Source organism: Amblyomma maculatum, chromosome 1 (assembly GCF_055883805.1).
Source record: "Amblyomma maculatum isolate TAMU_Amacu chromosome 1, ASM5588380v1, whole genome shotgun sequence".
In the NCBI taxonomy this organism is placed as follows: Eukaryota; Metazoa; Arthropoda; class Arachnida; order Ixodida; family Ixodidae; genus Amblyomma; species Amblyomma maculatum.
Window position 1 is genome coordinate 454,597,142 of NC_139344.1, and position 144,179 is coordinate 454,741,320.

The window sequence follows — 144,179 nt, forward strand, 5'->3', positions numbered from 1 at the left end:
GACGAGTTCGGCCGCCGAACATCCAAGGTCACGACGCAGGATGGCACGCAGCCCTAGGAGCACAATAGAGAGGTGGTCGACCCAGTGTTCGTGATCCAGGTGCGCAGTGAGGGCAGCCTTGAGCATCGCCGCTCGACCATGCCGTTGGCACAGGGATAGTATGATGTGGTGCGGCAGTGTTTAGTGCCAAGTAACCGTGTGAGTGAAGTGAAGAGGGCACATTCGAAGTGGCGGCCGCGATCCGTGGTAACAATGCCGGGGCAGCCGAAGCGGGAAACCAACGCTGAAACGAAAGCTCTGGCAACTGCTTGCGCAGTAATGTCCAGAATTGGTACGACTTCGGGCCAATGGGTAAAGCGGTCATCCACCATCAGAATATACTTGTAGCCCTGAGAAGGGGGAAGCGGTCCAACGAGGTCAAGATGAATATGGTCAAAGCGCGATCCAGGCGGCAGGAATGACTGAGAGTCTTGGTATGGCGTGTCACTTTGGCGGACTGGCAATCAAGGCACGAGCGGGCCCACTGGCGAACGCCGGTGCTAATATTCGGCCAGACGTACTGCTGGGTAACGAGGCGCTGCGTGGCTGGAATGCTAGGATGGAAGATGTCATGGAGGGAATGGAAAATGGCATGACGAAAGGCCTCCGGGATGAATGGTTGCGGTAGAGCAGATGATATGTCGCACCAGAACGATCCGGGTACGAACGGATAAGGCACGGGCTGTAGACAGAGGGCTCGGGGGGGGGGGATTCAGGGTTTGCAGCTCAGGGTCTTCAAGCTGCGCCCGGACCAGAGATGGCCAGTCCACATCAGGTGAAGACACGCCGATAGTGGTGATGCGTGAAAGTGCGGCAGCTGCCTCGTTGTCGGTGCTTTTGATACGTCGAATATCGGTTGTGAACTCCGATATGTAGGCCAGCTGACGAAGTTCACGGGCGATGTACTTCGAAGAGTTCATACGGAACACATGCACCAGATGCTTATGGTCAGTGAGAACGTAAAATGGCAGGCCCTTCAAGAAGTGGCAATAGGGCTGGATGGATGCGTCAGTAAATGGCAAGCAGCTCACGGCCATATACGCTGTAGCGAGTCTCGGCAGGCTGGAGCTTCCGACAGAAGAAACCCACTGGGTGCCACTCAGAGTCGATCTGCTGCTGGGGAACCGCACCAATGGCCACGCTAGACGCATCCACCATGATGCGAGTGGGCGCGGAATTCCTAGGGTGGATGAGGACGACTGAGTCGGCGAGGGCTTGTTTTGCAGCCGAGCTGCGGGAGAACAGGAAATCGCGAAGGATGAGGACTTGGTGGTGCGGAGAAGGTCAGTCAGGGGATGAAGAAGCTCGGCGCAGTGCGGAATAAAGCGCCATGAAAAATTCAGTAGGCCCAGGAACTCACGGAGCTTGCGTAGGGCAGTGGGTGCTGAAAAGTCCTTAACAGCCTGGACGTGAGAAGGCAATGGACGAATTCCCAGCGCCAAGATGTGGTTGCCCAAGAACTGGAGCTCAGAAGAGCGGAAAACACATTTCTGGGCATTGATGACCAAACCAAACTCTTGGAGGCGTTGAAAGAGTTCCCGGATGTGACGCTCGTGATACTGTAGAGAACGACTCGCGACGAGGATGTCGTCGATGTAGGCAAATACCGTCGGGAGTCCACGCGTCACTTCAGCAATAAATCTTTGAAAGTTTCAGCGGCGCTGCATAGCCCAAATGGCATGCGCACGTACTCAAACAGTCCGAAGGGTGTAGTGATGACCGTTTTCGGAATATGGGCCTGCTCAACAGGGATTTGGTGGTACGCCTTGACAAGGTCCACTTTACTAAAGATCGTGCAGCCTTCCAGATGTCCAGTGAAGTCTTGGATGTGTGGAAGGGGAGAGCTGTCGTGGACCGTGTGAGCTTTGAGAGCCCGGTAGTCGCCGCACGGACGCCAGTCACCCGGTTCTTTCTTGAGCACCATATGGAGTGGTGAGTCCCAAGCGCAGGATGAAAGGCGAATAATACCCAGCTGGAGCATGTGGTCGAATTTACGTTTTGAAATAGCCAGACGCTCACCGAAGAGGCGGCGCGGAAGAGCTGCGACAGGTGGACCTCGCGTGACAATGTGGTAGGTTATACCGTGCTTGGGTGGCTGATGGACATTACAAGGCCTCGTGACCTCAGGAAAACCTGCGAGGACTGGGGCGTACGAGCATGACGGAATCAGAGTTCGGATGCCAGTGGAAGCGACAGCCGATATAACGCCAGTGATGGAAAGGCGCGTCTTGCTGTCGATGAGACGATGGCGACGCATCGAAATGCGTCAGGAAGACTGATCCGAGTATGGGTGGATATACATCAGCGACGATGAAGACCCATCAAAACGTGCACCGCAGGCCAATATCATCGGAGACCATACGTTGCGATGGAGGTTGAGTTGGCCGCATGGAGAATAGGTCCATGTGACTTGGAAGCACGGTCGGCCTTGGAGGACGGCAGTACGCTCACTTCGGCACCAGTGTCGATGAGGAAGCGCAGGCCAGAAATGCGATCCATGATGACGAAAAGGCGGCCAGGTTGAAGAGCGACGTCAAACGCCGCCGTCAGTGATCTCGCTCCACGTTTCCCGACCAGTTACATGGTGGAGAGCACTAGCGGGCGTGGTGCTGGAAAGTTTGGTGATACCAGCAGAGATGCAGACTGCGAGGACTGGACGAGTGTGGACCGCTCGCTGAAGACTAACGGCAGCGAGGTTTCTAGGAGAAACTGTGCTATGCATGAGTGGACTTCCGAAGGGCATCGATCCGGGCCAGCTGATCGAACCGGGCCTCTAACTGTGAAATGACGGAGGTCTCCTGTGGAGAAGAGAGGGCAGCGACGGAAGAAGTCGTGTCGTGGACTAGATTAGCGAGCTTTATTTTCTCTTATTTTTTTTTCCGCTTTATCTTTATTTTCCTCTAAAACGGCTGGTAACGCTGATCTCAGCGCCTCCGCTTTATAGCTTCGGCGGGCGCTATAAGGTTAACAAGTTCGTATGGGTCAAGTGGATGTAGCTAGCACAGGACCGGGCGAATTGCAGGAATATGGAAGAGGATCTCTCCCGAAGCGGGTATATTCCGGCCGATGATTATGACAATGATGATTGCAACTGGCATTCGTAGCTCGACGTCGGCCGAACATTCTTGTTACGAAGCCACCGATTAGCTTAGTTCTTCAGCGGGTGGAGGTCAGCCTACTAAAGGGTTGTTTTCAGTTCTACTATGCCTGTCTGATAATTGGTGTGCACGTTATCGTCATGAACACGTGAAAATATCACGTTCTTGGACTCTGGCTATAATTTCGGAAATCTGCTGCGTAATATCGTTTACTTGCTCCTGTTATCATCATTCTTTTCGTGAAGTTAGATTAAAACGTTTAGCGCACGCCTACGGAACCTTAAGTAGATACTCGCGTAATTACCGAACGTCTCCTTGTTTCACCAAGCGATGGACCCTATTTGGATTCGAAACGTCAGTTAATAAAAATAACTTAATTTTACCTCGAACGATGGAGCATAATTTGGATGCCAAAATAGGGATTACTTTCTCTCAACGCTCTCAAAATCTTCGCTGTTGAGTCAGTTAATGTTTGTGGAGGTTACGTTGGGTTAGTTGTGCATAGTAGGTCGTTATAAGGTTTACATAGAACAGCACTGCCATCACCCTCATGAATCAAGTGACGCACGCACACTAATGTATCATGAGCACTTCGACCACAAAACATAGGCTGCTTTCCATCGTGCTGTATCCACGTATATTTACATCCTTGTAGCAGCGACCGTGAGATGTGGATATTTGCATGTCACTGCAGAGGCCTCAAGAATCTCTAGCCCTGATTATTTACGGCCGCCACCTATACGTCTCGTGAATTGACCGATAACCTCGTTCGCCTCGGATCACTTGCCCATCTCCTACCGTCTAATGCGCAATACACCAGACAAATTCTTCGTAAAAAAGCAAAGAAATTCAAGTACAGCAGTGCGCGAAATTTAAACAAAATGTTGAGTGCTCAACTTTCATAAATCAAAGCCCGCTCGAGATTGATGTGATCTGCAGAGGCGATTCGTCCTCAAACCATGGGGGGAGCAGTACCTCCTACGCTTTTCTCTAAGCAATGCTAACAAAGGAGAGAAAGAGAGTGAGCGAGAAAGAGAGAGAGAAAGAAAGAGAGAGAGATTTCCCTAAGTGAGTGAATGTTGTAGTTCAATGTATACAACTATCGCGATGCCGATCTATTGAGCCGGAGGATTCGCGCCCAATCCTTGCCGTGGCGGCCGCGTTTCGATTAAGGTGAAACGCAACTTACAGGCTCACAGATTTCTAGGGTGCTATTAATCGGTTTTCAATTCACCCTTTTATCGGAAACAATGTTGCAAAAACTTAAAATTTAAGAACAAGAGATACACAGTGGAAGCAATAGATGAGGAAGCGACTGAATTCAGAACCAAAACAGGCCACGGTAAACCTTAGGCTCACCGTGTGGCCTACAAATTAAAAATAAGATGTGGCCAATAAATACCAAATTCCAGTTGTTTTATCAGCACTCTGCAATCTGAAAAGCCTATGTGATAGGGTAAGTTGCTGAATGAATGACGAGATGATGCCTAACGAAGCAAAAATTCAGATATGTTGGTTGCAAGGTTGAAATGATTTATGAAATACCTTTCACTTGCGCAAAAGTGTATGTTGGAAAATCTTGAATAAGCGCTTGCGTGAGCCAAAAGGATGCCTTGAGCATGGGTCTGAAATGAGCGTGATTGTTCATTGCAAGGCATGTGATCAGCTATGACCTGCGTGCCGTTGCTCAAACAGAGATGGGTAATTGCAAGAGGCAGTGACGAGATATCGCGGGTGTTGATTGAGGTGTTGCACATCAGAAAGAAGGGATCTGATTGTGTCAGTAGCCCTTCGGCGAAGCCGTACTCTAAAGAGCGCAAATGTTTAGATAAGCTTATCTGACGAGGCAGTGTGTGAGTGACATCCGCTTTAGCGCTCACGAATGTCCACAGTCTTTGATATGTGCGCTGCTTCTGTACTTGGCATCAGTGTATAAAATGATGGTTTCTTCTTCGAATAAAATTCATTTAAGAGTAGCGCTCACTCTTTTCTATGTGCTGTTAGATGTGGGAATCGGGTGCCGTCCTTGACGAATCTTTGGCCAAGACGCCGCCCATCCCACCGCTGCCACCAGTTCTTAGACCCGGGTGCAACGGGCATCGTCTTGGCCAAGGAAGCGTCAAGTGCAGCTCCCGAACTCATTCTGCCCTCGTCCCTTCCGAGTTGGTTCACGCTAAATGTATTCCCTTTCCGCTATGAACCAACTCACCCAGCATTTGTTTTAGTGATGTGCAACAGACGTCAATGTCGAATGGTCTTTCATATGCGTATTGTGGTAGTTTAACAAATGCACTTTTTGAATAATTGCTCGCAAGACTGCATTTTAAGGCGAAAGCCTTTAATGGCTCATACTGTCCTCGTTCGGTCACACAATAGCTGTTAATATTCCTGACTTAGCCACGCCGGGTACGTGACAAACATATCTTAGTTCTCCTTGTCTAGCGTCATGCCAGCGTGGTTACCATGGAGACCGCCGCCGCTACTTATTGGTAGATAGTGACCGATAATGATAGTGGAAGCTGGTGACAGTGATGATGACAGTGGTGACTGTGACTATGATGTCATTACCCTGTGATGGCCGAATGTGACTTCATCATGACATCACATATGATCATGTGTAATGACCGGTACTAGCGTCATGATGACATCACATCCGGTCATTGCGTTACCAGATTATTCACGCACATACGAAGCTGACCGTGCCGAGCGTCCGATTCAGGTGTCCGCGTGGCGCCTACAGAAGCTGTCCGCGCGGCGCCTACAGCATTCAAAAGCAGACGCAGTACAGCAGGCATCAGTGGCGTTTCAAATTGGTTGACAGGAAAGAAAAGCCGCAATATCTGTCACTATTCGCGGACACTTTAACCGAGCTGTGAGGAAAAGGAGGAATGTTGGAGTGGAAAAGGAAGAAAAGAGGTGCCGTAGTGGAGGGCATCGGACTCACCTCAATCGAGGCTTTCGCCACATCGCAGTCTAGTGGTCCAAAGTGCCCCTTAGAATTTTTTTGCACTTGACGCTAGCACAATGGAAGTCGTAGTGGAACCGTTTTTTTTGCAGTCTAGAGAGGAGGCGTTTCGACATCTCCCTCGGCCCATGAAAAATGGCGTATATGACAAAGAGTATTCGTGAGATTACGAGGCACGCACTGAGGGATTAGTGATTAAACGAGTAAATATATGCTATGAAAATAATTATTACCTTGCGAGGATCGCAAGATAAGCTGAAGATTACAGTCACTGAGGCGGTTCCATCATACACCTAAACGCAAACCTTAAGTGCCCTGCCCTATTTTCTACTTCTTTTCTTCTTCGCTAATGTGAGTGAGCGTCACGGGGAGATCTTTTCTAGTCGCCTAAAAGCCCATCTCTTCATCTGTGCCTCTCTTATCTTACACATGCTGATTAGATCAAGAATCGCAAGCTACCTCTTTCTTACAATACCATCCGGCATGAAGCCCAGCTTAAACCAAGCCCTATGAACTTGCCAGGAGGCCTGTAACCGCCCAAAAATAACACAGGGCTAAGTAAAGTTTTTCCTTCCTTCCTTCCTTCCTTCCTTCCTTCCTTCCTTCCTTCCTTCCTTCCTTCCTTCCTTCCTTCCTTCCTTCCTTCCTTCCTTCCTTCCTTCCTTCCTTCCTTCCTTCCTTCCTTCCTTCCTTCCTTCCTTCCTTCCTTCCTTCCTTCCTTCCTTCCTTCCTTCCTTCCTTCCTTCCTTCCTTCCTTCCTTCCTTCCTTCCTTCCTTCCTTCCTTCCTTCCTTCCTTCCTTCCTTCCTTCCTTCCTTCCTTCCTTCCTTCCTTCCTTCCTTCCTTCCTTCCTTCCTTCCTTCCTTCCTTCCTGTCTCTTTCTTTCTTTCTTTCTTTCTTTTTTTCTTTCTTTCCTTCTTTCTTTCTTTCTTTCTTACTTTCTTTCTTTCTTTCTTTCTTTCTTCCTTTCTTTCCTTCTTTCTTTCTTTCTTTCTTATATGGGAAGGTCACATCACATTCAGCCTGCCAAGACGCTAACATTCGGGGTGCCACTAGGGCACGCAGGCACGTTCATCCACTCGGTTAAAGCGGAGCTTCATATTTGGGCTGGTTGCCTACGCTGTTGCTTCATGCCCTTAAAGGTGGAGCTGAAGTGTCCCCATAATGTTTGCTCATGACGCCGACATTGACGGATTTTCGGAGAAAGGGACATTTAACGCTGTCGTGTTAAAGGACAGGTATGCGTTTCAGTCTTCTAAAAAGACGTATTTCCTTCTTAGTGGTCTAGTTGAGCTTGAATATGGCTTCTTATGAAGTCGATCTCTGTTGTCATGTAGCATATTCGAAGCAAGTGCGCACTACCTCTCCATTCTTGCCCAGTCACAGGGCCAAATCGAAAGGCAGTGAGGAGGAGGACTACGTGGTGCGCGTCAGTGTTGCCAAGTTCTTCATCCCCCTCTATAACCGGGTGCGCGAGATGATGCAGAAGAACCGGTTTAACTCCTACTTCGAGCTTCTCTTTCTGTCGCTCGTGAACCGCACCCAGGAACCCGCACCGTCTCCAGGCCTCACGAAATTCGTCGAGTACAAGGTGGGTGTCGCGACGTCTGAAAGAGGCCCTCCGCTTGCAACATAACATTTCTTGGGCGTGCACAGTTGAGAAAGACACGAGCAAAGGCTGTTGAGGCTGTGCGGTGCCGATTCTCACACAGTTGCGCTGTGGTGCATGCCGTAACTAAAGAAGACCAGGAAGACTTCATATTGATGAGGCACTAATTGCTATTGCAATAGAGCCAAGCGCAGCGCATGCGCCCACCAAAGAATGATACACAGCTTTCACAAAAAACTTCGTATATTAAAAAAAAAAAACTCGCACGTTTCGTAAAACGAGCCTGCGACCACTGGAAGGGGGGGGGGGGCGAGTGCAGTCAGTCCTGTGAAAGGAGTCAACCGGGTAGCTTTGCAGACGGCGAGGTGAAACTGAAGTGATCAACTAGAAGCAGGACCGGTCTCAGTCCACTATGATTTGGCCTGGCATTCAGAGCAGCATTGACTTCTCCATAAATGACATGCAGTGCCGCAATATAGCATTTAAAGACATATTAAGGAAGACCAGGTTATACATGGTGTGGCGAGTGTCTGTTGGCATCCTGTGAAAAAATAAAACCAGCGCTTATTTGTAGTGATCGGTTTCGGTCCCGACTGCCACAAGACCTAAATAAGTGCAGGGTGCGTGATGCGTGCCCTCTGGCGCCGCTGAGTGACGTGGGATGCGGATAACCCCTGAAATCACTTTCACAATTCACGGGGCATTTAGCGATTGAGCCTTCTTCTGAGGCTCATAGTCTGAACTTTTTGTTTCATAAGGCACTAACGGATTCAATGTTAGACATTGTTTTCTACGGGAAATGGGGGCTGAGGTTCATGTCGTCTTGTGAAGGCAGCGTTTATTTAGAATTTTGTTTCATGTACAATTGCTAAGTGTATAAACAGCATACGTGAATCTCCTGTCATGAGACCTCAGCTCGATATTCTGCAACAGAAATGGATGGCACACCAGAATTTCATGTAGAGGTATTTTGAATGTGAATGAGGATCGCTTGCATCGCTTGTCACTATGACACGTTACTGTTGCAAAGTATGATGATGACAGTTTTTATAAGGTAGTAAACAGGAAGAAAATTACGGAAGCTGTGGGTTGTATGCATTCGGCTTATGTTTGAAGATGGGTTTTAGTGAGTCACTGTTTTCCGTGTTACGCAGGTCATACCTCAATTGGCCTCAGCAGCGAACACCACCAGGTCCGTGGCTATGTGCACTACGACGTCTGACTTGTCCGATGTTACCCCCTGGTTGGCTTCCAATCAATGGCAGAGTTCGCTGTCACGCCGCTTTCAGTTCGAGCCGGACGCACCGGTGGTCATGGAGATTACTTGTCCGGAATTGTTCACGACCTTCTTCGACCTTAAGGCAGGTCGTCGCTATGTAGGCTAGTGCACTGTCTAGACCGCGTACGCATTTTTCGGCCTTCTCTCACATGTACTGAATTTGCACTCCAATCGTTTTAATTATGCCGTGGTTGAGTGAGATGAGAAACGCAAATCCCTGTTCTCACGTGCTAAACCGTTGGTGCCAAGCTTTTACCTGATTGTTCAAATAACTGAAAACTCAAGGAATAATTTACGGCGTATAAACGTACAAAATACGGTATCGCAATGAATGAGCGGAAAGGGGCCGGAATCGGCGTTGTGTTCTCACCAAATCAAGGTTGGGATAGAGTGGGACACGAATGCAAAGAGAATCTTTGTGTAACTTGCAGATTGGGCTCCAAGAACGTTATGGATCAGCCGCCAAAGCACACAATATCCTGTGGGATGCAATAAGGCTGTCGACTGGGCAATTACAGAGAACGTTTTTTAATTTTTCACATGTATTCCTTTAAGAAACACTGCACTATGTGCTCTTAATTGGCTGTCAGGATAGAAGCTTTGTGGTCGGGAAACGAATAGAGCAATGAAGTTATCGGGAGGTTATGGGAAGCAGCGCGTGGGCCCATAGGAACGCTGCGCGACGAATAAGTAGCAGCCACTGACTGATGCCGCTGACGCCGCTAGCGAGTGAAGAGAATGTGAATCTGCGTTTCGGCTTGGGATGCGCGCACCGTGATAGTGAGCAGTAGCTACTGCTACTAGTGAGCTACTGCTTACTAGTAGCAGTAGCTGATAGTGAGCCGGCATTTCAGCAACCGGAGAGCACCCTCACCGCCAAGCAGGAAGAGGGGGGAGGGGGTATAAGCAGCGGCGAACAGGGGAGCGCGCGCAGCAATCAGATAACAGCGCGGTCGGCGCCACGCAGGAAGAGGGGGGCGGAGCCGGTTACTAGGCCGACGCAGACGCGAAACCCAGGAACGGGCGCCAAAGAGCTGCGCTCTAAAATATGAGATGGAAACGAAGAAGGCATACACTTAAGCAGGGTTGAGCACAATTCGCAATGCTGTGGCAGCAAGGAAGGCAGCATGCCGAAACCATCAAAGAGCAGTAAGGTCTAAACATCTGTGAGTACCTACCACGAACTGTGGGAAAACTGTAAGATTGCTGCTGATCTGACCCAGACCAAAATTCGAATGGCCGACAGAGCTTTCTTGGAGAATTCGAGGAGAAGCGGCTGTAATGCCCCGAGAAAGTTCTGCCGCTTTCAGCAGAGAGCCTTTAGTCGGGAATCGACCAAACTCACTTGGTGCACCCAGAGACTCTAAAAAGCCCTGTCGAAAACAGAAGGCCTAGAATTTTTGACAAAACTGGTCACACAACAGTTCAAGGAGCGAGAGAGGACGAATGAAACAAGCGATAGGGGCAACCTCACAGCGCCTGAAAGAGACCCACATGAATGGCTGGGTCCCATTGGGAAGCGGGAGTTAGAGAATATTATCCCGAGCGTTCAAGAGAACACAGCAATGGGGTAAGATGCTTTCCCTGCGGTCCTCCTGAAAAGAATTGAACCAAACCAGAGTGAGGTTCTGCGAGAGTCTAATTCAGTCAGGAGAAGTGCCTAGGGATTGGTTTGTAGGTCGTATGTTCTTTCTGTACAAAGTAACTGGAGACCGCAGCGACGGCGCATTGTACAGGCCAATCACATTAACCCTAGTACTTTAGAAGGTTTTCGCCCAAGTGCAAAATTGTCGCTTGGACAGCACAGGAGGGAATCTTGGGTGAGCTTTTCATGCTTTTCATCGGTAATTAAAGACTTGCTTATTTTCTACCGTGTCTTGTTTCACCGTCTAAAGATGTTTATCTGGGTCGTAAGTTTCCGTGTTTACATTAATTCTTTTGTTCCAGTAAATTGCATTCTCAGGTTTCTGCAATTAGTGCAGTTTGTTTCCAGTTCTTGATTATTTTGAACCTTCTATACTGTTTCTCGTTTGCATTTTATTAGAAGTATTGCATTGTATTGTTAGTGTTGTAAGTTGCTCTCTGCACGCCTGTATATTCTTTTCGTAATAACTGCCTAGTAAGTTACCTGCGAAGTTAATTCATTTTCGCTTAGGAGGTCCCCCGGACAGTTTATACTTCGGGACCTCCTTCGTAATACTGATAATCATGTACACTTATCTAACAATGAACATAAAGATGATGATCAGCTTCAGAACAGCTTTAGCTGTAGGCGTCGTCTAGAGGACAGTCTGTTTGTGCTCACGCAGTGCGTTGAAATAGCACACATAGAAGGACGTCGATTGTGGAAACTTTTTTTGACGCAGAAAAAGCATATGATGGAATCAATCGTTCCCTGCTTTGGCGGATACTACTTGAAAATGGTCTGCCCCTGGCGGTTGATCGACTGCGCGAGCTGTGCACAGCGGCTTCCGTCGTTGTAGAGAGACAAGGCCTTCAGTCAGTACCTTTCAGTATAGAATGCGGTCTGAAACAGGGATGTCCTCTATCCCCACATTTTTATCTTGATGCTGAGTGACTTGAAACGTGACCTGCAGTCATGCGAAGAAGGGTTAGAATTGTCCTATATTATTGAAGTGGAGGTCAAGTCCCAAAAGCTTCCAGCTCTTCTGTATGCAGATGATATTGTATTAGTGGCGGATTCAAGACAGGGACTTCAACAGCTCCTATGTGTGTGCAGCGTACGATTCAATCATCTGGGACTGCAGTTCAGAGCCAGGAAGAGTGAAATAATGCCCTGGAGGTCCCCCAAGGCAGATATGGGGGGGGGGGGGGGGGGGGAGGGGCACCCAGTAAGGCTGCAGGACAGGGTGATCCCATCAGTGTCGTCATACCGATACCTGGGAGTTCAGCTCACCTCAAGTGTGGATTTCATCACCACGAAAGAAAAACAGATCTGTGAGAAAGCACTGCGAGGCCACTGACGGTAAGCTCTCTGTGGGCCTTCAGTCGCATGGAAGTGGTTCGGGGCCTATGGAAAGTAATGATGGTCCCTGCACTCACTTTCGCCAACGCGGTGCTGCGTCTGTCGTCGGCTACCCGGAAGTTTATTGACCGGTGGAAACGTGAGGTGAGAAGACAGGCTCTTGGCGCCCATCGATCGATACCCAATGAGGGGGTGCAGGGGGTACCGGGTGCACCTCATTCGAGACCACGGAGGCCATGGCGAAGCTTTGGTTTGAAATCCGGTCCTGGGACCTTGATTCAGGAGTGCTGGGTGTGTCGAGAGCAACTATACCTCCTGTACTGCGCAAGTATTCTCGAGATGGAAGAAAATAGTGCGTGGACTAGCAGCCAAATTTGAAGTCCTCTTGCCGGCTTTATGCGACCTGAAGGGCACAAGCTTGGGCTGCGGCAAACGGCGTCAACGGGTTTCAGCAGCTGAGACACAACGGTGGAAGGCGGCCGCCGAAAAGAAGTTGACCCTCCGCATATTGCGCCGGGAAGGCGGAGGTTAAGCAGGAGCAATGTTTTGACAGCTCCGTCGGGAGCTCATTGCTTTTCGAAGCCCGCGCGGGGATGCCGAGGACAAAGCTTTTGTGGGCGAAGTGTGGCGGATGGCATGTAGACAGAAATACTTTGATGTGCACGGTGTGCCAGCAAGCAGAAGAGACCACAGAATATGTCCAATGCTTCAACCACAGTATCAGACCGGAATGACTGTCGGACAATAGTTGGATTCTCGCCCCGACGACTGCTCGATGCCCATTCAGCTGCCGGGGAGAGGAGAAACGGCCCACACGGTTGGGTGTGCGGAAGCGGCCGTGAAAGCAACCAAGCGACCACTTGCGTTGTGGACGGCAATTTCCGTGAAGGCGTATAGAGTGTAAGGTAACCTACGTAATTAGGCTAGGACACTTGCGGCAGTTTTTTTTTTCCGTAAGGACCACCCATTGAAAGGGGAAGCCAGGAATCCAAATTCATATCCAAATGTAAATGACCATAATCTGAAACATAACCGTAGAGAATTTCTCTCGAAGAGCGACTCTTCACTTTAAAGTCGTGTTTTGTATTTAGGGCATGTATATGCAATATTCGACGTCTCTGCTCTTTCCCGAAGTAACTGAAGACATTACTGGGTGTAATTTGTCCTGCTTGAGTTATAATATTCTCACTCGTTCAACGATTTGCCGAAGACCGATGGCTGCTCAAAGGGAAATGACTTGTCTGCAGTTATTTTTGGCGTTGAGAATTTAAAAGGAGTTTGTCTTGCTACAGATGGCAAAATAAAGCGTACTATGCAAGAGAAATAATAAAGCTTCATTTCGTTCTCCTCAGCGACGCTCCGACTTAAAGGGTTATCTTTATGTTTTAGTTTTTATTTAAAATATCCTCAGAGACCATAATGACATTCAAGAAAGGAGTGATTTCACAAAACAAAACAAACATAATTGAAGTGTCTACAAGGGTGTGAATCTCAATAACAATGACATAAATTCAACAATAAATGCAAAATATATACAATAAGCACGGCGCCATTATGTCAGTATACAAAATTGGCTAAAGCGTTACGGAAAGTTGAGTGATCGGTGATGGAAACAGTATTTGCGGGAAAGCGATTCCATCGAATCAATACTCGATGTATGAAGAACTGTAAGAAATTGTGTGTATTGCATCCATCCAGGCCAATTTCCTGATGATTTTCGATGCGATGTGATATGTAGTGATGTTGAAGAGAGAATTCGTTACTTATGATAGGATGATGATACAACTTGTGGAAATGTATTAACCGATCGATTTCGCTACGTGACCTTAATGACTGAAGTTGAAGGTCAGACTTCATGACTCTAATACTTTCTGCTCTCCTGTAATTCGAAAAAATAAAACGAACGGAGCTATTTTGAGCAAGTTCTTTGCTTGTGATAAGGTTTTCATAACGTAGATCCCATGATGCATATTTATTTTTAGATGTGTCAGTGTTTCGTAGAGCGATGAATTTAACAAAGATGGAACTCTAGGAAAGTTACGGCGCCAGTAACTGATCAAGCGGTTAGCGTTGCTTGGTCGTCCAAGTGAGGATAGATGAAATAAATATTCCAAGGTATTCATAGGAATTTACTTATTCGAAAGGAGCGTTATTTAGGCAGTAAACATGCGGTTCATTAGAAATTCTGGTTACTCGAGTGGATGTACACTTAATAATTTTAATTTTCGTTTGCCATCTTCACACCAGGTAGCCATCGCAGCGAGGTCCGTCCGCAGTCAGTTGATACCATCATAGCTTTAATTTCGCGGAAAATAACTCAATAATCTGCAAATAGGTGACTGGTAGAATATATATGGAAGGGTAGGTCATTATTATAAATTCAAAACTTGTAAATCTCCTTAGTACAGATCCTTGATGCACACGGGAGTGCACTTAGAAAGCGAAGAGTTATGAACTTACTATGACAGTTGACTAAGACAAATTGCAGATGGTTGGTAAGAAAGCATGCAATTAATTTTAAAACTTTAGGTTTGTTGTCAAGATGACTAAGCTTTTAAAGTAGTGGTTTATAAAAAACCTTGTCGAACGTTTTAAAAAGAGTCTAAATATGTGCGATCAGAGAATCAAGATCGCTCGAGAAGGCGGTTCAGGCAAAACTGATTTGTTTGAAGTGTACGGATGGATGAATGGAATATAGGAGCGTCCCCTTTGAAACGGGGTGGTAGCAGTAGCTATCATGCTCATGTTCTTCCTATATCTTAATTATTGTTTTAGATTGGTTAACTATACCATCATTCTATTTATGGAATATTTGTTTCTACATTACTAAAACTATGTCACTTTTCTCCTTTTAAGCCACCAATCTTCCAGTCGTTTTTTGCTAGCTTCCACCGCCGGTTTATTCACCTTGCCACTGGTATCTCTAAACCCCACAGCTTCAGGAAGAGTGACTGCGCCAGCATCGACTTCCGGATGAATACCATTACATTCGAGTATAATATGGTCAATTGTTTCACTGGAGTTACCACATACAGCACATGCGTCATCTTAATTGTTAAATTTCTTTCTGTAGCTACGTGTTCTAAGGCACCCTGATCTAGCTTCAAAAAGTACGGCACTGCCTCTTGAGGTGTCAAAAAAAGCTTCCTTCCTGATCTGCCTTTTCCACTGTCGGTAATTACACAGCTCTGTTTCTTTTACATCGCATTTATTCAATTTTTACCTTGTGTGTTTTTCACATGTTGCTTACCGCTGTTTATTTCTTCGTCCTTGTGACCAGCATACTGAATGGTTAGTTTCCTGATATTTTCCTCCATTGTGAGTCAACGCTTTTTAGGTATAGGTATTTAAATACTTTTGCTGCCCATCTTTTACTGTCCAATATCCTCAGGCTTTTCTCATATAATATTTTACTCTGAGCTTCCCGCACTTCGAAAGATGCCCAGCCCATATCTCCCTGTACCGCCTCATTTGTAGTTTTGCCGTGGGCACTTAGTGCTAATCGTCCAACGAATCTCTGATTTGTTTCTAATGTCGACTGTACCTCTGATTTTAGGCACAAAACCGCATTTCCGAAAGTAAGTCCGGCCACCATAATTCCTTTCCAAATACCCCTCAAAACCTCAGACCTATTGTATCCCCACAATTCCTTATGCTTCATTATCCCGGCATTCCTTCGCCCTTTGGCCTTAAGTGATTGCTCATGCTTTCCAATGTATGCCAATCCTTCGTTCACCCATACCCCCAGATATTTATATTCTGCTACTCTAGGTAATTCAAGGCCTTGTATTTTAAGACCCTGATCAGTTGAGCCGTTGGAAATCATCAGACCCGACTTAACTGCGCTGAAACTGAAGCCTAGAGCGTCCTCTTCGTCTCCGCAATACTTAACTAGAGTTTGCAATTCTTCCAGACTCTCAGCTAGCAGCACAATACAGTCTGCATACATCAAACCGGGGAGGCGCTGCTCTACCGCCTTTCCACCTAATCTATATGACAGGTTAAAACCTAGGTTACTGTCTTGTATCCTCCGTTCCAGGTTTATCATATAAAGCATGAACAGCACCGGTGATAGAGGACAGCCTTGTCTTAATCCTTTGCATACTTTGACATCTTCTGTACTTCTGATTCCTTCCCATGTGATTTCTACTTTTTTATCCCGGTACATTTCCAGTAGGAACTCTATTATCTTATAACCGATACCTTCTTTTTTTAATATGCTCCACAGGAGTACCCTGTTTACGTTGTTTGAGCTGGATGGATGGATGGATGGATGGAATATAGGAGCGTCCTCTTTGAAACGGGGTGGTAGCAGTAGCTATCATGCTCTTTTTCTCCCTATATCTTAATTATTGATTTAGATTGGTTAACTAAACCATCATTCTATTTCTTAAATTTTTTGTTTCTCATTACTAACATTATGTCACTTCTTTTCTTTTAAGCCACCAATCTTCCAGTCGTTTTTTGCTAGTTTCCACCGTCGGTTTATTCACCCGGTCACTGGTATCTCTAAACCCTAGAGCTTCAGGAACAGTTACTGCGCCTGCATCAACTTCCGGGTGAATACCATTACATTTGAGTATAATATGGTGAATTGTTTTCCTGGAGTTGTCTCATACAGCACATGCGTCATCTTCATTGTTAAATTTCTTTTTCTAGCTGCGTGTTCTAAGGCACCCTGATCTAGCTTCAAAAAATAGGCAACTGCGTCTTGAGTTATCAAAGAAAGCTTCCTTCCTGATCTGCATTTTCCACTTTCGGTATAATTCCACACTCTGTTTCTTCTCCATCGAATTTATCCAATTTTTACCTTCCGTGTTTTTCACCTGTTGCTTAATGCTCTTTATTTATCCGTCCTTGTGACTAGCATACATACTAGTTAGTTTCCTAGTTTTTTTCCTCCATTGAGAGTCAACGATTTTTAAGTACAGGTATTCAAATACTTTAGCTGCCCATCTGTTACTGTCCAATTTCTTCAGGCGTTCCTCATGTAATAATTTACTCTGAGCTTCGCGTACTTCGAACGATGCCCAGCCCATATCTCCCTGTACCGCCTCATTTGTGGTTTTGCAGTGGGCACCTAGTGCTAATCGTACAACGGCTCTCTGATTTATTTCTAATGTCGACTGTACCTATGATTTTAGGCACAAAACCGCATTTCCGAAAGTAAGTCCGGGCACCATACTTCCTTTTCAAATACCCCTTAAAACCTCATACCAGTTGAAGCCCCACAATGCCCTATGCTTCATTATCCCGGCATTCCTTCGTCCTTTGGCCTTAAGTGATTGCTCATGCTTTCCAATGTATGCCAATCCTTCGTTTACCCATACCCCCAGATATTTGTATTCTGCTACTCTGGGTATTTCATGGCCTTGTATTTTAAGACCCTGAACAGTTGAGCCGTTGAAAATCACCAGACCCGACTTAACTGCGCTAAAACTGAAGCCTAGAGAGTCCTTTTCGTCTCCGCAATACTTAACTAGAGTTTGCAATTCTTCCAGACTCTCAGCTAGCAGCACAATATCGTCTGCATACATCAAACCGGGGAGGCGCTGCTTTACCGCCTTTACACCTAATTTGTATGACAGGTTAAAACCTAGGTTACTGTCTTGTATCCTCCGTTCCAGGTTTATCATATAAAGCATGAACAGCAGCGGTGATAGAGGACAACCTTGTCTTAATCCTTTGCATACTTTGACATCTTCCGTACTTCTTATCCCTTCCCATGTAATGTCTACTGTTTTATCCACTCTTAGCTTAACTCTACTTGTGATGCCATCTGGCGGTCGCTGCGTGAAACGGCGGAGCTTTAACACAACCTAAACCTGGTTATAACACGCGAAAGCACCTGTCGTGGTCACTCAAAGATGAAGACGCTTGTTTATTGAACCCAAGTGCCCGTGTTTGCACCCGACCGGTTCTAATTCACTGCGACTGTTTACTTTTTGTGGGAAAGCATTGCACAATGTTATGGTCAGTCATCGTTCAGCGATAGGCTCCATCACCCTTTTTGTTAGCTGGCGAACTCAAAATACCCGCCGGAGAAACACGTGAAGTCGCTACACAGGACGTAGCATAATTTGTCCGCCGGAGGCCACGTGGTTGTGATGCCACGAAACAGCTTAGCCAACCAAAGTTACAGCACAGACGAGATCGGACAAATGTATGGTCGGTGGTGGTCAGCGTATGAGTGTTTTAGCAGAAAAAGGGCACTATGCGCTCATAAAATGTGTCCGCTTTCGTACGGCCGCTTCCTGTACACAGTAAGCAGCAGAAAGCGCTAACCGCGTCAGCCACTGTGCAGCGGTGGCGTTGTATGTAGCCAATACACAGTAATAGATTTGTTCCTGATACCTTTTTCTTGTTTCTTCCCCCAATGATCCCGACCTTTTCGTTCGTCTCCCAGAGGAAGCTGACTGGGCAGAAGGTCGAGCGACCTGAGTTGGTCGCTAACCAGGCGGTGAGCTGGTATGCCTTGCAGACGTGCGTCATGTTCTCCTACGCGCCGGCCATCGAACTCATGTATGGTAGCCACACGGCTGCCGTCGAAAATCAAGTCGACGCCTGCCTGTACCTGAGCATGTGGTTCTCCGGTACGGCGAACAGCTTTGTTTCGCTGCCGAGATATAGCGCGGAGGACGTCTACTGGCACACGCGCTCCATCGTGAACAGGGTGAGCAGGAAGTAGAGAGTACAGACCGGATCGTTTGGTAGTTGCCATATACCCCAACAACAGCCTCGGGAAAGAACAGCAGTTTACATTAGGTGGCGAAGTACTAGAAGTAGTAGGCGAATATGTCTACTCAGGACAGATAGTAACCGCAGATCCGGACCTTGAAAACGAAATAACAAGAAGAATAAGATTGGGATGGAGCGCATTTGCAAGCACTCTGAGATTATGACTGGCGGCTTACCGGTATCGCTCAAGAGGAAAGTATACAACAGTTGCATCTTACTTGTACTCACCTATGGGGCTGAAACGTGGAGGCTAACCAAGAGGGTCCTACTTAAGTTGAGGACAGCCCAGAGGGCTATGGAACGAAAAATGGTAGGGTAACGTTAGGAGATAGGAAGCATGCAGAGTGGGTCAGAGAAATAACACAAGTTACCGACATTCTAGTGGAAATTAAGAAGAAGAAATGGACATGGGCAGGACATGTAGTGCGGAGAGAGGATAACCGATGGTCGCTTAGGGTAACAAACTGGATTCCAGGGGAACGAAAACGTAGCAGGGGGTGGCAGAAAGTAAAGTGGGCGGATGAGGTTAAGAAGTTCGCAGGGGTCAAGTGGATGCAGCTAGCACAAACGGGTTAATTGGAGAAATATGGGAGAGGCCTTCGCCCTGCATTGAGGATAGTCAGGCTGATGATGATATGCCTCAACCCTATCGGTTAGAAAGATATGGAAATGGAGGAGCATGCGCATGCGCAGAATTCTGCGCTCTAAGGAGCGAAGGGTGGGGCTTTCATTCTAGGCATGCGCACTCCGCTGATCTTTTCTCTTCCGTTGACCGATAGTGTCACCCTTTTCTAAACCTCGCTGTCGTGAGCACAGGTGGTGCTAGGGCAAGACATGTTATGGTGACTTGGCTGACATCGCTCCGGCGCATAGTTTGCTGAAAGGCAGATCGCCAGGCTGAAAAAAGATAATGGGGTCGACGCTTTCGATACGGTCATACATTCATTCATTATTCAGTACGGGTACATATTCAGAAGTCACAGTACTGCAGAAATTGACGATAATTGATGCTGAATGAGTTTTCTCTCACAAAAATGCAGACAACTCCAGTTGGGCTCCTAAGCAGATGACCAATCTCACCTGCTTAAGCATATTTAGGTTCACCACCTTGTTGTAGCTGGCGGTAGGTCATGCAGGTCTCACCAGGCGCTTTCACTTTGTTGGAGAATACTGTTAGAGCACGCGTATAGTTTGAGCTGGCGTCAACAAAATATATCAGTAACACGTGAGCACGTCTTTATCGACGTCGTACCAAAGCAATGGCATGTATTGACGAGATAATACATTTGGTACTTGAATTGTAGCTTCTAAGTGTCAATGAATCATGTCTTTCCATAGTATTCTTTTATAACGACTTATATCGTCTTAATTGGGTTTGCCAGAAAGATCGAATATACTGTCTCTTAGTTAATGCATTTCCTGGCTCTGTAGGCGTTTTGTTTTGATTGTGTCTAACCCCAACGGTGGTAATCAATAAACTCTGTTTCGAACGTGACACAGGGCTTTATTGCACACTGCTCTATACCTAATCCAAACGGCCCTCTGTCGCCAGGTGACAGACTCCTTTCTCAGCGAGTTCATTGGTACCAAATGGCGCGAGACGAGCGTCATCGGCAGCAAGTTGCTGACCCGCAACCGGCTCGCTATCAGCCTTCTGCGCAAAGCTGCCATTACTACCACCGGGTGGGCTACTTTCTATTCGCCGGACCGGCCTTTCGTGCTCGTCTGGAAGTGGGCGGCAGAGAAGAGGCTCCCTAGGAGCTTCTGGAAGTATAGCTGCTGCATCCGCCAGACAGCTGCAAGCGCTTTTGTCTCAGTTCCCACTGAGTGCTGCGGTATGCTTAGACTCTTGGTGGACACTTCTGAGTGGGGCGCCTTGCCTTGGGAGGACATCGACAGCGACACCAGGAAGGGCACACAACCGTACTTGGTTCAGGTACGTCAGCCTTTTTAGTGCCAAAGCAGTCATAGGGACAACAAAGCTGAGCATAGATCTTGTCAACGATGTTCGGCCTGACTCCTAATTGGCAAGCTATAGTATGACGTCACAGTCCGATGTTGTGTCTGACTTGTGATTTGCCCTCCAGATTATGACGCCACAGTCCGCTTGTCCTGTTGCGGGTAATTCAAACAATGCTTTCGCACAGTATTATCAGTTTAACCAGGTTCAACCCTGGATACTCTTTTGTGACACGTGGTGGAAGAAGCCGTTCTCTCCATCACCATGCCAGGATTCTCGGCTAGAACCATCGCCAGTGATTCCAAAGCAGCAGTCAACAACTGCATCGTGGGAAGGGTTTCCCAACACGTAGATATAGAGTGAATTCTATGCAATGTCAAAATTAGTAGGTAAGTCCTCATTGTATGGACCTCTACTCCCGCCTCCCTTACTTGGAAGGAGACACCGCACGAACTAGCTCGAGGATTTACTTGCCGAGCCGGTAACTGCCTGCTATTCGAACGCTTCACGGGCAAACCAGGCTAATTTGTATAGAAAAAACTTGCAGCATTGCAGGCTTGCCAGACTCAGATACGCACCCATCGACAAATCACCTAATAAAGAATAGTCGTCGGTCTGACGACGACCCCAAACAATTTTCAAGCTACAATTATTTCCTGTTATTAAGCAAATTACAAAGAAAAAGCAAAAATGTAAATATAAGTAACCGAAACCATGTGATCTGGAACTGCAGTCAAGATTCGCATGAAGTAATAACAGATTGAACACTGGGCGTCCTTATTGTTGAGCTCCGACCCAGAGACTGGGGACAGGGTAGGTCCTATTCTTGCCATGCATTTTAGGCTATGTTCGTGACCCTTTTTCTCATGATCTGCTGGGGTTAGAACATTAACATTGGTGACATTGTAATCAGCAATGTTAGGTAGTGTTACTGAACTAGGATAATTTCTTTTTAAAGGTTAGTTTCTTGCTATTTTTTTTTACTCCACCCACCAAATTTTAGAGCCATAATCTGCAGTAAATAGCCTGTAAATAAAAATCGTCTGCAATAATATTTATAATCCTAGTTCAGTAGACTATCTGTAATGTTTTCTCAATGTCTGGAAAATTTTATCTCCCTTGCGCCTGTAGTTTCTTAAAAAAAGGGTCAAATGCAGCAAAATTTGTTTTTTTGAGATAATTGGCTTTGAAGTGGAAGAAAGAGCTTTATTGCAGTATAGGACTATAAAAACAAATTCTCACGCATTTTTTTCAAATTCAACGCGTTTTTTCACGCGTTTTTCAACGTGACAAAAGATAGGGGCTGAATATTTTTTTTTTAGCTTAGGAAAGGCACAGATCCCGAGCATGTGTCAAAGGGGGTGTGGCTGGATGCTGCCTAGGTTTCGAAAAATGTTGATTTTGAGGTAAATATTTCGCGTGCGCGCAAATGAAAGACTGGGCTATGTTAAGGAAAGAATAGAGATTTTAAATTACACAAAAACAAAAAATCGATTTTTTTCGGAAATTTTGCCTACCCTGTTCTCTTTCTGACTGGCTGAAGACGTCGCCGATCCTCAATGATTATCGCTTGTTGTCTAGGCTAGGAGGGGGGGGGGGGGGGGGGGGTTAATCATTAGGTTTCTTCCCCGTATCAGTCGGACAACAAAGTTATTCCATCCCTCCATGGCATGGTTTTTTCACCAGTGCTTTGGCTCGTTTCCGGTTCGCTCAAAACGATAATGGCGTTAGAATTATGGATTCTGGTTTAAGAGGTACCATGATCTCTGCGGCGATTAGCTCTGAGGTAATATGTGTTCATTTTGCCCGTCTTTAAGCTGTGCCTCTCGGCGGTCTCTCTAAAGACACTACGGAAACTGGTGTTTCTTGGACAGCTTTGACTTGACAAAGTAATACACATATGGCAGTATTTCTTATAGAAAGGTCTATCTGCCAGTAAGACGTGGGGTATGTAGGACAAAAAGCATGCTTTGCTAGCAGTGGCACATTGTGTGGTACGGCGCGTCCTCAGTGTTTTCACAATGTTTGTATTCCTGAAATAATCGTGCTTCGCTTGTTCAGCCCCTTGCGTGGAATATGCCGATCTTCGCTCCCGACCTGCAGTTGGCAGCAAAATACGGTGCTCTAGGCTCTCTCCTGGCAGTTGTCATAGCGGCCAACTATTTCGAGGCGATCAACGGCCGAGAGTACGAGGCACGCCTGGAAACGCTCACCACTTGTCTCAACAGCACTGAACTCGTCTCTGCAGCCGAAGCGTCGAGGGTATCCTTCGCGTCTGTCGTCCGGAGCCTCGCGCTGAGGAATGCTTCACTGGAGGCGCTCTATACAGCATACAGAGCCGCCTGGGAAGAGGACCGTGATCTCGAGGCGTCGACAGAGAACACGTCGCGCAAGCGCCGCAGCGAGGATCGCCTGTTCTTCGTGTTCTGGTGCCTCATGGTGTGCGGAGAACCGGGAGCCCGCGAACTGTGTAACGAGCCGCTTAAATCCGGAGCCAAATTCGCGAGGGGAAACTTCACCAGCTCCTTCAAGTGTAAGGCGGGTGCCCAGGTGACGTTGCCCTCTAAATGTGCAGCCCAGTAGGAGGACGATGCATGTTTGCACGTTTTCGTTACTGACAGAGTAGATATGTGGGTTGCGGAAGAATCAGTATTGCTTGGTGTGGAGACGGGTTAAATATGCGAGGCCCCTGTGAAGGTATATTGGGTGAGGGAATGTAGTTTTTAGTATGGTGTATTCTGACGATCTTGCCACGGCGCGGCTTTTTGTAGCGCCTATGCTGCTATTACCTATATGAGGAATGAAATTTGCAGTTCGCGAGGTGTGAATGGCTGCACATATGACGTAGCGATTAGAAACTCTGCAGGACTATCGCAAGACGCTCTGTGTGACGTTTACGACTACGTAATCGGCATTGTTGCTAGTAAAAATGTTTTGTGCTACATTGTTTTTGCATGTGTACAACAACCATACTTGCGTGAGATTCTTGCTCAAGTTTTCGGAAGATTGATTCCATAATTATTGAGCTTTAACTTCTCATCGCACTTGGTTTCAGCGTTGTTTTGTAGGATGTATTTATGGACGCTAATCACAATGTGGCGTATGTGCTCTTACTGTATTACTTCAATAGTTGCCTGCATTGCAGTGAAACAAATTCACTATGTAATATCTGGTCCGAACCTCCCATTTTAAAACCCCCAGTCTACTCAAACTGGCACCACGATGACGTTGAACCGGACCCTAGTCGAACGATAACAAGATGCAGATGAGTCTCCTCAACATTGCACAGAGCCAGCACTTGTTATGACTTCCGAGCAGTCAGGTACAGTCCCGGTCAGATATTACGGCGCGCGTTTTGACATTACATAGCGAAAACTAGAAAATTGTTTATACATTCTGGCGCATTGCGCCTATGCGTTCCCATATGAACCTAAGAAGCCATGGTTGACGTTTCTGGGAGATGGATGAGAACATCTGGAACGCGCGGAAGCGTGGATCGTGGTAATCTGGCAGCATGTGTTAATACAGGCGATTTGCCCTGCCCGCCCCGCTAGTGACAACGGGACTACACTGCGGTCACCAACTGGCTCCTTAGCTCCCATTTACCTTGCTTCAATGCGAGTTCAGAGTAATCCGCTTAGAGCTATTGCCCTTATGAAGATGCAGTTATTGACTTACTCTAACGCCTGCAATAGATCAATCCTGGTAAATATCTTAAGGGTGAAATTGCGAAGATTTGTTACGGATTTACAAGACATTGTTTTGCGCACTGACAATGTTCAGCAAACCATCGGACCCTGTCTATAGACAATAATTTAGTGAAAGTATAACATTATTCTATGAAGAATCCTCATGAAATCGACATCATGCTGCGGCGGCGCTGCGAATAAATCTAAGAAGGACCAGTAGCCCATGAACCAGTCCTGTGTTTTTTTGCGAGGGCTTCGTCAGTGCAATCAGGCTTGTTTTCATATTAAGAAAATTAAACATTGATGATTTTTCACCCCGTCAACGCCACACTACAGCTGGTCTGCGATATAGGCAATGAATGCGCTCGGCAGAGTAGAGTTGCTCGCTTCACTTCACTTCACTTCACTTTAATACCTTAAATACCCTCATTAGAGGGTATTACATAACCCTACGTAACCAGCCAGCACACCCTATGCCATCGCTAGAGTAAAGTTGATCGGCAGAGCATCATGGAAAAAATAACGCGCGGAAGCGCTGCTGAGCGACCTTTTGGACATCGAGGAGATGGAAAAGCCTGCTGGTATTCTTTCACTACTTTTCTATGCTGCCTGCAGCTTGAAGAGAAGGCAGCTATGGCACGGAAACTGCGAATTGGCGCGAAGCCCACAGTTACAGCGTCAGTAATCGTATCGCTGTATATTTAAGAAGGCGACATCTTTCTTGTGTGTAAGAACTTGGTTCGTTTATAGCTTTGTTACATTTACTTTGAGCGACTGGGTTGATAACCGTGGCTGGTAGATTTATTCGCGGTAGCGATGCAAATTAAATTAGCACACCGTTGCCACCCAAGATGCAGTTATTCTCTCTGCGCTTTGTACTCCCGCACTGGTACCTGCTAGTTTTTAATACCTGTGATTCACTGTTCGCAAAATAAAATACCAGTGTGAGGAGGCCATTACAGCTTGAGACGAGGCAATAAAGTAGGAGTCGACGGGATAGAAAAGTAATGTGGCAATCAAGTCTAGTCAATTCGCTGACAGGTTAAGGGGGCACTCGAGATTCAATCGGTAACATGCAAGTTTCAAGCCTCGAAGTTTGATCTTTGGAAAGTGAAAGTAGGAACGGAAGAAGGAATCCACTGGCCACGCTATCCATGTAATGCTCGCGACAACGCACATACGTGAGCAGGTTTGTTTCGGAAAACTCGGATGGTTCTCTGCCGCTTAAACAAAGAAGTTTACAGCAGGCATTGGGTTTCACAGTCAATGCTTGGACTGAAGGAAAGCTGAAGAAATGAACGCAAGAAACGAGCACATTGAATTTACTGCAGCAGTTCTGCGCTGTGAATGGTACCGCAGTGCACTGTTCCAGAGCCAACAAGTCTGCTGACGAACGTACAGGGTCGCCTGCTCTTAGAACGAACACGCGAACACGGGGCTACACTGCACAAAGCGCCAGTGCGTCCGTCCCGGCGGCGTATTGCCAAACCATATCCCGTAGGCGCACTGGAGCAGAAGACGCTGTCAGCGAGTTAAACGGCGACTGTTGCTGAAAGGGCACGCAACTTAATGTTAACATACACTCACTGTAAACTGCGATTGTTGCTGCAATATGTGTCTGAACACAATTTAAAGGTAATATACACTAACTGAACGCAGGTAATGATTCCTGTGAAGGTAATTGCTTAATGTAACCGTTGTCACACAATTGTTGACGAAATGCGTCTGTGAACGCAACCTAAAGATAACATATACTTACTGAAAGCAGGAAATAATTACGGTGAAGGCAATTGCAAAAAAATATTCAGAAAAAAATTATGTTCCACTGGCATCAGTGCAGAGATGGGTGGTGTTAATTCATTGCGCCACAAAAGCGACTGGAAATGCGCTGTTAGTAGTTTAGACAATATATCCACTATTTGTCACCAGGTGACGCTGCTCAGAGAAATCACGCCAGAGCGTCGTCTGATCGAGCGCTCCTACGGGATATGGTATGGTAATACGCGTCCAGGCCGCGCTTCAAAGCGAATCGGCAGAAAGTGTAGCGGACCACTTCCAATCCCATCTTGTTTTGCAGAGCTTAGTTTCATTTCACTGTCGCGTCGGCTGCGTCAGAGCTATGAAGATCATCGTCACGTGATCGCATGCTCTATCTGCAGATAATCAGATTCACAAACTGCTTGCCGCGCATTCGCGAAAAATACATTATCTTTCGAGGCTTCACGCGTGCTCTCACCTACAAACTATGATACCTTTCCCATTGTTAAAATTGTTTGGACTCCTGGTCACTCCTCCCTTCCTGGCAACGAGAGTGCGCACGCGCTCGCCGAAGCAGCAACCTTCCGGGCGCTGCAGACGGAAGCGGAGGGGAAGTAGACACAGATGACGCTAGCATAGTTTTACAGTCTTACGCCTATATTACAATATATTACCGTACACAAAGAAGAACACTGTCACCTCCGCACCCAACACTCACCAAGACCGAATCTGTGGCATGGCGACAACTGCAGACTCACACGTATACAAATCTCTACTACAAAACCACAAACATTTGTTCGTCCCCACCCGCTAACCAGAAAAATGCCCCACCTGCCAACAATACCGACCTACACTATATCATTCTGTTTGGGCCTGCCCAAAGCCACCCGGCGGCATTTCACCTATAACTCACCTCACCCTCTCATCTCGGGAAGATGCCTTGTCCCGCACGGAGCTGACCGAAGAACGCCGGCTAATCGAGCGGGCCGAGACGATTGCAGTGGCCCATGAACTTATCGACTGTCATGTATTTATTTCTTTCTGAGACCGTTTTATTTGTAACAACCCGCAAGACCAGCGACAGCTGTTCTGGCGGGCCTGCAGGATTGAGGCGGCACATGGAGCCCTGGACTGAGGGCTCCACTCGCGAAGATAAGGAAGTATAGAATTAATGTTTTCCTCCTCCTCCTCCTCCTCCTCCTCCTCCTCCTCCTCCTCCTCCTCCTCCTCCTCCTCCTCCTCCTCCTCCTCCTCCTCCTCCTCCTCCCTGAGAGTGGACGACTCTGTACATGCAATGATGTTAATTGCTCGAATGAAGCGATATTTGCACGTAATTGACGTTGAGGTTCAGCTTAGTGATTTTAGATCCACGGAGACGACTGTAGACGTCGAAACCGCTGTGCACCATTTTAGCTGTCAACACCATGCAGTGATTTCGCAAAACATTTTTCGCCTGTGACAGTGTCACTATAAACCCAAGACGTGCTCAACGTGCAGGGATTTTCCTCACTTTTGCGATATGCGGGAAAATGCAATGCTGACGATCTTAACATCGCTAAAATCACCCTGCAGGCGGGAGACGATAACGCGGGGTTTTTTTTTTGCATGGTGCATGCTTGCATACCCAGGATGACTATATGGATTCGGTCATCGGCTATTTATTTTACACCGATTATTACAAGATGTTTACCGAAAACTAAGCTGTTGCCTACATCATCGTCTTCAAATATGGTGAGGCGACAAATCTAAAGTAGAATAATATGCCTCTGCCCATGCCACCAGGTATAACAGGCTCAATCCAAAAGAACATAAATGATTTGGTCCCGAAGGACAAGCTTGGTCTGTGTTTTGCACCCGTAGGCGAAAGAACAAGAACGCTCAAAAAACATGGGGAATTCTACATAGCGGCCCACAGCCGGAGAGCGGGCCCGGAGAGATTTCCTGTAATAGGGGATGGGACTTTGAAAAGGGAAGTGCGATGTAGGGCTTTTTTTTCCTAATCGCAGTTGAGCTGAGGCGACTAGGAATTCCAACCCGCACCCTTGAGATGAGCACCCATAGTCAATAAGCCATCAAATAGTTGATAGACTGAGCGTTGTCACACAGCTCGTTGGGGTACTTTTAATACCTCGTGCAGATGTTAAAGCACCTGCTTTGGGGGCTGCTTGACCATTCTGACAGCATGACTTGTCCTGATACAAAGGTTGAACTGTGACAGGTAATTAGTTTTATCGCGTGGCCAGCAATACGAGAGCATCTGGCTGAAGAAAAGCTCTTAGTTTTTGGCTCTTGGCCGCCGGTCGCCACTCTTGTTTTACGAAAGGGGAGACCAGTTCCCTTTCTGACCTCTTTATTTCCCTTAGTGCTTTGGTTCTCTCAGTGGAATGAGCGCTTAATAGGTTGTTGTTGTTGTTCTCTAGTTTGATGCCACATACCCACAGAGGGGGATCGGCCAAGAATTGGGATGAAGAGATGTTAGATTTTAAGACGTATAATTACATCGCAAAAAAATAAATAGAAATAATTGCTAGGGAATAGACAAGCAAATGTAAATAGGTAATCCGTGCTACAGTCGCTTACGTCGAAGTGACGACGATGGCTGTGGGAAAAGCCCGATACTTCTATGTAATGAGGTAGCAAACTCTCGGATAAATGTTTTCTTTGGTTTGTGTAGCATGCTACATTGCTTAGGGGGGTGAACAGCATTAAAAAGAAAAGGACGAAGAAAGACAACACACGGCAAGTGCTGTCGTCAGTTGCCTTCTTGCGGACTTGTATTTCTTGCTTTGTTCGGCCCCCTTAATTATTCCCAGCTTGTCTTCTTGCTCAAGCCACAACGTGCTGCAGTTACAAAAACTCTGTACCGTGTGCGTTAAAACAGCACGTTGATTCTTATAATTTTATGCAGAAGCATTAGTATCAGCATGTTTTCGAGCTACATGTTATTCGATACTAGACGGCACTACATCAGGATTGCACCGCATTCCTCAACGAAAGGCAGCAATGTGTGCTTTTACATTCAGTGAGTGGCAGAGCATTTGATACTGAAGATAAACATAGCACAGTCAATACAGCCATATTTGCCTAATTGTTTTTTTAGTACAGCTTGTATGAAGGTTAAAACAGATGCTTGGACAAGTTGGTAACTCATTTTGACCGGAACAGCGCGCACTAAGACACAGACAAGACAATCGTGTGTGTCGTGTCTCTCTTCTTGTCTGTGTCTTAGTGCGCGCTGTTCCGGTCAAAATTGTATGAAGGGTTGTAAGAATGCTTGCGACTCTAGACTACTATATGACAGTTGAAACGACAGACAACAAATAGCGCAGAGCTTGTTAGTTCCTATGCACGGTGCTCGATGCGCTATGTAGCAAAGAATGTGATACTTGAAGCACCATCCGCGCCGCTGCTGCCAGCCAGCTGCCGTTTCTCTATGCAAATGCGCACTGCGCACCGCATTTATGCTCCTATAGGCACCGACTATTGACGAATTAATGGCCCGTTTTGACAACTTAATTGTGCTACATCACCTTAGTTATTAGATCATTATTAATATGGGTACATAAGTCTCCCATCCGTTTGGGCTATCGCCGAGGACCGTTCAGTGCTTTAGGGCATCGTCGCTGACGGCGGTGGGATCGCGTGGACAGGCCGAGTAGTCATGCGCTTTGTCTGTTCGCCAACGGCACAGCAGTCGCTCCCGGCACTCCTCGTCGCACTTTGATCCTTGGTCTCCGAGACGTGTGGTGTACCTGCACAGATCAGCCGGCGCGCGGATGTCCAGATAAAGAAACGTTGGGGATTGCGCTTATGAACACCTTTCTCATAATTCTTTATTTCCTTACCGCCACCCGCGGTTATAAGAAAGTACAACTGACTAGATGAGGCTCGAAGCGACGGCATAGAATGACGGGAGATCCCGAACGAAAACGAATTTTGCGGGACATTTAAGCACCGCATTTTAGAGTATGATGAGACAGTGATAACGGCTCTAGAGTGCGGCTCCTTTTGCTCTCGTTTTTCTTGTACATGTGCATTTCTAATTGCCTAATAATTATTTCCTTAATATCTGCCTCTGTTACTTCGCACCTAGCGTAAAATCATCAATATGCGAATAAGCGCCCGACAAATAAATACAAAGCATCATTTCAATCGAGCAGTACGAAGGGGCCTGCGTTCTCCATACGAGTAGCTTGTCTAAATAGGGATCCTAGTGTCCTGATGTATCTTATTCCCATCTCAAAAGAGCAAAGTTGACAGACTATTCCATGTGTCACATGTTACAGATACCGTGGTGGTTGTTTGAGGAGTGGAACGGCGCACGGGGATTGGCTGCTGGTTTTATGCCGACACGATTTAATCGAGTTACGAAAAGCGTTGCTGTAATGCACCCGTCAACCAGTTCCCGTTTAAGGTAACTGAACGTTAAGTAAAGAAATAGACGTACTATCATGAGGCTTCGACTAAAATGTGAGTAATCGCCATTTGCTTTAAACAAAGGTGTCGTCTTCGCCGGTTACGTCTACTGCCTGCCACGTTGTACGACGAGTATCTAAGCTAAAGCTAACCAAGCTATTAAAAAAGGTGGAAATCCTCGCTTATTGAACCTGGCTTAAAGCTGTCGATAGTCTGTGCGGTAGTATGCAGCATCGGTTTAGTTCTGAAAAAGTAAATTTATTAAAGTCGAATTAGCCCCCTTTAAGTTATTGGCTTCAGAAACAAATGGTACTTTATAAACTTTAGGCCTTACTATATAAGATCTCGCTGAAATGATTCACCAAAATATGAGATTTAATTGGAAGAAACATATTTTATCTGCCTTGACAATTATTTCGCTCAGTGAGCGATGCTGCTTCAGCGTCCCAAGACGCATTTACAAAATGGGCTTTTCTGTAGCGCTGTTCTTGAAAAGGACTTCAACGTGTGCACTCGGCGGAGAGATGGGCACCACCAGCTGTCCAGTGCTAGCGCACTTTTCAGGCCGATAAATAGCAAGCTATATGTTTCAGGACAAACTGCTGATGCGATACCTTAGTCCTTAGGCCGATAACCTATAACTAGCCGATTAGTTGCTGTTAAAGGAACGCGGTGGTGGACAAAAAGACTGGCAGAGGCACTGAGGAGTAAGTGTAGACGGCTTACATTTGAGAATTTGAAATAATTAAATTGATTAAACGTAATGAGTTATGACTATGAGTCATGATGACGCAATGCTTCTACAGAAGTGTTGAGCAATGGTACGTTGAACAATCCACATGAGTTTCGGTTATGGCTGTGGGTAATTATTATCTGGAACTTTGCGCTTCATAATTGATTACTCTTCATGTTTTGTTATGTAATAGCGCCATAAACAAGCTTAATAACAGTATCGGTCTCCGCCAAAACTGTATGGTGCATGCCAGTCAGTCTGGCAGCGGGTCGGGGACTTTCGGTACCTGGTTCAATGAAATTGTTCCCACTCACTGAACGTGTTTGTCTTGTTTCATACGCAGTGTCGAAGGCGTGCATATGCATCCAATATTGCAGGAAGCCACTGGATCTCGACAAACCTTCATGAAAGTTGACAATCCGTTATTGAGTGCAGACCAACAGTCACAAGGCAGCAGCGCATCAGCCAGCTGTTCCAGCGTTAGGAGGAGCAGCAGAAACTGCTGCAGAAAATTATTATACTCTATCTTCTAAACCAGCAGGAGTGTCTGGGGCGGAAAAAAATGAGTGCCGAACATCCAAAGCTGCGGATTCCGAGCTTAATGAAGAATCAGAAGGCTTTCTGAACGATTGGCCTACCATGATTAAGATGCCTCGTTTCTCTTAACAGTCGCTGCCCTTCGTGAAGGCCTTATTGTATGGGCAGCTTCTACATGGTAAAAGAAAGATGTATTGGTAGCTGCTAAAATTGTATAGCGCACGTTAGCCAGTCTGGTAACGTCCTCGGACACTTCTGGTGCGTGGGCGAGAAGCAGTAGTCGTTCCTTGGTCGCTGAAAGTGTCGGTCTCGTTCCGTGCGGTTCCGCCATCCAAATTTCATGTCAAGGAAGCCGGCGGTGTATGGGGCTATTGTGCCGATGAAGCATAATTGGAATTGGAATTGGTTTATTGGTTTCTCGTATAAGCGAGAGGAGGCAGGGACTAAAGGCTATGTGAAAGCTTGACAGAGGTCCCTGCCCCCCACACAGAGTCTGGCATTAAAATAATATACGTTGACATCAAAATACAGCAGACTCTTCCACGCGACTGTCCACAGCCAACGACTATCATTTGGCTTCAGTGGGCCGGATACACTGATCACGGATATTTCAAATTGTTGGCTATATTAAACGTACATTCTCGCCTTTAAAATTCTGGATAGCAAGGTTACGTTGTGTATTTAGCCCATTGTTTCTCCGTTTATACGATATGCTAAACAGTGCATCCCGCCGCTGCATGTTCCTCTTTTGCTAATGGAGCTCTGCTATTATTCTGATGGGATTGGGCATCAGCTAGTGGCGCTAGCTTGGCGAAACAGCATGATGATGTGAATGTCGCCTGTACTTCGGGAGCGCCATTCAGCCTCTTACACTCATTTTCCACGCACGTTGCTATAATCAGGAGGCCAACATAAGAAATCAAAGAATATTGACGGCCCCCACCTGACGTACATCGCAACCGAATGCGTTGCGTAGACCAACTGTGCCTTAGGTTTAATGAGATTGTTTTATCTATTGTGCACTTGTAACACAATTACGTATTTTATGGCAGGCAGTGGTTTGCTTCAACTTGTCATCAGCTGCAGAATGAATGCGAATCAGATTAAGCCCAGCAAAGCCTAGCGAATGGCGCTTTGCCAGAAGCTCGTTCCTAGCGCGTCTGCAATCTGTTATTGCTTCTATAGTTACAGATATGCTTATCTAGCGCTATTTCTGTGTAAAAAAATAACCAATGTATCGAAATATTTCGGACATCCTTGGCGTACGATATATCAGGGTTGAATGGTACTACTTTCTTTCTACTCACTGATCTTATGTGTCACTTCAATTTTCGGTGCTCGCGGCAGTAACCTACGTGCAAACATTTTATGCGTGGCGGTAATTTTTCGGCAGTAGAGAAATGCTGTGAGATAGTGCCTAACTGCACCACTATGGGACTAATTACTTACACCTACCGTAGATACTGGTCGAACCGGGATCTGTTGGCCTCCATTGTGCCGATGAGCGCCGCCCAGTCCTCATGACTAGCGCTGCTCAAGCTTAAGTCCTCGGTGCTGTACTCGAGTCTCCAGTGAGGCTCTGCGCCGAGCCGGTTTGCCTCGGTCAGGTTCATGAAGTACGTCTCGTGTCTTGTTACCAGCTGCATGGGCGAGTAGAACAGGCGCCCACGGCGTTAAGGCAGCCACTGTACACTGCCCAAAATGCCTGCAGCGGTTCCTATTGCGTGCAAAATTTCAGAACTCCGCACCCAAAAAAATAATCTACATTCTCAACTTAAGCTGTGGGCTCAATTAATGACTGCGATAAAAAATCAGCCGTTAGACGCTGCCGAACAGGAATATCGAGCGTAAGCAAAGAGTAGCCTACTTCTCCGAGATCACGTGGTATGTATGCATCTTTATAATCGAGGTAACGAATTCATTATATTAAAGCTACGGAACGCCATTTTCTGCCTGGAAGACCATGCTTTGACATGGTATGAGAACCGAGAAGGCACAATAACATCATGGCCTCAGTTCCGCCGTCTTATCGTAGAGGCGTATATCAGCCTTGATAAGCGCGAACGAGCAGAACGTGCTCTACAATCTCGAAAACAGATGCCAAACGAGTCCGTCATGATGTATGTTGAGGACATGACGAAACTATTTCGACGTGCGGATCCCAACATGTCTGAAGAGAGAAAGCTGCGCCACCTCATGCATGGGGTTAAAGAACAGCTTTTTGCTGGTCTTGTACGTAGCCCACCAACTACAGTTACCTCATTTTTAACAGAGGCGGTCACCATGGAAAAGATCCTACACCAGCGCCGCTCGGCGGTCTACGACAGCCCAATCCTCGCTACGACTGCTTCCAAGCCTCTTACAGCTGATGTAAGCAATACTGAACACCCCCGAGATCTTATTCGTGCAATTGTACGCGAGGAACTGCAGAAGGTTTGTGGCACGTTCCAACCCAGGGGTGACTCTCTCGCACATATGATCCGCGAAGAGATTCAGCAAGTCACGCAGCCATCTCTGCATGTTGCTGAAGCTCAAAGTACCCCTGTTCCTGATTATTCTCGTCCGACTTACGCTGACATTCTCCGACGCCCAGTTCCCGTCCAAGCTCCGTTGTCTACGTTACCACCAACCCAGTGCATGCCCGTCCAGCAGCCAATGCAATACATTCCTGTACAGCAGCCTACGCGGTACGTGCGGCCACCGCGATCAAACTTTCGACGAACGGACGTCTGGCAGGTACCTCGGAGCCGCCGCCTTTGCTACCACTGTGGGGAACCTGGTCACATTTTCCGGTGGTGCCCTTATCGGGAACTCGGACCGGAGGGTTTTTACACCAACGCACCTAGACGCACGTTCGGACAACTACCTCGTGACATTGGAGACAACCTCGCACAAGAGAGCCTCCGGATGGCGCGCCGACAATCCAGGTCTCCATCCCCACGTCGGCAAACCGCTTCAACAACTGGCAACTTCCCGCGAGCACCGCCTGGTCGCTCGCCAAGCCCCCACCGGGAAAACTGAGTAGAGCGACCTCCGGGGGCGGGGCCGCTAAATGTCAGCGCAAAGAAGTCCCCCCAATGAGAACAGATATGGATTTTGGAGCAGAAACGACAGCATTTGGTTCACGAGACCGGCTATCGCTGGACATCCCTGTGTGCATCGATGGTCATAATGTCAGCGCTTTAGTGGATACCGGAGCAGACTTTTCGATTTTGAGTGGGAAACTGGCAGCGACCCTTAGGAAGGTTATGACACCATGGTGTAGCACACAAATACGCACGGCTGGGGGGCATGTAATTACTCCTATTGGACAGTGCACGGCTAGAATCCAGATTCGTACTTCAACGTTCGTTGTCAGCTGCGTCGTTCTCCGGGAATGTTCTCGTGATTTGATTCTCGGTGTGGATTTCCTGCGGGAATATGGCGCCATCATCGATCTCCGACAGCGAACGGTCTCGCTCTCAACGGAGAAAGCGGCTGCCAGCCCCACCGATGGCCAACGTACGTGCGCCCTACGGGTTTCAGCCGAGTGTGTTTCAGTGCCTCCCCGCTCCAGCGTGTTTGTGAGTGTTGTGTGCGACGGGCTTCGTGACGGGCCGATAATAGCTGAAAGCAACCGCTCTCTTTTATTTTCTCATGGCATCTGTGCAGCTCGAAGCTTAATTATTCTCAGCAATGGTCACTCTGAGCTTCTCGTCACGAACTTCACGAATGAATCTCGCCACCTCTATCGCTCTACTGCCATCGCTTTCGGCGAACTGTTAAATGAAGTTTCTGAATGTTTTGCGTTTGACGTTATCGATACTCCCAGTGTTCTAGACCGCATCGATGTTAGCAGTGACCTTTCTTTCTGTCAACAACGCGCCCTGCGTGCCTTACTGCTGGAGTACGCCCCGTGCTTTGCCTCATCATCGAAAGTCCGGCAAACTTCTATCGCCAAGCATCGCATCATAACGTCTGACGATGCCCGACCTATTCGACAGCAGCCGTACCGTATTTCGGCCAAAGAACGTGAGGCAATTCGGACACAAGTCCAGGAAATGCTTAACGATGATGTTATTCAGCCGTCTAAAAGTCCGTGGTCGTCGCCCGTCGTGTTGGTTAAGAAAAAGGATGGCACGCTGCGTTTTTGCGTTGATTACAGGAAACTGAATGACATCACAAAAAAATATGTATATCCGTTGCCCCGTATCGACGATTCACTCGATCGACTTCGCAACGCCAAGTTCTTTTCCTCCATTGATTTAAAAAGTGGTTATTGGCAGATAGAAGTGGATGAGCGCGATCGGGAAAAGACTGCCTTTGTGACACCCGATGGCTTATATGAATTTAAAGTATTGCCTTTCGGTCTGTGTTCAGCGCCAGCGACGTTCCAGAGAATGATGGACACCGTACTTGCTGGTCTTAAATGGCAAACCTGTCTGGTTTATTTGGACGACGTCATCGTGTTTTCAGAAACGTTTGACCAACATCTTAATCGGCTGCGAACGGTATTGGACGTTCTTCGCTCGGCCGATTTGACACTCAAACCGGAAAAATGTCACTTTGGATGTCAGCAGCTAAAATTTCTCGGTCATGTGGTTAGCGCTGACGGTGTCCGGCCTGACCCTGATAAAACAGCCGCTGTAGCCAATTTTCCCATCCCTACCACGAAGAAAGCAGTCCGACGTTTCTTGGGCCTGTGCGCGTACTATCGCCGTTTCATTGCCGATTTTGCCAAGATTGCAGAACCTTTGACGCGCCTGACACGTGATGACGTCCCGTATGTCTGGTCTTCCGAGCAGCAGGAGGCATTCACCGAGCTGCGCCAACGGCTGCACAACCCTCTCGTTCTTGCACACTTCGATGAGGACGCTGCCACCGAAATTCACACCGACGCCAGCAATGTCGGTCTGGGTGCTGTTCTGGTCCAGCACCAGCAAGGCGAGGAAAAAGTGATCGCTTATTCCAGCCGCACCCTTTCTCGGGCAGAATCAAACTATTCAACTTCTGAAAAGGAGTGTCTCGCCGTCGTTTGGGCCACAATGAAATTCCGACCTTACCTCTACGGCCGTAAATTTAAAGTTGTAACAGACCATCATGCTTTGTGTTGGCTAGCTAGTCTTCGAGATCCATCAGGACGTCTTGCACGGTGGAGCCTTCGTATGCAGGAGTTTGATTACTCTATCGTTTATAAATCCGGACGCAAACATGAAGATGCTGACACGCTGTCTCGATCACCCGTGGAGTTGGCCCATGACAGTACGGATGAAGACGCCCATTTTCTTGGCATTATCAGTTCCTCTGATTGAAAGGCCCGGCAACGGGCTGACCCAGACCTCAAAACTGTGATCGATCATCTGGAGGGTTTCGATTCTACAGTATCTCGACTGTTTGCTAAGAACTTGTCATCCTTCTGTACGCGCGACGGAATCCTCTACAAGAAAAGCGCCGGCAACAGTGACCGAGCCTATCTTCTAGTCATCCCTGCAGATCTCCGCGATGAAATCTTTCATGCTTGCCATGATGAACCCATCGCTGGACACTTGGGCTTTGCACGCACTCTTACGAGAGTGCGCCAGGCCTACTACTGGCCCAAACTTACCGCCACCGTTCATCGATATGTTAGAGGTTGCCGCGAGTGCCAGTGGCGCAAGACACCGCCATTGAAGCCAGCGGGTCTCCTGCAGCCTATTCCCCCACCGCTAGTACCATTCGACCAAATTGGTATGGACTTTCTTGGCCCTTTTCCTCTATGGTCAGCTGGCAATAAGTGGATTATCGTGGCTACAGATTATCTGACACGTTACGCGGAAACTATGGCGGTGCCACGTGCAACATCCTCCGAAGTGGCACAATTTTTCATGACGCAGATTGTCCTCCGCCATGGCGCCCCTTCATACGTCATTACTGATCGTGGCAAGGCATTTAAAGCGCGTCTTCTTGAAGAAGTTTTCCAACTAAGCCAGACACATCACCGAAAGACTACTGCTTACCATCCTCAGTCTAATGGCCTTACTGAGCGACTAAACAAAACAATAGCGGACATGCTCGCCATGTATGTCGATGTCCGGCATAAAACATGGGACGAGATATTGCCTTATGTCACATTTGCATATAACACGGCCGTCCAAGAAACATCTCGATTCACTCCGTTTCGCCTAGTATACGGACGCGATGTACAGACCATGCTCGACGCTATGCTGCCATGTGCGGCTGACGACCAGCTGCTTACCGCTGACGCAGAAGAATTCACCACCTACGCTGAGGAAGCTCGCCAACTCGCCCGTAATCACATTACAAAACAGCAAGCAACAGATGCACGCCGATATAACGACCGCCATCGCTATGTCGTGTTCCAGCCTGGTGACAAAGTCTGAGTGTGGACACCTATCCGGCGCCCAGGCCTGTCAGAAAAACTTCTCAATCGTTACTTCGGACCTTACAGAGTGTTGCGTCGCCTCTCAGAAGTTACGTACGAGGTTATTCCAGACGGAACTGTACCGAGTTCTAGTCGTCAGTGCTCGTCTGACCTGGTGCATGTGCTTCGCATGAAGCCGTATTTTACCCGCTGAAAGTCATATTTGCCATCCGGAGCAGTTTTTTTCTGTGAACTTGCGGTTTTTTTTCGAGGGGGGGGAATAATGCCACCTGACGGTTCGAGGTAGCGCTTAAACGACAAAGAAGTTGGAGACTCTCGCGCGCTTCGGCTAGTTAACCCTTGTGGACTCTTGAGCTTGTGTCTTCGTGCTACCGTTTCTCGGGAACCTCTCTCTCGACTGTGTGTATCTGCCCCTGTTGCCGATACCCCTAAATCCCTGTCTTCGTGAGAATATTTTAGATCACGTGGTACGCATTCATGTTCGTTATAACAAATGTTGCGTTTTCGTTATATCCTGTATCACGTGGCATGCATGCATCTTCATTATAACCGAGGTTGTTGGATATTCCGAGATCACGTTGTATGCACGCCTCACCGTTATAACCGGTGCCACATGTTCGTTATATCTTAGGTCAAGAGTCGTATCAGGAATAACACAAAACTCTCAAATGAAAGCAGTAGAAATAACGTGCTCAAAGAAAACGCGCTGCTTTGAATACGGGTCGAAGTTATACTATAACGGTAGCTGCCGTGGTGATGTGGAGACAGATTCGGTACTGGGGGAATAAGTGCTGTTCCATGTACATTTTGCACGAAGGCTGAAAAAAAATCTATGAGCGTAGCTGGCCTCTTGGTTTCCTTATCCTGCTGCTAAACAGAGAACAAGTGACTTTTACATCTAAGAGCAATTATCAACCTCAGGACAGGCTGCTTCCGAAATTCATATCCCCCCCAACTGGTTTACATCTTCACTGTGACGAAAAGACGGTGGAGGGGCCGTGAACGCGTGAGGAACCTACAAGCTTAAACATAATGTCATTGTAAGCTAAGATTTGTGTAAGGACTTGATTCAAATTCAGTAGCAGCAGACGTTCAATCGGCCAATAGCCCCAGAGAATCTAAATATGGCCCGTGAGTCTTGTGAGCGTGCTGGACCAGCTGCGAGAATACCAATTGTGAATGTGCACGTGTGGGATACCCAAGAGAGCAGGCCATCTTGTCGTCATCGTCACCATTGTCAGCCTGACCAGACCACTTCAGTGCAAAGGTCTCTCGCTCCATATCCTTCTTATTAACCCTGTCCTGTGCCAGCTGCACCCTTTTGACCCACGAAAGCTCAACGATCTCATTCGCCCACCTAACTTTCTGCTGCCACCGCTACGATTCATCGTTTGGAGGCGAGTATGTTACCCTTAAAGACTGTCAGACACCTTGCCTTCGCATTAAATATATGCCCTGCCCATGCACATTTAGTCTTCTTGATTTCGACTAAGGTGTCATTAATTTTCGGTTATTCCCTTATCCATTCGGTGCGCTTTTTGAGGTATATTGCTAACCTGAAATTTACACCTGACTAACAGTAATTGCCGAATGTTCTCCAGCCCAACATGATTATTTCACTGAATCCCGTTTCGCGATCCGTATCTGCGGTTGTTACCTGCTAAGCATATACATTCGCCTACCACTTCCAGCGCCTTGAAAATTGAAAAATGTTAAAAAATTATTTCCAGTAATATACAAGAAATGGGCCTCGGGCGAAAAGCTACAACGATAGCTGGAGAGACGCCCGAGGCCCAGTAATGGCAGAGCAACAGGACGTGTGACATTAAGGCGAAGGTATACTTATATAACATGAAAATTATGAAGCACAGAAAGAGCACATATATACAAATGAAACAGCAAGTTAAAAACCAGCACAGTAAATTAACGGCCCACAATAATGCAACAGTATACACGAAATATGGCAAAGCGTAATGAAAATGAAGTGACTATTCTTGTAATAATGTTTAAGGCAAGTAACGAAAAGCAAAGAGAGACAGTGCGGAATTGATAATTATAGCTTAAAGTCCTTAATTGACGCGGTAAAGATGTTTGGGTTATGTATGCTATAATGTTTTAATATGCATGGTAAAATAAAACAAAGGCTCTTGTTACCGTATAACGTCCTCGTTTGAGGAAAGTCCCCTATTTGTTCACTTGTGGTGTGAAAGGGTTTTTCGTAAGGCTTAAGTACAGGTATATTCTTCAAGAAGTAACTTAAGCATTGAGGTGACAATTTAAGGCAGCGAAGTAGACGATACTCAAACATGGTATGCATACGATGAATCCTATATTTCGGAAATAATGTTTCTGTATGGGCAGTGTAGCATGCACCAGCGATCAGTCTAATTGCCTTCTTTTGGAGACCGAGTATGATGTTTAGATTTGTTTTGGATGTTGTACCCCAAACGAAGTGACAGTAGTTTATGTGTGATTGAATTATAGCGTGATAAATAAGGAGCTTATGCTTTGGTGAAAATTCGTTACGCAGTCTCGAGAGGAAACCAACAGATCTACTGAGCTTGCTTTCAATATATATTATAGGGTCCGACCCCCTCATGTGAGAGTCGAATACAACACTAAGTGATTTGAACTTGTCTACAATTTCAATAATGTTATCTTCTAGATGCAGAGTACTGTTTATTGTAATATCTTGGCTAAGGGGACGAAAGAAGACTGCTTTGGTCTTGTTAGAGTTAACTGCCAAACCATTAGCTATTGGCCATTTGTGGAGAGCACAAAGAACCAGATTTGCACTATTGATTAGTTCACCGGCAGTAGATCCCCTAAGAAAGAAACTTGTGTCGTCAGCGTACTGAATACAACTTGTATGATAGGCTATGCTCGGAAGGTCGTTAGCATATACATTAAAGAGGAACGGTCCAAGAAGGCTACCTTGCGGGACACCACATTCAATGAAAAGGGAGGAAGACTTGTGATTATCGACCGAAATGACATGCTGGCGCATGTTTAAATAAGAACGAAAGAGTTGGAGGGAAAGACCACGGACACCATAGCTTTCTATCCTATCAATATCCTATAGCTATAGATATCAATATCCTATCCTATCAATATCCTATCCTATAGCTTCATCATCATCATCAGCCTGACTATACCCACTGCAGGGCGAAGGCCTGTCCCATATTTCTCCACTTAACCCAGTTCTGTGCTAGCTGCATCCACTTGACCCCCGCGAACTTTTTAACCTCATCCGCCCACCTAACTTTCTGCCTCCCACTGCTACGCTTTCCTTCTCTTGGAATCCAGTTTGTTACCCTAAGCGACCATCGGTTATCCTCTCTTCGCACTACATGTCCTGCCCAAGCCCATTTATTCTTCTTAATTTCCACTAGAATGTCGATAACTTGAGTTATTTTTCTGACCCACTCTGCATGCTTCCTTTCTCTTAATGTTACCCCTACCATTTTTCGTTCCATAGCCATCTGGGTTGTCCTCAACTTAAGTAGAACTCTCTTGGTTAGCCTCCACGTTTCAGCCCCATAGGTGAGTACACGTAAGATGCAACTGTTGTATACTTTCCTCTTGAGCGATACCGGTAAGCTGCTAGTTATAATCTGCGAGTGCTTGCCAAATGCGCTCCATCCCAATCTTATTCTTCTTGTTATTTCCTTTTCATGGTCCGGAGCTGTGGTTGCTACCTGTCCTAAGTAGACATATTCGCCTACTACTTCCAGTGCTTCGCTACCTAACGTAAACTGCTGTTCCTTCCCGAGGCTGTTGAACATTACCTTAGTCTTCTGCTTATTGATTTTCAAGCCTACCTTTCTACTTTTCCTGTCTAGGTCATCAATCATTATTTGCAGTTGATCCCCTGAGTTGCTTAGCAAGGCAATGTCATCAGAAAATAGCAGATTACTGAGGTATTCTCCATCTACCGTTATCCCTAACTGCTCCCATTCCAAGTCTCTGAATACTTCCTCTAAGCAAGCTGTGAATAGTACTGGGGAGATTGTGTCTCCGCCTAACACTTGCTACCTATCAAAAAGTGCTGCTCCTTTCCGAGGCTGTTGAAGATTGCTTTAGTGTCTGCATATAAATTGTTAGCCATAACTTTCTGCTTTTACTGCAGGTTTCATCAATGACCTTTTGTAATTCTTCTACTGAGCTGCTCAGAAACTTAGAGTCATCGACAAATCTCTCCTAACTGTGATATTATTCACGAACACTTATCCCCAAGTGCTCTTTGTCCAGCCATCTGAATACTGCTTCCATATAAGCGGTGAATAGTAGTGAAGGGATCGTGACTCCTTGCATTACCTCCTGATTGGCATTTTATCAGCTTCTTTTTTTTTTCTGGAGAACTGCAGTTACTGTGCAGATATCTTCTAGTACGTTCACATGTGGTCTTTTTACACTATTCCCCAAGTGCTCTTTGTCCAGCCATCTGAATACTGGTTCCATATAAGCGGTGAATAGTAGTGGAGGGATCGTGATTCCTTGCATTACCTCTTGATTGGCATTTTATCAGCTTCTTTTTTTTTTCTGGAGAACTGCAGTTACTGTGCAGATATCTTCTAGTACGTTCACATGTGGTCTTTCTACACTATGACTTCGGAATGCCTGTATGATTGATGATATTTAAACAGAGTGAAATGATCTCTGGCAACCAGTGAATGTTATATACAAGGTGGGTGTATTTCAATCATTTTTTTATCCCCTGGTGGAGCAAGTAGATATGATGTATTGTAGAATAGTCATTCCGAAAACCTGGCTGATCCTTTGGTTGATAAAGATGAAAGGTTGTTGTGATTCTGTTAGCGATCGCATTAGTGAATACTTTGTACGTAACGGACAGTAGGCTGATTGGTACTTACTTTTCGAAGTCCTTGACATCCCTCATCTTATGGATTTAGATAATATTGGCGTTCCTCCAAAATTCCAGTACCGTCCAAATTTTGAGAAATTGCGTATACACAATGGCCCGTTTCCCTAGCGTGATATCCCTTCTTTTCTTCAATAAATCTGGAGGTACCTTATCCTCCACAGCTGTTTTCGCCCATCTTAAAACTTCTAAAACTTCATTTTTTTCCTGGAACTGGCCAACGTCGTATTACTCTACACTGTTGCCGTTCTTATTGTCGATCTAATTACTCCAACTATCATAATTCTTTCTTTCTTTCTTTCTCTCTTTCTTTCTTTCTTTCTTTCTTTCTTTCTTTCTTTCTTTCTTTCTTTCTTTCTTTCTTTCTTTCTTTCTTTCTTTCTTTCTTTCTTTCTTTCTTTCTTTCTTTCTTTCTTTCTTTCTTTCTTTCTTTCTTATATGTTCCTTCCCATTAAAGCCGGAGCGAAAGCTAAAGGCTACAGAGCCTGGCAAAGGCTTACGCTCAGGATGACGTTCAGCGTGCAGTTCGAAAAAAAAAAACGTATGCAAAAACATGCAAAAGAGCCCTTCGAATCATAAACACAACGCGCAAATTCAGAAATTTGTTTGCATGAAGCTGAGTCATTCCAAATAACTATGGATAAAAAAAATGCAAAAGATTGGCATTTTATTGTTGATTGCTATGTAATAAACCAACTGCAATTAATGAAACAGTTGAAACATACCGCTGTTGACGATATCAATGAAACCATTTGCTGAACTTAGTGATACGGTGTAGGACACTTGCAAAATAATGAAGAAAAGTACATGTATTCTCTGATAAAATAAAGAACACAAAACAAAACAAAAGATTAAACTATGCAATTGCGTTGTCCTGCTTGAGCAATAGGGCTTTAAGAAACTTTTTGGTGACAGGTTTGTTAAAATTTACGAGCCTATCTACACGACTCAACGGAAAACGGAATCGGTAGTCTGTATGTTGCTGGCCGTAGTTTGTTCTTGTGGCAGGTGTCCTTCTGAGTACCCGACGAAGAGAATACTGTGAACTTGGGTTTGCATCTGAAGCTTTATGTAATGTATTGTTGTTAATGTACTGTAAGAGCTTGTAGTAGTAAACCTGGTTTGCTTTGATTATTAAATGTTGTGAAAAGAGCGAATGCGTTGGTAGAAGATAGGGCTTGCCATAGAAGTTTTCAAATATTCTCAGTGTTTTTTTCTGCAATGAAGTTAAGTTCTTATAATTTTTGGCTGTTGTAGTTCCCTAGACGAGTACGCAGTAAGACGGTCAAGAGCAGAAGAGGGTATAATACATTGTTTTCCAGCCAAAGCGGAACGACGTTCTTAATCTTATACTTACACCCAACAGCTCGACTTAAGTCCCTTGCTAGATGACTGATGCGTATTCCAAGATAAGTTATTCTGAAACTACACACCCAAACATTTTTGTGTCGTTACGTGATCTATTAGCTTATTACGAAAATTGATGGCGATTTTGCAACATACCGGCTTATTTATTGGTGCAAATATTATATATTTGGTTTTGTTTATGCTTAACCTTAATTTATTAATATGGAGCCCGAGGGATAGTGAGGTGAGGTAGTTATTCACTGTATCCTGAAGCGAAATGAGCGATCTGCGTGCGAAAAAGAGATTAGCGTCACCTGCGTACATGAGTTTGGCGAACTTGGTATACTGCAGATGTCATTAATGTAAAAATTGAACAATATCCGGCCTAGAATTGATCCTTGCGGTACGCAATACAGTACCTTTAATGCTTTAATAATGACGAATGCGCATTATTTATTGTAACATATTCGGATCGATTAGTCAAATAATTTCTGATTAGATCTAATGCGACACCTCGTGTACGGTAGTCGTAAAGCTTCATTAATAATATTTAATGGTCCACCGAATCGAAAGCCTTCTGAAGATCCAGAATTATACCTATCTGTGTACAGTCTTTGTTCCATATTACATATTATTTCGTTTTTAATGTATAGTAATGCCTATTCAGTTGACTTATTCTTTTGGAATACGTATTGTGTCTCATAGATTATGTTATGTTTTTATGAAATCTTCCATTCTGACGTTTATAACATCCTCAAAATCTTTTGACAAAAGGGGGAGCACAGATATGGGACTGAAGTTGTTGACTGAGTAATGACTCCCACCTTTATGAATTGGACTCACTGTTGCTATTTTGAGTTGGTCAGGAAATGTTCCAGTCTCCAGCATACTATTAACAATATGGGTAAGAACGACAGAGATTAGATTGGAAATATATGTTATAGAAATTGCCTTATTATCATCAATGCCGGCCACAGTGATATTTTTAAATTTTCTACCAGTCGCTCAATTTCAAGCGGTGTGGTTGGCGACATTGCCAATGAGTTCAAAATAGCAGTTTGCGGTGACAAGCTCTTGTACAGATGGGCAAGTGGGAGTGTATTTTTCGCTGTGTATGAAATGATTGTTGAGGGTATCAGCAGCTGTTGTGTCACTAAGATTTCCGTGTGGCGAGGAAACCCGAATAATTTCAGTACGAGGAAAGTAATTGTGAGAACTCCTCGGGTACTTTGACTACCTTATTCATATTGATTATGGCATTGCTTGCCTTGTCACTTAGGGTATACATCTGATTTTTTCTACGCCTATGTTCCTCAGCCTATCGGTTTTAAGCTGCCGCCGTCTATTACAGCATGCTGGATTATTATACTTTCTTACGTGAGGCAATTTTAGGTTATTTGTTAGCTTTGATAACTCTTCCCTTCTTTTTCTTCTTTTGGATTTGGGGCTTTGATTTTTGGCGTTTTTTACTTACATTTTGCGTCGGTTTAGATAGTTTAGCGATCTTGTGTCTAGTTACTGTGCCACCTACTGCTGCGGCGCACTCATCAACGATATATATGAAGTTATCGTTCTTTGCTTTCTGTACATTCTCTACCTCTTTCTCCACCTTCTTTCTCACCGCTAATTCGTTGATGGGCTTCTTCTTTACATTCTTATGTTCCCTCTCACATCTACACTAATGTGAGAAGTTGCCATACTGTGGTCATTGCATCGCGCCTTTTCGATTACCTCTGCATCCGTCACAATGCCAGGGCTAGAGCACAACACGAAATAATTTTATTTTTATTTCCACCTTCGGGCTTTCCATGTCCCTTCCGATTCTTTCATTTGCAGAACTAGTCAATTTTAATTTGGAACGTTTTGTATTCTGAGAGCTTAACTATTACCTCCATGCTCTCACTAAAGCCAATGCAATATTCACCCACTGCCTGGTCTTCAGCCCTCTTCTCGCCTGTCTTGGCATTGAAGGTGTCCGTCAGTACATTATATTGCGTTTTTACCTCACCCATAACGGATTCCATATCTTCAGTACGCTTTCGACTACTTACTCATCATAAATATGTGTAGGCGCGTAGGCCTGTATACCATCAGTTTACACCGCTTATTGAGTTGAATTACGAACTACTCTCTCATTATTGCTATACTATAACTCCTTTACACTGCCAGGTATATGCTTACTGAATAACAATGCATGTCCACGCTTTAGTAGAGCATATGCTTTATTTATATTCCCTGTCATGCCTGCTACTCCCTCGAGCAGCACTGATAAATTAGTCTTACTATCTATGGTTATATAGTGTTAAACATTGCGAGGGTTAGTTTCCAATGGCTGCTTATGCCAAGCCAGGCATTATTAACACCATCTGTTGCGTCAAGATCTGACCATCGCCAAGCCCAGTTTCTCCACAGCCGCTGTGGATAAAGACCGGTTATTTCAATAACTTAACATTAATATATGTTCATGCCGCAGAAAAGTAAGTATCCATCTCCCTGTCTGCAGAAAGTGTCCGCAGGCCGATAAGATCGATAAGAAAGTCAATAGACGTATTCTAATTTGTATACAGACAATTGCTCGCTTAGTAATTGCCTTCAGTGATGGCTCCCAAATTTAAGTGGGCCAACACCAAAATTTTGTGCACCGGACCCTCAAAACTGTACTTCGTCTGAATTCGATCAAAATTAGTATCAAGTGTAATTTCACTATGGCCAAGTTCGTGGTGACTTCCAAAATTTCTTCCATAATGGACCACGCCAAAACATGGCATGCTTATGCATTACCGGCTCATGGGAAATTATGTCCACCCTTGAGCTTTTATTGCGAAAACAATACTACGCCAGGTCTAACCGCTCGTCGCTGTGGGCCGGGTCCGTGTCCGTGGTCCCCTGGCAGGAGCTGCCGACTTGGTTAAAGCGGGGATTTAATAATAATAATAATAATAATAATAATAATAATAATAATAATAATAATAATAATAATAATAATAATAATAATAATAATAATAATAATAATAATAATAATAATAATAATAATAATAATAATAATAATATAAAAAGAAGAAGAAGGAAAGGAAGGAGAAAAAGAACGCTCGGTCACCCACGACTAATGCTTTCGCTTCATATTCGTGTTTTTTTTCTTGTAGTGTCTATATAGGAGGTGTGGACAGGTATTACACCAGGGTGGCCAAATCCTTCTGGGCCACAAATTTTTATATAAAGAAAGCGGTAAATGTGGTGCCACATGGATGTCCTTTCGCGCGCCAGAGGCGAGAAGGAGAAACTCGTGTATACGTTGTCTTCTCGTTCTCTGCTTCGGTAGCTAGACGACTGTTGCGCGGCCATCTTATGGGCACCATCGAATGGTGACAACGCCAACAAGGATTTCCGCGTAATGAGGCTAGAAAGGCTTTCACCTAAGAAATGAGTTTTCTTCATAGTGCCTACAGATATGTAATAGTAGCAAAAACATGGTGAACACATACACGACACCTTACCTTGGATTGGACGTCGACGTCGTAGATGCGGTAAGCGGGGTACAAGAAGGTGTACGTGGTGACGCTAGGGGCGATGAAGGCGACGCCGAATGGACGCTTGCGGTCGTCGGACGAGTAATACACGATCATCTCGTCGTAATGCGTGTGTCCGTAGAACTGCCCTGCCACAGTGTCCGAAAATCTGTGCACGACGAAATACAAACAGCAGCCGCTTTTCATCATACCTTACTCAACCTTAAATTTGTTCTTATCTACTGAGGCGGGAACCTGCTGTTAGAGATTAGGGGTCATGGGCTGAAATTTGAGACGCATTTATAGACAACTGTTTTACCTCAAGAAGTGCAAAAAGGTAGCGCGTGAAGCGTACAAATGATCTAAAACGTGATACTTCTCAAATGTATGTTCTTCAATACTTTATCTTGTACCCTTCTCCACTTTCTCCACTTTTTGTGTTTCGTCGTATGCTTCCTCGGAAGTTTTTCCCCCAACAGCAAATACACCCGACATATTTTAGTGAACTTTTACCGCAGGCATACCAAAGAAATGCCCACACTTTTGCTTTATTCCTCGCCATCACATTTCAGCTGTTGGCCTTTCCTCACCGTCCTCTCCCTTTGTGAAATTTCCTGGCCCTCTCACTCTCAAGCACTGAAGAGTTCAGGTGTGAACAAAATTATGCAAAAGAAAACAAGACGAGATAGGGAGACCGGGCTATACGGACGAAGAAGGAGTTCGAGAGCCGTTTAAAGTGGTGAGATTCGTTCGCTTATCGCGCTTATATTATAGTTCACGTTTAATTGTTTTCACTGAGTCGTCGTGCAGACGTGTTCTGCAATCGGGGTGGCCCGGAAGGCAAACCTAATGAAAGACCAGGGCAGATGGGAAATCTGTGTTATACGCTCATCCTCTATCTATGAATTTTTTTCCTCCTCCACCCTCATCTCATCGCTTCTTCTCTTTTTCGCCCGCGCAGATTTTGCTGTGCAGATTCTCCATCGCCCTCACCTCATCGAGTGAAAGTAAAGTAAGGACAGCCTCATGAGGACTTCCCTTCATGAGGCTGCCCGTGTCTGCTGATGATACGCTAGTTCACCCTTCTATATCATTGTAAAGAGCCCAGTCTGCACAGTTGGTACGGCCAGCAAACTTTAGATAGTATGCTGTCGCTTTCTCAAGTAATGGAACTCAAGGAGGGCACATTAGGTTGAATGTCTCGCAAGCCTACGCCCTGAACGAAGTCGTTTTTGTTTTTTACATATTCCACACTAGACGCGATGCATTTTCAAGGATCAGTACTTTAATCTCCACATAATTCAGCAGAAATATGAGTTTGATGTTTTGAATTTTATATAGACAATGAGGAAAGGGGATGTACGCTCAATTTTAGAACAGAATTAGAAACTTTCACTTAAATGTAAGCGTGTCCGTTCCGTAACATGATATATTAAAAGTTATTGAACACGCATGGCTTTACGTTAAAGCGGCGGAGGAAACTAAAGACAGGGTATAAAAGCGCTGACCTTTCCACGATTCTGTGAAACATGGCGCTCCAAGTGTCAAGGCAGTCGGGTAGACCAGGAGGAATGTGGCCGATGAGGTGCACCTGTATTAATAAGTGAAGCAGACTAGGATCCTAATCAGCTCGGAAAAAAGATTTGGAAGGCTTGTGGCTTAGTACATAAGCAACCTCGTGATACACGTGATCTATAGTTAAACGTTCCAAAAGCCTTCACGAGCATTCGCATCTCTTGAAAAAAATAAAAAGTCACCTCTGCTTTTTGGCAGAGATCAGGCCGCCGTCAAGCTGTAATGTGAATTGTTTCTGTCGATTTCACGCTCAACGTCATTTCATATCAACTGACATGTGGAGGCAGTGCTCTAGTTAACGAAAAACCTAGCGTTTTCACAAGACAAGGGAGACGAGGACAGGACAGAGCTACAATTTACAACTGAATGAAATCGTCAGACGAAAAAAAAAAATCCCATCATTAAGCAAGAACATGCATGAGCATGGCTTGAAAAAACTGATAACACCCTTCCTTGGCAATCTGAAAACCATATAAGAAAAAGAAAAAAAAGAACAGTGATCACTCATGAAATGTGGTGCAACTCAAGTACGTTCTAAAACCTTTTTTGTTCCATAGGATGAACGGATCGTGTTCTAATGCACGGGTTACTTCTGTATTTCGCAAATTAAAGCGCTCCCAAAAACGTTTCTAAAACGTTTTTCAGGTTGCACCACATTGCGTGAGAGGCCACTGTTCTTTTTACTTTATCTTTTGTTTTTAGATTGCCAATAAAAGGTTTTATCAATATTTTCAAAATATGCGCATGTGTAACCTTCTTAATTGTTGTTTGTTCTTGCTTAATGATTTGACGTTTTTTGTCGTACGATTGTATTCAGTTGGAAGTTGTAGCTCTGTCCCGTGCTCGTCTCCCCTGTCCTGTGAAAATGCTGTTTTTCGTTGAAACAACGTCTGTCCAACTGGCCCCACAGTATCCTCCGTGAAAAAAAAAGAAACAGTGCTCTTCCAGTATTTTTACAACTTATGCAAAACCTTTCGGGGTATAAACAGACGGAACAGGTTTGCGAAAGTTTTTCAATATAACTCTTTCCAACAACAACAGCAGCAGCAGCAGCAACAACAACAACAACAACAACAAAAACAACAACAACAACAACAACAACAACAACAACAACAACAACAACAACAACAACAACAACAACAACAACAACAACAACAACAACAACAACAACAACAACAACAACAACAACAACAACAAAACAACAACAACAACAATGGCAACAACAACAACGACGACAATAACAACAACAAAACAACTAAAGAAGGACATACATCATAGAACATGAACCTCGTATAATTGCGAGCAGAAGATCCCAGAGGACACGACGCGGAAACGTGCCTAATTGCAATGTCTAGCGCAAATCTGTACAAAAGTGATTGAAAAAATATTTTACGCATCCCTTGCGGGGCCGCTTTTTTGCCGTCATGACGGAGTACCTTAAGTTAACGACTAATTGTAGAGTGCCAGCTGAATATGTTGATATTTTTCTTTTCTGACGTGGCATAGCGCGCAACTCAGCTGATAAAACTACAAAACTGTGTCAAAAATTGGACAAATTATTCTGTAATGTAGTAAATGTCAGAATCTGTAGTTTTCTGTTGTTCTTCAGCTCTTTCTGTCGTACTTTTCTGTAGTCTGCAGTTCTGTAGTATTTTTCGGTCGTATCTACAGAAACTTCTCGTGTAAAAAAAGGTTCAGTGTCAAAAAGCGCATAGAAATTATGTTGTGACAACGGAAAATGTTCTAGGATACGGCATTCCTTTAGGAGTTCCTCAAGAGCGTCAGATAGGAAAACGCGTCCGCGGGCACTTAGCTGTTCGCGAGGGGCACCATGACGAAGAGCCAGGTTCTTCCGAAGAAAGACATCGACGTCGCGCGCGAAAGCAGAAGGTAACAGTGATGTCTTAGTGTATGTGGTTAGACGATCTACTGCCACAATAATCCAGCGGTTGCCGGTGGAAGTGGTATGAAGAGGATTGTAGAGATCTATGCCGACGGGATCAAACGGACAGGCAGGACAGAGTAAGCGCGGCAACAAACCAGGGGACTTGTGAGAGGTTTTTGGGCGTTAGCAAGAAGAGAGTGAGCCCACAAAGTGGCGGAAAAAGTGGTATATTCCAAGCCAGAAATATACCACTGCGCGTAGACGCAGGTGCATGTAGGTTTTCAACACTCCACCGTGGACACAGTGGGGATCAGCGTTGAAAGCAGCTCAAATGTCCGCGGGGAGATGATGGGGGATGACTAAAAGCAATTTCTTTCTGTCGAGAAGATATTGCTGCGATAGAGCAGGCCGTCACGAATGCAAAAATGGTGGGCTTGGCGGACGAGAGCTCTGGACGAATGACCTGAAGAAGGACTTCAAAGAAAGTCTAGAAGGGTAGCTATTCACAGGCCGTGCCGCTGTTCCGTGGCCATGTCGACACTGGCAAGCGAAGACAAATCGTAGGCGCAGACTTAGGCAAATTTAGGCGAGCGGTACTGGGATCGTCACCCAGCGCCTCCACCAGTTGTAATACTACGCTTATTATTGTAGCTCAGATGGACTACATTACAGAAAGTTGCCGGGCCAGTTGGTACATCATTTTCAACACAAACAGCGCGCTGGTGGACGAGCGCTAATGTAAATCTGATCTTGACCGCGGCCAAGAAGCTGAATATGCTATGCAGAATGATGAATGATGGAGGCCAAAAACTACATAGGTTCGAAAAGCAGCATGATAAAAAGTTAACTACTTGTGACACTGAAGTAATCTACAAAATCCCACTATCTTGCGGAGCGCCTTACGTGGGTCAAACTGGGCGCTGTGTCAACGACCGCCTAAGGGAACACGCCACTGCTATCAACAGGGGATGCGGAAGCACGCTGGCGAAGCACGTATGTGCTTGCAAATGTATTCCGCACCTTGGATAATGCCAGATTCTGAGACGATACAATAACCAACACAAGCGTGAACTTTATGAAGCCTACATCATAGAAAAGAAAGGCGCGAAAAGCGTAAGCACACCATCGATGACACTGACAAGAAAAGAGATTGGATATCTTGCAAACCCATGACGACAAAAAGTGACAAGAGGGACTCCTCCTCACCTTCTCTTTCTTTGTTTTCATTCTTCTGGTATTTATTGCGAGCAATGCAATAAATCTTGCGTTCTTAGTCAGCACTGTGTCTGTGTGCTGTATACTTTCTCTGTCCAGTTTTAGCGCGCTGTTTCTGTCAGACGGATTGCCTTGGTCAGGAGGTTCTTGCAGTGAAGCGCTCGACGAACTTTGTCTTCGCTTCCCCGCACGAACCTACCGGTGTATTCGGTGACTTTAGTGATGACGATTAGCACGGTACAAAATTTATAAATAGCTGAAGAGCGTGGAGATCGACCGAAGAAACTCTCTCTGCCAATACTAGGAGGAAGGGTAAAAAGAGAAAGAAACACGGATGCAAGATGATGAGAGGCAGAGAAGGTGTCTTGAACCTTGTGCGGTGGTGGAAGCGGAGACGGCACAAGCAGTATTATTGTTCGCTGCACTAGAAAAGCAAGATTCTCAGAAACAGTAATGTGGACCTACTCTAAAGGTCAAACACTTGCTTAAAAGCCTCTAAGACTTTTACAGCATCCTTGCTAGCGGGAGTATACACACTACAAGACGAACGATAGGTTCGGGCATGAGCGTTAAAACGAAGGTACTGAACAACCCCGCGTTACCAGCCAAAATCGGCACTTAACTACGAATCACCTGCGCATACGTCGAATCACGTCTCAAGGCCATTCCGCTCAGCCGCAGTAGCTCACTGATTCCGCTCAACCTGGCCCTGGAAATCCAGCTGGCGAATTCATATACCATAATATACCATAAAACCGCATAATAATACTGTATATACCATAATAGCCAAATCAAACAACGGCACGCAGGCGCTTCGCTGCTCGCTGCTTTTAGCCATTTGGTTGAATGTTTATTGCCTTTATTGGCCTGTTCAACTTAGGTGGAGCGGGTGGAGATGCTTTCTTTTGATAATTGGAATTGGAATTGGAATTGGTTTATTGATTCCTCGTACAAGCGAGAGGAGGCAGGGAATAAAGGCTATGTGAAAGCCTGACAGAGGTCCCTGCCCCCCACACAGATTCTGGCATTAAAAAAGAAAAACATGTATCATTAGCAGTTTGTCATTTCACATACTGTTAGGATAAAAACGCACATAACACCGACAGTGAAAAATGGTTACAATTACTTCTACCATATACTAATTACACAAGAAAAATTCTTACAGGTATTAGTATACTAAGACAAGCAAACGCACCTTGTCTCCTTCTCTCTCGGCATCAAGTAGCTCGTCTACCATCCACCTCAGCTGGCTGCCGGGGTCAGTGGAGTTCACGAAGAGCCAGCTGTAAGGCGGACAACAAAAGCCCCCGATAAGCAAACCATCCTCGCGTTTACACGCAAACACTGTGCGTGAAGTGTACAGTCGCCTTAGATGCACGGCTTACCTGGGCAATACACAATAGCAGGTGATAGCAGTATCCTTACAGAAGGAGGCAACGTGATTACTCGCACGATATCTGCCGTTACGACCACTGCTTTGGCCCTGTTAGCAGGAACCTCAAAAAGATACCCATTGGCATTTTTACTTGCTAAACAGGCAATTTCTCTGTGTTGTTTGCAGCAGAGGATACGGCGAAGTAGTGCAGGGTAGATATGCATCCTCAATTGGAGTTTAGTCGCAAAGTCAGCAAATAAAAAAGCGAATGGCAAAAAGCACCCGAGAGGAAGCCAAAGTCTGAGTAGTGATGCTGACATGAATCTGAAAGTAGTGAGTCGAGTCAGCGTTGGGCTATGGATTGTTGCCTATAGGTTCGATCACAGCGCTTTTAGGTAGGCTCGATGCTATTAGACTTACAAGCCTGAATCAGATTATGTGCAATATGGCAACAAGTTCTAAAGAAATGTCTTACATGCTACATGCTAAATAATTACAATCTCCAGGAAGCCTTATACCCTCCACCAGATCTCAGTTGTAAAAAAACAATACAGCTGCTCCTTTTCCTTATTGATGAATGCAGCCAGACCCGCTGAGCTCTGGTAAACACTGTTTTTAAGAGCAAACCATTTAGGCTTTTTGCCTTCATGCTTAATTCCTTGGCAGCACGCTCGCAAAGAGCGCATCTAAATAGAAACTTCGAACCTTTGTCGACTTGCTGTGAGCACACTTTAACTGATGCGAACTGATCCATCATTTTCGTTCCTGTAGAAGGCTTTTCTCGCGGCCATGCATAAAGAGGTCATCACTGGAGTCTTGCATCGGGTATTTTGTTTGTACAGGTTGCAACATTCGCACTAGCTTGAGCAAAACCGCATTAATTAACAGAAGAAGAATGTTTACTGTAAAAAAAGAAGGTTCGTATCAGCAGGCGGAGAGCGGAAAGACGTACTCACAAGTTGAAGTTGTAGCAGAAGTTTGTGTTAAGTGATATCACTCGCAGGCCTTCCTTCGGCTTGACCACGTAGTAGCCTGCCCTTTCGGAGAAAAGTATGACGAAGCACGAATTGTAATATAAGAATGATGCACAGAAAATTCGAGTCATAAACACAGGAGTATTTTGTCAGAAAAGGCGGGCAAAGAATGCCGAAGCACCTGCCACTGTCGTCCACGTTGGAGCCTCGAAATCAAAGCTGTGTAAAACACAGCGCAGTTGTGAGCCAATGACACGGTGTCATTTTCAAACGCAGTTGACTGGCAGCTTGTTAAGCTGCCTGCCAGCTCGAGGTCGCTGAATTGGAAGTTTACAATTGCGACCACCACATAAGGGACTGAACGTACCTCACACGCATGAACTACTCGCAACTAGCTTATGCCTACAATTTTTGCAGCCGTGGTTGCGTGCCTAAGAAACGTTCCGGTCGTTATTAAAAAGCTGCAATACATTGTGAACATTGGAAATTCACCTATTATTCCCTAGCGCCGGCTGCGTATTCAGCACTTGGGCCAGTTGCGCTTGGTACAAGGAGCAGTCGATGTGAGGGCATGCAATATCAGAGAAGATAAAAGACAGTCGCTAAGGGTAATGGAATGGATTGTAAACGGAGCTGAAGGTAGCAGTGGGGCAACAGAAAAATCAGTCAAGCACGTGCGATTAGACGAGTTAGAAGTGGTCAATTCTTGTATGTGCAGGGGATAAACTGGGGGTAAGTTGAAGGATGGGGTCATTGCCCTCCTGCACTTCACGCCCTGGGCTGACGAGTTTGATGATGAGAAAATGATAGTCCGTGTTACTTTTTTTTTCAGTAAGATTCATAAACCTGTCCGTATATGTTTCATTGAAAGATCAGCTCTCGGCTAGCGCCCTGTTTTAGATGCTGCCCTTATCCCTAGAACTGGTATCAAGGGTATCGGGACTTAAGTTTTGGTGCACATTTTGATATGAATGAGTAGGCAATGTTTACAAATATATATAAAGAAACATTTATTCAACTGTACTACTGAGCTTACCGTGCTTATGGACGTGCAGTGCTAGTGCAGTTGTTTTGGGAATTGCGGATTCGCTTTGGAAACGTGCATACTATTTTCTTTCTACGGCATTTGAAACCAGCCTGCGGGGTCCTATGCGATCTTGTCAAGATGACTATGATAGTAATTATTGTTTTATTCACCCGCATATATAGTGCGCCTTTTGACATAATCTGTGGTCGATGTAGGTGAAGATGGGACTTATTATTTGCCCGTCGTTTGGGTAAAGCGGAGAATGGGGCCAATTGGTATGCCATTGATTATGAGGCTGTCATTACGCGTTCCTGAATAAAATTAATTATTAGGATCAGCGCTTCGCCCCCTTCCTATCTTTTTGTATCCTGGTTCACTGCCTCATGATCAATCCATATTTTGGGGCAGCCCAGAACGATCTCTTCTTCCTCTGGCCAAGCCGTGATATGGTAGTTGTGAGGGGAGACGCCCTGCTCCTTTGACCTCGTAACACAATCTTCATTCTAACCTATCTCTGCCAAGGATGTTCGACTGATTGCCGTCAATGGCCGTCAAGTACTGCGCTCGGTTCCCACGGTCAACTCAGTCAAGACAAGAGTGATGGTCGCGCTATTTTACAGCGTTAGTTCTACTGCGCACATTCAGCAAGTTTGAGGTGATGCCGCAATTGACTATTGTCATTATCGTCATAAAAAATGTATACCTTAGCGCTGAGACATTGTGCCTAGCTCGTGACCTCACGGTATCGTCAAAAGTAAAGAACTAAAACTATAAAAATAAATAAAGAGCAGAAAAAGAAGTAAGTCGCTAAATTTGCACAGCAATACAACCATGGAGGTGTTTCCTCGGCAACGGCTGTTTGAATTTATTTTTCTACTCTAGGGGGAGGCAACCAGTCCCTGTCATAGGTCATGTCGATCTCTCTGCCTGGTTCTGACAGAAGGGAAGAAACCGTATGCGGATCCTTTGGACTGTAGTACCCCGATAATGTACTTCAAAATCTGGGAGCTGTGCATTGTGATAGCCGTGCTTGCTGGTGCCTACCACTAGACGATAATAAAGACCTCCCAAATTCTGTCTTTTAGTAATTTGTGGGGTGGCTGCTCTTAGCCCTCCGAGGCTGGGAACCTACGGGCTCTTTGCGGAAGAGGCTCCTTATCACCGGTGTACCTGTATCTCACTTTATAACTAGCCCAACAAACAGCCGTGGTGTACCTGTATCTGTTGTGCATGCCGTCATTGCACTCGCCGCCACCTCGGTAGCGGACGACGGCGGTTGCGACGCGCGTTTTGCTTTCTGTTTCTTTCTTTTTTTTTTTAAATCTGAATTTTGTTCTGTCCGCACGTGGCAGCGGGGATGGCCAGTTAGCAGGCCCACACATTTCATTTTCCTCTCGACCACAGTAGTAACAACTACTGAGTGAAATAAATAACAGCAGTAGCGCGAGAATCAGTCAGTGCACCACGCTGCCTTCAAGAAAAGAACGAAGAGACAATGGGCTAGCAATGCAGAACTTTTATCGCAGTTCATCTTCTGCACGTCACATCTTAACGCTGAGGAGGTGTGCACATGCATGTGTCGGTATGCATCACACTTTGCGCAGTCATTTAGAGATTTATAGCTGGAGAAATTGTACTGTTATGTTGGCGTTTGGCGTCGCCCTATCACAGTTTCAAAGATTCTGCTTGCGCTGTATTTCACAATCTATCTTGACACTGCTTTGTGTAATCTGCGATTACAGATAACACTCAAAATGACACAGACGTTGCAATGACTTTCTGATGCAGATGTTTTCTTCTCAACGATTCTTATTCGGAACTTATTCTTATTCGTAGAATAGAAAATAATGTACCGTAGTTTATGTTGCGTGTTTTGTGAATAACTAGGACACCTCCGAATGAGTTCACTATAGCCTCTGTTTACCATAACGGCCTATCCAATTGCCATATTCGTCGTGCTCAAATTATATTGGCTCCAGGAATAGTACTTTTTTCACAGACAGTTATTTTGGCCATGAAGCACATAGCTAGCATTCGTCAGCATGCAAGATGTTTGTAAAGCCTTCACTGTAGTCTGGTTTTGCCATCGCCTTCGCAGGGACGGGCAGCTCTGCATGCCGCGATCAGGTGCGTCTACTCCCCATGCCACTTGAACACAGACCCCTGTCTACGTCTCCTGCTAAGGTGCTTTGTGCTCATAGCGAGGTCATGGGATCCAAATCTGACAGCAGTTCAGTGAACGCTAAACGATAAAACATTTGTGTGCTGCGATACATCAATGCTCGTTAAATAATCAGAAGTGGCGTTAATTAGCCCAAGCTTATGAATGAACGCCTTGTTTTCTCTTTCTGCCTCAGTAAATATGACAGTTACAGTCCCCTCTCTTTCCTATGAACATTACACCTCTTCTTTCCACGAGCCCTCATTGAGCTGGTGGCTCACGCCAGCGCCCATTTCTACGCGCTCCCATTAAATAATCGCAGTCCCGCAGAGAGCATACCGTCTGACGGTGGCCAGGGCATCCGGGGGCAGCCAATCTCTCCAGTCAGCTGCCAGTACGTCGTACAGCCACATCGATTTTCCCGCGTATTCCGGATCAGCGTTGTTCGTCTCCGGGAACCTGCGAGCGGAGCACATGAACGAGGGTAAGAGTGGGAGTTCTCATCCAACTTATCTACTATATTCGACAGATATAGACGGACGGACAGATGGATGGACGGAAGGATGGACGGACGGATAGGTGCATTGATGGAGGCACGGACAAGTGGACGGAGGGATGAACGGATAAATGGATGAGTGGATTGACTGTTTGGCGGGGTTAGTGGATGTATGGATACATGAATGGAAAATGGTCTCGGTATTCTTTTCCAAGAAAAACATGTCGTGGGGCGCTTACGTTTAGATGATTTGCTCCTAAATATCTGCTAATGTTCGAATTCTGTCACGCCTGCAGTTTATCTTGCCCCAAAACATAACGTTAGTGGTTAATCATAGTTTTTTTTTTCTACACAGAGATATTGGTAGTTAGTTGGGGGCACTAATACTGCTACCAACTGTGGGGCTGCGTAGCACCTTTAAGTGTTTTAAACCGTGCGCGCGTTTCCCTATTTGCATGGTGTTTGGCGCGGGCAGCGCGAGTGCGCATGAGCGAGCAGCCAATCATGGGGGCGGAATATTAGCGGCGAAAATACGAGGGTAGATAAGCGCGTCGGAAGCAAGGCGCGGGGCCTTTTTGCCAGCTCGGAGCACCCAGCGTGCGTCATATCGGCCGGTGGGGCGTGTGCACGGACGATGGAAAGAAGCTCGGCGACACGAAGATGGAAGGACTGCCTGCAGAAACGGCTTAGGCGTATTCGCGTGAGTAGTTGTCACGCGAGGAGCAATGTTTCTTGTGCCGCCATTAGCGCTTTGGCCCTATTCGATCCGCAGTATGTTTTGTCTCGCCGCGGTAAAGCCCTGAAATTTTTCCAGCTTTTCTTTGGTGTTCTATTGTTGCGCGCATGAACAGCATGTTCTCAGTCCATTAGCGCGTGATGTTGTTGCTTTTTATTCAATGCTTTTTTGTTTATCCGGTATAGCCGGTGTTTTTAGGAGATTGGATTTGCCACTCGTCGGGCGTGACCATGGTATCGAAGAAGCAGGGCAAACACCAAGGCCGCCTTTGACTATCTTTAATACCCGAATGTTCTATGGCTATCAATGTGCCCATGGCGCCAATCTCTTCCACGCGCTTCCCGCTTCCAATCCTCGCCTTCCTTCTTCTCGTCGTTCTGTTTGCAGATTCCTATTTCGAATCTGCTACATGCTCCGCGCCCTGAGGTAAGACAGCTAGAAGCTGGAACAGTGTCACCATTCACTTCACTTCAATGGCCATCATTACTGACCACTCGATCGTGACTCTCGTCAGTCAATGATGGCTTGCTCCACTAAGACCGGTTTCAAACTTCGACAACGGACACCAACATTGTAAACAAAAGGATCCGTAGCACACTGTAGCCGACATAATGAGTCCAAATTCTTCCGAGTATTTTTCTCCTTTATGCCCTGCAACAGACTGCTGATTCGTCGGCGCTGATCGACCACGGCACATCAATCTCGTATCGCTGATCTGTTTAATCTGCAGTGACAGTCACCGTGCCAAGGGCACTTATGCTTTCATCCAGTTCCTGCTGGACCTCTGTTTTTGGGTTCACAGACTCCGGCTCACTCTTCAACCTCTTTTTGTTAGCCCCGTGTAGTGCTCGATGACTGCAAGAAGTTGGCGTTACAAGGGAAGAGGCGCAGAATGTTGATGACTACGATGAGCGTTGGGAAGAATGCCGTCATGACTAACTAGATGTCCCAATATTTTAATTTCATTCTGTGCAAAGTGGCACTTGTTGAGTTGAAGGCCTGCTGAAGCGCGACATGTGAGAACTTCATTCAGGAGCGTAAGGTGGTCCTAAACGTTGCCGAAAAGATAACAATGTCGTCCAAGTAACATAAACAGGTTCTCCATTTTAGTACACGAAGCACTGTATCGATCATTCTTTCAAATGTCGCTGGTGCGTTACAAAGGCCGAAGGGCATAACATTAAATTCGCAAAGTCTATCGGGAGTTGCGAAAGCGGTTTTTTCTTTGTCATCTTCGTGCATAGGTATTTGCCATAAAGCAGAAAAGAGGTCCAAGGTCGAGAAATATTCAGCGCCTTGGAGAGAGTCAAGGGCGCCATCGATTCGCGGTATCGGGTATACATCTTTGCAGGTAATGTTGTTGAGTGCACGGTAATCAACACAAAAGCGAACCGACCCGTCCTTTTTTTAACTAATACTACTGGAGAGGACCATGGGCTTGTTGAGAGACGAATAATATTGCGACGTAGCATGTCATTTACATTTTCTTCAATAATTTTTCTTTCAGAGAGAGAAACCCGATAAGGCCGTCGCCGAACGATAGAGTTACCTTCAGCAAAGATGCGGTGGTGTGCAACACTAGTCCGTCCCAGTGGTGGGGAAGTGGCATCAAAAATGGCTTGGTGATCTTGAAGCAATGTCAGCAGTTCTTGGCGTTGGTTAGGCGTGATGTTCGGATTAATAGTCTTTGAGAGAACATAAAAAGAGACGTCTGTCAAAACTCGATGCTGAGGCAGAGGGGCGGTGAGCACCATCAGGGATAAAGGTTGAACATCCAACATGCAAAGCAGAGAAGTTCGTTTTGGGAGCACGAGGGATTCACGTGAGGTGTTAGTGGCCGCTACTGTCACTGAGCCGTTGCGGAACCGGACAAGACTTGATGGGAAGGCGATGCCGCGTACAAGATGACTATGAGATGGTGCGATGAGTACGTCTCCGTCAGAGATATGGTCAGAAACAACGGTAAGTAGTTTTTTTTTTGCGAAGTTTATTGCCTCAGGGCATAAAAGGAATGTTATGATGGATGAAGGGTGTGGTCAAATAAATGAAAAAAGGTTGGCTGATGCAATGAAATCGAGGAGTGAACGATGATGCGGTCCCAGTGTCCAAACAGCATATGACTGCGGATTAGGGGGGGAGAGGCCAGCTGCCAACAGGTGCCGGATCCGCGTTGGCTTCAACGCTGGACAATCCCCCAGTAGGTGATGGATGTCAGCTTCTATATTTTTTGACTTGCAGATGGGGCACCCAGGGTGTGGATATAAATACCTAAATTGTGGCCACTTTCGGATCACTGCTGGTGTTAGGGCCACCCCAAATCGAATCCTCCAAAGCGCCACCTCCTCTGCACGGGTTAGACCGCGGGGGAGGCTTACCGTACACGGAGGTATAAGAGCACGTGTACGGCGCCGGAGGTGCTCCTTTCTTGTTAAAAGCAGGGTGGCATTGTCCAATTTTATGAGGTTTGGCGATGTCGATGTTGAAATTGAAAGGCGGGTAGCAGAATCTACTTGGCTTTGAGCCCTTAAAAGGTCACGCGGGGTCCATTCAATACGAATTGGATTTGGTATGCGAGCCGCTAGACTGTGTATGTTCTGGCAGATTTCCGGGCTACTACCAACTCGTCTAAGTAGCTTTGTCACCTGGAGAGCATCTGTACGTATGATAATATGGGCCGTGGGAAGCATGGGAATGGCGGTCACAGAGCGAAGCGCCTCTTGCACTGCAAGCAGTTCCGCACAAAAAGAAGATGGAGGTTCCGGTAATTGAAATGTTGACGTCTTGTTCAATGAAGATTTGCTAGGACAGTAAACTGCTGTTATCACTTCACAGGCTTTGATGCTTGCGTCGATGTAAATTATAATGGAACCATGTGGCAAGCGGGCGTCTTGTTCCATAATTCGGTCGCGAAGTGACGACGCCGTTTCCTGTGTTCTTGGTCGGCGTAAATCAGTTGGCTTGTTATCGCTCAGCTGTACAAAACGCCAAGGAGGAAGAGCTGGCTGTGGCGGTGGTAGTATTGAATGTTTCGAAGCATAAGCCTTCAGAGCGCACGTTGCGTGAGAGAGTGTGGCCTTAAGCTTGCGTGCATCACGTCGTTGCTGCACCAGTTCATCTATTGTGTTTAGTTGTGCGTTTTCTTGGAGCGCCACGACTGGTGTAATGCGAGGGAGGCAGGTGATGACCCTCATTGCCTCTCGATTTATAGCCTCAAGTCGATCCCATTGTGCCCTTGTCAAATGCTGAAATTGGGCTTGATAAACAAGGCGCGGTTGCACAACTGCCCTCACCAACTTTCTCGCAACATCTGAGCGAGCGCCGCCCATTTTTGGAGCAATGCGTCTAATTAAACCCAGTGTCTGTAACGCCTGTTTTTTAGCGCCAGACAGCCATGTAGTTCCAGTTCCTGACTCATGAATTGTTAAGCCCAATATTTTTACTGTTGTTCAGTTGTTCAGTAGTTCTTCGCACTGAGGAGGCAAAACAGTATCAGCTGCGGCAATGAGGGAATAATGTCGTTCAGAAACGTCAGATGCAAAATCACTGTCTGTCATATGGATGACACGGTCGCCACAGGAAATTACCGCTGAAGCAGTTGGCAAAAAATTCCATCCAAAAACCATCAGATGCGCGCAAGGTGAGAGCACAATGTCACCAGTTAATAATTAGGGGGATTATTATTAACGACGCACCCTTAACGGTGCTCACACTCCCAGACACTCTTAGAGTGAGTGGGGGTAGCTGTTCCGGTCGCAAAGGAGATGCCCTCGACCTGCGTGGAAAGCTCAGCCGGAATTCAACTACCTTGTAGTGACAGAAGGGGGTGGTCGTTTGGTGCCCAGCGGTCGCCGGTTCAAGCCAGAGCAAGGTTGGGAGTCATAAGTAACAAACAAAACACAATTTATGCATAGCAAGAGACGATACAAAGGAATACGCAAGAACACTTGAAATGTACAGACGAGAGGTTCACAGGACACAAACGCTAAGTATGACAGAGGTATTCCATATAACACAGAGGCTTTACAACACAGATTAAACACGAGAGAGTCACATAAACAAACACCAAATTCTTCACCGGGTACTGTTAGTCCGACGCCTCGAGAGTCACGATGTGCCCTCCATGCAAGACGAGTGCCGCTCTCTCGCAGGTCCGTGGGCTTGCCAGCAGCAGGTGATCCCCGGGAGTCCAGCCGAAGCACTTGCGAGCACGCCGCAACCACTGACTGAGTACTGACTGACTGCCTACACAAGCGGCGCGGTCTCAATAAATAGGGCGCGCCGCGTCTGTCTGTTAAGGCGCGCTAAAGCTAGCGCTCACACACACTTGGCTTCGCTGGTTAAAGCGCTCCATTTTCCTCCCGTCGAGCCGCGTGTCGTCATTGGCTAGGACCCGTAGAAATTTCTGGATGGTTCTGGCGTATTCAGTCTAGTGAGTCACTTTCATCGCCGGGTGGTGAGAAAGAGGGCGACGGCGACGCGTACTCAGCTACGCGCTCTCTCGCGAGGGGAAGGACATTTTTCTTGAATCTTGTGGAAGTTATCATGCGGCGACGCGCGGGCCTAATAAAAATGTGCGCTGATTTCGTGAAGCACAGCAAACTGCACATGGTGGCGGACGCCATTGATAACAACTCCGACAGTGCACTTTGCTGAAGGGCACAGAGGAACGTCATTGGCTCCACGTAGTTGAGGTTCATCATATGGTGTCACTTTTCGTAAGCGGTCGCACAAATCAGCGTGAATAATAGAAATTGCAGCCCCTGTATCAATCAAAGCTTCGACCAGTAATCCTTCAGCGAAAACAAAAATCATATCGTACGGGCGATAAGGAGGACGTTTAGTAAGTTCGCAGAGTGCAGTGTGATCTCCGGGAACTGCATCACTTAGTTTTCCGAATGGCGGATAGTAAGCGTTGCTGCGGGACGGAAAAGAGAAACTGAGCGGCGTCGAGATACATGGGCTTCACTAGGCTCAGACGAGGACACTGGAGGTGGGGATGATCTTCGAGGTGGCCTTGGAATAGACCAGTGTTGATAATATGAAGTTGAAGGCAGATCAGTTTCGAAGGCGTCGTAACCACGGCGCTCGTTCTGAAGGCGGCGGCGACAGAAGCGGGATATGCGTCCTCTAATGCCACAGTAGTAGCAGACTAGTGGAGAGGGGCGCCAAGGTGCGTAATAGAGTGATGTAGGTTGAGCCGTCGCCACTGTATTGATGTGATTGTAGGGCGGTGCCAGTCGGGGCGGCGGAACAAAAGGAGGAGGTGATGCTGCGACGTGCGCGTAGGTCGGTGCTGGGCGGGGCGCAGCAGGGTCGGACGCCACAGGTCGGGTGATGGTTGCCAGCTCATCTTTAATGATGCTGCAGAGACTGGCGTCATTAGGTACGGAAAAATGATCGCACCCGTGTCGACAGACAGGCTGGATGGCTTGGAGCCCCTCCCGGATGATGGCTCGAATGAGTGACCGCAGATCGAGGTCAGCAGAGGTCGGGCCAGTAGCGGTTCCGGGCTGCAACCGGGAGGACTGGAGCTGGTCGATGCGTTGGCAGGTCGTAACAATGACGTCAACAGTAGAAGGATTCTGAGCAATTAGGGTGTTATAAGCCGCAGAAAATATTCATTTCAGGACGTGGTGTACGCGTTCAGGTTCCGGCATGGTGGTGCTAATACGCCGGCAAAGCGCAAGCATGGCCTCTATGTAAGACGCATAAGACTGATCGGGACCTTGGAGGCTGGAAGCGAGCTTGTTCTTCGCGATCTCAGTCCGAACTGCCGGGTCCGCGAAGTATTGGCGGAACTGCTGCTTGAATGTTGTCCAGTTAGTGGTGTGGGGTTCGCGGTTAATAAACCAGGTTCTGATGACCTCAATGAGGTAGAAAGGAACATTCAGAAATTTTAGAGCATTGTCCCACTGGTTGTAGTTACTGCAGTGTTCATAGGTGTCCAGCCAGTCATCGATGTCTTCATCGTGACGACCAGCGAACAGCGGCGGGTCGCGTTGTCGTGTGGGCACAGTCGGAGGGGGTGGTGCAGCCGGTCCTGCCGGTTCGTGGGTACTTTCGCTAGACATAACAATGGTGGCAGGCGGTAAACAGCGACCGGAACGTAGCTCCAGCGAGAGGCAGGGCACAAAACAGCAATGGGACAAGTCTCACCTCCACCATTTGTGGGAGAAGGCCAGGTCGAGAAGGCAAGTTCGAGACGGCAAGGCAAGGGATGTTGTGTCTGGCGTTTATTGATAAATAACCGAGGCGCGTTCCACCGGTGGCGCCGCTGAATGATGAGATGATGATGGTATTTACGCGTGAAAGAAGATCCTTGGAAGGCTCACACTATGAATTTAACGAATGCTGTTACATTGGCATTGTAAAATGAATACAAGGCACTTTGTAACATGAGTCAATGTTTTCCAGCTTATTTCGGTCTTACAGATTCTTTGTGATTAGGAATCCTTCAAACTTTCTGAAAAAAGGTAATGCTGAGGATGAAAGACGTGACCGTCTGCTGGAATATTGCTGCCAAGGTCGTATCCAAAAACACAATGGTATGGGGAACGGTGCGCATTTAGGCTGAAGGCAATGTGTCTGTGGCATAATACCCAAGACTACTTGAAATATATTTGTTTGAAATCTGTGTTTTAAATACAATGAAGGGTATTGTGAGGGAACCGCGAATGTATTTTGAGCACAGTTTGTATATCTGCATGTAATGCTACAATTGTCTACCGATGTATTGTTTCTTGCCTTGTGTAACTTTTTTTTTACTTTTTTTGTACACGTGGCCTGATGTAACCCACGTTTTGTCTGTTTTTCTGGTTGCTTTTGTGGACCAAACTGTGACGGAATTATATCTATTTTGTTTTTGGGTTAAGCAAAATAAAAGTTCATTTCACAGAGCTTCTGGCATCTTTCCTGCAATACTGCTGTTTGGCAAAGGCTTTGACGCAACTACGTTGATGGTCAGTCAGCAGTAATTGTGACCAAAGTTTACACTTCATTGCGGAGAATAAATTGAAAAATAATACTACCCCGTACAGAATAGAAATAATGTGCCAACATGGTGTGGCAGTACGGCAAGCGCTTGCTAACATTCAAACTGCGCACCTTAACGAAAGCGGATGTGCGGCGAGCTTCAGCCGCTTGGTGCGCTACAGTCAATTGGGCCGCTGGGCCTTACGGAAGCGTCCGCTCTTTACCAATCCCTTTCTGTATGGCAAGGCGCGCGAATTTTTGCCCTAGAGGGGAGGCCAGGCGGAGCAGCCAGCGTGCGTCATGGGCCAGCGGGATTTGCATGAACGACGGAAAGACCGTCGACACGAAGATGAAAGGAGTGCCTGCAGAAACGGCCTAGGCGTATTCTCGCGAGTTGTTGTCACGCGAGGAGCAATGTTTCTTCTGCCACCGTTAGCGCTTTGGCTATATTGCTCACCCCAAGTGTGTTCCGCTCCGAAGTGTGTTTTGTCTCGCCGCTGTAAAGCTTTTGTTTAGTGTTATATTGTCGCGCGGATGAACAGCATGTTCTCAGCGCAGTAGCGCATGATGCTGTTTCCTTTTATTCAATGTCTTTTCGTTTATCCGGAATAAACCGGTGTTTTTAAGAGACTGGATTTCTCACTCGTCGGGCGTGACCATGGCTCACGGACCCATTTTTTGAAGACGAGGCTTTCACAACTTACTTAAAATGCATAAGTTACAAAGGAAAGCAGTGCGCATCATTTCAAATGCGCTTTATGGCGCGCACGCCGAGCCCATTTGTGAAAAAAACCTTATGTCGTTATCAAGTCTCTTTAATTCAGTGCTTGCCTCATGATACCACTACTGGATAAAAAACAACGACCCTTAAATCAAAGAACGTGATGCTGTGAAATCACTGCCCTATGTCTAACACAAGAAACTCGGAACAATGGCAGTTACCACACACACGAACAAAGTACGGTCACCGATGCTGCGGTCCATCTTACCGAGTGTACGAAAGTTTTGAGAATTTTGCTGATTTCTAAAAAAATGTACCCTCTGCTTTTTTACCTTTCTGTGATTCTATCTTACATGCGTATACCGCTTTTTCTGGAGTTTCCAACCTGACAAAATTTTATTGATTAGCCTTTCCTTGTAACCTGCTTTTTTTTTGTTCGTTCCTCGTTTTTATTTGTCATTTATGTTTTCATTAGTAACTGATGGTAGTGTACTTGTGCTTTGCATTTTATTGCCATGTACGCTATTATTATTTTGTGCTTGCTTGCGTGAAACTTGCATACATTTCGTGTCATGTCGTCTCTGCGTCGCTCTCCTACCTGCAAATGAGGTGCAACGCCTTTATCTTTTAGGCTTTTTGTTTGACTCCCCTCACATAAAAACACGCGCACAAGCGCACACACGCACACACGCGCACATGCACACGCACACACAAAGGCACGGTTATTAGCGCAACAAAAAGACACTCACAAATAGGCACAAATAGACACACAGGACAGGCGCTGACTTCAATCTCTTTCTCGGAATACCAGTTCAGTTCAGTTCAGTCGTTCAGTCGTGTCCGACTCTTCGTGACCCTATGGACCATTTCACGCCACGCTTTCCGGTCTCTCACTATCTTCCTAACATCACATAACTTCATCTGCAGTGCCTCGAGGATGCCATCTAACCATCGCGTTCGCTGCCTACCCCTTCTCCGGCGACCGCCAACCTTTCCCAACATCAAATCTTTCTCCAGCGACTCCTCTCTTCTCATCAGATGACCAAAGTAGCTGAGTTTTAACTTTAGAATTTGACCCTCCAATGAGCAGTCAGGGTTTATGGTCGACAATATCGACTGATTTGATCTTCTGGCAGTCTAAGGAACTCTCAAGAGTCTTCGCCAGCACCACAATTCAAACTCGTCAATTCTTCGGCGGTCAGCCTTTTTCACAGTCCAACTCTCGCATCCATACATCACAACTGGAAAGACCATAGCACGAGTTATACGGATCTTGGTTGGCAGACTAATGTCTCTGCTCTTTACTAGGCGGTCAAGGCTAACCATTGCTCTCTTTCCCAGAAGCAGGCGTCTCCTAATTTCATGGCTGCAGTCTCCTTCCGAGGTAATCTTGGAGCCCAAGAAGAGAAAATCTGTCACAGCTTCCACTTCTTGTCCATTGATGCTCCAGGACTTGATAGGGCAAGACGCCATGATCTTTGTCTTTTTGATGTTCAGTTTAAGCCCAAACTTCTCACTCTCTTCTTGTACGCGCATCAGAAGTCTCTTGAGTTCCACTTCACTTTCTGCCATTAAAGTGGTATCATCCGCATATCTAAGGTTGTTGATACGTTTTCCAGCAATCTTCACTCCATATGAAGACTCGTCCAGACCGGCCTTCCTCATGATGCACTCTACATATAGGTTAAATAGGCAGGGCGACAGTATGCAGCCTTGCCTCACTCCTTTCTCAATCGGAAACCAATCGGTAAGACCATGCCCAGTTCTGACTGTGGCCTCTTGTCCTTCATACAGGTTCCTGAGGAGACAGATGAGGTGAATTGGAACTCCCATCTCTTGGAGAGCTTGCCACAATCTGCTGTGATCTACGCAATCAAACGCTTTCGCATAATCAATAAAGCAGAAGTAGATGGGTTTCTGGAACTCTCTTGCTTTTTTTATGATCCAGCGGAGGTTGGCAATTTGGTCTCTAGTTCCTCTGCCCTTGCGAAACCCAGCTTACACGTCCGGAAGCTCCCGATCCACATACTGCTGCAGCCTACCTTGGAGGATTTTCAACATCACCTTGCTAGCATGCGAAATAAGTGCGATCGTGCGGTAGTTGGAACAATCTTTGGCACTGCCTTTCTTTGGAATGGGGATGTAAACTGACCTCTTCCAATCCTGTGGCCACTGCAGAGTTGTCCAAATCTTCTGACATAATGTATGCAGAATGCTAACAGCGTCATGGTTGAGGTTTTGAAGCAACTCAACTGGAATGCCATCACTTCCGCTGGCTTTCTTCTTAGCAAGACTGGCTAAGGCTCATTCAACTTCACTCTTCAGGATGCCCGGCTCGAGATCAATAATCACAACCGTCTTATGTTGGGTTTGCACATTCGGGTCCTTCTTGTACAGTTCTCCTGTATATTCCTGCCACCTCTTCTTTATCTCTGAGGCGTCAGTGAGGTCCTTGCCTCGTTTGTCCTTTATCACGCCCATCTTAGCACAGAAGCTTCCTTTGATATCTTTAATTGTCTTGTACAGAGCTCTTGTGTTCCTTAATTGGCTGTTGTCCTCAACTGCTTGGCACTGTATGTTCAGGAAGGCATTCTTATCTCTCCTTGCTATTTTCTGAAAATTCGCATTGAGAACCTTGTATCTTTCTCTTTCCCCCATAACTTTTGCCATCCTCCTTTCCTCAGCTATTTGCAAAGCCTCTTCAGATAACCAGTTTGCTTTCTTGCATTTCTTTTGCTTTGGAACTACCTTAGTAGCAACTTCTTGTATTATATCACGAACATCAGTCCACATCTCTTCGGGCTCTCTGTCTTCTAGATCTAATTCTTGAAATCGATTGCTCACTTCCACAGCATATTCTAATGGAATTTGATCCAGATCATACCTGAAAGACCTTCTAGTTTTCTGAGTTTTCCTCAATCGAAGCTTAATTCTGGCAACAAGAAGCTGATGATCGGTGCCACAATCGGCCTCAGGCCTTGTTTTTACTGCTTGTATAGCGCTTCTCCATCTCTGGCGGCAAAGAATATAATCGATCTGATTCCTGTACAGACCGTCCGGTGAAGTCCATGTGTACAGGCGCCTCTTGTGCTGTTGAAAACGAGTATTCGCTATGGTCAGGTTGTTTTCTTGACAAAACTCTACTAGCCTCTGTCCAGCTTCATTTGACTCGCCAAGACCGAACTTGCCTACAATTCCGGATATTTGTTCACTCCCGACCTTGGCATTCCAGTCTCCTACGAGAAAAACGACGTCTGATGATGGGGTGTGGTCTAAAAGGCATTGTAGGTCCGCATAAAATCTCTCAACGTCAGCTTCTTCAGCAGTAGTGGTCGGTGCATAGACTTGGATAACTGTTATGTTGAGAGGGTGACCTTGGATCCGAAGTGAAATCATTCGGTCGTTTTTGGGGTTGTACCCTAGCACTGCTTTACCCATTCTTCTGTTTACTATGAGAGCGACCCCATTCCTTCTCTTGGATTCGTGCCCACAATAAAAGACATAATGGTCGCCGGAGTTAAATTCTCCCATTCCGGTCCACTTGAGCTCGCTGATACCCAAGATATCAATGTTTAATCGGTTCATTTCTCTCTTGACGACATCCAGTTTACCTTGCGTCATAGATCTTACATTCTATGTTGCTATGTGATATATCTCCTTGCAACATCGGACTTTCCGGTCGCTTCCCGACACATCCACAACTGAGCGTCCTTTTGGCTTTAGCCCAGCCGCTTCATTCGTCCTGGAGCTACTAGGAATCGCCCTTTGTTCATCCCCAGTAACATGTGGGACGCCATCCAACCTGGGGGGCTCATCTTCCGGCGTCATATCATTAATGGTATTGTGACTGGCCATAGGGTTTTCTTGGCAGGAAATACTGGAGTGGGTTGCCATTACCTTCTCCAGTGAATCACATTTTGTCAGAACTCTCTGCCGTGACCTGTCTATCTTGGGTGGCCCTACACAGCAGAGCTCACGACTTCATCGAGTTTCGCAAGCCCCTCCGCCACGACAAGGCAGTGATCCATGAAGGGGACAAACTTCTTCTTCTACATTCAAATGCTCCCACAAAGTCAGTAGCAAAATCATCATAGCATTTTAGGCCTACCCTACCTAACAACATTTAACAGTCGACCTTCACTACTATACAGCGAGAGAGATGATTCACTAATACATTTTGAACGACGTCTTTTTATATACGAGGCTTCTAGCAGCTGACGGGCAAGATTATCCCTGCTCCTGCCTAAAATCTTATTTTCTTTGAACTTAGGTTCACATTTTGTCTTGATATCGCACGGTTTGCAATGAACATGTAGATGTAAATTCTGATTGTTTTTTAAAGAGCTCATATGTTCTGCAGCCCTATCGTTGACACAACGCCCAGTTTGCCCAATGTATACCTTTCCACAGGTTAAGGGGATTTGGTAAATAACCCCTGTGGCGCACTTGACAAAGGGTTTGACATGCAGACAAGGCAGCACTAAAAAGTGCGGCCTTGTCTTCGACCGGCATCGCCCATGACTCGTCCGCACATGCCAGACAACTTTTTTGGGGCGGAGAAGACCATTCTGACACCGTATTTGTTGGCGACTTTCTCCACATTATGTGCCACCTTATGTATACAAGGGGCAACAGTAGATCTGGATTCAATCTTTCCATCATAGTATCTTTTTTGTAAACGTTTGTGTCCCTTCACATTCTGCAACAGGGACTCCGTCACGGCTACCGCTAGGTGTTCAGGATATTCAGCTGATAGAAGCCCTGTTATCTGGTTATCGAAGCTCTGATTCATCAAGTGACAACAAGATCTTTGTACAGCACACTTTAACGCTTGCATCGTGATCGTTCGCTTAATAATCCTGGAGTGCGCAGAATCATAAAGCAATAAATCCGTAGAAACTCATCACCGATAGCACAGCATAAACGTTTTTGTGTAAACTTAAGATTAAGGTCTAAAAACTGCAAACAATCATGTACAGGTATTTCCGACGTGAACTTTAAGCCCTCGCCGTATTCTTGAAAAACATCAAGTATTTGAGTCACGATTTTCTTATAAACCACGTTGTCCTGTGTCTTCAAAATGACTAAAAAGTTGTCAACATATCTAAAAACCTTGAGAACTATCCCAGAGTCAAAGGTTACAAACAAGGACCGGTCAATACACGCAAGAAAAATGCAACATAACACGGGAGTCAGCGCCTGTCCTGTGTGTCTATTTGTGAGTGTCTTTTTGTTGCGCTATTAACCTTTCCTTTATGTGACTATGCACCAACTAGCCCAGCAATCAGTTTTAACTGATACACACACACGCACACACACGCGCGCGCTCACGCACACATACGCACACACACGCACGCCTCAATATCACCCCTATCCAATGGACGTTGATGCTGAAATAAATTTGACTTCAACTTTGATTACGGCCCCAGGCTGCTGCCAAATTTTTTGTTAACACTTGCACACTTTTTAAACCTATCTATGGTGATCCACGATGAGAAATGTGGATGAAAAAAAAGTGAAGCGTGGTGATTAGGGCAATTCTGAGAACTATTCGCGCTATATTGCGTTTCTTATAATAAGTGGCAACAGGGCCCTCTGTGTTAAATTGTGGTGGACGTCACTAAAATGTTAAATAGACCTGCTTGTTTTTTACTGTAGCACGGTGTAGCTAGAAGTCGTGGTATAACATGTTTCCTAAATACATTCTGGATTTATTTCAAGTTGCAGAATTTTCTGTTACCCACGCGATATACTCCTTTGTCTTGGGTGATACCGGAAAGGCTCTTGGTGCTCGGGATACGTCGATCTCTCGATGTAAGAAAGTTGTGAGAGGCCTGAGTTCTTACGATATTCTACTAGAAACACTCCCTGTCATTGAGTCTTCAGTCTTGAATCGCGAGTCTTGATTCGTTTTCCCCGGGAAGAAAGGAATAAAAGGCTCAATACCATGCCTACGTAGTACAATGCGTCTAGCAAGGCCTATAGAGAACTTTAGATAATTTTTATGTCGATGTTGTGTTAAGGTGCCGCGCAAACGGTCGACGCTTTTCGGCATGGTGATAGTAGATAATGAAAAAAAAAATCTGGGTGCAGTAAGATGGAGAGAGAAAGAAACTGTAGTGTTGTCTCTAATGTCTCTGTGAGCTTTGTCCATGTCTATATAGGCTAGAGGGGGGGCTCTTTAAATAAAAGTCTACGAAAACATGGTGGTTCTCTAATTTCGGTGTTTTCAAACGTTTTCGCCTCAGAGAATATCAACAGACATCAGTGTGTGCTAAGGAAACCCCGTTTCACACTTCTGTTCCCGCAGTCGCAACAAGATGTTGTTCGTGGATCCCTTCTATTTTTTTTCTTTTAGTTATTTTGAAAGGATTTTTTGTTCTTTTGAGTTCGGCTAAATGCTTCTTATTAATGTCTATTTATCACTCCAATGAGACGTGCATTTTATTCTGCATTGGCATGGCACGGGTCTGTGGCCCACGTTTTCAGTCGCCATGCGAGCGAGTGCAAGGAACTCCTCGAGAGTCATGCCCTTTCTCACATTGCCGCCGGCATTCTAGACATGTGTGTGATGATGGAGCTAGTTGGCTCACTGAACATTTTGCTGAACCAGCTGCACCGCAACTGCTAAACTTTTTGTTCCAACTAAACGAGTAGGCAGGTGCCAGCAGTAACTTGTTGCGATGCTAAGATATAGCTGTGCTGCGGTCGGTGCCAACACTGACTGCGTGGAATCATCGAGGACTGAGCTAGGATAAGCAAGTCTAATGCTCTCAAATGGGTTTCAACTAAGCATGCACTGTGTGTTCAACTAGCGTACCGAGAGGTACAGGGGCACTAGGTGGAGGGGGTAGTCTTCTTCAAGGGTAGCTGGCAGAATCCAGTTTGAGAACCACTGCACTAGATAATAGATACGGTTCAAACCCAATTAGTACAAGCGTATGCCACGCTCTTCTCCAAAACACACTGGTAATCGATCGGCTTGAAGGGAAGCTAAAACATGAGCTGTTTAGTCGGCCAATGATGCTTAGAGCGACTGAAGCAGTAATGCGATTCAATATTTATTTCCCATGAAATGAACGCGCTTTCTGAGGCCTTAACTTTCCTGGCTTCCATATGTACCTTGTCTCCACCACTTTCAGAACTTTTTCAAGCTTTAAGAACAGCGTTGTTTTAATGAAAGGCTTTGCGCATGAAGGGGCGGGTGATACCGCTAGGATCTGTTTGTGTTTTACAATAAACCAATCGTGTAATAGCTCGTCTCGCCCACTTCTGTGGTGTGTTGTTTACCATTGCATTTCGCCAGGAGTTTTACATTGCAGCAGCCTCGTATTCGCGATGTGGTGGGTGTGAATCAAAGCACCGCTACGTGACTACCGGTTTTAAAAGTGTAGCAGATGAATCGCGGCTAAGTGCTCGGCTCGGCTGACGTGAATTGTTTGGAAAAATGCGGCCTGGACGAGCGATGGTATCATGGTAGAGCAACGAGCGTGGCTCCCTTGAGGCCATGCTCTTTGAGGCCGTGCTCCTTGAGGCAGTGCTCCATGGCGAATCCCCTCAAAGGTTGTAATTTTTTTGTGGACTTCTTAACGTATCAGGAAACATTGAAAGATATACAATATTCTTTCTTCCAAATAATAAGCGAATGGTAGAAAGAAGGTCTCGCTTACAAGTTAGGAGGCACAGCTTCGTGATTGCCGACCACAGGGTAGACCTTCAGGCCGGGTAGCAATTCAATAATGGTGGCTGTCGTTTTCTGGAAGTTTTCAAAATTACTGGTTTGGGTCACCCTCCAGAGGTCGTGCGGTGGGAGGTCGCCAGTCCAGTATGCGAAGTCCAGCTGTAAATGCGGAACTTTATTGACTATGCTTAAAATTACTTTTCCGACAAAAATTATGTTATGACGCCATGCTGAAAAAGTACACTATGAAAAAGAATAAATTGAAGGAATAGGAACATGGTGCATAGGACATATTACCTGCGCTATCTGAGGAGCTTAACTGGAAAGAAAGACAAAACTGCTGCTGTCCATGCTAGGTAGTAAAAGGGCAAGAATCGTTCCAAATAAACAGGTTTAAAGTGAACACAGTTCAGTTCAGCTCAGTCATTCAGTCGTGTCCGACTCTTCGTGACCCTATGGACCATATCGCGCCGCGCTTTCCGGTCTCTCACTATCTTCCTAACATCATATAACTTCATCTGCAGCGCCTCGAGGATGCCATCTAACCATCGCGTTCGCTGCCGACCCTTTCTCCGGCGACCCTCAACCTTTCCCAACATCAAATCTTTCTCCAACGACTCCTCTCTTCTCGTCAGATGACCAAAGCTGAGCTTTAACTTTAGAATTTGACCCTCCAATGAGCAGTCAGGGTTTATGGTCGACAATAATGACTGATTTGATCTTCTGGCAGTCCAAGGAACTCTCAAGAGTCTCCGCCAGCACCACAATTCAAACGCGTCAATTCTTCGGCGGTCAGCATCCTTCATAGTACAACTCTCGCATCCATACATCACAACTGGAAAGACGAGGTATACAGATCTTGGTTGGCAGATTAATGTCTCTGCTCTTTACTAGGCGGTCAAGGCTAACCATGGTTCTCTTTGCCAGAAGCAGGCGTCTCCTAATTTCGTGGCTGCAGTCTCCTTCCGGGGTAATCTTGGAGCCCAAGAAGAGAAACTCTGGCGCAGCTTCCACTTCTTGTCCCTTGATGCTCCAGGACTTGACAGGACAAGACGCCATGATCTTTGTCTTTTTAATGTTCAGTTTAAACCCAAACTTATCACTCTCTTCTTGTACGCGCATCAGAAGTCTCTTGAGTTCCACTTCACGTTCTGCCATTAAAGTGGTATCATCCGCATATCTAAGGTTGTTGATACGTTTTCCAGCAATCTTCACTCCAGCTGAAGACTCATCCAGACCGGCCTTCCTCATGATACACTCTGCATATGGGTTAAATAAGCAGGGCGACATATGCAGCCTTGCCTCACTGCTTTCTCAATCGGAAAGCAATCAGTAAGACCACGTTCAGTTCTGACTGTGGCCTTTTGCCCTTCATACAGGTTCATGAGGAGACAGACGAGGTGATTTAGAACTCCCATCTCTTGGAAAGTTTGCCACAATCTGCTGTGATCTACGCAGTCAAACGCTTTCGCATAATCAATAAAGCAGAAGTAGATAGGTTTCAGGAATTCTCTTGCTTTTTTCGTGATCCAGCGAAGGTTGGCAGTCTGGTCTCTAGTTCCTCTGCCCTTGCGAAACCCAGCTAGGGCTCCCGATCCACATACTGCTGCAGCCTACCTTAGAGGATTTTCAACATCACCTTGCTAGCATGCGAAATAAGCGCGGTCGTGCGGTAGTTGGAACAATCTTTGGCACTGCCTTTCTTTGGAATGGGGATGTAAACTGACCTCCTCCAATCCTGTGGCCACTGCAGGGTTGTCCGAATCATCTGACATAATTTATACAGAATGTTAACAGCGTCATGGTTGAGGTTTTGAAGCAACTCAGCTGGAATGCCATCAACACGGTAGTCCACAACTATTTACTGAAAACTCATACCTGCGCAGGCAGACATAAAAGCGTACGCTTTGTTTCTCGAAATATTTCGGACCGAAACGCTTTCATGGGGCTCTTTATCAAAGTTCTAATTTTATGCGATAGCGTTAGAGTTAAATGTCGCAGAAAAATCAGCGTCATTCCCATCAGCATTGAACAGGCGTGGTCGTGTGATAATAAATGTGAAGTGTTCTTATACGACCGCACGCTTACGAGTAGCAAAGCGCATGCTGTCATCTCGATGGTGCTTGCTGTGTCTAGTGGCGCCCGCCATCGGGACTCCAGCCGTAAAATGTATGCCGCTATTTCAACAGAGCAGTGCACGAGCACAGTGCACAGCAGCTATTGCGCCATACATTTAAGGAGAGGCTTCTCTCCAACTTTTAATCACACCTCAGACGGCTCTTCGTTGATTTATTTGTTTTTTCCCAAATTTTACTGACGTTTCTGACAGCTCTTGGGTGATTTATTCGTTTTTGGACTGTGTTCTTTTTATTCAAGTGTTTGTTTCCTTTAGAGCTGTGTTTGTAATTTAACGTGTCAGTGCTAGAGACCCTGCTCACCAAAAAATCCTGTGTTGGCGTTATGGACGAAAAATAATGATTATGGCGCTGGCAGGAGGTCGCTGGCTTCTTAAATGGCCTAGCACTGATTAGACGTAAGATTGGTGCCAACTCGGGCCTCTATTTGTATATGAAAGGATGAATGAGTATACCAGGACCCTTAAATTCACATTACGTCTAGGCTTGGTTATTTGACTTGGTTATGTCGGGTGACAGCCTACCCTATCGCGTCATACCTTTAAAGGTTTGTCTTGAGTCTCCGATGTAAGTTTTCTTCAATTCGCCTTGGTTTGATTTATGAGGTTTAAATTTCCAAAATGATTCAGGCTATGAGACACGCAGTAGTGAATGGCTTTGGAAAATTCGACCCCTTAGAGTTATTTAACATTCACTGACATCGTACAGCACACGGGTGTCTATACCTTTTATATTGGTTTCACCGCGCTAACACATTGAACGACAGAAAAGACAAACACCACGGAGCGCGGAGTGAAACCAATATTAATAACCAACTAGGCCCAATTCTCGCCATTATACCTTTTAGCCTCCAACGAAAAAGCGGCTCTCGCGGCCGGGCTTCGATCCCAAATCCTTGGGTGCAGCAGTCGAGTGCCCTAATCACTGCGGCCCCGCAGCGGGGTTCATTCGTCTTGATTCTCCTCTGCACTCTAAGCATGAGATATCCCATAAGGCAGTAAAAAGGGAGTTGCGTGTCCTGTAGCACACTCTTGCAGGAACATAACATTCTTTCCAAGCCTTGGTTTCGAGTTTCAGCTTTGAATATATGGAATGATATACTCCTACCATAGAGGAGTATTCTCTGAAATCATATTTATTTGATGTAATTAGCAACGAACAGATGCTTTTAACACCCGAGAAAAAGTTTTGAGACAGGGAATAGGAAAAAAATGAAACCTCGGTCAAAATTCCTGTAAATAGTAGAACTTATGTTTTAAAGTAAGAATAAATTTCCATTGCCGTCTATAGGTATTCCGTGTTTTCAAGGATGCAAATCTACCTCACTTAGGCAGTACACCTTGCCTCTCAAATCGAAGGCGCTAGAAGGCACTCGACCTATTTTTCAGTATTTTATGAGTTTATTCGCGAATATTCTGTACGGACCATAAATTGTGGTTTGAAATCCAGATATAAGCGAAACACTAACTCTGAAAAGAACGAAAGAAGTGGTTGGTACCCTGATCCACAAAACCTCCTCCTGCCTTTTCTTCTCCCGGGCTTATGAAAAGGTCGACCGGGAGGCGCACTATTGATATGCAGAAGACACACGCGAATCCCAAAGGAAACAGCTGTGGTCAATTGATTCCCATCCTGAATTTCCCGTGGCCAGAAGAGGCACAGACGAAATGCCTCTGAGCAGAAAGAAAACGATTTTCTGATGTGTGAAGAGATTGCATAATATGGTATAAGAAATTTTCGCCCAAACGTTTCAAGAACTTTGGAATGATAAATTCAAGTCCCTCAAAGCCACATGAGGACGCCGCAGTGAAGGGCAGCGGAAAAATGTAGACTACTTGGAGCTCGTTAGCGTGCAGTACAAAGGCGCATTGCATTTCGCCTCCATTGAAACCCCCGTCGAAACGTGGCCGCTGTGGCTGCAATCTAGCGACCTTCCTACTGATCTAAAGCAGCGGGCTTTAGATGCTTTAGAGATGAAGCATTCGTCATACCAGCGATACAGTTACAAAATAAGTTGCTTCTAAGAAATCAATATCTTGGGTTAGAATATTTACTTCGTAGAGAAGCGAGATCCCTTCTCAATGCACTTCAGCGCATTCGTTAGGAACTGAATTATTCATGTTAAACGAGCACGAAAAGACGAACGCCGCAGAGAAGACAGCACGACGCAAGCGCTCATGAGACAGTACACTTGTGTCGTACTGTCTTCTCTGGAGTACTGGTCTTTTCGTGCTCGTTTACCATAAATACTTGCCAACTTGCTCAATTTCTCGCATTAACACCTAAATGAACCCCAAATTGACACCGTTTGCGTTTACCGTAATGGCAGCGGGCAGTTTGCGTCTTCAGGATTGTCACGCTTCGGAGCTAAGACATACTGAAGTCGTTGGAAAACGAGCATGCAAGCTACCCCTGCTGGTACTACATTTCTTTATGCGAGGGACCAAGACTACGCACGTCTTACGCGAGCTCTCATTTGCGGTTGTGGCGCCAAAGACGCCACGAGCTACTGTGAGTACGAGTAATCTTGTGAAAATGGTATACTATTTCGACCCCCGCGAATGAAGAACACTGGCGGCGATCCCCAAGATTAACGCCGAAGTTTTGCCTCATTGCCCTTTTCGAACATCCGAGGAGCTTGTTTTCATTCTAGGGATCTGCTACATAGACCTGTTTTTCCTCGTACATGGGCAGATGGGCAGTACTATATTCTACTATATTCGTGCAGTGTTTCTGTTGAGAAGGCACTAAACTGAGCCACAACTCAACAGTAATGTAACCACACGTAGCAAAGATATTTGACCTCAGGGCTACATTTATAATAAAACGAAATTGATATTAGTGCGAAAGCCATCATACTCTCACCACCACTGACCAATACTTTTATCCTACCGTCGTTTGCTTCTGCCGTCGCTCTGTCTGGCTAAACTGTTTCGTGAGGTCCCACCCACTTGGCCTCGAGCGGGAATTTCAAATTAAGTCCGGTATAGCAGCTCCGACGCGCGAGTCTCCCCGACGGGTCTTTCCCAGCCAGCAGAGAGATAGAGAGCGATGGAGAACTAAACGTTGAGTGACCAATATCGTCTGCAGTGATTTCACATTGAAGCAACTGGTCGTGTTCAAACCCGAGTACTCGGGTTCAGTATCCGAGCGACTGGCTGAGCCACCGCGGCATGTTCCCTCCCTAGATATAACCAAGTTTCGCATCCATCATTTAATGTGGCGGCTCCCAGACGGCACAGTAAATAAGGTTAAACGCGTAGCCTGCGAGATTAAGCAAGCCATTGCGTTGCATTTGACCGCCGAAGTCGCGGTTAAACCTCTGTCATTTGACGCGGTGACTCCCAGATGGCGCCACATGTACATTTGAAATTACAGCTGCCCCTGGTTTCACACTATACTTGATTGAACAGATATAGCCCCGGACAATTGTTTGTAATTACAGTATTTATTATTGAGCAATAAATATTCTGTTCTGAATGAATACAAAAAAGCATAAAGAACTAAAACATTTAGCCGTTTTACTTTGTTTGCAACCCTCAGCTGAGTTGAAACAAATATAAAATATTGGGGATGCTTAAGTTCCGCCTTTAAGAGTTCAACGCGATAGCGTTTAAACCCCAATGCATTGAAGACGATGGATGGATGTATAATGCATTGAATCGGCTGGCAGCTTGTGCCATCTGTTGCGGCAGCTCCCTTGGATTGAAGGAATTTTCCAGTGAGCGCCGCTTCGCAGGTAAGCAAAGCGGAAATGTTTTTTGCTGCTCGCTTAACTATTACTTCCCTAATTTGTTTCTTCCTAATGACGTACCGAACCCTTAGCTTAAAGTCATAAGGCAATGCAAACATTAGGTTCCCCTTCATTAATGCGGTTCTGCGGCGGAGTGGTACCGTGCTCGCTTTACACTGCGAAAGAACCGTGTTCGACTTTGCAGGCAGACCAAACTCTTATAGTTTCTTTACTTTCTTTTGATTTTGCATTACAACTATGCATTACAACAACCACGGACTAGACGAAGGCTCAATTACACCACGTTGTAGCATGTCGACCTGCTCAGCAATAACACGGCACTCCGTAGGCGAAACACAAGAAGGGCGCTGGCGAAGAGGAGCATGACAGCAGGTGTCGATGTGGTGCGAAACCTCGGTCGTACGGCCCAAGGAAATCGTCTGAACGTCAAACGAAGAACGGAACTGGTCGAGGAGAGCAAACAGTTTCTCGCGGTGAGTCGGGTCGAGGTAACTGGCCAGTTCGTGCCAGTGCGCAGTTCGTGCCCCAGTAACTGTGGCTGCTATTTTTCGGAGTCTTGTGTCACGCTACGAACCTGCATTAACGAAGCCACCGATTGTTTACAAGGAGCCGAGTTCTTTTCATCCCCGGACCTGCACTCTGGCTATTGGCAAGTCCCTATGGCTGCGTCTGACCGATCCAAGACAGCCTTTGTTACCCCAGATGGATTATATGAGTTCACTGTGATGCCGTTTGGTCCTTGCAATGCTCCTGCTACGTTTGAGCGAATAATATCTTACGCGGTCTCAAGTGGAACATTTGCCTTTGTCATTTTCTCCCCCAATTTTCCGACGCATCTCGTGCGCTTGCACCAAATCCTGAGCTGCATCACTGGCGCCGGTCTCCAACTTAACCCGACGAAATGTCGTTTTGGCGCCAGCAAGCTGACAATACTGGGTCATGTGTCCAAAGATGGCGTCCTGCCCGATTCGGACAAACTATGTGTGGTCGCTGAATTCCCGAAAACGACTTCTGTTAAAGAGCTGCGCAGCTTCGTCGGTCTATGCTCATATGTTCGCCGTTTTGTCCGCAATTTTGTTACCATCATTACACCGCTTAAAAAATTGCTGAGTGGTCCCGCCGACTTGTCTACGTGGACCCCAGTCTGCGACGATGCTTTCACTACGCTCCGACGTCTACTCACTTCACCGCCCATTCTCCGGCATTACGACTCATCCGCTCCTACAGAGGTGCGCACTGACGCCAGCGGCATCGGCCTCGGTGCTGTCCTCGCTCAACGCAAGCAAGGCTTTTCCGAATATGTGGTTGCTTACGCTAGCCGAGCGCTTACGAAAGCTGAATCTAACTACACCGTCAAGGAAAATGAGTGTCTTGCAATCATGTGGGCCTTAACAAAGTTTCGCCCTTACTTATATGGCCGCCGCTTCAATGTCATCACCGAGCACCATGCCCTCTGCTGGTTGGCTTCCCTAAAGACCATACTAGACGCCTTGGCCGCTGGGCTCTTCGCCTTCAAGACTTTGACTTTGACGTCATATATCAAACGGGACGCAAACACTTCGACGCTGACGCCTTGTCGTGCTCGCCGCTGCTTTCTCCTGCACCCTCGGACTCGATATCTGAGACCTCCGTTGCAGCCCTTACTTCCGACGACCTGCCTTTTGAACAACGCCGGGATCCCTAGATATCTTCGCTCCTAGACGTGCTCACTGCTTCCTCAAAGTCTTCATTCCCGCGAACCCTTCTTCGCCAAGCTTCCTGTTTTATGATCCGGGGTGGTCTGCTGTATCGAAAAAAACTATCGCCTGAATGGTCGCAAATGGCTCTTGGTCATTCCTCACAATCTTCGCACAGATATTTGTGCCCATCACCGTACCGACCCGCAAAGCGCACATTTATTTATTTATTTAAAATACCCTCAGGGTACAGATGTACGTTACAGAGAAGAGGGGCGCATACAGGATATATATATATAAAACAGAAAGTTAATACAATAAGCGTACAAATCTTTGAAAAACAAAGCACATAAAAAGAACAACGAGGTACATGGGTAATTTAGGAAGACGGTATAGCTGTAAAAAAATCAAAATATAAAAATAGAATAAGCAAAATAGTATACAATGAAGATAAGCAAATAACCATACAATAAGTTTTAATAAGCTTTAACACTAGGCAAGAAAGAGTTTGTAGCGCGGATTTAAATTTTTCTTCTGTTATACTTGTTAGGTATGCAGACAGGTTATTCCAATCATTACAGGTGCTGGGAAGAAACGAGTTAGAATAGACAACTGTGTTTGAGTGTGGAATGTTTACCTCTTGACTGTGGATACGGCGAAATGAAATGCAGGATGGTGGTTGAACCTATAAGGACTGCAATGTTGAGTTATGGTAGTATATTTTATGAAAAAGTGAGAGGTGGGATAGTTTTATTCGAGTCGATAACAGCAGGAGGTGTAAGTATGCTTTCATATTAGTAATTCTGGCTGTCCTTTGATAGTTATCTGAGATCAACCGGGCTGAGCGATTTTGTACTGCTTGAATGGAGTGTATAAGTGTTGCTTGACCGGGGTCCCAAACAGATGAGGCGTATTCGAGTTGTGGACGAATATATGTTGTATACAATATTAATTTTAATGATGACGGTGCAAGGAAGAAATTACGGCGAATGTATCCGAGAGTACGATCGGCTTTAGCGATGATGGAGTTGACATGCGATTTCCAGGTTAGATCACTAGTAACGATTACACTAAGTTAACGGTATGACTTTACAGATTCTAATGGGGCGTTATTAAGTATATACATAGGACTTGTTACATTAGTTCGAGATACTCTCATTGATTTGCGTTTGTTAATGTTTAATTGCATGCACCATTTACTGCACCTTTCGCCAATATTATTAAGGTCATTATGGATTAATAGGACATCAGAATTATCAGCAAGTTTATGGTACAAGACGCAGTCATCAGCAAAAAGGCAAATTTTCGAAGAAACACAGGAAGGCAAGTCAATCATGTAAATCAAAAATAAGAGCGGTCCCAGAACCGACCCTTGCGGAACGCCGGACCGGACTGGGACAGAAGGTGAGTTGATTTCATTAGCATTTACAAATTGTACGCGGGACGTGAGGAAAGCGCGGATCCAGTTAATTACAGCAGGGTCGATGTTTAGAAAGCTAAGTTTATGAAGGAATGACTTTCCTACCAACACCCTCTGTTGGCTCTTTGTTCCTCCTGATTCAAAATTTTGCTGCAAAATATAGTGACTCTTATCGTCTATTAGATCGTACACCTCCAGTTAACTACGTCAAGGAGCCAGAAACGTCTTCTTCGAACTACCGTCGCCGCGGGTGAGAAGTTGTTCACGTCAGTCGATTTAAGTCCTACTATGATCCCCTCGTCGTCCCCTCGCCTTAAGTCGGCAGGATGGCTCCCTCTTTCCCCCAGGGCTTGTAAGGAAGATGATACAGCGCCCACACAAACGACGATGAAGAGTGCTAGGTTAATGGTCGATCAGCTGGCGCGCGCATTGAAGGCTTGGACGGTCTTGTTTGGACAAGATTGTGCTTCGTTCCACGAACGTCTTGCGTCACGGGTCGCCGTCTCCAGTTCTCCGAACAACCCCAATAAACTCCTTTTCAGAACAACTACTGCCATCCCTTTCTCACCATATTAACACTTCTCTTCACAAAAATCAAATTGCAATAGCAATATTCCTCGACATAAAAAGGCATTTGAGTGCGTCTGTCATTCAGAGTTGTTGAACAAATTAAAAACATGTGCTATTATAATTCCTCTTAGAAGTTATTTGATAGCTACGTGTCCGCCAGAAAACAAAGTGCTGATACTCCACATTCATACCCGTGAATTGAGGGGCACCGAAATGATCTGTATTGGGTCGTGAACGACCTCCCGCAGACCGTTAAATCTTTAAGTCTTTTTGCACGCATATGACAATGCTTTGTTCACATCTGAGTCACTCATGTGCCTAGAAAACACAGGAACGTCCGAACTGTTTAATATTTCAGTATGGGTTTGTGGTAACAAACTAACAATAAATGTGAATAAAACTAAATATTTACATTCCACTCTGAAAGAACCATTGACCTTAGTATAATTCACATATTATTCTTTCAAATACCTTGGTGTCGTCTTTCACCAACACGTGCGCTGGCAAGAGCAGATAGGTAAGCTATCTAAAAAGCTAGCTTTCAACTGCTACGTACTTGCTAAGGCAAAAAGGTATTTCCCAACAGCATGCTATGTGCCCTCTATTTTTTATTGTTTTACTGCCACATTAGTTACTGCTGCGAATCTTGAGGTGAAACGTGCAAAACTTGTTTACTTCCTGTGCAGTAACTACAGAAGAGAGCATTGCGGTAATAAGTCATGTGTCTTCCAACTGTAGCAACAATAATGTATATCTGGAAAATCGAGTACTCTCATTAGAATGCTGACTGACCCCATTCGATCTCGGAAGGCATCGACGCTGACAATGGCCCAGCCTACAGCACCGGTTGTTTTCGTCCAACCCCGTGAGCACCCCATACTTGATTAAATACTAGTACTCGGCTGCAATTTAGTATTTTCGTGCTACCATCTCGCAAAACAGACATGCATTAAATGGCACCTTCAACCGGCTCCTGCCTGCCGTAATGTATACGGAGAGCGTTTAATGCAATTTCCTGGAACAAAAAGTTGGAATGCAGTGCATAGTAATTTGAACCTTGCAATTAACTTTAAGTTCGGTTGCAAAATCTTCTTTATTAACAGCCAAAAAGAATCCTGATCTTTCCCCCTCTCCCCCTTCCTATTTTTTTTTCTTGTTGAACGTTTTCTTTGTGCTTTTTTATATTCCGTGCTTAAGTTTTGTGTTACTGGCTTACTAACCGTGCACTGAAATGTATATCCCTCCCTGCATATTGTTTTCTTTGTCTGTTTTTGTTTTCTCTTTGTGCTCATTACGGTTGCCTGATCATGTTTATTTTGTACTAGACCGTCTACTAGCCCCACGGCTATCGTTGCAAATACTCCTTATGCCTTTTTTGCGTACAAATAAAGGTCGCTTTGATTATTTTATTGATTAGTTAACACAAGGCGTAGGGAGAGCTTCACATAGCCAGGATGGAGCAAATGAGGGTGAATGAAACCACCTCCTCCACGAGGTCAGGGAAAACTATGCGTTCGGAAGATTTTTCTGTGGTCATACAAAATTTTGGCGTGGCTATCGCCTCCCTTCGAAGCCTCCTTTGCATGCATGATCCTCACGAAGGAAATACTTTATATGTAAGAAGGTGTTTCCCAGATGACGCACTGCGTCAGCCTTGGGTACGAAGCCTGCAATCTAGGGATGCGCGAATAGTAATTTTTCCAAATCAAACACAAATAGTACACCCTGACTGCCGAATCGAATGCAAACAATGTAGCTAAATATCGAACACGAATCGAATACTATACAAGTTGTGTTCATATCATTTTTAGGCTGATTATGAAACATGAAAAAGTATCTAAAATTAAACTTTGTTCAAGCTGCTGTTTGATAGAGCCGCGAAACCTTCAGAACTGTATTTGTTATTTTTTTAACAGCCGCCGGCATACGGTCTTATCACTCTGATTCTAGATCGCGTATCAGTTGCGTATTCTTTGTTTGTTAATGCTCGATGTCGCGAGTCACACCTTTATCCATTTCGTTGTAGCGCAGGATGCATCGAGATCCGTCCCAAAGATTCCTACCACTCGTGTGCCTTTCTACAATGTTCCAGCCTGTTCTGGTAGCTGTTTGCGACGTTATCAAGATTGTTCTGAGCAGCCTTTAAATTGAGCGTTGACGAGTGTGACGGGCATTTATTGTTCGACGATCGACGAGCACGTTTGCTGCTATCGCTGCCACCGAGTTGCTTAGTTCTTTTGCGGGCGCAAGTCAGCCCAGTAAAGTGTTAATTTCAGTACCATTAAGCCTGTGTCTTTTTTTTTTGGTGCCAACGTCCTTGTTACAACTACATGACATCTGGTGGAGGTGCTGCCATTGATGCTTCAAGCGAAGACCTCAGCCTTATTCCTGTTACCCTGGAAGACCAGTTTATAGGTCACCAAGCCAGCCGCCGACTCCAAGGCCTACACCCCGGACACGGTCTGCTGACTGACCCCATTCGATCTCGGAAGGCATCGACGCTGATAATGGCCCAGCCTACAGCACCGGTTGTTTTCGTTCAACCCAGTGAGCACCCCTGCTTCCACGGACGACCGGATGAAGATGCGGGAGATTGGATGGACCTTTTCGACCGTGTGGCAGAATTCAATGGCTGGAACGACGCTGCGGAACTCAGGCAGGTCTACTTTGTTCTTCAAGGACAAGTTTGGCTCAAAAATCACGAAACTTCTTTCAAGGATTGGGAGATATTCAAAGCAGAGTTTTTGATTGCCTTTACAAGTTCTGTCCGAAAGAAAGAGCTCAGGCCCTCCTCCAATCAAGAATTCAACAACCAAACGAGCCCATCCTGGTCTACGTAGAGGAGATGAAGCGCCTGTTCGCCGCGCCGATCCTACCATGACCGAAGGTGAGAGAGTGAAATTCTTAATGCGAGGCGTTAAAGAGTCGCTTTTCTCAGGGCTTGTCCGGAACCCACCAAAAACTGTGGAAGAATTTGAAAGTGAAGCATCGACCATCGAGAAGACGTTGGACACCCGGATGCGCCACTACGAGCGACCACATCGACCAGACTACTCATGCCACTACCACAGCGCATCTGCAAGCGGAGAGAACCTTCGGGACCTCATCCGGAAGATCGTGCGAGAGGAGCTCCGCCGATTGCTGCCATCATCGCAACAACCCCAGGTGGCGACGCTCGCGGACGTCGTCCGTGAAGAAGTCCAGCGGGCGCTGGGCGTTTATAAAGCGACGACTTCGACGGCTCCAGTGAATGAATCAGCAGTGATGAACTATGCAGCTGCATTATGTCGTCCTGCACCCCGACGCGACCTCCCAAGTCGACGAGACCTCCCATGCCCTCATCGATGCCATCCTGCTCCCCAAAGCCGCACCTTGGTCCCCGCCCGCCAAGTCTACCGACGATCTCTAAGCCCCAAGAAATGCGACGCCTGGAGGACATCTAACAATCGACCGCTCTGTTTCCAATGCGGTGAGGCAGGACACATCCTCCGTCACTGCCCGTACAGGCAGACCGGCCTCCTTGGTCTCGCTGTTGACGCCCCTCGACCCCGTCCTGGCGAGCGACCACAGGAAATCAATGACGTCCTGCGCAGCGGATAGCAATCGTCGCCAAGGCGTCCGTCACGCTCCTCATCACCGTGCAATGCCCGATTTGCATCGCCGAGCCGCGGTTACGTGCAAGGACGGTCTCCTAGCCCCCGTAAGGGAAACTAAAGGCAGCAACCTTTGGGGGTGAGGTTGCTCAACGGCGAAAAGATGAACATCCTCCGCCGCCGACGACCACTAACGACGACGCAGACATTTCACCGCCGCTCCACACGACGACATCGACGACAACACGACCAGAGTGCAAGCCGACACCGCCGCCCAGCGAAGTAACAACAGTATGCCCCGGCCATGACCTGAAGAAACGACGGTGCCGAGATCGAACACCAAGGCCCACGTGCAATGCGAGGACGGGAACAAGTGACCTTGAAGTTGATGTCGACGGTCGCAGAGTTACTGCCCTGGTAGACACCGGAGCTGACTATTCAGTCATCAGTGGACCGTTAGCGTCCCATCTCAGGAAAGTTACAACCGCTTCGGATGGCTCGCTGATTCGCACCGCAGGTGGCAACCATTCAGGTTGCCACTCCGTTGGGACGATGTACTGCAAGAAAAACCATAAATAGGCGTACTTACCCCACCAGCTTTGTGGTCTTGCAGCAGTGCTCCTGCGACATGATTTTAGGCATGGACGCCCTAAATGAACATAGGGCTATCATCGTCCTGCGATCTAAGCTCATGAAGCTCTCTGCAGACAAAGTCATTCCTGCTACGACGACTTCGACGCAACACATCGCTCTAAACGTCCTCGATGGAGAATTGACCGTGCTGCCCCGATCAAGCGTTGCAGTCTGCGTAGGTGGCGCAAACATCGAAACCGCTGAAGGCATCGTCGAAGGAAATATCCAATTGCTTTTAGAAAGAGGTGTCGGCATCGCAAGAGGCATCGCGAAATTCCGGAGAGGTCAAGCTCAGGTGCTGGTAACAAACTTCCCCAAAGAATACCGGCATCTAAACAAGGGCACGACGTTCGCTTTTCTCGACGAATTAGCGGACCTCAAAGATGTATTCACTCTCTACGACAAAACGCTAGAAGACGCACCGGAACAATTCCGTCAGCTCACATTTGACATAAACCCGGCATTGACCCACAGCAGGAAAGACCAGATTCTCAGTCTTCTTCGAAGCTACGGGGAGTGCTTCTCATCATCGAATGTACGACAAACACCACTGGCCAAGCACCGCATTATAACGGACGAACACGCCCGACTACTGCGCCAAAGCCCCTATCGTGTATCGCCGCGAGAACGCGAGGCCATAAGCGATCAATTTGAGGAAATGCTGCGTGATGCCGTAATGCAGCCATCGAACAGCCTCTGGTCAGCACCGGTCTTTTTGGTGAAGAAAGACGGCACACTTCGCTTCTGCGTTGTTTACCTCCGCTTGAATAGCATGACTAAGAATTATGTCTACTCGCTTCCCCGCATCGACGACACTCTCGACCGGCTCTGCAATGCAAGGTACTTCTCATCGATGGCTCTGAAGAGCGGATATTGGAAAATTGAGGTCGACTAAAGAGATCGCGAGAAGACCGCATTCATCACACCAGACGGTCGTTTTGAGTTCAAGGTGATGCCATTTGGCCTCTGCTCCGCACCAGCCACATTTCAACGAGTAATGGACACAGTCCTGGCAGGCTTGAAGTGGCAAATTTGTTTGATATATTTGGACGACGTTGTTGTCTTCTCGTCAAACTTTGAAGACCACCTAAAACGACTGCAAACAGTGCTGGAAGCCATCAAGGCATCGGGACTAACGTTAAATACAGATTAGTGTCACTTCGCCTACGAAGAACTGCGGTTCCTAGGTCACATCGCTAGCAAGGATAGTATTCGCCCAGACCCGGAGAAAACAGATGCGATTGCACAATTCCTACCGCCTGCCGACAAGAAAGCTGTGCGCAGATTCCTTGGGCTGTGCACTTATTATCGACGATTTGTCAGAAACGTTTCGCGCATCGCCGAACCGTTGATGCAGCTTCCAAAGGCTGACGTACCTTTTAAATGGGAAGCGCCGCAAGGAGAAGCCTTCGACGAACTTAATTAAGCGCCGCCTGCAGTGCCCTCCTGTACTTCGCCAATATATGATGAAAACGCCGAGACCGAAATTCACACCGACGCGAGCAGTGTGGGCCTAGGAGCCGGTCTCATCCAGAAGAGTGCACGACAGGAGACAGTAATTGCCTACGCTAGCAGGTCCCTCACAAAAGCCGAAGTCAATTACTCGACGACCGAGATCCTTGTGATCATCTGGGACAATTCGAAGTTTAGTCCATACCTATACGGTCGACCATTCACGGTGGTAAGCGAACATCACTCGTTCTGCTGGCTGGCTAATTTGAAAGATCCCTCCGGCTGCCTTGCCAGATGGAGCCTACGACTTCAAGAATTTGACTTGACTGTAGTCTATAAGTGGGCCCGGAAGCATTCCGACGCAGACTGCTCACCCCGCGCTCCCGTCGACGCTCCCCCGAAGGACGATGACGACGATGCCTTTTTGGGACCGGTAAGCGCCAGCCGTTTCGCAGAACAACAGCGATCAGACCTTGAGCTGCTAGCCGATTACTTGGAAGGAAATACCGCTTCCCCTCCTGGTGTGTTCAGGCGAAATTCATCACCGTTAGCGTTAAGCAATGGCCTCCTCGTGAATAAGATCTTCGCACCCAACAAGACCGCCCAGCTTCTCGTAGTGCCTAAAACCCTCCGGCAGGAAATTCTGCAGGCGTTGCACGATGAGCCCACAGCAGGCCATCTCGGATTTGCGCGCACGTTGCATCGAATCTAGGAAAAGTACTACTGGCCGCGACTGCCTGCCTAAGATGCCCACTACGTGAAGACGTGTCGTGAGTGCCAACGACGCAACACGCCGATCAGACCAGTAGGACTACTGATCCCAATTCCGCCCCCAATCATGCCCTTTCACCAAATTGGGATGGATCTCCTCGGCCCTTTTCCATCTTCGTCTATGGGTAACAAGTGGATCATCGTGGCCACTGACTACCTTATCTCTTACGCCGAAGCAAGAGCACTATCAAGTGATACCGCGGCAGAAGTCGCCAAATTTTTATGTCGAACAAATTCTCTTGCGACACGGCGCCCCAGAAGTGCTCATCACGGACAGGGGAACGGCGTTTACGGCAGAGTTGACGCAAAGAATCCTGGAATACAGTCACACAAGCCACCGACGAACAACTGCGTACCATCCCCAGACCAATGACCTTAAGGAACGCCTGAACGATCGCGGACATGATCGCCATGTACAGGGTGGTCCACTCTAAGTGCGAACACGGCTCCGCGTGGCCGCGCTCCGCGGAGCGCCAGCGGATCCGGCACGTTCGCGCATCGAAGCAAAGCCGCGCAGGCGCACAGGGGCCCGGGGGAGGAGCTTCGTGTCGTCTGCTTTCCAGCAATGCAAGCGATGTGCGCGCCAGCGCGGTAGCAGACAACAAGAAGCTCCTCCCCCGGGCCCTTGTGCACCTGCGCGGCTTTGCTTCGTTGCGCGAACGTGCCGGATCCGCTGGCGCTCCGCGGAGCGCGGCCACACGGAGCCGTGTTCGCACTTAGAGTGGACCACCCTGTACGTCGACGCTGAACACAAGACCTGGGACGCCATCTTGCCGTACGTGATCTTCGCGTATAATATGGCAGTCCAGGAGACGACCAGAGTGACCCCGTTCAAGCTTGTGTACGGCAGGGAGCCCACGACGACGCTTGATGCAATGCTACCACACGTAACCAACGAGAACAACCTTTGACGTTGCCGCCTACCTGCAGCGTGCAGAGGAAACCCAACGACTCGCACGGCTGCGTATTAAAGACCAACAGCGCACCGACAGCCGACGATACAACTTACGACGACGCCACGCAGAGTACAATACAGGAGACCAAGTGTGGGTTTGGACACCAATTCGCCGTCGCGGACTAATTGAAAAGTTGTTGCGTCGATACGTTGGGCCGTACAAAATCATTCGCCGCGTCGCACCACTGGACTATGAAGTCGTTCCCAAAGGAACGTCAGCATCACAACGGCGACGCGCACGCCCAGAAATTGCACATGTACGACTGAAGCCATATTACGCGCGTTAAAGAATCTGCGGTGTTTAAACTTTGCAGTGTTTATGTTTAAGTTGCCTTGTTTTGGAACATCGAGGCGATGTTTTTTTTAAGTGGGGGAGTAATGCCGCGAAACTTTCAAAACTGTATTTGTTGTTTTTTTAACATCCGCCGGCATACGGCCTTATCACTCTGATTCTGGATCGCGTATCAGTTCCGTATTCTTTGTTTGTTAATGCTCGATGTCGCGAGTCACACCTTTATCAGTTTCGTTGTAGCGCAAGATGCACCGACATCTGTCCCAAAGATTCCGGCCACTCGTGTTCTTTGTACATTGTTCCAGCCTGTGCTGGTAGCTGTTTGCGACGTTATCTAGATTGTTCTGAGCAGCCTATAAATTGAGCGTTGAAGAGTGTGACGGGCATTTTTTGTTCGACGATCGACGAGCACGTTTGTTACTATAGCCGCCGCCGAGTTGCTTAGTTCTTTTGCGGGCGCAAGTCGGCCCAATAAAGAGTTAGTCCCATTAACCCTGTGCTTTGTTTTGGTGCCAACGTGCTTGTCACCACAACGTGACAATATATATTTCAGAATATTGCACAGCTGCGTCAACCTTGACTACAGGTGATATCAAGTCTAAATCTATTAAATAAACAAAGATTGCACAGTGCCACAATCAGCAATCCGAAGAAATTGTGCCCAGTAAGGCCAAGTAGAGTTGGCACGGATTAATAAAATTACTGAATGCAGCTTGGCTAGATGTAGTGCCTGGCACTTCTAGAAAATAACTGAAATTAGGTACTGTCAAGATGGCATTAGTCGAACAACATCACATCAACTATGAAAATATGCAAGACTTTTCAAGACTAGCTATAAAAATTTTTAAAGTGCTGGACTAGATTAAGGCACTATCACTGCTGGGAAATGGCACACAAAAACTTGATACAAGACTAAATTAGCATGCAGTTATTGCTTAAGCAGTACATAACTAGGAATGAATCTGGTCGTAGCAGTATGAGGATTGATTATACGCAAAAATAAAATTTGATTTCACTAAAGGTGCAATTTGAAAAGTAGTGAAAACGAGAAGAAATAGTTGAATATATTGTTGCGGGAATGTACTTAATGTAACGACACTGCGATGGGCTGAACTCGACGCTAAGACTTCAGTAGCCGTGCAGTATCCACTCTGTCAGCGTCGTCCTCTTTCTCAACGCTTCGTCGTACCCGCGTTCCTCGGTAGTCGTCTTTGTCAGTGAGCGCATCACTTTGGTCCCGCGTTTCCCGGTAACACTACCCCCCTCGGCAAAAGGCAACGTCCCGGTGCGTATTAGGCATGCGGTGTGGAGGGGGGAGTAATATGGCTTGAGGCGGGTGACATGTACGATTTCGGAAGTGGGTGTAGCAGTCGATGACGTTGGATGGAGCGGTGCAATCTCATAGGTCACTTCGGTCACTGGGCGTAGTACACGGTAAGGACCTGTGTAGTGGGGCAGAAGATTTTGACACAACCCCACACGACGGCATGGAAGCCTGAGCAACACCAGAGATCCGGGAGGTTAGTGCACATCACGGCGGTGAGCGTCGTGGCGGCGTTTTTGAGCTTCTTGAGAGATGGTGAGATTGTGACGAGCAATCTGGCGAGCAGCGTCGGCTCGGGCGATGGTATCGCGGGCATAGGTTGTGACGGGGCCAGCGGCGGGAAGCAAAGTGTCGAGGGGCAGTAAGGGGTCTCTTCCAAACAGAAGATAGAATGGAGAGTACCCAGCAGTGTCATGACGCGAATAGTTATATGCAAAGGTGACAAATGGCAGACTAATATCCCAGTCGCGATGACTGTCCGATACGTACATTGCGAGCATGTCGGTGAGTGTGCGGTTAATACGCTCCGTAAGGCCGTTCGTCTGAGGGTGATAAGCAGTGGTGAACTTGTGCCAAACGGAGCAAGAACGAAGTATTTCCTCAACAACTCGGGAAAGGAAACAGCGGCCGCGGTCGGTTAGTATTTGACGGGGAGCACTATAGTGAAGTATGTCGTCGTGCAAAAGGAAGTCAGCAACGTCTGTGGCGCAGCTGGTTGGAATGGCGCGAGTGATCACGTACCGCGTGGCATAATCGGTAGCCACAGCGATCCATTCGTTTCCTGATTAGGACTCGGGTAAGGGCCCTAGGAGGTCAAGGCCAACGCGAGAAAATGGCTCAGTTGGGATAGCAATCGGCTACAGGTGTCTAGGTGGTAGCACAGGGGGTTTCTTCCGGCGTTGATAGAGGTTGCAAGCAGCTACATAACGTTGGACAGAGCGGTAGAGTCCGGGTCAGAAGAAACGCCGGCGCACGAGGTCGTATGTGCGTGAGAGGCCAAGATCACCAGCCATAGGGGCGTCGTGCATTTGTTCGAGAACGGCAGAGCGTAGGTGTTGGGGAACGACCAGCAAGTGCTCAGAGGCATCAGGTCGCATGTTGCGGCGGTATAGCGTATTCCCATGAAATAACAGGGCGAGGGAAGAGTCACGGCTGTGTGTGCGAAGGCGGTCGATAAGAGAACTGAGGGTTGGGTCCAAGCGCTGTTCGTCGGCTATGTGGGAAAAGTCCGATACAGAGAAAACACAGGGGTCCGACTCATGGTCAGTAGAGGAAGGGGGATCGACGGGATAACGGGACAGACAGTGTGCATCCCGGTGGAGCCGACTGGATTTGTATACAACGGAGAAGGTATACTCCTGCAAGCGCAGTGCCTAGCGGCCGAGGCGGCCAGCAGGATCCCTGAGGGAAGAGAGCCAACATAAAGCGTGGTGATCGGTAATTACAGTGAAGGGTCGGCCAAACAAGTAGGGTCTGAATTTTCCAACGGCCCAAACTAGAGCCAGGCACTCCCGTTCCGTAATAGAATAGTTCTGTTCCACTGATGACAGGAGACGACTGGCGTAGGCAATCACGCATTGTTGTCCGCGTTGTCGCTGTGCAAGAATGGCACCAATCCCGTGGCCACTGGCGTCGGTGCGAGGTTCCGTCGGGGCAAACGGGTTGAAATGGCCAACACAGGAGGATTGGTGAGAGCAGCGATGAAGGTGGTGAATGCGTTAGCCTGCTCTGGTCCCCATGAGAAAGGGACGCCTTTCTTCAGCAGATTGGTGAGAGGACGAGCAACAGCGGCAAAGTTTTGGACATCACGGGGTGAACGGGGAGATGGAAAAGCACTGACAGCGCGAACTTTGTCGGGATCGGGTTGCACGCCGGTGGCATTCACCAAATGGCCAAGCACTTTAAGTTCGCGGCGACCAAAACTGCACTTCGTTGAGTTCAGTTGAAGTCCGGCACGGCGGAAAAGTGCCAAGATCGAAGAAAGGCGACGAAGATGGCTTTCGAACGAAGGCGAGAAGACAATCACGTCATCCAAGCAACATAGACAAGTCGTCCATTTGAAGCCGTGGAGTAAGGAGTCCATCATTCGTTCAAACGTAGCAAGGGCGTTGCAAAGTCCAAATGGCATAACCTTAAATTGGTAAAGTCCATCAGTTGTGACAAAAGCTGTCTTCTCGCGGTCTTCTTCGTCAACAGAGATCTGCCAGTAGCCGCTACGAAGGTCGATAGAGGAAAAGTAGCGGGCTCCATGTAAACAGTCCAAGGCATCGTCTATTCGCGGCAGCGGGTAAACATCTTTCCTTGTAATCTTGTTCAGATGTCGATAGTCGACGCCAAAGCGTTCTTTCTAACGAGCGCGACAGGAGATGCCCAGGGGCTGTACCAAGGTTCGATGATATCGTTGCCCAACATCTTGTCGACCTCCTGCTGGATGAATTGGCGCTCAGAAAGAGACACACGATAAGGCCTTCGATGTGCAGGTTTTGCATCGCCGGTGTCAATGCGGTGAGTCACAACTGATGCTTGGCCCAGAGAACCGGCAGCAAAGTAAAAAAATGTCGGAGAAGGATAAGAAAAGGTTGTGCAGGTCCTGAGCGTGTTCGGGGCTGAGGTCGGAGGCAATCATTGCGGAAATAGGGTCGGTAATTGTGGGGATGAGTACGGGTGTTGGAAGGACGCTTGAATGTAGGCCAGGAGTGAGTGCACAAATGGCGCAGTCTGTGAGAGGGGACAAGGTAGCAAGGGATATTCCTTCGAGGAGAACTTGGGGTGACAGACTGAAGTTCAGGATAAGAAGGTAGGTGCTGTTCTTTGTAAAGCTTATGATGAGGTGAGGAAGAACGACGTTGCGGTCAAGAAAGACCTCGGTGAGAGGGCAAGCAACATAGTCACCGTCAGGCACAGGCGGGAAAGGTGACAGAGGTAGGTAAACAGCAGAGCCAGGGGGCAGGCGAGTGAACTCAGGTGGAGCGAAGGCGGGGTGTAGATGGAGGATGTTCTTAGCAGACAGGTAGGTCCAAACGAAGAAGGCCGCTGGAGCAGTCGATAAGGGCAGAGTGGGCGGTGAAAAGGTCAAGGCCGAGGATCACATTGTGAGGGCACTGAGGAAACTGTAACAAATATTGAGAAATCCGTTCAGTTCCTGTCCAATACCTATGACGACCTAAGAAACACACAAAATAGGCAAGACCAAGAAATAATCGACTTGCGTCGACGGGTAGAGGCTATGGAAAGTTCACCAGTACTGAAAACTGTCTCCGGACTAAAACAACAGATAAATGATCTAGAGCAGTACAGGAGGAGACAAAACATTGAAACTCACGGTCTTAAATGACAAGAGGATGAGGACCTCCTGCTAGAAGTGAATAAATTAGCTCAGCATCTTGAGATCGCAGAACTGACTGAAGATGACATTGAAGGGTTACACAGACTGCCCGCAAAAGACGGCAAGCCAAATGTGGTAATTGTCAGATTTGCGCCGCGAACTGTTAGGGCCAAATGGTTCGAGAAAAGAAAGGAACTACAGACTGAGAAACTTGGTGTCATATTCTTTGACAACCTGACGGCAACCAACAAACAGCTGCGCTGGCTTGCAAAACGTAAAGCGAAAGAAAATGGGTATCAGTATGTTTGGACTTCAGAAGGGCGAGTCTTTGTGCGCAAATGCACTGGTGCAACTGCTATCAGGATCTCAAACGAAGAAGACCTCGAAAAGATTGTCTAGCGCTCAGTTCAAGCTCACTGTGACATCCGAATTTAAATTATGGCCACTTACACGACTGAAACTTTTAAAAGATTACTGAACAGTGAAAACTGTTTGCGCAATAAGCACGTTTCTCTCTTTCATATGAACGCAAGAAGTCTCCGAAACAAACATGTAGAAATCGAAGCATATCTATCGGTTTTCGACTGCGCGTTTGACTTTTTGGTTTGTTCAGAAACCTGGTTTTGCGATAGCTCCGAAGTAGTCAGTTTTTGTGATTATAGGCACGTTTCTGTTTACCGCGCGGAAAGGCGCTGTGAGGCGTATGTACGGAAGCATCATCAGTTTGAATGCTTGCCAGGTTTCACATGCATGACCAATGATTTTGAAACAGTTGCGATTATGTGTCTCAATGTACTAGTTCTTGCACTCTACCGGCCTCCCCATGGCATTCTTCAAAACTTTCTTAGCTTTGTTGAGAGAATGTTGGTTTTAGCAAACGCCAAAAAATGGAACGTTGTTGTCATTGGTGATTTCAATGTGGACCTTTTTTCAGCTGAGCAACCAAAATACCAACTTCTAGAAGTCATGCTTGCAAATGGTTGTGAAAATTTAATCACCGAAGCCACTAGGGTAACAATGCATTCAAGCACGCTGATTGATCTTTGTTTCACAAACATTCCTAAGGAGACAACTTTATCCGGTGTCTTGTGTTCGGATATAAGTGATCATTTATCTATATTTGCAGCACTTCCCATAGAAAGCAACTCTCAAAGTATAAAACACACTAAAAGACACATTAACAACCATAGTGTTAGTTTATTCACGTCTTAGGTGGCTAGTTCAAAATGGACAAACATGTACGCTGCAAGCGATCCCTCTGTCATATGATGCATTCATTTCTACACTACAGCATTGCTATAATGTTGCCTTTCCGTTATCAACGATACTTCAGCACAAAAAAGCCCGGAAACCAGGGATAACTAAGGATCTTTATAAGCGCATCAAACGGAAGGAAAAAATGTTCAGCCTTTTTCTAAAAACGTGTGAAGTCGAACTATTGCATGCTTCAGGAATAGGTTAAATTCAGATTTAAAAAAAGCCAAATTCGCATTTTTTCAACGCAAGTTTGAGAACTCAACCCAAAGTAGTAGCAGAACATGGAAAGTGTTTCGTGAGTTGACCAACGCCCCGACGCCTGACTTACCATTAGAACTGGAAATTAATGGAAGAACATACTCCCGTGAATCGTTAGCCAGTCTGTTTAACAATTATTTCATAAATGTCGGAGCTCCAATGATCGTGCCAGGTAACCAACCAGAGTGCAACCCTTTAAGTTATATTAATAATGTCGTAAAGGACAGTCTATTTCTTGTTCCTACATCTGAGAATGAAGTTATTTCTATTTTGAATTCCCTTGACAACAAATCGGCTGCTGGTGAAGATGATATTAAAGCCCTACCGATTAAGGCAGTTGCAGATGACATAGCAAAGCCCCTATCTCATATTTTCAATCGAATGCTAGCCCTTGGTATCTTCCCATCAAATACAATCAGTTATACAATCAGTTAAACAATTACAGGCCAATCTCAGTGTTGTCCCTGTTCTCCAAAGTTGCAGAGCGAATCCTATATAAACGATTTAGCACTTTTTTATCGTCAAGGAAAGTGATAGTTGAACAGCAGTACGGATTTCTGAAGGGGAAATCGACCGAAACGGCCCTGCTGCATATTAAAGATAAAATCATCAGTAACATCGAAGCCAAGTTATTTACAGTTGGAATCTACCTAGACTTTCGTAAGGCGTTTGATTCTATACAACACCATATCTTGTTCAGTAAGCTTGAGGCATATGGTTTTAGAGGCACAACACAAAGTCTTATACGCAGTTATTTACACTGGAGGTCTCAGTTTATTTCCATACATGGCATTACGTCAGGAAAAGAAATAATTAAATACGGCGTTCCTCAGGGCTTTATACTCGGCCCGTTGTTTTCATACTGTATATAAATGATATCATTAACATTTCAACTGCGGATGAGGTGCTGCTGTACGCTGACGACACAAGTGTCGTTTTTTCTGGGCAGAGCCTTGAGGAACTTGAGACCACGTCGAACGCATGGCTGAATGACCTTGGTTTATGGGTACATACAAACAAGCTTCAAATAAATACTAGCAAAACAAAATATATGATATTTTCTGCAAAAAACAAGCCCATTCTCAACAATGTGACCCTGTACTATAATGATGCTTTGCCTGAGCGTGTAGATTGTCATACATTCTTAGGTGTTACTTTCCAGTCAAACCTAACATGGTCCCACCATGTGGGAAATGTAAGAATGAAAGTAGCGAGATGTATTGGAATGTTCAGCCGCCTTCGAAATCTTATCCCTGTCAGGCTTAAAAAGCAGCTCTATTTCTCACTAATACACTCTCTCTTTAATTACTGTTGTTCAGTATGGGGTACCGGAATTAAGAGTGATAATGACAGACTATTTGCACTGCAGCGGAGGGCCATTAGAGCATTATATAGGAAAGTTCAGACACCGAAACGTTCATGGCAACACATAATATTCTACCTTTCCACGATATTTATAAGGAGAAATTATCTGTGTACGTATTATCTGAAGTGTCGAGCAATTATAATCGATTTTCTAGTCATTATCTAATAAATAGGGATACTGGTCACAATCTGCGGAGAACTTTCATTGTTGTAGATAAACCTCGGACTAATTATGCTAAACAGACAATTGATCATCAAATCATGAAACTATGTAATAATTACCCAGACATACTTGATATTGCAAGAACAAGTAGAAGTCTGTCAACTTTTAAACGGAGAATAAAACCTCTTTTCACTTCAATAGAAAACCAAATACATGACTAAAGTAGATGCGAAATCGCAATGTATTGTGCTATTCCTTTGCATTGTTCCAGAGTTTCATAACTGTTGTTGCATTTCCTTATGTTTCGTTATTGGCACGTGTCTGAATGCGTATATTGTACTGCGGTGATAGTTTTTAACTCGGTGTTTTGTTCCTTGTCTTTTTTTTTATTCATGTGTAGTTATATACGGTGAAGATTGTTGTATGTAGTTGCATGTGCATTGCCTGTACTTTGTACCCGCTGCTGTTGCGCCCAGTGGGGCCAGGACCTCGTCAGGAGACTAATTACCTCCTTTTGTCCTGCCCCACGGGCAGTACCATGTAATTCCCACACAGTCACTGAATAAATATATATAAAAAAATAAAAAACAGGGATGTGATGACCGGCAAGGGTGACTCGGGCAGTGCACAGCCCAGTGACGGCAGCAGTATTGCCATCGGCAACACGAACGGTGGGCGAAGCGGCGGGGGTCTGTACTTTCTTGAGGCGGCGGCAAAACGATGAGCTCATGATCGAGACTTGGGCACCAATGTCAATGAGGGAAGAGACGGGAACACCATCCACGAACAGAGAGAGGAGGTTACAGGGCGAATAAATGGGCAGTAGAGGATTTCCAGGTCGGGGTACCAATGCAGCGTCACCTCCGGGAGCTGCATTGGCTAGTTTCCCGTGAAGCGGCCGGCAGAGGACGGCGAGGAACTGCGGCTAGGAAGAGGTGAACGGGAACGGCGGGCTGGCGGGGAAGGAGAGCGACTGGACACAGGAGGAGGCGGAGTGGTATCGGTGCGGGGCGGCTCATAACGAGGCATGAAACGGCGGTGACCGTAATCGGAGTAGCGGTCAACGCAAGAAAAACGTCGAGGTGGTGATGTCCAGCGGCTGCGGCAGTGGCGGAGATGTGGCCGCAGCCGCTGTGGGCGAGAGATGTGGGCGAGAGATGTGGGCGAGAGATGTGGCCAATACGCGAGCACATGAAACAGATTGGCCTGTCGTCAGGGGTGCGCCACTCATCAGGATTGCGGTATCGGTAGCATGGCGTGTAGGTGTTGCGGGGAGTAGCGGTGGCGACCGTGGGAGGGACGGGGCTCGACACTGTGGTGTTCCACCGTGTGGCTATAGGGGACGCCCAAGTTGGCAACCTCTTGACGAACGACGGCTTGAATGAGGGATATCGTCGCTAGGTTGCTGTCCGAGAAGGGCGGGTTGGATGCAGCAGGCGCGAGCGCTTCCAGTTCACGGCGCACGATGCGGGTCACATTTTCAGTGTTGGAAGGTTGCCTTAGGGTCGGCAGATCCTCGCACGTGGAGCTAGGGGCAGTGTTGGGGAGCCGATCGAAACGATGTGCAATGCGTCTGTGTTTGGCCTGCTCGAAATGTCGACAAACCTGCAGAACGGAATCAACCGTAGAACAGTCCCGACAGAGTAGAAGATTGAAGGCATCGTCGGCTATGCCTTTGAGGATGTGCCCCACCTTATCAGGTTCTGTCATGTCTTTATCAACGTTTCGACAGAGGGCCAGAACGTCTTGTATATACGTAATATAAGGCTCGGTAGATGTCTGGGCACGTGTGGCGAGGTCCCTCTTGGCGGCGAGTTGACGGCCAATCGGTTTTCCGAACAGGTCCCGGAGTTTTTGTTTGCAAACATCCCAGGAGGGTATATCTGCTTCGTGTGTTTCAAACCACACGCGTGCCGTGCCAGTACGGTAGAAGATGACTTTGGCCAGCATCAGCGTGGCGTCCCACCTGTTTGCTGGCTAACACGCTCATAATGCGAAAGCCAGTTCTCGACATCGACCTCATCTGTACCGCAGATTGGGCCAGGGTCACGGATGTGGGCTACGGCGACAGTTGGAGTTGCGGAGGTAGATGAAGCCGCGTCGGTTGTCATCGTGACGGTTCCGAGGTGACGGCCACTGCGGAGATCCAGCGTCAGATTGTGTCGAACCCGCACCTGCACCAAGATGTTACGGGGAAGTACTTAATGTAACGGCACTGCGATGGGCTGAACTCGACGCTAATACTTCAGTAGCCGTGCAGTATCCACTCTGTCAGCGTCGTCCTCTTTCTCAACGCTTCGCCGTGCCCGTGTTCCTCGGTCGTCGTCTTTGTCAATGAGCACATCACTTTGGTCCCGCGTTTCCCGGTAACAATATGAAAGGCCAGGTATGTTTCAGTGGCAGGAATGTACGCAACAAGATTGCTTTTACAATGAGTACAAATAAAGGTAGTCCTCAGATCGATAATGTAACCAGGGTATTCACTAAAACGTGGTCCTTGGCTGTAAAATTGCACAGCAGGTCTGCTGAGAAATATCAGGGACGCTTGAACCATACCGAGTTGCCGTGCAAGAAAACAAAGTGCTCGACAGTGTCCGAGGAAAGTGATTCCTGTCGACTAGTTACTGTGTTGGAGCAAGGTGAGAAGAGTCTCTCGCTTGTCATCTCACTAGCTTGAAGGATAAAGTACTTGCTGGCCATGTTGCAAGAGCTTCATACTTGGTAATGTTTTATTTCTGTGCCACCACTGAAATGGACTGCTATCGCGAAGCAGCACTGGGCACTGAAAATTGTGTGACGTTGCTTGGATCAAATAAGATGGTTTCATTTGGTGTTTTGATGATACCGATGTATTAAACGCTCCCTGCAGTGATGAGTGTTCTCATCACTGGTTTCTCTGCTGTGTGCAGAGGGTTCTTGTGAGCTAAACTGTAACAACTTTTAGTCTTGCTGTTCCTGAAGTACTGAATAAAAGAGGGACATCCTTGAAGTGAGGATCAAGCAGAGTGGTAACAGCATGGGTTATCTGTGTGCTTATAGCTTGATAGCTTGTTTTCACAAGCCTCAGGAAGTTCCTTGAAAACTCTAGCTCCTCAGCTCCATTAGCGTCTTTTGGAAAGCATAACTTGAATACAATGAACAAGGGGAATAACAAGAGGCAATGTTGAGTCGGTCTCGGAACAAGCAGCGGTAGTGGCTTCTTCAATCGGTTGCAGCACTAACACAAATGCTGCAACTTGACGCTCTTCAAGAGTGCTCAGATTGTCAACAAAATCTATTTCTACCGAGTCTACTGCCACAGCTGACTTCAGCTTTTGCAAGTGCGGTAGCATGGCGTATTCACTATTCTATCTTGTCGGTACATCTTGTATGACTTCCAGTGCATGGCTCCTTCCATACACATTCTCGTTTGCATTTCTGGTTGTGTTGCTCTCGTGCTGCTGCTTCGTTTATCGAGTACAACGATAGCCCAACGTCTCCACACACGTTGCAAATCAGTGTTTTTCTTTCTTCTCGCCTTGAGCTGAAAATTGCACATTGCGCGCAAAACAAGCAGCGTGCACACAGGGTGTTGTCCCAATCGCTGACGCTACGTCCCGAGCATTGCCAGTCACTTCATAGCATGGAAGCTCCTCAGGTATGTCCCACTCTTTCACAAAGTCCAATAGTAGACGACGCCGGTTCTGTGCAGTATGGTTTGCACGCAGGTGGCGGCACGCAAGAAGAACATTCTGAGGCATGGAGTCGTCGCTCAACAAGTCTCACGTCGCTGACGCGTAACTGACCCCAGCTCGTGACGCCCAGCCGTCACTTGTGATGACAATAGAGCCTTCATTCGCGTTGATGACACTGTGCAGCTTCTCACGGACGGAACACCTGACAGCATTGCATATTTAAGGCACGATGGCTCTATAGAATATCGTACAAGAGGGGAGCTTGCATTAGGGCACCGTGTACCATATCAGGGTTTGGAACCATGGATCTTAGACAATAAAGTAGCAATGCAAGCCAGTTACGATGGAGGAAGCAGTTTTCTCCAAGTGCTTCGGCGCGGGAGCTCTGAGGGCTCAGTAGTGGCTTGAAAAACGAAGTAGCACTTACATGTCTTTTCTTTGACGCAGAACGCTGCTGAGCAGCAGATGTTCCGCTCTAATATTCTTTGCGGGCTTCTGATGCCGTCTGATGTGGTTGGCCAAAGGCGTCGTTGTGTAAGGTGGCGTTTTAAGAACCAATTCGCACAAGACGCACTTGGACGAGCCCGTCTCCACGTTAATAAACAGCCCATACACCACTGCGTTTCTGTGGGCATGTCGGAATGCCTGTTTCACCTTCATTCCTGATCATGAGCCAGCAAAGGGGTGCCGAAGCAGGGGCGTTGCGCGGCGCGCAGAAGGGAGCAAGTGCAGACCCCTAAAAATTCGTTTCACTTGTGACTTACGACTGCGAGCACGAGAAGCAGACCAGCAGCCTGGTAGTAGCGGCACTGTGGTAGGGCGCTATAACTGGTGGAGTGATAGCTATGATGGGAAAAGGCGATACGCTGATCTCCTCTAGCGGACTCAAATATCGATCTCTACCAACACCACTTAGACACGCTGGTTGTTTTTATCGACACCAATTACGTTTTTATCAGTGCATGTAGTGGACTATTTTCCATGATGCAATATATCAGAGATTACGAATACCGGAGCGACGTTTCCACTCCACTTTCATCCGCGTAACTTAAGGCGCTTCCCCCACTGTTGGCTCTTCGAAAACGTTATGCGACCTCATCGTTTTCTGTTCCTTCTACTGAACCGCATTGCTTTCTTTCTTTCTCACTTAACCCGCGTGTTTCCCTCTGGCTGTCACCAGGTGACCGCATATAGAGAGTGAAGAGATTTATGAGTATGAACTGACAACATCCATGCAACTCTCATGTTATGTGTCGCACGCATAATAAACTTCACCTCAACAATTTATTACGAAAATTAATCAAATGTTCAGTGAATAAACATAACATGTCATGCCACTTCACTTCTCGGCAGACCAGCGATGCGTGAGCCGTGACATGACTGTGAGAAGTTACCTCCGCGGTTGTAGATACGTCCGATATGACCTGCAATATAAATGCTTCCGTACGAATGGACCGCGTCGCAGCCATGCAGAAACCTGTAGGCTCCCCAACGCGGTCATCTCTGGTACTCACGCAGGTTGATTATGACAGAAAGCTGTACGTGCTCGGAGCTGACGCTGCCTTTGAGAGAGTAGTCGGAGGTACACAGACGTTATTTCGTGTCAGTTATTCAAAAAGTATAGGAAAATTATTTGACAATTTGCGATAATATTCGAACAGGTTATAATAAATTTCCGTTTACATTTATTATTTATTTAACGAATCGAATATGACGATATTCGATCCGTATTTCGAAAAGTTCTAATTTTCGCATAGCACTACTGCAATCGCCTACCAGCGTGCCTTCAAAGTTGTGCCGCGCGAGATTCCGTCGATACACACCATCCCCGCTGCCGGTGACGACGAGCTCGTATTTTCTGCCATCTTAGCAAAACTTGCAAACAATGAGTTGTCTATATTTGCTTGCTATTGTACATCCGATTGCTGAATTGCGGATAATAAAAGAGTAAAAATAAACGTCGTAGTAGCCAGAATGCAGCCCGGTAGCTTAATTGAAATTTTTCATCGTCAGAAAGTGTAGGAAGTAGCCAGTCTAGGGCATAATAAACACAAACGAGAATCCTGGCGAGGTGAGACCTTCGTCAAACAGGTACCAGTAATATCAATTTCGTGACTCCTTTCTCATCTCTATTTCACCATGGTAACATCGCTCGGTGATGGCGAGCACATTGCAAAAGTCAAGGGCACTATTTGAGACACAGGGACGCAGAAGTATTACAAGCGCAAATAAGATGTTTGGAGCTCGAAGAGAACAAATAGAATATCTCACCTCGTGTTTATTGCGGCCGATGTTCTTAAGCATGTTTTCCAGTGTGCCGAAGGGAAGGTCGCAATTGCGCAGGTCTCCCCAACGACCAGCGCCATCGCTGCGGTTCTGCACTTCTCCGGACCATGGCCGGCAACAAAGGGGTTCGTCGCACGACGCCAGGCTGTCCTGCGCGTACTCGGGGTCGTAGTGCGTGTCCGACAGATGTAGTACGCGGAATGATTCCAGGTCTTCTCTTATGTGCACCTGAAAGAACGCATAGGGCGTTTCACGCGGCGTTTTGCATGCGATGTTGGTACATCTCGGCTCTTTTCCCTACATATATCTACTAGCAGGCGCGGATCGTTGTGTGTCTTTGTGCGGTTCTTCAGTTTTCGACAAATCTAGCTTCTTTGGACATCGCATTTAACTCCGAAATAACTGTGAAATCTTGGAATATGATGTAATGAACGCATCGATGGGAATAGTGCAATCCTCTAACGCGTAGTAAAGACATTACCTTTACGGTTCTTGCAGTATCCGTACCAAGCACTTAAAGAAAGTCGAGAGAAAAAGTTTCCAGGCTGTATGTTTTAAATCGAAAGCGTTATTAATATTATAGAATTAAGCTTAGAAAGAAAACAGCAGTTATGGGCCATGACACAGAGCGTGTGCATTACACCGCTTAACAGTAAATAGAATCAGCTCTTGAAAAATTTGTTATTTATTTAGAAGCTAGAGGCATCAAAACTCTTGAGCTGGTAATCTTTTCTGATGCTTAGTTTTATTTTAGGCAACTGTCGGGAAAGAATAGCGTGTGGAAGTTACTACAAAATTCAGTTTTATCCGATTATAATTTTTTAAATAATAAAAAAATGGACCGTACAAAAGTGGCGTTCTTGTCCCATCGTGGATCAACATACGTAGAAAAGAGGAAAACGGGGAGTTAGATGGAAAGCTTAGCGGAATGGGCGTGCTCATAGAGAGAGCGGAGTTCGCGCCAGTTGCTATGGCAACGGAGCTGGCTATCAAGTAGCGTCGTTCTTAGCATGAACCTGCGATGACAGCGGCGACGGAGTAGCAGGCACTCGCTGTGGTTCTTAAGTATTGTAGCCGGTGTTCGATCGGATTTGTAGAATAACTCTAATGCAGTGTACCTTTTTTGTGTGTGCGGTTGGGTGCGGATGTCGCGCACGCTGCATGTGTCTCGGAACGTTGTCAAGGTCAAACCTCAGGCGTGCTTAATATGTATGAGAGCACAGCGCTGTCGCAAAAGAGGCTGCTGCTTCGAAGAAAGCCGTGAAGCACTAAAGTCACTGGAACTTTACGAAGTATTAACAACGCACGATTCGCCATAATATTGCAGAAAGAAGACGATATCGTAAGCTGCTCACAATGCTTAAGATTTGACGCGTCACCTGGAATGTGTATTAGGTTTGCTAGGCTAGTTCTTCGTACGCATAAAAAAAGGTTTATAAATATGTTTCGTTTCCTGTGCTACCGCCTTAATCACTTGCATCCGCCACTATGTCTGGGAACGTCGGCAAAACCTACCGGGAACGCTATCTAACCGACAACCTTTTGTTCAATGTGTGGTTTTGTGCGGCTTAGCTTGGGTTTATATATTGTGTTTTTTTAATAAATTTCAGTTGCGAGTCAGCGTTCGTCCTGTTTGCTTCTTGCTCTTCGTCCTAGTATTTAGCGCTGGTTATTCATCACGCCACCGTACTAACTTGCCCAAATGTCTCTTCTATTACAGTATAATTCTTGTACACAGGGCTCTTTATCGTTTGTTAACCTTTTCAACCAAGTGACGCTTGCCTCACTAATTGCCGTTGGTTTCTGCAATGCGCAGGTCGCCTCTTGGTATAAGAAGTTAGGCCGCTGCCCTCCTGAGGTGCAAGCAATTTTTGGGCCTCTACATCCATCGCAGGGTCACAGCCGTAGGATGTGCAGCTTACTGTGTTCCGAGATATGGCGGCAGGTGCGTTACTACAAGGACAATCTGCGCGTCGTCTGTAGTGTCGAAGAATAAGGTCGCGGGAAACACTCCTACCAGGAGTGAAGCAGGATTGCGGACAATAGCGCGCAATTCCTCTGGGCAAGTGTTCGTCTACAACTTCCGCCGAATAAAAGGAACAGGACATCGCCTGGCGAAGTTGTGGTTTTGGGGATGCCTGCGTGTCAGAACGACACCTTGCAGGGCTTCGCAATGGCCCAAAGTTTGCAACGAAGCCTCGCCTGTCACCAATTAGCAAGGTGGAAATGGTCAGGCGCAATTGGCCACGCTGGTGAAACACAGTTCGCACACATGCTTCATTTTGGAATGCGTGAATGTTGCTTCGAGGACAGAACGGGGCCAACGTGAGTCTAAGTATTAGCCCCGTAGTTGATTTCATGGTCACTAGGAATCTTAAGGTCGCTCTCTCAGATAAAGACGGCCGTTTTGTCATTCTGTCAGGGTTTTGTACATCCAAAAAGCGCTAGAGGCTATTGAGAACAATTTTAGGGTGGTGTCAAAGGATACTAACAAGGCGTTGCGCTTGTTAGGGGAACTGAATTTAGGCAGATTGGCCACAGCTGTAAAAGATGCCAAATCAGGGTTTCTGGACATGTTCTTTTCTGTGTAGCTGATAGCCCTGGGGAACAATTCAGAGCGATAATTTCTGAGAAGTGCCCCGGAGAATGGATTGCCTCAAACTATTTGCAGAAATATTAGTCTACTTTGCGTTTGGAAAATTCATATCTTGTAACGAACTGTGAGGTGGTGGTAGGGTACTTGAAAATGGACCCAGGGGATTGCTCGGCAGTTAGCATCGATGCCGAGGATCTATTTTATTCGATCGCTCATGAAGCTCCCATGACCAATCTGCGAATGTGCATTTCGGTACAGAATGATGATATTGCATTTGGAAACAACTGTGGTATATAAGCCGGGTCGTTTTTGGAATTGACATCTCATTTTTTGAAAATATGTTTGTTGAATTTGACAGTTCCTTGTATGCCCAGAAATCAGGCATCTGTATTGGTTCAAATGTCGCTCCGGTTCTAAGTGACATTTTCTTAAGCAGAGTCGATGAACTGATTACCAAAAACTTGCAAGGGCTGGGGATAAGAATCTCGCGGCATGTTGACGATTTTCTGGTCTTGTACAAAGGTTGCAATGGTAGCTCAACACCAATGAATATTCTTAAAGTTTTTGAAGCGCAAGAGCTGGGTCTGATATTTACATTTCAGAAAATGTTACAAGAGAATGAAGTGCATTTCCTAGACCTCAAGAAGTTTTGTGCCCATCATGTTCGTCGGCGGTATTCGCCAAGGAGTGCGAAGCCGCTACTAGATTATCGGTCACAACATTCTAAGCTTGTAAAAGATGGCATTGCTCTGTCTAGCCTGGGGGCAGTCCTGTCAAAGTCATGCTTTCATGATATGCGAGTTATCTTTAATGAACAACTAACTAGGCTAGCGAACGCAGGATTTCCGGTTCGCGTCTTATTAAGAACTTGTGATGAACTGATCAAAAAAAGTAAAAAAAAAGAAAGTAAAACAGTCGTGCGCAGTTAACGGGAGCAGGAGAAGGCTGGATAGAGAGATGCAAACAGATATGTGGTCCTGCCATATGTGCATGGTCTGTCACATAATTTGAAAAATTTTGCCAGGAGGTATGATGTTAGTGTGGTTTTATCAGCACCAAATAAAATGTCAAATATATGTAGCGTATACCTAAGAACAAAGCAGCGAAACATGTCCGGGAAAGAAACACGTGTCGGGTGAAGCCTGAGGTTTTCTTTGTTCCATGTAAAGTAGGAGTGATATACAGCATTCCTTTTTCTTGTGATAAAGTGTATGTGGTTCAAACGAGCAGGTGTATTAATGTTCGGTTATGAAAGCACAAGAGATCTTTAGAGATCGGTAGAGGCTCTAATCTGGTTGCGCATTGTAAGGGGTGTGATGGCTGCCATCCTTTTCTAACACAGACAGATATTGTGGATTCCCATCCGGCACAGATAAACCGGGAAATCATTAAAGCCAGGCATATCATGTGATTAGGTGAAAAATGTGTTAGTGAACCGTCAATTGCTTTTTAGATAATGAGGTTGGGTTTCTTGAACGTGGTATGTGTGCTGGGACTTGTTTTTTTTTTTTGTTCAATGTAAGGTTTAGTGCTCCTTGGCTTGGGTTTATATATTGTGTTTTTTCAATACACTTCAGTTGCGAGTCAGCGCCCTTCCTGCTTTCTTCTTGCTCTTCGTCCTAGTCTTTAACGATGGTTATTCATCATATCTTAGGGGTTGACTCACAAGCTCACAATGGTCAATGTTTTACTCGGCTTAAAATAATAAGTGTACATAGTTTACATTTATACACACTAGTCAAACGATATAAACAGCAGCTCTACAACAACCAGCAGGAACTTAAATCAATAGCACAATTAAGTAAGTCAACAAGCCTTTTGACTCGCGTTTTTCTCAACCATAAAAAATTTCTCTTTCACGCACCAGCTTCGGCCAAAATATTCTCTGTCATGCGATCTTTACCAACATTACTAAACAATTTTCACAGCCAACAAGTTGACATTAACTGCACTAACACCTCTAAGAGCAATTATAAGCAAGTTAATTTATAAATACTGTCGGAACTGTACAGTTTGGTATCGCCTTACCTGATTGAATATATTACTTCTTTTCACTTGCATTGTACATACTGTACCTAGAACTGTACAATTGAAAATATTATACTTGAGCTACATTTTTTGGTTTGATTTGTGCAATTTGCAATTTTGCTTTGTTCTGTAAATGTATATCAGCTTATCGTTAAAATACAACTCTGTCTTTACCGTATGAAACTTAAATGCGAACAAGTGATCTTCTTTCACTTTTGTTCGAGCCCTCTCCATTGTGTTCACGAAAATAAATTGTATTTAATTTGAATTCCAACGCCATTACACACGACTAAAATTTAGTGATTCAAGAAAATCAGTAGTCCACATTTTTGATATTTATCTGAGAATTGCTATCCTCCATAATACTGGTCGATGGAGGTCTTGATTGATATTTTGCAACAACTCTATACGAAAAAAAGCTTTTTCACCAGTGACAGGTGATTGAAAAAAATGCGCTTGTCTACAATTTCTGGGTGTGAAGCCCTATTAGGTTGTGCCATTGCGTCCTGTGAAAGTTACCTTTTAACGTGATAGCAACAAACGTCTTGTTATTTAAAAAAAACCTCGGCGTCGGCGTTGAGAGTGAGAACCCACGATCATGGCTCTGCTAAGTGGCAAATAGCAAGGATGCAAGTGCAACATGCAGATGTCAACACGCGTTCTGTACGCGAGAACTTTATCGAGAGTGTGCTGCTCCTTAGAGAAACGTATCGGGTGCTTTCTAATCCACCTGACTGGATCAGTGTGCTCGATGAACTGGCTGTCCTCAAAAAATTTTAAACCTTTCGTGACAGCCGAAGTCTGGTTGTTGCGAGTTTTACAATTATTGTGGATCCTTTTTGAATCGATGTGAACTCAAAACAGGCAATAAAGAAAAAAAAAGCAAATAGCAGGTGTCACGTGACCACTTGACATGACCTATAAGGCAGGAGCTGCCAACTTGCGCTTTTTATTTTAAGATGCGAGGTTGAGGGCAACTGAACCTGGAAGCAACGTTGCATTCCAAGTAAGACATCCTATTCCTAAGTCGCCCAGAAAGATACGTAAGAGTTGTTTGAACTTTCTGTATGTCGGGCGGTCTTTCGCGTAATCTGGTTTATAGCTTACACCATGTCTGGGACCGGCTTTTTTCCTTGACTTATTCCATTTGGTAGCTTCTGTTTTCTTTAACTGTCGTTTAATTTTCTTTATTTCTCCGTTGTGCCTTCCTACACACTTCCTAGTTAGTTTTCTCGTTATTTTCCGCCACTGCGAGCCAATGAACATTCGGTGAAAGTATTTAAATGCTTTATCCGTCCACATATTGTCGCCTATTTTCCTGAGGCATCCTTCGTGCAATATTTCGCTCTGCGCCCCTCGTGCCTCGAAAGTTGCCCAGCCCATGACTCCCTGTACTGCTCCGTTTTTAATTTCGCCGTGGGCTCCAAGTGCTAACCTTCTCACAGATCTTTTATGTTTAACCCGGACTGGACTTCTGCCCTTAAGCACAATACTGCGTTTTCGAAGGTAAGGCCTGGTAGCAGTATTGCTTTCTAAATACTTTTAAACACTTCATATCTGTTGTATCCCCATACTGATTTGTGCTTCATTATCGCGGCACCCCTTTGATATTTCGCACAGGTGGCCTGCTCAAATGTTTCCATGTGTACCTGTCCTTCAATTATCCCCACCCCGAGCCACTTGTTCGTCACAATATTCTGCCAGGCTTGGTATCTCACTCCCTTGCATTGTGAGCCTTTCATCATTGAAATGGTTGAATACCATCAGACTCGACTTAATTGCGCAGAAGGTAAAGCCGATTGCATCTCCATCGTGTCCACATGCATTTACCAATATTTCTAAATTTTCCTGATTATTGGCTAATAGAATAATGTCGTCCGGCAACATTAATTCTTCAAGCTTTTGTTCGACATCTGTTGCACCTATAGCTTATACGAAAGATTAAAACCAAGGTTGCTTTTTCACAGACACGTTTCCATATTCTTCATATAAATAATAAACAACTGCGGTAATAGCAGACATGGTTGCCTTAGTCCCTTGCATATCTCGACAACAGACGTATTCTTTACCCCTCCCACGCAAACTCAACTTTATTACCTCTGTATGTTTCATTTAGTAGTTAAACTACTTTTTTACCATGCCTTCAGACTCGAGTATGTTCTACAGAGGTTCCCTATTTACACTGACGTATGCACCACTTATGCCCAGAAAGGCTAAATACAGCGGTGTACTTACCACCCTGGCTTTTTCTACGCATTGGGTTATTGCGAAAAATGCCATCATCTAGGCACCTACCACTCCTGAATCTGTTCTGCAGCTCACCGAGTACATTATTACTTTCTATCTACGCCTGCATTTTTAGTTTCACTGCCTGAACTGTGAGCCTGTACGTAACTCAGGTTGTTATGATCGGTATAAATGATGTAACATTCTTGCTATCTCCGTTTCCTTTATTGCATAAATTCAACCTACCCCGTCGCCAGCTTTCCGGAATTTCTTTATTTATTGTGACTGTTTCCGATGCGTTTAACAACGTGTCCATTGCTTCTTGGACCAAGCCCATTAATTTGCTTCATTAAAATTTCGTCAGTCCCTACGGTTGTACAGAAAGGAATATTCGTCTCTGCCTTCTTCCAGTTAAGATTTGCCAATTGTAAGCTCCTTTCCTACATGCTGTCTGGTACTATTTCTTCATTCCGAATGTTTACCGCATCATAGAGCTTAATTTATTCAGTAATAACTAATGTAATACAATTCTGTGACGTCACACCCCTCCGGACAGTTTCCCTCGGCGTCTTGAATCTGTTCATACTGCCTATGATTTCTCCAACCTAGGCAGCTTATATGGCTCCAGAATTTATTTGCCGCCTCTGCAGTTTAGTCGTGCACTTCGGTCATCCAGCTATCAGTGTGCAGTTTTGATTTACTTCGCACAAGTACCTACACTTCCACTTTCTTTTTCCTATATGATTCCCATTTTTTATTTCCTCTTAAGACAGTTGCGCTTTTTTAGTTCCTTTGTGTTCTCTAGAAGCTTCCCGTCTTCGTTTGATTGCCTGTTTAATTTCACTACTCCACTAGCTTCGATTAGTCCTGCCATTCCACCATTTTGGTTCTTTTACTTGCGGCCATTTTGTACCGATGAGTTGTGCTAACTTAATATAACCCCACTCCTCCATGGGGTGTTTATTGTTTCCCCAGTGCCTCATGCTATTAGCTCTAGCTGTTTGTCGGCTAAATGTGCCTTTGATCTTTGTGCTTCCTGATTTTTCCTTTCAGCCAGGTGTCCCATCAGCAGGTTAATATGTTTATGGTCACTTCCCTGGCTGTACGCGCCTTACTCATCTATTTCGATCCTCGCGAGCTTATAGTAGATTTCTAGTGACATTCGTAGGGACATAAATGGTCTTTTTCCTATTCTGGAATTCCCACGTGACCTGGTATTCATATTTTCGTTCTCTATTCTCAATAAATAGGTTGAAGGGCTCACACATTTATAGCATTAATTTCGCGTAGCCATAGGTGTATCCATCAAGATTTTCAATGTGTCCATTCATATCACCCAATAAGATTATCTCGGCCCCGACTTCAAACTGATATCTTTACAGACCCACTTAAATAGATCTCTGTTCTCCTCTTTGCATTTGCCCCTGTCCATAAACAAGCTAACCGTAGCCATATATTTTACCTGCTATTGTTACTGAAACCCGGATATGTTTTTTGCACGCTGGGTTTACCCTTTTCTAATTGGTCCTGTTGTATAAGCATACCATCACCATCACCACCGATGGTGCAAGCTTCGACTTTCCCATTCAGAGTTAAAGATTGGCATCTGGGAGCCAGTCAGCTGCACATAAATTTTGAAGTACATCTACTCTACGTACAGCTACACGTACAGTCATGAGAAAAAGTGGAATACAACACTTAGCCAGTGACAGACCTCGGAAAAACTGAATCGAAATGTCATCTAGCTAAAAGCTCAAGGGACAGCGACATCGGTAAAAACATGTGGATAAAATGAGGTACCACCACTATTCTCTTGATATCAGATAGATGTTGCTAGATAAAGTTGGGATGCAGTTTTCTCGAGCTCCGCCACCGGCTGAGTGTTTTATAACACTTTTGTCCACGACTGCACGTATAGCCAAGCGGGTGAGTTGGTGAAACATATTGAATGGAAAACAGCACAATAGTTAGACACCAAAGCAGAGAACAGGAAAGCGCTGACTTACAACTGAAAGTTTATTCAGTGAAAGAACATCATATATGGAAAAGTGACCACCCTATCAACAAGTGTACAAGACACGTGTTGCTACATAAGACGAAGACATGCAACCTCACTTTCATGTAAAAAAAACGAAGGGTTTGCTAACAGAGAACCTTGTTGTTTACCAACCTTGTAGATCGAACATATGGTACACGTTTGAAATAGCATGCAAATAACTTGGACGCTATCAAATCTGCTAATCTCGTTGACCACGTCCGTGACTGCGAATATTGCTATCCTTCCCTGCACTATTCTGATACCCTGCACAAGCATCCGACCCGCTTAGCACATGAGATAATGGAGGCCTACCACACGAAGAAAAAACAGGTTTGTGCGTTAGCAAACCATCCACGTTTCTACAAGAAAGTGATATCACATTCCTTCATCTTACGTAGGTAGAACGAGAGGAAGAAGATAGTTTACACGGTATGAAGGGGAACTGAACAAGGGTGAAAGAAGGACGCCTCAGTTCGCATCCTACGTAGAAACACGTATTTTTGGTTTGTACAGTTGTTGATAGTGTGGTAATTTTTCCATATATGGTGTTGTTTCATTGAATAAACGTTCAGTTGTCAGTCAGTGCTCGTCTTGTTGTTCTCTGCTTTGGTGTTCGCGTGTTGCGCTGTTTTCCCTTGTACGTGTTACAGACAGCCACTCAGAGCTCCTACCGCTTTCATGCTATGAGTCGATCTCAAAGGCCATCCTTAAGTTTGAAAAAAAAATAAAAACATCTCACCTAGATTATTCAAACAGCAATGGCTCACCGATCGCCCCTGACACTATTAGTCTCAGGAGATGAGCATCATATCATCATTACGGTCCACGTAACAGCCGCGGGTCGTCGGTATTTGAGGAACAATTACCGTCATTTTCGCACATCCTTCGTTGATATGCCATAATTACCAGTAAAGAACACATCAAAGTACATACACGTTTCTTGAAGGCCGGCCTGGACGCAGCTGGTCTCTCAGGAATGGCTACCTCCCACACATGTTCGGGTGACGTAAGATTTCCGCACGTTCTCCCGAACATCAACGTGCACAGCTCGTTTGGAGAAGACCTAGTGGTCCTCATCACGTAGCCTAAATCATCCTTCAGAGAGAGTGAGAGAAAGAAGTGAAAGATAGTTTAATAAATTGGAAAACCTCAGGAGTGGAGGGCACGCCACACGCGTAAAAGACAGGCTAATGAAGTAACACTGCGCTGGACGTGAAGCCGGATATGCATTATAAAAGAAAAGAAGAAAACGGCACACGTGTGAAGCAAGTCTCATGGAAGCAAATCCGAAGAAAGTATAACGACACATTTCACTGTCAATGTCGGTAAAAGAAGAAAACCCACAGAGCCGAATGTTGGATTCCGCCGCTGTCATTGAACCACCGCTGAAGGTAACCGATGAAGGCACAAAATAGAACCTGTTTATAGTTTAATGTCAGCATCGAGTTTATCAAAGGCAGAAATCTGATTTCCTGCAGAAGCCAACGCGACGCCCCTTTCCTCTCCTCGGCGGCGGAAGGGGGGGGGGGGGGGGAGTCGCGTATCGTGCTACATTTTTAAAATTAAAGGCAGACCTTCAATCGTATTTTATCAGCTTGTCTGAGGGAATATACAGAGAGCAGAAAAACTTTTATTGTCTTTCGTTCAAAGGTTGGAGTTTGTGACACTCACCTTGTAGGTGTTGACGATACCCGTGCACACTTCTGTTGTGGTGAAGCGCTGCATGTAGCAGATGGCCCAAAGGAAGGCCACGAAAACGGGCATCCAATATTTGTCAGAGTTCCTCTTCAGCACGTGCATCACGTATTCGCACGATGAGCATGTCTCGGAAGTAGTTATCCCCGTCTTGAAAGTTTCTGTGACCTGTGCGTATCGGCCGCCAAAGCGCGAAGATCACCTTGTTAGTGCTGCAAAGGTAAGACGTGCTAGCGGTCGCATTGTCTCTGGGCAATATACGGTTGTCAGGAGCCTAGGCGTGAAGAGCTTTCGCACAAAACGGGACACCTAAAGTGCTCAATAAACACAAGCAAGCAAGCAAACGAACAAACAAACAAATATGAGAACTGGTATATCTGTGTGATCGCACTGCCATTCTTATATCTATATCCATAGTTAGTATGAAAAGTAACTATGGTCACAATTCACATTATTTTGAATTTATAAGCATTAAGCCTGAATGTACTAGCGCAACTGCTTTATGAAACTTACGAAATCTAAGCTTCTTACAAGGTGGGGGGGGGGGGGGCGGTGGAGCACATATTGTCTTTGTGATTTGTCAATTTCAGCCGGAATGTTATTGTGAATTCTGGATAGTTGCATATTTTAACATTTCTAATTGCATTGCTAGTGATGTGATATGCAAAATTTGTGCTTACTTTTCTAGCTAGCGCAGAGAGCAGCAGTTGTACCGACGTTATCATTTCACATTTGTCGCATCAGTTGGTTGGTTGCGACATTTGTAGGGGCTGTAGGCTAGTGTCCAAAAACAAGTTGTTCACGGATTGATTTCATGGTGTTTAGAAGAACACAATCATCAATAAACAGCTTAGAACATATATACAGCTTGGTTGCTTTTAAATGGTAATTTATGTAACTATTGCACTGTACTCGACAAAGAAAACCAATCACTGAGGCCCGTCTGAGTAGACCTCGTAGAAGCTTGAATTGGCCCATCAGTGCTGATAGCCTGTTCACGGCCGCGTTGAAACTTTGCATGATGTGGTTCTATATATCAGCTCACTACTTCACCTAGGCGACTGCACCTGATCTCCTGGGTGAAGTTTTCAGCCTGTTGAAGCCTTTGTAGAGCTTTTAGAAAAGCTGGAATTTGAGCAGCGTGCACAGAGCGGAGCTCTTTGGCGCCCGTCCCTGCGTTTCGCGTCGTCATCGCTATTGTCCCCAGTAATCAGCTCCACAGCCGGGGCAACGCGCGCTCCTGCCGCCACCGTTCGCCGCTGCGTGTACCCACCCCTGCCTCCCGATAACTTATTTGCTTTCTTCGCTCCTTCTCCAATGCCACCCCTGTGCCGCGACAATCAGAGCGTCGGAGCGGTGGCGGCGGGTCTCGATACCTGAAACAGCTGATGAGCGGCGCTCAAATTTCGCATTAGAAGGTAACGTAATCTTCAGATATTTTTTTTCTTCGAAGGCCATTACAGATTCAAAAGCAACAATATTATATTTTATACAAAGCTGCTAGGACGACTATCTGGCCACCTTCACAGGTATTCATCTTGAAGTACTAGCGCGCAACTTTGGCATACAGAAAACATTTCGCAAACTCCTCATGTAGAATCAAAGTCATACTACTGGCAATTGTGTTAGTTCTTTTTTCCCGTGAAAAGGTTGCCCAGGCTTGCAGGCTTTCGGGTTTCGGTGCTTGAAAAACGGGGAATGTGGAAGCAGTAGCGTTGGCGCAACGTTGGTAGCTCCTAGTCGACGCCTTTCTACACCAACTTATACCACTTCACATCTCATGACCCGTGGCTCAAATGAATCGTGGCTCACATGGCTCACATGACTCATGATGATGGCTCGACACTTCCATGTCAAATGATTAATCTATCATGGCTCGTCGATGATGCGGCATCTCCTGATACCATGACTTACAACTCAGGCGGTCATTGATGACACCACGAGGAGGCAAAGTTCCGGGGACACATTTTGCGGACACTTCTGGCGGCAACATAGCCCACGAATGCTTTCGCATTAATACTAGCACCGTCCCATCTGGAAATGGCGGAGATTGTGCACGAACCACAACATTCGGTAAAGTTTTTATTGGGGGACAGGAGAGGAACCGAAAATGCTCCCGTCATCGCGATATGAGTCATCTTCTCGTCTACGCTATGTGTGCCTTCACGCATGACGGTATATAGGAACTGTGCACTACGCGTAGGGAACACGGAACACAGCTAAAGTGTTGGATGCTATCTCCCTCATTGGTGAGTGAATCCGCTCTTCCGCGAGTCCATGTGCAGATCTCGTCGTTACGCGCGTAGTGTTGTCTGCCCTCGTTAATCTCTCGTACTTAATATTTTTGCGAAGAAGATCAGCAGTGGCGCGAGGGGAGCCCTCGCGCTGGGCTAGATATTAAAACAATCATTCATCCTGTCGCCATGTTGTGCCGTTTCTTTGCTTGCCACCACGTAAAAATATAACTATATATAATGAAATTATCACACAGCATTGATGTTCAACTCTAGTTTCAACAGTGCCTAGAGGACAGAACAACCTTTGTAAATATGGACTATTCGTCCGTGAGGCAGAATAATCGCGTCCTTTAAACTAGCGTTCTTGTGCAGGTAACGAACATATTCCAAACAAACTCATAGTTCCTGTCCCACAACTAAGTAGAAAAAAAATCAGTAGAGGCGCTAACTACCAGCATAGTGTGAGAATGCGAAAGCATTATCTTTTGTTGCCGCATGTTTATTTTTAGCCATTGTTTGTTGTCCACTGATCACTTTTGGCGCTTGGCCTCAGACTCCATGTTAACGGTACTCCTCTTTATGGGCTACCAATCGAGCAGGTCAAGTACGCCGTTCGGTCGCGGACAACGGGACAGATTTCTTAGGAGGAAGCGCTGCTCTCTTAGCACGTCTGGCTACATTGTTGTGATCTTATGCTTCTCGATCACGTTGCTGTGTCTATTCGCAGTTGAATCATTTGCGAGGCCTGCCTCTTGGAGCTTTACTTGTAGATGGGTTTCTGTACATCGCGGGCATATCTGCAAACGACGCCGACAACCTCCTCCTCTCTCCTACACTTGGAATACTTGCGAATACTTCTCATAATCAACCCCCCCCCCGCCCTCCTCCCCCCTTTCTGTCTTGGCCGTCTGTCTGCGTGAAAAGGTCCTTTTTGCGAGGTACCACAGAGGTTTAATAAAGACGGATGAATTTTTTCGTACTGGGGTTAGTAAGATTTTCGCCTTCCTAACCAATTTAATTTACTACGGTAGGTGGCACTCCACATCACAGCAGTACAAAGGTACTGAATAGTTACCGCTTTGTCTAGGACAGCGCCTGCAGTTTTCGTGAAAAGACACTAGTTTACGTTGCGTTGGAGATGGCAACCTACGAGACGGATTTTGTCGAAAGCGTAAAACCCGCGCGCGACAACCCACACTCACCGCTTTGATGTTAACGACGGGCCAGTTCAGTTGGGCAACGTACTGTAGGGCCTGATTTCGACGGCGATGGTGAAATGAGTTGGTATCGTCAAATTCGTCCAGCCCGATGGTGGATCCTTTGTCAGACAGGGTGTCCAGCACCTCGTCGACGTTACGTAACCTGAATCTGTCTGCACGAGTTGGCACGTGCCAGTACGAGAGCTGCGCATTCGTAAGGCGCAGCACTACCACCACGGCACTGATCAGGACCGGACGCATGGCTCCCTCTCTGAAAGCGAAGACGAAATGATTCATTGACGTTGCTTTCTGGCCTATAAGGCGCTTAGAGCAGAGGAGAAACACAAGGAATACCAAATGCGATATCGAGATTTTATGCCTCCCGATAGAGCAAATTGGACCAGAAGAATTACCGATCCTTTTTTAAATTCCCTAAGTCAGCTTTCCTGTCACAGAAACTCCTTTATCATGGCGACGCGGCTGAACGAAGGGGCAGAAGGTGGGTGCAGCGCTGAATACTTCTATATTTTGCATTATACCCTGCTCAATCCTGGTGTGCTACACCTTCACAATTGCAATCCAGGGAGGGTGAATGGGTGCCTGCGAAACAATGGCTTGTCGAGTCCGCAGCGTAGGTAGAGGAACGCAAGGACTGAGCTTGGCATTATTGCCACAATAGCAGTCTCCAGCGCTGCACCGAATTTCTGCCCCAAAACAGGTTTGACCGCCATGTTGAAGGCACCTGCGCTGTACAAAGAAGATGTGTTCTAGCTTTACAATGGTTTGATACCTATTTTTTCGGAGAGAATAGCTGTTTTAGTGTAGATTATATTGCAAGTAAGCGAGCTAGTTTATTATCACCCCATAGCGTTCAAATTAGTGATACCACGCTATCAAGTATTCCAAACGGCTTGCCAAGTGCAAGACGAGATAGTCCCATGTCTTGATTAGTGTTTTTTTATTTGTGTGTTATTATGCAATGTAAGCTTAATGGCCGCGCGAAGTTCCACGTATACATGTAGGCTGTAACAGTGTCATAGTGAAGGAATCCTCTTCATTTTACACCATCTATGTTTCGTGAACGTGCACTAACACCGCATAGGTCATGGGAGCTTTTTGTATTTTGCCTTCGTGGAAATGCAGCTACCGAGGTCAGGACTATATGGCATGAACTTGGGCTCACCAAGAGAGGGCGATAGCTAAAAAACTACCTTGACGTGCCTTTAAAAAGTGACCGCCGGTGAAATATGTATCTGCAGCAAATTTCCTGTAGCTCTAGGTGTCAGTGTGAAATTTCCCATTCATAGCGTTTTCCTCATCGTTATAGGAGTAGCTGCAAATACTGCATGGGCTGCATCTTCCTTGTGTAATAAATTAAAAAAAAAAACATGGGAGCTAGTATCTGCTTCGCGCATTACCTTGCATTAGCGTAATTGCTATTCAATATTTTTTGCAACAGCATGCCTTTCGACATGAAGAAATCAGCTAAAGAAACAAAAGGACGCTGTAATCTTGAGCGAAGGTAAGCAATGTCCGCTGGTTTCGTCTTCATGTACTGATTGTTGTTGGCGCATCGGCGCAATCTTTGGAAAACCTCAGTGCTGCTCGGTGGGACAACGAACTTAAAAGTTTCATCATTTCATCCACTTGCGCTGTTTTTTCACCGTTCAGGCCTGCTCAAGCGAGTAGTTAGGTAGCTCGTTGTGGAAGCAGTGTGAGCAGCTGAAATACGGACTGACAACTTTAATTCTGTAGTGTTGTCTTCCTGGGAATAGTCATCCTTTCTTTCGCTTTGTGGAAAAACATCGAAATGTAACCTCTATTCTTCTGTTTATTTTTGCCAAACTTGACTTTTCTTTACGGGCAACAATTCTGCAAGAAGAAACTACAGATGCACGGTTTCTTTAGTCTTTGTGGTTTGATATTAAGCAGCCTCAGTGGTGACCTATGTGGCGTAAGCGTGTTCAAGAAAAGCGGGGTTCGCAAGGAGGCCGTTTGCATTGCCTTCAGTTGGCGTTCACGTTGGCTCTTTTTCAGCTAGGACGATTGCATATGATTTTTCTTCACAGGAAAGATCGATCATGTAACTATACCTGGCTATGTATAGGCCCTGCTGCGGTGGGTAGTGGTTAGAGCGATCGGCTACTATACCCGAAGAAGCGTGTTCAATCTCGGCCCTAGCGACCGCTTTTCGATGGAGGAGATGAACAAGGCGGCGATGTGCTGGGGGATGTACGTGCACGTTGAAGAACTCCAGATGGTCTAAATTTGCGGAGAGCCCCACTACGGCGCGCCTCCTATATTCTGAGTCGATCTTTGGTGCTAATCCCCAGAAACCTTCCTTGCTGTGGGCCATGTTCAGCAAAATGCGTATTTGCTACTATGACGGCTTCATTCTAACCAATACTTAAATGAACTCATAACGTGCAAACATGCAAGGACTCCGTGGTCAATTCGCATGTAAATAGGGGTTTACTGTCGCCTGAGACATACGATTTAAAAATGCTTGTTTACATCATCGCTGTTTGGTTTCTAAATCAACCCATGCTGGCGATACCTGAATTTAATTTTGCTGGGATCTTATAAACTATAATTGCTCAGTTTTCACTGAAAGTCTTTTTTTTTCGTGTTAGAGTGGGGGCATTTATGCGCAGAGGTCGGCATCATTTTTTTTTTTCAAATACAGCTTCATGGTTTGCCATTTATAAAATAGTTAGCCAATCTAGCGCTGAAAGCACCACGCTGGGTCTTACCTGAACAGCCCACAATATTCGTTTGGTCCGTCCAATTCAGGCTGGAGAAGTGCTCTTGGTCGATGAGATCCTTGTTTGTGTTCACGAAGCAATGCGGGCGCCAGGAGTCATGCGGGCTCTTCTATGTCAGCGGTGTCCCCTGCAGCCTTGGTGCTATCAGGAGAAAACAAACACTGTAAAGACGAAACAAAAAATTGCCTGTCCGCTATTCGATATACGCAGCTTACGGGGCTGCGCAAGAGCGCAATGATGTGCCCGGAGGCCCGCGGGGAAATTCGATGCGGGCTTGCTCTCGATTCTGGAAACTATCTGGCCAAGAACATGTGGACTGTGGAGTTACCCTTTCGTAAAAAGGGTCTGCCGTTTATTATGAATTACACACTGGGCAACTCTCTAGTTTTGCGAGTGATGAAGAACTTGTGACAACCGCAAAGAAGAAACGCAAAGCTCCCTGCGTGCCGGATTCTTGCTCCAATGCACCGTTCCAGACCTGGCTCTGCACAAAGAATTGCGGATGGAACTGGGATTGAGTGAATGCGCTTAGTATGAACTGTTGACGCTAAATACTTGAGTCAGCCACCTGATGCATTTCATTTACTATTATGACTACTATATTTCCCAAATGGGTCGACAAACAACACGGCTTGCTGCGAGTTTTATAGAGGCAGCGTTTAAGCCCGGGGTCTTTGGTTGCATGTCTGTGCAGAAAAAAATTGTGGTCGGCTTGACCGGGAAGTTATTGCTCTGGGAACCAGTGGGAGGGCGGTTACATGAAAGGGAACGGGTATTATGAACATGAAATTATTACTGTGGCTACCTCCGGAATCAAAATGAAGATGGTAGCCTTGGAAGCTGGCAGTTATGGCGAGAATAAACGTAGACCCCAATCGATTTATGTTTCAAGCGTAGGGGGAAAGATTATCGTTGAAATAGAACAGTCATAGCAGATGCTAAAGAATGCGTAACCGGAGAATGGTTTCATTACAAAATTCGTTAAAGAGACCTTAGACTGTCTATTGCGTACTGTCAATGACGTCTATTATAGAGTTTCTATAGATTTCTAGTCAGACACTCAAATTAGAAAGGGTGGAAAACAACCAAAAGTCACCATTGTGCTACTGAATCATCTAAAGTCTGAAGACTGCAAACGAAAAGCAAGGCGTCCGTGTACTGCGCGACGTCAGTGCACGTTAAAGAACCCCCGGTGGCCAAACTTTCTGGATCCTTCCACTACGGCGCCTTTCATAGCCTTGGTCGTTTTGTGCAGTTAAGCACTGCAAACTACATAAAATATATTTTTAAAACACGGTGTCAATAACGGTGCGAAAATACAATTGGGTTGGGTGACTGCTGTGACGGTCAAATAAGGCTCTAATTGCATCCCTCTTTTTTTTTCAGACATTGAATTAGGGTGGAGTTAATGGTTTCCGATAATGTTTCTCCTCGATGAGGCTACTCTTAAACGTCCTCACGAAAGCATGCGTTAACTTGCAAGTCAGCTCACAGAAAGCGGCAAGCGGCTGTGCTCAGAAGTGAGCCAGGTGTAAATAATGTCTTGAATTTTCCTCATCGGCGACTGGAACAACAGCGCTAATTTTCTCTACACTGCATTAAAATTCATTTCATGTCCCTATCAAGACACTGGTATAAAAAACTCATTTGACATTCGTACACAAGTTTCGGAGCCGCGGTTCGTCCTGCACATCGATGTAAACGACGGCTCCGGCGGGCAGATGTGACTTGAGGCGTGGAGAAATACCTGTTGCTCGCAGTGCGCACTTCCTCCTGAAAACGGCTTTATCCACGTGTATAGATTAGCATACAGCATCCCGTACCGAATTAAAGAGCGCTAGGCTGTCATGAATTCATAATTTTAAAACGCTCACCTTTTTAAAACGCTGAAAGAATGCTGTTGAAGCGCTTTTTTGTACATTTGTATGTGCATGACATTTATTGCCTTGTCACGACCGTGGGCGTGGACGACGAAAACGACGAAGACCAGTGTTCGGAGCTTAGTACCGAAGGGGACGAAGTGAGGTGCTTGAGCCGGAAATGCTAACCTTAGTTGTTCGGTTGCGCATGTGCCTCTTTTGCCAGATTGCCTGCTGGGCTCGCCCTCCGGAAAAGTTGTGGCTGTACCACATCATTGTCGAAGAAATACTTGGAATAATTTCAAACGCGCGGAAAATTGTCCTCACGGAAATTCATATCAAAATTGGAAAGCAGTCGTTTTTCGTGCAGCGTTTAGGAAGGCGTTGTACTATTTCACTTACAATTTAGCATCCATATGCTAGTCAGGTTTGAAGATAGTACGAGAGAGGGATATTGGAATTGACCTATGTACTTCAGGGTCCGTATTCCGATTTTGCATTGTTACTGAAAGAGTCGCTACCTCCCCTGACTTCGGCTAATATGATTGGTGGAAATTCCGGAACCGAAAGTGGTAGTGACATCCGGTTCCTGCGTTGCGAGGATTGCAAATTCTGTCAAACCCCTGGTGGATATGCTAGCGGACTAATGCTTCATTCGGCCATATGGCGTATTTCCTACGTTGAATGAAAGAGCGACGCAGCTGAAGCTCCATGTTCACTGCATGTGAACGATGTTCACTGCATGTGAAAAGAGCGACAAAGTCTTGCAGTTGGACCTTGATGAGCACGACGCTGGTTACTGCACAGAGCGAGAATGTGCTGCAGCTTCACAGGGGGCGCAATTGGCTGCGGCGATATATAGCCTAAAATAGCGCTCAACATTCTCTAAAAGCTCATATATCACAGCTTGCTTACGAGAAGTATTCAGAGACTTGGAATGGGAGCACTTAGAGATAAGGGTAGATGGACAGTAATCTGCGATTTGCTGATTACATTGCCTTGGTAAGTAACTCAGGGGATGAACTGCAAAGAATGATTAATGACCTAGACATGAAAAGTAGAAATGTAGGGTTGAAAATCAATATGCAGGAGGCTAAGGTGTTCAACTGCGTAGGGAAGAAACAGCGGTTGACGTTATGTAGCGAAGCACTTGAAGTAGTAGGCGAATATGTCTACTTAGGACAGGTAGTAACCGCAGACCCGGACCCTGAAATGGAAATAACAAGGAGAATAAGATTGGGGTGGAACGCATTTGCCAAGCACTCCCAGATTATTACTAGCAGCTCGCCGGTATCGCTCAAAAGGAAAGTATACATTAGTGGCATCTTACCTGTACCTACGTATGTAGCTGAAACGCGGAGGCTAGCAAAGAGAGTTCTACTACTTAAGTTGCGGACAACGCAGAGGGCTATGGAAAGAAAAATGTTAGAGATAACGTTAAGAGGTAGGAAATGTGCAGAGTGAGTCAGAGAAATAACTCAAGTCACTGACATTCTAGTGGAAATCAAGAAGACATGGGCAGGACATGTTGGGCGAAGAAAGGATAACCGATGGTCGCTTAGGGTTGTGGGGCCCCACAGCCCCTTTTAGTGTTTTAAACTGCGCGCACTTTTTCCTGTTTGTGTTGGTGTTCGCCCGGGCAGCGCGAGTGCGCATGAGCGAGCTGCCGGGAGCGGGGGCGACATGTTATCGGCGCGAGACCGAGGGTAGATGAGCGCGTCGGGAGCATGGCTCGTGGCTTTTTCGCCGTGCGGCCGGATGGGCGGCCAGGCCATAGAGAAAGAGATTGGCAAGGCTGCGTCCCAGGCTGGCGGGATGTATGTACCGTCTTTGCCAAAAGTAACCAGGCTGCATGTTTTGCTTCTTGCTTGTATTCTGCAGCAAACATGGATCTCCTGAGGATCATAACTTTTTGGTCAGTGAAGACAGGAGCTCTCTTTTATTTTGCACCGATTTACAGCATCAGAAGCTTTATGAATTTTCAGCTACCCGACTGAGAAGCGTAACACGCAGCCTGGTTACTTCTGGCAAAGACATTACATACACGGACGACGGAGCGGGGTCCTGCCAGACGAAGATGGAAGCGGTGCCTACAAGAATGCCTTAGGAGTTTCAGCGTGAGTGCTGCTACGCGAGAAGCAATAATTTTGTGCAGTCGTCAACGCTTTGGCCTATTACTCGCCCTATTCGGGCCGCAGTGTTTTTTGTGTTGTCGCGGTGAAGCCCTGACCAATGTTCCGTTTTATTCTGCATAGTCCATTGTCGCGCACTTCGACGGCATGTTTCCAGCACAGTTTTGACCAATGCTGTTTCTTTTCTATTTTATACTTTTCTGTTGATCCGGAATAAACCGTTGTTTTTAAGAAATACTTCGTTTTTCACTCGCGGACCCGTATTCTAGAAGGCGGAGCCTTCAGGATAACAAACTGGATTTCAAGTGTAGGAAAGCGTAGCAGGGGGCGTCAGAATGTTAGGTGGGCGGATGAGGTTAAGAAGTTCGCAGGGTTCAAGCGGATGCACGCATATAGTACAGGGCCGGGTTAGCCTCATGAATATGGCGGAGGCTTTCGCCCAGCAGTGGGTATAGTCAGGCTGATAATGATGATGACGATGACTCTGTAAAAGCATGATCTATTGTTTTAGGTTTGCAATAGAGAATGGAATTGGTTGGCAAAGGGATGAATATGCCTTTCGCATAAAGCCATCCTTTTACTCAGGGGGTGTTTGAGTGAAGTTTAAAGGGAAATGATTTTACTGACTGTGTTACGGGCATTTTTTCGCCTCTTGACGGCCATCTTTTCCTGAGCCACGTCTGTAAGCCATTGTGTACAGAGAAACCGGTACTGAGATATCAACTGGGTCACTGTATAATTTATTTCGCTTCATAATGCTTTAATGTTCTCAACAAAACGTACCTTAAGCATGGCTACGACATCTGACAACATTTAAAGCTCCTGGGGCAACTAGCAAAGCGGCTTTATATGTAGCCGACTGTTACACCCAAACTGAGGTTTCACTGGGATTATAGTGCAACAAATGGCAAGAGGTTGCGGCTGTGCTAGTTCGCCTCCGCCGAACCGATATAATTCTTGTCTCGTGCGACATACGTCCCTACAGTGATCGAGCACCTAAAATAAAGCTGGGATGGACATCGCACCTTTGTTACAAATATCCGGGATGCCCTATTTTGGTTGGAGGTGACTTTAATGCCCGGCATCAAACTTGGAGTTATCCCTCTTCTACTGTGCTGGGAAGTGTAGAGTTGGACGCATTTACTGATGCAGATATTGTGCTCCTTAACTCCCCAGGCACCACAACACGACGTTGGGATGGTCCCCGTTCACCGCCTTCCTCTCCGGACCTCACATGGTGGTGTGGTGCACGTGCTGTTTCATGGGATCGAGAACTAGGCTGTTGGGATAGTGACCATTATCCATTACTCACTACACCGGCTAACAGCATCGGCACGCCGACATGAGAAGCGCCTTAATCATCAGCGATAGCAGGACTGGTGTGCATCTCTAAACGCTACGTCTACTACGCGATCAATATGGCGCACATTCTGGTCCATGGAAATCGGCAGGCGTTGAAAGGACCCCGCAGGCAATGCCTGTCTAGCATTTGGACAGACTCCACGCCAGTTCGCACCAGTGATGTCAGGGATTTATTTCTGGATTTCAACCACATTCCACCTCCGTTCATCAGCCCGAATAATCTCCCGTCAGAAGCGGGCTCACCTCCAAGCAAAGAAGTTCTTGAAGGTATTGAAAAACAATTCACAATGGCCGAGTTGATTACAGCTATTTGACCAAACGAAACCGCGCAATTCTCCGGGGAGGGATGGCCTGCCATAGGAAATGATTAAAAAATATTGAACAACCAGCTCTAGAGTGGCTGCTTTAGGCCCTGAATACATTTTTTTCCCTCTGGAGATGTTCCGGCCCCTTGGAAACATGCTGAGATGGCGCCAATCGCTAAGCCCGGGAAGCCTTCCACTAAGTTAAGCAACCTTCATCCAATAGCGCCTGCGTCCACACTTTGCAAACTACTAGAACGCATGTTGGCTATGCGCCTATCATGGTGGCTTGAAAGATACAACTGGTACCATCCAGCTCAGATTGGTTTTCGCCCTCATTTGGGCAAGATGGGTTGAAACACCTTTCATGTATGGTACTATTAGGAGGAAGATCCCGCAAAATGGACCATTTTAACAATGGACGTCCACAAAGTCTACGACAATGTCAGCCACTCAGCGATTCTAGCCATTCTACGCTGGCTACGCTTCCGATTCAGAGTATGTAACTTTGCAACTTTGTAAGATCATTCTTAGAAGCCCGTTCTATTTCCATACGGATTGGTAAAGAACGTGCTGGACACTTCAGCGTAAAGAGGGGTGTGTCTCAAGGATCTGTGCTGGCACCAATCCTATTTAACATGGCGCTCCTACCTTTGGACTGGTAACTAGCAACCATTCCGGTAATATTTTATCTGATATATGCAGATGACGTCACAGTATGGTCCCTGCACACATATCTAAGCCGCCTAGAATTAGGCCTTAAGACTGCTTTTGACAAGACATCTGAGTGGTGTACGAAAATTGGCCGAGCCCTCTCAGTAGAAAAGAGAAACTTTATGTCTATCACAAGCCGATGGGGTAGACGCAGGTTTTTACAGGATTTAGTGTGATGTGAGAACGGTTGTTTGGCATATCCCTGTGTTCTTTACTGGCTTTACTATATGTTAAAATGAGGCAATAAAGAAAATAAAGCGGGCTTAATATAGCAATCTCATGCCTGGCCAAGAATAGGTTTGGCCGGATGGAGATTCGATTTCTGGTGGCGACACGATTTTATTAAGTACCGGTTTATGCCGATAGGCACTGATGACAGGCTCTGTCCATTCCACTAATGAAACAAAGTGCTTTCGCATCGAAACTGTTCATAACTCTAAAGGAACACGAAAATACTCTATTATAAGACCTAAAAATGCGCTATGTAGCAGGCAATCATTGCAATATGCCGGATTAACAAGGCTAAGAAAATTTTTACGGGACGAGCTAATCGAACAGTGAAGGTCCAGGAAGCACTGAGCCATCTCAAAACCTAATCAAGAGCTAGCTGAGCCGGTATAAAGAGTAATATGGCGCGAAACGTAGACGTTGAGGCAGTCACTGACCTCCAAATTGCATCTTGGATCGAACCAACTCCCAGTAGTAGGGACAACCGCTCAAGCTGTTATGATTCCAAACTCAGGAAAGAAATTACAACGAGAAAACCTGAGCTTCATCTCCTTAAGAACATTAGGGGGGAAACTCTTGGAGGAAATGTCATGCAAGCGAGACTAAAAGCAAAGACATGGGGGAAAAAAGTTTGTACCTATCATGGCGGTTAGCTAGGCTTCAGTCCCTGTGTATTCAGGTATGTTATAATGCTACACATTAAACACTAAATAATTGAATAAAAGACAAATGACACCACAGAAATAATTGAGTTAGACTTGACAAAAGCATTTAATAATGCCAAGCTTAAGGCGATCCTTGCAAAATTACGAAAATATTTGTGGTGGGCGAAAACACCTTCACCACGGTAAGAACATCTTTGACCATAGACAAGCTAATATAAAAACATAGGGGGCACTTAAGTTCTGTATTTAGGGATATGGTGCGATAGCGTGACTACCAATCCAGTATAAAGCCCCGCTGCAACTAGGCCTTATTAACATGCTTGCGTAGCCTAGAGGTAACGTGAATACAGCGGTCCTAACTGCTTGATTCTGATATCACTCTCCCATCTGAAAGGATACGGCCGAGTTGGCAGCTCCTGTCAATCGTAACGTCAAACAACCCTACGTTCACTCAGTGGACGGCCATGGCAGCTACGAGGTACGGCCTGCCAACGCCATGACTGCGATTTTTGATTCAGAACGCCAGCGCCGACGCCAGGTATTCGGTGCACGAGGTCTTTAACGCTATCGCGTTAATAAATGAACGTAAGCTAGGTAACAATGGGGAGTAAGGGAACACCGCAGGGATCGGTTCTCCTCCCTGTTAATATTTAATATGGCCGTGATTTGACTGCCAAAGAATCTGAACGAAATGAATCTGAGACACAATCTATGCGGATGATTTGCCCTGCGGGCAGCAGGTGGATATGGCGGTCATATAGAAGTACCCACCAGGTAGCAGTGGAGCTTGTGGAAGAGCACTCAATCCCCCCTTCTTTTCCCAGATGACTCACATGCTCACCGGAGAAATCGCAATGCTTAATTTATCAGCCTTCGATGAGTAGAATGGGAAAAGATCAACCCCAAATGCAATTAGGGACTGAGGGCGCTCCTGCACCGATAGTAGACAAAAATTCAGTGTGGTTTAGCTCGTGATTAAACCTGGAGTTACTCGAGAGCTATCTCTATGGGTACGCTTAGTTTCGGCTTGGAAGTAAAGGCACGGCTTTTGCACAAAAAAGTTTACTTTATGATTTCAGCTTTATTTATGCCTTAGGGGTCACTTTTGACCACTAAAGCGCGATGAGGCGAAAGCATCTGTTCCGCGGTGGTCCGAGGCCCTCCACTACAGCACCTTTTTCTCTCTGTTTTTACTCCCACCTTCATGATGAGGCAATAGCGTAAGCTACCAGCCAACATATAAAGCCCCGCTTTAACCGAGTCGTACGAACGTGCCTGTGTGGCCTAAGGATAACATGAATGCAAGTGTTTTGGCAGGCTTATTGTGATATAACCCTCCCATATGAAAGGAGAGGCCCGAGTTGGTAGCTCCTGTGAGAACCAGCCCTGCCTACGCCCAGTTAGTTCTTGGCCAGCTGCCAGATACCATCTCCCACTACCCCCTCTTCTTCTTCTAGCGGTTGCTAGGCAACGTCTAAAGACCAGTGCGACCATAGCCAAGGTGCGACCACGACGAAAGTGCGATCACGGCGAAGAGGCGAAATGGCTGGCGTAGTGTAGCTCTCACTACAAAAAAATTAAATTACCTGGGCATGAGGCTCTAAAGCAATGGATGGCATACTGAAACTATCAACAGACTCAAAGCCAGCACCTAACAAGCTATAGGACTGATTAGACGCATCACCAACAAAAAATTTACAAGAGTTCAACGCTGCTGAAGCAAATATTGAGCGAGAGCATTAGCTGCGGGTGACCGAGCGTTCTTCTTCTCTTTTTCTTCTTCCTCAGCCAACATATAACGCCCCGCGTTAACCAAGCCGTATGAACGTGCCTTATTGGCCTATAGGGGTAACATGAATGCCAGGATCCTAGCAGGTTGATTGTGACATAACCGTCCCATGTGAAACGAGAGACCCAAGTTGGCAGCTCCTGCCGACCGCTTGAGTTGGTAGCCCAGCTCTCATCCTAGTTTTACGCTTGTGTGCGACGTCACAGCGTCATGTAGGTAAGACGTGGATACCAGCCGCGCTACGTTGAAGGCTCGAAACCTAGAGAAGTATAGCTTTCGCAACAAAACGGGTATGAAAGAGCCAGCTTACTAAGGCTGATGCAAGTCTTCGTAATCAGCACAACAGTATGCACGAATGCATCTGTGCATCCCATTGAATGTTAAAAAAAGGAGATAGACGGACTTGTTTAGAAAAGTGTCAACGTGACTGTGGGACTTCCCAACTACCCAGAAAGGCCAATTAAAAAGCGTATCAAACACACAGGACGAAGTTATTGAAGTTATGCAGGATCTCACAATGCGAAAAACTCACCAAAACACGAACAGGGAGAGATATATTAAGAGCCTCAATATCCCCTATGAGGGCCAAAGTGGCAAGAAAACAGGGTAAAAATTCCCCGATTCCTCCAAATCAGGCATCCGGAACATCATACGAACAGAACAAGCAAAATAACCAAGGCCCTACAAACACTCTACGGAGCTGCTGTGGATGTGGTCTACGCCAACGCTGTTGAGTAGGTGTCTCCACTCCCGGCTACAGCGAAATGAAGGGGCTCAGGAGTACGCCCACGGTCTAACTTTCCAAGCTGTCCTGGGTCCCTTCGTGATAGCAGACTACTACTTAGGCATAAAGACACGGCACAACACTGTTGATTAAGTCGAAGTACATCCACCGGCCGGCATATCACTGAGCAAGAATCAAGCGAATATTTGGAGACTCCTTCTAACAAGGACTGACCCTAACAGAGTGGGTATAGCCCCTGCGCATGAGCGGGGGTACCCAGGAGAATACAAAGACACATGTGGAGGTCAACACAAAAGGCCTGGTTAATATGATCTGGACATGCCCAAACATAACGGAAACCAGGAAGAAACAACAGATGCCTTTTGGGAGGCTGTGATGTTTAGCTCGTACTCCGATGAACGTTTCCACCATTTCCCCCGCACCCTCCCCCTCCCCCTCCCCTGCCACCAACTCGGACTCAACAAGCTTGCTGTCATCCAACTGGTTGAAGACGCCGCCCGGACCGATATGAGGTCCGAGTCGACGTTTAAGCGAAGGGGCAACTCCACTCTACATAGTGAATAACATAGTTATTTCAATCAATCAATCAATCAATCAATCAATCAATCAATCAATCAATCAATCAATCAATCAATCAATCAATCAATCAATCAATCAATCAATCAATCAATCAATCAATCTTTTATTTTCTAAAAATCAATAAACAATTTCAACGCAAACACTCAGCTTTGACCGGCAGATTCCTTTCGATATCCGTCTTCTCAGTTTCTGTGCCAAATCATTGTCACAGCATTTTTTATCATCATACAAACCTTTACCTATATTGCATACCACAGGTTAAGAAAGTAAGCCAGAGTGGCACTCTGCCTGCCGCAAGAATCTCCGAGCCTGTTAAAGTTAGCTTCAGCAAAATCTGACACTGTCCTTCCGGCGTCATAAAGGGCCGTTTAGATTTAGTAACCTAGTAATTTGATAGCGCTAATTAAGGGACTGCTTAGTTTGTTCGAAACTAAGCCCCCGAGGGAGCACAACAGCAGGGTTAGCAGAGCCTCTTCCAAACGCACACCCCTGAAAGAGCCGGGCGCCAGGCCGAGGGACGCTTGTACCGAATTTTACCGGTGGGTGTCCGGCTTTTTTAGGACTGCTGCAGATGAGGCTCTAAGGGAGCACTTCAGGTGAGGCTCAAAGGAAGTACCTTTGCAAGACAAACAGAACCATCTTTGCAGGCTGCGAAGTTTGAAACTGGGTTTGGGCCCACTGCGGAGGAGGGGCGCGCAGCGGGGTTTACGGAGCTTTTCCCAAACGCACACCCCTGGAAAAGCCGAGCGCCAGGCCGGGGGACGCTTGTACCCATTTTTACCGGTGGGTGTCCGGCGGTGGGTTTCGAACTAACCACCTCTCGCAGCCGAGACGGGCGCTGCGGGGTGTGATTGGCGTCAGCGTTGCGAGAGAAGAAAATGCGGTAATAAGTTCTGGCAGGTTCGGCAACTGCCATGGCCAGATACTGATTGATCGAAGGGCTGGGCACGCCACACGACGACGGCACACCCCTACGGGAAATGCCTAATTTGGCAGAAGCTGCCAAGTGAGGCTTCTCAGTTCATCAGAATAGAAAACTGAGCTAGTTAGAGAAAGTTTAACATTTTAGTAGAGCGAAAAATGAGGGCTGAGCAAACAACATGCACAAAAATGAAGTGGAGACTATGAACTGAATTTTTATTAAGAAATACTTGCGAGTTGTTTTTAAACCCCACAAAGGCGGCGCACGCAGGCGCACAAGGCATGGAAAACAGAAACTGCAAGTTAAACCAGACGCACACATTAATCCTATGAAACATCGGCAGTTCGGAAAAGGGAATTCAGTTTGATCTGATGTAACGCCACCGAAGATGTGAGGACAAACGAGATGTGACACATATGCTATTTATCAGCACAGCTGATTTCTGCGAATGTGAACAATGACGGCAACTCCCAAGTCCGGTGAAGGCACTGTATATTCTCTTTGCTGCAGTCGCCACAATTTATGGCGAGATTAGAAGAGCCGGCCAAGATTTCTAGCGACATCTCGTGTTATGATGGATGTTGAGGTACCTCCCAAGAGATCCGGCGCTGCATGGTTATACACAAAAAAACAATACACACACAAGAGAATACAACCAGGACGTTAACACAGACGATGCGCTCGCTACCAACTGCCAGTTTTTTGGGGTACGAAGAAGAAGAAAGCTTCACACAAAACGTGGGGTTGGGATATGAAGAAAAAGTAAACAAAAGATTCAGAAAAAATAAACGAGAAGAAGTTGGTAGCGAGCGAATCATCAGTGTTAACGTCCTGGTTAAATTCTCTTGTGTGTGTATTTTTTTTTTTGTGTATAACCATGCAGCGCCGGATGTCTTCGGAGTCGTATACCCAACTAGCCAGCTCGCAAGTACTATTGAGGTACCTACCAGTCTGCCCATAATAAACTTTTGCACAAGACAGCGGTGCTTCGAACATAACCCCTGCGTTGTACGGCACGCATCTGTCGGCATGCCTGACAGCGCGTGCTCCTGATTTGGGCCTCGACCCGCCCAGTTTCCATTGACCTGCCCAGTTTCCCTCGACCAGCCCAGTTTCTTGGTGACCGCGGCTCACATTTTGCCAACCTTGGGCTCAGCAGCAAAAACCACCTACAAGCCTAGTTGGCTGCCATATGTTTAACATGATGGCGGGATCCATAAACACATTTGCTTTCCTTTTTCACGTGGATGGGGATCCTCCTGATGCACCCATTACAAGGCCATGAAGTTAATGCACTAGCGTGGCTTGACTTCAATTGCTGTTTGTGTATACTCGCATGCGGAGCTGAAAGTTATGTCGCGTTGAGAAAATGATCTGGAAAGCAGCGCAGCTGGCTGTTATGCGCCTAATAGGACTGCGCCTAATAGGATGAGGACTGGTTCGCAGGGCGCACGCTGCGGCGCAGGCCAATGGGCTGCCGGAATAAGCGGACCACTCACAACTCCGAGAACTCCCATGCACTAAATAAAGTTCTCAATCAATCAATCAATGCGCCTAATCGCATGAGTCGCAGTTCGCCTGATATAAGCATGGGTGCTGCTGGGTGCTTCGCAGAGCTATGGAAGAACCTCCCCGCCGGGGTGGTGCAGTGGTAAGACGCCCGACTACTGCGCCAGAGTACCCGGGTTCGAACCCGACCTCGGTGGCTGCGTTTCGATGGAGGCGAAACGAAGAGGCGTCCATGTGCTGTGCGATGTCAGCGCATGTTAAAGATCCCCAGGTGGTCGAAATTACTCCGGAGCCCTCCACTACAGCTCCTCTTTCTCTCTTTCCCCTTTCACCCCCACCTTCCTCTCTTCTCTAAGGCATGGTTGAGGTGTCCACTGAAAACAAGTGAGACAGTTATCGCGCCTTTCCCTTCCTATAAATCAATCTGTTTTTTTTTTTTTATGGAAGAACCAGTTGCAGGTACTACTCGTGTTGTGAATCAAAGATGCCGGGCCAAATTGACCAGCCTCAAGACGTCCATGTCCATGTCCAGACGTTCGTGAATCTGACCAGACTCACCTAGCCCAACTAGAAACCCTTTCAAGACGTTGTGCGCCGCGAACAAGCACTTACTAATGAGTGTGAAAGGAAGTGTGCCAGACTATCAGCATTAATTGAATATTAAAGAGAGGTTCGTCTTGAGTGACAGCGCACAAAATGCATCAGACAGCAGAACACCGCTTTAGACGTTGTGTTCCACAGTTTCCCGCTTGCGTGTGACCTGGAAGAGAGTAGAACGAGTGTAGAAAACTGGGCAAGTTGGTATGCATTCATGTTGTGGCCCCACACGGACGAGGACAGATAAGGAGAAGGACAGAAGTTTGGACATTCAAACTTCGGTGAACTACTTCATTGATTTTAGGGCAGTATTTGCATTAATCCGAGGTTAAAAAAGGTTAACTACTCATTCAAGAAAATTCGAGGACACTTCGGCGACTGAAGTGATGAAAGGCGAAAGACTGAGTGCTGCATTCTACTACACGACTGTTGCGCATGTAGAGATGAATGCTGCTACGAGTAAAGCGAACGACTACTCTTTCACATTCTGCCAGTGCATTTATTCAGTGAATTGCAGCGACGAGATCGCGCTCCTTGTATCTGCGTTTACTGTTGTGTGGTTTATATTACCGGGTGCGCGGAATTAATTAGTAATAAATTAATCGTACAACTGCAAGTAAGCAGTAATTGCTAACTAATTAGACAATTACTAGTAATTGGGTAATAATAATTATTTAGCCCTTACATAGTTAGGTATTACTTTTAACTAATTAGTAGTTAGGGCTTGATAATTAGTAATTATCTAATTATTTATTAAACACTAATTGACCATTGGTTGGCATATGGCCCATATAAGGCACGCTTTCGCGCAAACTGTGCTGGTGCTCTGTGATTGATCGAAATCTCCATGACGTCATCCCGTATCGACCAATCAGAGGCGCCGCAAAAGCGCGACATTTTTGCTGACGACAACGATGAGGCAATAAAGGCTTGCGCCTTAACAAAAGATGAAACAATGCTACAATGGGTCTATGCACGTTGATCCGAGCTTTCGCTTCGCATAATAACTAGTTTCAGCCGAGCTGAAGCTCAGGCATGTTATTTTTTTTTTTTGATGCCTTGTGCGCCTGCGCGCTAGCTTTGAAGGTGTCATATTCATGAGTATTGTTCAATTAAAATTAAATTTATGCCCAGTATTTCGCTTGTATACTCGTCATAATGTGTGGGTATGTGCGCGCGCGCTTGTGTGTGCTACATCGTTTCTCGCGCTGTTCAAAATTCTCAATTTAGATGCGAGGCTGAGGGGAGTCAAACTTTCCAAGACCCTTGCCTTTCAAGTTTGACATGCTGCAGTAGGATACGCAGGCATGTCAGCATGGCTTGGTTAAGTATTAAAGTGGGCTACTTTAATTCTATGTCGGGTGTTATTTCACATATTATACTGCTTAATACTGTACGACAGTTAGTATGTATGAGATAATAGAGGCGAGAATTAAGAGATTTGTGCTTACGAGAGTATGGAGTTGAAATGCGCTGCAGTGATTACCGACGCGAGGACACGTGCACTATGACGGCAGATTGTGGCGGTCCTATAAGTCAGGCGCAAGACAATTTTAAAGCTCGACTCAGGTGTCCGCATGAAAACTTTCGGACTAAAATATCGATATTTTGCTAACCACAGTTTCCCCACACCCCATTCCATAGTTAAAGCTCGAGATCTCGAGGGGTGCCCGACAGTGAGAGCCTTTTGAAACAAGGCAGGTTTTCTGACAACTGAGGATGTATGTGTGTGCATTGGGGGAGGGGAGGAGGGGGAGGAGCTAGGGCTTTCTGCAGGCTTGCACGCACCCCCTACCCCTTCCTTCCCACGATTCATGAATTCACATTTAGCCCCTCCTAAACGAAATAAAAAATCTGATTACAAGCATGATTCCTGTACTCGCTGCAGCAGGAAGACAATATTTGTCCCCGGGCTGGTGACCTGACGTAGGCTGCTGCACTTGAAAGCTATTAAGCGTTTCAGTTAAGTATGGTCTACAAATACGCACATCTTCAATGCATTTTGGCAACCTGTTAAACTGATACGTCATAACGAATCGGGCACCGATTCCTCCCCAACCTCTATGTACTACTTGATTTCAATCGTAATAAGTTTTGCTTGGGAAATAAACGCAATTGATTCGTCGAAAATGGCGTCCTTAGTGAATCCAGCTATGACGACACTGGACAGTCGCGGAAGTAATGGATCGAGGCCACTGCAGAATCACGTTTGCACTAATGTGATCGCTGAGCTCGCCTTTTGGGACGTGAGCTCGAGGGGCAGTTGCTTAGGGCAATTGCATTTTTGTCTACCGGCTTGCAGCCTCTCTTTTAAAAACTCTTTGCTTTTGAATGGTCATACAACCTAGCACGTATAACCTATGTTCTCTGCTGGACACGCTTCGGCAAGATAGGTAATCTTGCGAAAATTGTGCCGTTGGGCAAACACTTGCGATGAAAGCACTGGCTTGCCTACCTTTGACACGGTCTTCAACAATCGACACGGTTAAGCACGCGCATGAAGGAAAAGATTCTTTAACACAAGTGTTTTCTTCCGCATGTCGCTTCACAGATCCGTCGTAAAAAGCCAGCTGTGACGAAACAAAGGAGAAATATTAGCGAAAACAAACTATTATAAATGCTCCCCCCCCCCCCGAAAAAAACAACAGTGAAGGAATGAAACAAATTGCTACTAATTATTTTTGAGTGGAATTGCTTTCTAAAGGAACTGGAACATATTTTCATAGAAACAAAGGCGCCTTGAGTTAAACTGTGTTCTTGAATTCTGTCCTTTCTTTGGTAATTTGCCCAGGGTTGAAACTTTGTGTTCGACTTTCGTACTTTTTGTTGTGTAATCACTTTTTACTCTTCACCCTTTTGTGGTAATGTCCCTCCTGCTCGGGCCAAAGCATTTGCCTACAGTACGGGTGAAAAACAAACAAACAAACAAACAAACAAACAAACAAAAAACGCTTTTCCATCCTGACGTGCCGGATAAAGTTGTAAAACTTCTCGGTGTCCTGATATTGACGTGGCTGTGGCATGTGCTTTTAAACAATAGGGAGTGGATTGGCGGAGCCACATCATCATTCAGTTTTTTTTTTATGCAGACGATAACTGCGACGGCGCAGATTCATACTCCATACAGTGCTAGTTTGATATTTGAGGAAGTTGGCTGTTGTTTTAAGCGAAGTGGAATTCACTAGTTTTCAGCTGTTCGGTTATCTTGGAAGGGGGTTCAACGTTCTGCACGTAGTGGTCGTCTTCTCTTTGGCCTGTAACAGCTGAATACTAACAAAAGCAAACTGATCTTAAAGTTCCCGTCCGGTCCCTTCTACCACTTTTCGTCACGTTAACATTTGAGAAGACTAATGGGCCGCCAGCCTAAATTAGTTTGGTAGGACGGTTTGTGCTTGTGTTCCCGCTGTCTGTACTGAGGACTTTCGTACCAGGCGTTCCTTGTCCATTTTTTTTATAATGTTGTTTATTTACTGACGGTATAAAGGCAGTTGTTGAGAAAACAAAATGCAAAAGGTTGTAAATGAAGGAAAACGGTTGGCCTGCCTGCTAAAGTCGAGGAGGAAGGGATGATGTGGCACGTGGTTGTTCGGCGGAAGACCCGCTGCTGTCAGATGCCAGGTTTTTGTCGCCCTCAGCGCCGAGCAGCCCCATGGCAGGTAGTGAATGTTTTCCTCAGATATTCTACCGGCACAAGCTGCTATTTCAATTTTTATGTGCCATGCTATGATCAAACGAGGCGCTCATGTTCCTTTTACTTTGCATTGCTTGTTTACGGCTCTTTAATAACATTTGAGTTCAGGTATTTCCATTAATGCAGCTTGTTTACTGCTCTTTAATACCACTTGTGTTCAGGCATTTCCATTAATGTAGTTATTGAACAATATTAAATTGGAAAATGATTTCTTAGTGTTCAAAATATTCTTGCCCTTTGAAACATGGCCCATACCTACATGGGATGCTTGGCCAAGGTGTAGTGGCATATACATAATTTCCGCGGACAGTTAAGACAAAAATAATTTCCCGAAGCAAAAATAAAATATTGTTTACGGAAAACGATTTATGAGGATTGTCACGGATAGATTCCTCGAAACGAGTTTCGGGAACGGACACGGGGACTGCTAGTGACTGTTTTTCGAGCGTGTGCGGTGCGCCCGACTTAGTGAACCCGGGCGAAGGCTGCCCCAGTGTAGGACAGCACAGAGGGGGTCAGCAGATCGATGCCTCGAGGTCGGCGAAGAGCTGAGAGTACGCGGGCCCTTGCGGAGCGCGCGATTCTGGGATGGTGACATCGTAGCCGGCCATGGTCCGTGCTAGGAAGAGACGGCGTATCCTTGGAACGGACGCGTGTGCTCCATAAATCGAGAGCGCCTTCTTCGCTGGAATCATTTTGTAGCGGTAAAAACACGGACACAAAGAACACTAAACACAAGGGACACCCGCAGTGTCCCTTGTGTTTCGTGTTCTTTGTGTCCGTGTTTTTACCGCTACAAAATGATTCCAACAAGAAATTACTAACTAGCCCAACTTGACGTTTTAACGCCTTCTTCGCTTCCACCAGAGATGAAATGTAGAAACAATAAACACGGGAAGTTTCAATCAGGATCCCGAGAGGAAGAAAGACGAGGACAGTGGGGTTTTAAAACAAGCAGCCTTTGAGATGCGCCTCGAGTGCCGAGCAGAGAGGCCGCAGCCTGAATATGTTCAGTCTTTAAGTTTGTGCATAGTGTAAAACAAATGCTTTGTACTGATAAGTTGCAAGTGGTCCGGTGGAATCGGGAGAGGAAGGGGAGAAGTAGTTAAAGAGCCTTATTTAACTCTCATTCTAAGTAAAATAACCAACATAAAGCCTAACATTTGATGAAAAAAGAAGGCCTCGTAGAAATTTAGAAGACTTGCGAATTCAACCTACAAGTTGTAATTATGCAACCATAGAGAATCCCGAATAAATACGCGGCATTTAAACCCTGTGGGATCCCGCGGCCCTTCCCAGTGTTTTGAACCACCCGCGCTTTTTTTAATTTGTAATGATGCTTTCCGGGTAACGCAAGTGCGCATGACTGAGCTTTCATCTCGGGGTTGGCATGTTATCGGTGCGGAACGAGGGTAGATAAGGGCATCGGAAACAAGGCATAGAGAAAGGGATTGGGCAAAGAGCGTACACTCGGCGAAATCTGGCCCCAGGAAATGACGCATGACTGATAACGTTAGTATAAGCCCCCGGCACCACGAAATGGATGGCGCCACTAGTATTCGCCGCGCTGCACGCGGGTGCTGCCGGCGCAGACCGAAGCAGACTGCGGAAGGGCAGTGCCGTCTACGCGGGCTGCGTGCGTGTTCGTGAGGACTGACTGCTGCTTCCTTGGCCTTCGAAGCGAAACTACTGCAGTTTGTCAGTACGGCAAGGTGAGGAACGATATTCTGGCTTAAAACGTTGCATTTCGAGCAGTTTATGCTGACCGCGCCGGCAGGTTTCTTGAATTGCGCAGCTCTTGAAGACGTGCTGGTGCGCACCATGGGTTGGCCAGTTCGTGACACCCCGGCAGCTTCCAGCAAAAGCAAGTTGAGAAATTGTTTCTGTTTGCAAACTATTCGGCATTTCAAGCAGTTTAGCTGAGCACTATGGTTGGCGCGGTTGTGAAGAGAAGGCCTATATGTGCTCGGTAATGGCGCAACAAGAGCTCGCCGGTTACTGCGCAGTTAGATAAGAGCGAACCCACGCTTGACGTTCTTTGCTTGGTTTGCCTAGTGGTTACTTTTGCGTGGTTTCTTGTTGACTTTTACGTGTTGGGGTGCTTTTATGGCCTTCACCAGTGCACAATCTCTTTTAGGTGATGTGTTGGCCTGGTGAAATCTTCCTTTCTTTCTTTCTTTCTTTCTTTCTTTCTTTCTTTCTTTCTTTCTTTCTTTCTTTCTTTCTTTCTTTCTTTCTTTCTTTCTTTCTTTCTTTCTTTCTTTCTTTCTTTCTTTCTTTCTTTCTTTCTTTCTTTCTTTCTTTCTTTCTTTCTTTCTTTCTTTCTTATCTGAATATCGAGAGTAGGCTAATGCGTTGAAAACGAGCGTTTTCGCGTGGTATGTGTACGGGACCGTTATTGTTAAGACTGCAGGAAAAAAAAAGGTACCGCACAAAATCTGGAGAACCAGAAACTTATGCGTCGAGGATCGTCATCTGCACCAAAAAACCCGCGGGGAATCTGCTTAAAAAAAAAGGCAATGGAAAAGAAAACGCAGGGGTGCTTCTAAACAGCGTGATACTAAAGAAGTGGCGCGCCGATAATTCCGTCCTCTCCGTTTCTGAAAACATGCATTCCACCCGCGCATTTATTTTCAGTGCTCCTAACGCGCACTGTGGTATCCCCTGTGTTGTTGCCGCTGGGTATCAAATATTTTTATCGAGCGAAACGCATAGTCGGCTGTCAATGCAGCTTTTAAAACCAATGACTACCATTGGGAAAGGAGCAATGCTTGGAAATTACTGGTAGGGATCTTCGCCGTGTAGCCTGATTTGTGTATTTTACGTGGGTATGCACGCGAGGTTCGATATATCATTGACCATTATTCGTAACTTTATTCATTTACAAATTTCTCGCCGTTAATCAGTTTACACAGTGTCAGTAAAATGTGTATCATGATGACATACATTTCTACTCTAAAGTTTCCAGCTGATGCCAGGATTCGACAGTCTCTGCTGTGTGCCCTGGTGAGACAATTGGAGCATACGTGCAAGAGGCCCTGACCACTCCCGCATTCCACGAGTCGATAGATTTGAGCTTTCACTTTCTTCTAGCCGTTTCAGGTGATTTAATGTGCACATCAGGTATTTCTAATACGATATATTTGTTATTGAACATGGAAAATGTATTAATAGGCATGTAATAAAAGTCCGAATTGTTTCATGAAATATTACTATTAGCACATATTTACACATTTCAATAAATTGACCATCTGAGAATATTGCAAGCTAAACTTGATCGCTTTCCATTTACTGTTCCAAAGAGAGCCAGGCTGTAAAGACTATATTTGTGATTAAGAACCCTTCAAACTTTCTGGAAAAGCTGATATTTAAGATGAAAAAAGTGGCCATCTGCTCGAATTTCGCTGCCAAGGTCGTATCCAAAAACACAAGATTGTATGGGGAAGGGTGCGCATTTTAGCTGAAAGCAATGTGTCTGTGGCATAATACCCAAGACTACTTGAAGTATATTTGTTTGAAATCTGTTTAAAATAAAATACAGGGTATTTTGAGGGAGCCACGTATATATTTTTGAGCATATTGTATGCGTATTTTCTTTTGTATCATTTTGCATATGTATATCTGCATGGAATGCTACATTTGTCTACCTGTGTATTGTTCCTTGCCTTGTGTAATTTTTGTTTTACTTTTTTATGTACACGTCGGCTGATGTATACTACGTTTTGTCTGTCTCCTTGGTTGCTTTCGTGCACCAAAGTGACTGAATTGTATCTGTTTTGTTTTTGTATGAAGCAAAATAAATGTTTTTTCACAGAGTTCTTGGCATCTTTCTTGCAATACTGCTGTTTGGCAAATACTTTCACGCCGCTGCGTTGATGGCCAGTCAGCAGTAATTGTGACCTAATTTTATATTTCATTGCTAAAAATAAGTAGAAAAATAATATCACACCGTACAGAATAGAAATAATGTGCCAACAGGGCGCGGTAGCACGGCAAGCGCTTGCTAGCATTCAAACTGCGCGCCATTGCGCAGCACGTTTCAGCAAATTGCTCGCCTTTCAGCAACAGCCGCTTGGTGCGCTACCGTCAATTGGGCCGCTGGACCCTATGGAAGTGTCCGCTCTTTACCCTATCCGTTTCTCTATGAGAAAGGCTCGAATCTTTTTCCCGGCGGCAGCCCTGCGAGGGGCAGTTGCGCGGCCAGCGAGCGAGCGCCGCGGGCCAGCTTAATGTGCCCGGACGGTGGAGCGGACTTAGCCAAGACGACGCCTGACGTGGTACCTCCGGAGATGATCTAGGCGGTTTTATTCTCAGTATGGCGTTGTCGCGAGTCCAGACCTAATGATTTGCAGCACAGTAGCGCTCGGTGTTGTTTATTTGCTGAGTGTTTTTTTCGTTTATCGGAAATAAACTAGTGTTTTAAGACAGACAGACTGCATTTGTCACTCGTCGGTAGAGACTGGCTTGCAGACCCGTTTTCTAGAAGAACCGAGTGCAAATTTTTTGGCGCTCGGACCGAACGATAGTAACTCTGGCAGAGACAAGAGGAAGCCTAAATTGGAGAGAGGGAACTCCAGGTGAATCTTTCACTGAAGCTTCCGGCAGAAGAGGAGATGATGATGATGACCTCAGACAAAAGGGCACATACCCATGACGGGGGATTGGCCAGGGTGCATTG

The 144,179-nt window shown here is 46.1% G+C and overlaps 1 protein-coding gene across 1 annotated transcript; it reads right to left on the reverse strand.

Moving 5' to 3' along the window:
- Positions 1-29,644: 29,644 nt before the first annotated feature.
- Positions 29,645-119,903, reverse strand: LOC146209693 (sphingomyelin phosphodiesterase-like). The gene is made up of 12 exons (XM_084580946.1): positions 119,646-119,903; positions 116,183-116,374; positions 115,445-115,606; positions 105,609-105,851; positions 74,710-74,879; positions 58,454-58,573; positions 54,909-54,989; positions 53,773-53,860; positions 49,411-49,493; positions 47,891-48,071; positions 33,262-33,446; positions 29,645-29,872 (listed from the first exon to the last, which is right to left on the reverse strand). Exons 1-12 carry the CDS (start codon positions 119,901-119,903, stop codon positions 29,722-29,724), a joined length of 1,914 nt encoding a protein of 637 aa, XP_084437072.1. The 3' UTR covers positions 29,645-29,721.
- Positions 119,904-144,179: the final 24,276 nt, after the last annotated feature.

Bases quoted from the DNA above. Each gene is read 5' to 3' on its own strand.
- LOC146209693 (XM_084580946.1), bottom strand. From the start codon at position 119,903: ATGCGTCCGGTCCTGATCAGTGCCGTGGTGGTAGTGCTGCGCCTTACG. The intron at 105,852-115,444 runs GTATGTACTTTG...GCGTTCTTTCAG, and splicing joins GGCCGGCCTTCAAGAAACGT to GTGCACATAAGAGAAGACCT. The intron at 53,861-54,908 runs GTGAGTACGTCT...TCCGCCTTACAG, and splicing joins TTCTGCTACAACTTCAACTT to CTGGCTCTTCGTGAACTCCA.